At 46.3% G+C, this 144,179-nt stretch overlaps 1 protein-coding gene and 1 long non-coding RNA gene across 5 annotated transcripts; one reads left to right on the forward strand and one right to left on the reverse strand.

Moving 5' to 3' along the window:
* Positions 1-4,177: 4,177 nt before the first annotated feature.
* LOC140219834 (uncharacterized) lies at positions 4,178-88,007 on the forward strand. The gene is made up of 3 exons (XR_011896071.1): positions 4,178-4,344; positions 86,933-87,009; positions 87,672-88,007. It is a non-coding gene; the product is annotated as an uncharacterized lncRNA (long non-coding RNA).
* LOC129386733 (uncharacterized) lies at positions 29,088-120,136 on the reverse strand. 4 transcript variants are annotated; one of them, XM_072289793.1, is made up of 13 exons: positions 119,682-120,136; positions 110,249-110,266; positions 104,313-104,336; positions 102,456-102,562; positions 95,491-95,642; positions 90,969-91,212; positions 89,979-90,207; positions 89,107-89,272; positions 84,069-84,184; positions 81,055-81,223; positions 41,420-41,599; positions 30,373-30,510; positions 29,088-29,323 (listed from the first exon to the last, which is right to left on the reverse strand). In XM_072289793.1, the coding sequence occupies exons 6-13, from the start codon at positions 91,174-91,176 to the stop codon at positions 29,108-29,110; spliced, it is 1,422 nt and encodes a 473-aa protein (XP_072145894.1). In that variant the 5' UTR covers positions 91,177-91,212; positions 95,491-95,642; positions 102,456-102,562; positions 104,313-104,336; positions 110,249-110,266; positions 119,682-120,136; the 3' UTR covers positions 29,088-29,107. The 4 variants fall into 4 exon arrangements, with proteins under 4 accessions (XP_072145894.1, XP_054930871.1, XP_054930870.1 ...); XM_055074896.2 differs by lacking the exon at positions 119,682-120,136 and adding an exon at positions 115,394-116,196 and having other exon boundaries at positions 89,979-90,171; XM_055074895.2 differs by lacking the exon at positions 119,682-120,136 and adding an exon at positions 115,394-116,196.
* Positions 120,137-144,179: the final 24,043 nt, after the last annotated feature.

Consider the following 144,179-nt stretch of genomic DNA (forward strand, 5'->3'; position numbering starts at 1 on the left):
AATCGTTGGCGACAGTTGGTTGGTAAAAACTTAAGAACAAAAAACAGACGTAAACATTTCTCACAAATAATATTTTCTCGAAGAATTCATCGCTGCAGCCCACCTTAGGAGAGCTATCAGGTAGTGACGGGAAGGAAGCAGCCATAAGTGAGTGTACTCCTTTCGCCAGTAATGCCAGCCACCCAACGTGGAGCCCTACATGGAAAAGCTGCACGACCTGTGAAACAGGACCTGCAAACGCCCGCTGTACGTTACGACTGCAACCGAATATGACATAGCCTAGGTTGGCTACTCACGCAAGGTTAACCCTTCCTGCCTCGAAAAGTTTGAAGTGGAAGCCCAGAGAAGACAACAAAGATGGAGAGTGAGAGAAAGACGAAGGCCAGAGGGAGAGAAAGAGACGGTAAAAGGCAATACCGAATTCCCCCGTGTGGGTCAGCCAAGCCGAGGCCAAAGAGGTGTGTTGCCTCCACCAAGGGGCCATAAAGGTCCAAACACTCGGAATTGGCTCAACCCTCAGGATTCGGACATGGTTAAGCCGCACACCCGCATATTTGTACCTGATTAAATCAAGCTGGTTAGGCGACTATATCACTGCCGCGATTCAAATTGGGATGCCAAAAAAATATCATCATTATTATCAGTAGCATCCTATCGTGCAACTTGTTTTGCAATGTGAGATCCGAACCGCGTAGCGCCTATACGTGGTCCCCTCTGCATTGTAGTTCCATATTACTACGCCAGGTTGCCGGACATGTAGAAACTGCATAGGTCGTGTTACGAGATCGACAGAGAAGCCTTAAGGAAGAAAGAAGGTTATAGAGTTCTATAAATATTCCTGTAATGAAAACACGTATGGCATATCCGATCATATCATTCAGGCTAGTTGACTGCCACCGCTTTGTTAAAATACGATGCCAATATATCCTCCCCATAAGCACTATCAAAATCATCTTCATTAGTACATTTTCGCGCCACTTGTCACGCTATGTGTGATGTGTGCAATGTAGCGTCGTTACGTGCACTCTTTGTATTGCAGTTCTATATTATTACATCATGTGGCACGTCATGTAGCAGTTGCATAGTTAGTTGTAGATACAGAAGATTTCAGAAAAAAAGGTTAAGGAGATGTTTACAAATATGTAGAATGAAAAACATGTATAGCATACCTCATTGAAACAAGTAGGTTAGGTGACTGTCGCTCCCCTGTTTCAAAGGGAATGCCATTGAGCATCATCATCATCATCACGAGTATAGTATTGTGGAATTAGTCACGTAATGTGGCATGCACGCCGGGTAGTCTCGATACGTGCAAATTTTGCTTTGAAGTTACGGTATATTCTGCCAGGTGTCCTAACATGTAGCCGTTCTATATAGCAGTTCCAAGCTGCATGTAGGTGGACCTGGGGAGCTCTAATGATAACAAGTTCAAATATTTCTATTCCAATTCTGCAATCAGCCCTCTGCGATTGGCCAAAATCTTTTTTGGACCGCCCCCACATCACCTGTCTGACACGCGACGTCATGAAAACCGCGATTCCTCCCCGTCTGATATGACGTGTACACATTTATTAAGCATGATTTGACCGAAGAAAAGGAAAAGTGTTATTTCCGATTCGATGCCTTTTGGCCACGAGCCCTCGGCTATTGGTCAAAAGTTTCCGGACTGCACCTACTTGAACTGCCCATCACTCGACGTCACAAAACCGCAAAAACTCAACGCGTCACAGTGATGTGCACGCGTTAAAGATGCATTAATATGCCGAACAAATCTGAGTTTCCTTATGAATAGCCGCCGGCTGCCCCCTTCCGAAAGTAATAAAAGTTGATATCCGCCGGTCCCTCAGGCACTGGCTACTCGCTCCTGCTGGAGAGCATGGGTTTATCTGCGTACCATAATACTTTTTGCGTGACCGTGTAACGTTTTCTAGCACTTTCGGCACGCTTACGACCTCGTTCTGCCAACTCTTCTTTGGTGAGGATCCGTTTTAGCGGCATTCTTAAGCTTCTGTTCCATGCCGCCGCAATTTTCGATCAACCACCGCAAGCTAAGTAAGGGAAAGCGGACGAATCGCAGACGCCGGCGCCACCCACTTCATCCGGTTATCGATTTTCAGTGCAGGCGCTCGGCCCCATCGAATCCCTCTTCACTTGAGCGTGTTCCTCGCCTCTTGTCAGCCAATTAGATAAGACAAGCCGCCAAGTGTAGGCAATGCTATTCGTTTATCAAGCAAAAAAAAAGTGACATCCTACGAACGAGGAGACTGGTTGATTGGTCTATTCAGGCAACCTTGCGGGTTACCGCCCGATGCTTGCGTCGGTGGTTGCGCAAATTTGACGTCAGGAGATAGGAACAAAATCATATTGGAATGAAGTTCACGCACGAACTGCCGCGAGATGGTCGCATCCAGTACCTCGACTTGTGTCTTATTTTTCATGGAGCGCTTGGTCTCTGGATAGTGTTATCGACTTTGACTTTAGGTCACTGACGGCAGCGATGATTCATAAAGTCCATGCCGAGAATTTCGCCATGTGAGGGCTTTTGAAGGGGAAAGAAGGTCGCAGTGTAGGTGCGGTCATGCACTGTAACTCTTGCGATGCAGATTTCAGTCCACGTTATAAGGATTCCTGCAACTAATCGAATGTGAGGACCATTCTGAGTCGTCTTGGCTTTTTACGAGCTTGTAGTGGGCCGATTGATAATTAAGAATTTGCCTTTGGAATGAAGTTCGCGCACAAACTGCCGCAAGATGGTAGTATCCAGTACCGCGACTTGTGTCTTATTTTTCATGGAGCGCGCGTGTGCTGGCAGTACAAGCCACGGTCGAAAAAACAAATTCATAATTTTCAATCGTCAGAAAAAGAGCTGTAGCAAAAAACTGAATCCGCTCTGCTCTAGAGAAGTCAGGCGAACATCAAGTTCGTGACAGCGTCGACGCCCAGCTAAGGCGTGCGGAGAAGGCTGGGTTCCACGGAGAAATCGTGGCCTCGGTGGTAGAGACCCAGATTCGCGAGGTAAAGGTTGGCGGGAGGCGCAGGCTGAAAAAAGACGCACGCCCGCTTATGCGCCCTGTCGTAGTGCCCTATTGGCACCAGGTTTCTCACCGCCTCAAGAAGGTTGGCGTGTTGTGTTTTGAGCACCGCAAAAGCTGGGACGAATGTGTCGCCTAGTAAAAGAATCCCAGAAGAAGCCAGCCTGAAAAATAAAGCACACCAAAGCCCTCGTTGAATGTGACGTCGGTGTTGTGTACAGTATTCCCCTCGCCTGTGGGAAATGCTATATTGGCCAAACCGGGCGCTGTCTGAATGAACGCTTGCTAGAGCATCGCAGGAATGCTACTTCACTAAGTGGCGCTGGTCATTTAGCCGACCACATTCGCCGTTTCTCGCACAAGCCAGCATGCAAGGCGTTTTTTGAACGAACACGTGTGTTGCGCAAATATAGCAATCAGAAAAACCGGGAAATTTTTGAAGCGTTTTGTATCTCCAATGAAAATGATTACTGTGTCAGTGCTCCTTCTGTTGTACTCGGGAAAAAAGAACTTGATTATCTCTGGGCAAACGGGTGTGTCGAGTCAGCTAGGTAGGGCGGGAGATGAGCAAGATTGTACTGAGTGATGTAAAAAAGAGAGGGAAAGGTTCTTTTTCCCCTTCTCTCACTTTTTGCTTTCATTGCTTTCTTATTTTGGTTCGGCACTTCTGATGACTGATGCCTAGACCAAAGAAATATTTTTGAGAGGTCCTGCGCACTAGCAGCTCCCCACTCCCTCCCCCTGTGTACATAAAGTCCTGTTGTCCATGAACAAAATTCAGTTGAAGTCCGGCGTTCGTGTTGTCTTTCTCTTCTCGTCCGTGTTCAATTGTGCGCTGGAACGATGTTTCATAATGTTTATCTATGGATTGCTTTGATTTGGTTTTGGGAAAATTTTTACCTTGCACCTATCGTTCTGCTAAAATAAAGAAGTGGTTTCTAGTTAAAAACAAAACATATCCATTACGTACGCTGAAGAGTTTATTAGAACAATAAAGCTATTCAAGTCTATTGCAGCTGTATTTGGGCAGATGAAGGAATATTTGTCTGTAAGCTAAGGCCATTTGCACAGTTTCCTTTTAAAGAAAGCACTCGAGCCATCTTTCTAGCCCAAAAAAGTAGTTTTGTAGATGCGGCTTCCGTGAGATGCCTATATTTGCTGTTGCCTTTTACAGCCAAATTAGGACACAAGTGGTTTTTCGGTTCTTCATTCTGGTGCGGCTCTGTGAACCTGCCTGCAATGCTCATGGCAAATATGAGATCTGCATTTATAATTTTGGCCATGGTACTTCTCAATAAAAATGTTGCTGGCTGTGAGTATTTGCAACATCATTTTTTTGCTTGAAATAGTACGCCATAACTACGCTTTTTCTGAGGATAGCAACAAGGGAACTGACTATTTCTTCCCATCAAGACAAAAGCCTTGAGAGGCTCGTTGCAAATGTCTCGTACCCGAAAAAGGAAATCGGCGTCTGGTCCAGTGATACAACAAAAGTTGACTAGGGGTACAAAAACAATCACCATCAGCAATGGCTCGTACATTGAGGCATTAGCACCCAGCGTAGTTCTAAAAGTAAAGTACCATTTGCACTTGTAAATATATAAATACCGAACGCACAGAGCTCCTGGGTACGCCATTTTGCTAAGAATGTTTCTGCGAACACGCCCGTGTTGTAGGTTTTTGTCAGCTGCATGGTGTGTTTGATTTATTCATCGCCAAACTTGGAAAAGTGCTGGACATAGCAGGTGCTGCTGTACATGCAGCTTCTTTATTTTTTGTCAAGGATAGCATAAGGACGTGGCACAAAATAATTATCCGCGTGGCTTCCACACACAACTGTGCTTGAACAACTGACTAGGTGAGCACACGACGTGCGGCGGAGCGCTCGATATCTTGCCTCTGGGACGCGAACCATGGGGTTACACTGCACCGCGAGCGCTTATCGACTAAAATCCCTTAAAAATGTTTAAAGTAAGGTAAGGCTCTTATCCAGTCGACGACGCCAGCAATAGGCTGATCGGTGACATGTGACCTGGCTCCGCCCCTTTCCCGCCGTGAAAGTTCCTGCTCGCCGGGCGAAGAGCGCGCGTTTCGCCTGTTGTGCAATTCACTTTGCTGCCATAATTTCCCTCCGGTAGGGCCAAAATGCCTTGTTACGGTGCGCGTGGGTGCCGAAACTGGACGGAGGACAGCAAGAAGTTATTTTGTGCCCCGCAGGCAAACAGAACCTAAGCAGAAGAAAAGTATGGTTACACAGAATTGGACCGAAAGACTTTGAAGCGTCGATAACTGCACGGCAATGCGAGTAAAGTAAAGCTATACAAAGGTTTCAGAAAAAGTGCACACGTGTGCGTAGAGCTGTGATAGTATTTCATTGGCGCGCATGATTGTTGACGGCCGAGTTGTGTGGAGATTATTGATTGTAGTGCACTTTGAGCCCGTTGACTTAGCACATGCATTCGTTGAATTACCAAGCAAGCAAATAGTGTGGCATAAGCGCATTAACTGGCTGACAAATAACCGCATTGCGTTACGCGCGATAAACATTCGTCAATTTCAGCAGTGAATTCTACTTTTAGGCTTTCGTGTGTTTGTGCGCGCGTTATTAACTGCGCTTTACAATATGTCCAAAAAGTCATTTCACATTCTGCATATTCTAATCGTATTTTGTGCATTGAACATGTGAATGAATATATTCCTAAGTGCCTGCAATGTTCTGCTTTTAAAACCAAATACTGCATAGCCTCTCCCACTGGACATCAGATAATAAAAATAGAATTCAACAAATCAAACTACATGACATTCAGCTGTGAGCTCGTTAATTCCAAGCTTCGTCTACACTCGAAGAAGGTTCAGTAACCGACGATGCCATTTTACTGTTGAAAAACACACAACTGCAAATTAACATAGGAAAGATGTCAGAAGCGATGCACGGATTGCCAGCAAAACAAAGTGCAATATAGCCAGGCCAATCCACGTAAGTTTCGTAAAAGGTTCCTGCAATTCTTACGGGGCTTTAGCGGTGCACGGAGGTGAAGCGGCATAAAGACAACAAAGCGCGTCATGATTCAAGTTTACGTGACGACGTCGCACGGTTTACGAGAACGGGGAACCGCATTCACACATGCGCGCACACTACGCTCAATGTTGGTGTGCCGCGAGATTAGATCGCGCGCTGGCAGCCTGAACACGACCGAGGAGACTCGCTGTCACGATCCATACGGCCGCTTTAGAATGCCACGACAGTTGCACTGGCTCGCAGCACTGATCCACAAAACACAGCAGTCGTCCAGTAATCGCTACACGACAGACACAGTCAGCGACAAGAAGTCTGTTCGCGCACTCGTTTCGACACACACACAGGATGTTGTTTAGTTGCCGTGAGCATAGCACGTTTCAGCGGCGATATGTCGAAAGTTTTTCGGCCAGAACTACTGTCAGCTTTCTTTTTTACACGGATTCTTCGTTAAAAGTACCGGCTATCTGTACGCCGCCAACTTACAAGCAAAAGAAGTCACAGAGCAAAGAGAATCAAGCGCAAGCGATCACCAAGGCTCGCGCAGACAGACACGAAACACGGCTCTCGTTATCTTCGGCTCGGACTCCGTGCTGTTCATTGTCAAGTGCTTCGACTCTTTTATGAAATGCAAGTAAGTCAACACTTTCCGCTCTTCTTAACTAGATGAAGATAATTTACGCTGTGAGAATGTAATGTAATTTAATTCGAGCGCAAACGAACGAAATGTCAAGATGCGGAATCGAGGCGATCAAGCACTCGTTCCGCTCTCGAGCGTTTTTCTTTCAGCGCTCATTGCAAATTAAAAGGCTACTTTTAGCAGTCAGGACCCTTCTTTCGCTTTTCATCGCAGTCAAGCACCAGTAGGTTCTATATCCGCGTTTGTGCAGATATGATTTCACCTCGTGAATGTCGCTGCGCCGTGGTTTAACGTGGGCGCCGTCTGCTACAGGAACTTCCTAGGTGGGTGCGCGGCAGATGTCGCTACCTCAAAAATTATAGAGGGACCTTATGATCCACACAAAGCCCCTCAAACTTCGTAAAGCAGTGCCGCGCTTTGAATAATGTCGCCTCCTCCACGCGCGCTCTGGCCGAGGCCGCCACCGCGCCGGTATTGGCCTAATAGAATCACGTGGGCCCACGCGCCTTGCTTCAGCTCCATTTTTGCTCGAGAAGCGTTTACGGAGTGGCGAGGAGCGCATGTTGGGGCCGTCGCTACGCTCGAGCAGTGTAGGTGGTGCGATGGTCGAGGAGGGAGCGTGAAAGAGAGGAGAAACGAGGAGTGAAGGTGGAGGAGGAGAGTGTCGCTAATTTACGAAGTTTCAGGGGCTTTAGGTCGACATCACCAAGTGTGCCATCTATCGCAGGGTGCTCGAAACCGGTTTCCCCCTCGCCATGTGTGTGACGCACAATGGCCGCTCACGCACGCTGGCTCGTGAAGTTTGACTCGACTCCGCAGCTATCTTGATCCGTGGCCACGATGTATTGAACTTCCGAAGGGGGGCACCAGATCGCTACCCGGGCGGCAGTTAAAGAAAGAACATGGCTGCAAGCGCGTTTTGGAAATTTTGCTGTTCGCTTTCATATTCCACGTTTGTGGACACTTTTTATAAACCAATTACGCTTTTCAAAGGTAAGTACAAAGGAGGACACCATATGTTAGCTCAGCTGGCCACTAAAAAAATGCCTGCGTGCAGCTCACGAGGCATATAGGCAGCTTGTGTCCACACCCATGCGGGAAAGACATTACGGTTTCATAACGTTGTATAGATCGCTGATTTTTTTTTTTTTCGCTCAGGTCTTCCAATAGCGCTAAAAAAACCAAAAAGCTTTTCAAAACACTCATTTTCTTGCCTACACTGTTTTCGGTAGGGAATAACTGTCTGTTCAAAACAGAGTGTAGATTCTTCAGCGATTTAACCAGCTAATGGGCACATCTCCACAAGAAATTCTCTCACACTGCCCACAGGCCGCAGCTCGGTGTGGCTGTATTCAGAATTGTTGCACTGTCGCTCATCAACACAAGCTCGCTCAGCGCGTCATAAAAGTCGTGTTTCGCACGTTTTGAAGATTCTCTGCTTGAAGCGTTCCAGCGGTTTCTGACGATGTCTACAAGTTGTGATGTCTACTGCACTGCTGTCGGAACCTTCCTCTTCATCACCATGCATATTGACAACGTAAACTATTATGGTTGTCATCATCATTATTTATGTTACTTTATTCACTGTGCCCTTCTTTTCTTAATAGGACTTCCAGTGCTGAAAAAAGAAAGCACAGCGGCTGAAATCACATAATGTAGATGTACAGCTACGGTCAGATTTGGTATTAACACTGAAGACCCATTTCCAGTAGATAAACGTGGATAAAGACGGCGTTTAAAAAAAACCATTAGATGTCTTGGGAAGAATACGCCTCAAGCTGGACAACATAACGCCACCAATCCAGAGATTACGAGCACGTCCCCCAGTAAAATAAAAAAGGCTCTTGATGCGTCATCAGGCTCGTGATTGCGGCTGTGGAATTTATTTCCGCGAGGTAACGCGTTTATACGAACGGCGGAAAGATATTGTATAAAAAGTGAAAGATGTGACAGCACTCTTCATGCATGACAAAGAGAAACAATCGCGCAAGTCTAAATGGCCCCAAAAAATCACAATAATGCCGCGCGTTTGGCGCTGGAACTACGGAAACAGCCAATATATATATATATATATATATATATATATATATATATATTGTACTGTAAAATAGGGAGCAGTGGGGCTGTGGCTAGGAGAGAGACAACGACGACGAGAAAGAACAACCTTGTTTCGGTGCTCGGTCGGCTACAATACCTCTCGCTGCTCCAACGTTCTAGTCGCGAACGCTTACTGCTCATGGTGCTTCGCGACATTTGGTGGAAGGTGCTGGACTTTTTGCAAACCTGGAACTCCGAAGCCGGACGATCCCTGTCACATCTCCCATGCCTGAGGAGAGTAGTCCTACTGCGCCACCCATGGCACCGCCTCCAGTCGTCTGTCCTGGTGCGCCACGCCAACGGGATCCTCCCAAATTCAATGGCACTGATGATCATGACGTAGAGGACTGGCTGTCATCATACAACCGAGTGAGTGCCCACAACAAATGGTCTGAAGCCGACAAGCTTGGTTACGTACCATTCTACCTTTCCTGGGTCGCCCATCTTTGGTTCCGCAACCGTGAGGCTGACTTTTCCACCTGGACAGCATTCCGGACGGCACTTCAAGAAGTATTCGGTCGCCCTGCTGTGCGCAAACTTCGGGCTCAAGAACAGCTTCACTGTCGTGCCCAACAAAAGGGGGAAACTTTTACGAGCTACATTGAAGATGTAGTTGACATCTGCCGACATATCGACCCAGATATGACCGAAGATGACAAGGTCAAGAACACATTGAAAGGCATAGAAGATGACGCCTTCCAAATGCTCTTGGCAAGGAATCCTCAGACAGTCAACGACCTCATAACGCTTTGCCAGAGCTATCAGGAGCTGGGCAAACAACGCCTTTCTACGGGCCAAGCACTCGCTCCGGACGTCGTGCTTTCAGCTCTGAGTGATGGTGTCACTTCTGCTCCTTGCAGTTCAAAAATTTTCGAGAGAATCAAGCAATATGTACGAGAAGAAGTGGTGCGCCAACTCTCTCTTCTGTCAGTCGCTGCAGCCTCAGAGCCGTGCTCGTCTCCAGATCTCCGTCTCATGATACAAGAACAAGTCGCTAACGCAGTACCACTTGCTCATCAACCGCCTCCTACGCCTGTGCCACTTACGTACGCTGCCGTTGTCGCTAATCCAAGGCCTCCTTCTGCAGGTAATCAATCAAGACTTACCAGCGCCTTTCCCTCACCTCCGAAGTCAGCTTCAACATATTCTCCTGCCTCCCCAAGCAGCTACTGGCCGCCACAGCAGCCCGTGCGCCCACCTCGCCAATATTTCCAACAGTCTCCGCCCGCCGTTCTCAATCCATGGCGCGCTCATGACAATCGGCCTATCTGTTATTCGTGCGGCCTACCTGGGCATGTAGCACGGCTTTGCCGCCGGCGTGGATGGTATCCTTCGGATTCTCCGAGGGCACAAAGTAACGGTTTCAACTCTCCGTCCCGTTCTGCTACCGCCGCTCAGCCCTTCGAAGAAGCCTCGTCTCCTCTTTCCTGACCCTACAATACCCGTCGGTATCCGTCTCCCCGTCGGCGTTCTCTGTCGCCGCTTATCCGTCGTCCTGAAGCTATCCGAGAGAAAAACTAAGGACCGCAGTTCCGGAGGCAAGAACTGCGATCTCAGCGAACTCCTCAAGGCCTCATTTTTTCCTGCGAACGTCCTTGAAGTTTATGCAGAAGACATTGCCGTTCATGCGCTTGTAGACACGAAAGCAGCAACATCATTGATTTTGGACCAACTTCGTCTTACCCTTAGAAAAGTCGCGACGACTTATTCAGCCATTTCACTACGTACAGCAAGCGCTGCGCCGATTGAACCCTTAGGGAAGTGTACCGTGCGTGTTGTTATAAGCGGCGCTTTATACCTTATTCAGTTCCTTCTTCCGCCTCGCTGCTCCAATGCCATGATTTTAGGATGGGACTTTCTGTCCCCTCATCATGCCGTTATAGATTGTTCCCGTGCTGAACTTGCGCTGTCGCCATTCGGCACCAACGTTTTTGAAGATACTGATGACACTTCCGGGCGTGTGTTCGTCACCGCCGACACGGAGATTCCTCCATACTCTGCCGCACTTGTACCCGTTTCCTGCGTTGGGTTTTCCGGCTCCACAGTTCTTTTCACACCGTCTAAGCTTGTTGCTCGCCGCCACCCTTTCTTGCTTCCTTTTGCCCTTCTTGCCATTCGACAAGGTTCGAGTGCACTTTCTGTATCGAACCTGTTTCCTTGCCCTGCTAGGCTGCTCCACAATGAGTGTCTTGGTTATGCCGGCGAAATCGAGCCAAGCTTCCTTTACGATGTGCCTGACGACCCGGCTTCTCCGGTTGACGCTCTGGCCCTTCAAGTTTCTCCTCCCACGCCGCCGTGTGACCCAACATTTTACCAGTGTATTGATCCCAACCTCACTCCAGCGCAGCACGCCCCGATCGTCCATCTTCTAGACCGCTTTCGCACGTCATTCTACCTACAACAATCTCGCTTAGGCCGTACTTCCACTGTTGTACATCACATCGACACCGGCAACCATGCGCCTTTATGCCACAAGCCGTATCGTGTATCCGCCACGGAGCGTTGCATGATCGCTGAGCAAGTTGCAGACATGCTCCAACGCGGTGTCATACAACCTTCGCACAGTCCCTGGGCTTCTCCTGTAGTGCTGGTAAAAAAAGAGAGATGGCACAATTCGCTTTTGCATGGACTACGGGCGACCTAATAACATGACACGCAAGGACGTTTATCCGCTACCCCGTATTGACGACGCGCTAGACTGCCTCCAAAGCGCCGAATTCTACTCATCCTTAGACTTACGATCCGGGTACTGGCAAGTGCCAGTGGCTGAGTCAGACCGTCCGAAAACGGCCTTCATCACACCTGACGGTTTATTTGAATTCACCGTGAGGGCCATGTGGCCTGCTGTGTAATGCGCCTGCCACATTTGAATGAATGATGGACAACATCTTGCGCGGCCTCAAATGGCAGATATGCCTGTGTTATCTGGACGACATCGTTATCTTTTAACCGGACTTTCCTTCCCACTTAATTCGACTTGAACGCGTCCTAAAGTGCATCGCCGATGCTGGCCTCCAGCTTAACTTGAAGCAGTGTCACTTCGCTGCCCGGCAGCTGGTCATCCTCGGCCATGTCGTATCGAATGAAAGTGTACTCCCTGATCCGGCGAAACTACAAGCTGTTGCCCAGTTTCCCCGACCAACGACTTTGAATGAACTGCGCAGCTTCATTGGATTAGCGTCATACTTTCGCCGTTTAATCCACAATTTTGCCACTATAATAGAAGCTTTAACGCAGCTTCTTCGTGGTGGCCATAACCTTTCAACCTGGTCACCGGATTGCGATGCCGCCTTCACAAAGCTGCGTCGTCTCTTGACGTCACCACCAATCCTGCGCCATTTCGACCCAAGTGCTCCAACTGAAATACACACGGATGCCAGTGGCGTCGGCCTTGGGGCCGTTCTCGCTCAGAGAAAGGCTGGCTTCGATGAGTACGTCGTTGCCTTCACCAGTCGTGCACTCACTAAACCTGAATCGAACTATTCTGTCACACAAAAGGAATGCCTGGCTATAATTTGGGTCGTAACCAAATTCCGTGCGTAGCTTTATGGCCGCCCGTTTGACGTCGTAACTGATCACCATTCGCTGTGCTGGCTGTCGTCCTTAAAAGAACCGTCCGGTCGTCTTGCTGGATGGGCCCTTCGACTGCAGGAGTACGACATTCGCGTGCTGTATTGTTCTGGCCGAAAACATTCGGATGCGGATGCCTTGTCTCGTTCGCCACTAACAGACGAGGCTAGGTTCCCGGAGGCCTCATTGTCCGAGTCTTCCCTTGCTGCCACGGATATTCTTCTGGAGCAGAAGAAAGACCCATGGATTGTGTCCATGCTGTGTTTTTTGTCCGGCCCATCGACACCCACTACCAATCCCGCATTACGTCGCCAAGCACATCACTTCTCCATTCGCGACGGGCTCTTGTACCGTCGGAACTACCTCCCGGACGGTCGCAAATGGTTGCTTGTCATCCCGCCACACCTGCGTTCGGATATTTGCGCAGCGTTCCAGGACGATCCCCAGTGCGCGCATGCAGGGGTACTGAAGTCATACGCACGTCTACGCCTTCGTGACTACTGGCGGGGGATGTATCGATTCATCCATCATTATGTCCGCTCCTGTCTGGTTTGCCAACGCCGTAAAGATCCCCCTCGTCGTTCAACCGCCCCATTGCAGCCTTTGCCTTGCCCAGCACGTGCTTTTGATCGAGTAGGCATCGACATTTATGGACCTCTGCCAACCACATCAGGTGGCAATCGCTGGGTAATCGTGGCCATCGACCATCTTACGCGCTATGCGGAAACTTCCCCTTTGTCAAGCGGTTCTGGACGTGACGGCGCCTGGTTTCTCCTGCGCCACATCATCCTTCGCCACGGAGCTCCCAGGGAATTACTCAGTGAGAGGCCGCGTCTTCCTCTCCTACGTCATCGAGGCTCTCCTTAAAGAATGCCGCATCATTCATCGCACCACTACTGCGTATCATCCGCAGACTAATAGCATGACCGAGCGCTTTAATCGCACTCTTGGTGACATGCTGGCCATGTACGTTGCATCCGACCAAACCCAATGGGACCATGTTCTACCTTTCTGACCTAAGCTTACAACACCGCCACGCAGACTACCACGGGATTTTCACCCTTCTTTCTGCTGTACGGACGCGAACCTTTTTCCACAATAGATACTATCCTTCCGTATCGCCCTGACTCCACGGAAACAACTACCCTATCCGAAGCTGCTGCCCACGCAGAAGAGTGTCGCAAGCTTTCCCGTATATTTACGGCAGAAGACCAGCAACGCCAGATGCACCATCGACAAAGTTCCAATGCTCCTGTATCCTATGCTCCTGGCTCGCTAGTGCGGCTGCGGGTTCCAGCCTCTACTACTGGACTGTCACCGAATCTCCCGTCGAAGTACCAAGGCCCATACCGTGTGATCAACCAAACGTCTCCAGTCGACTATATTGTGTTAACCCCTCGAGCTACCTTTGGATCAGCGCCATCGTGGACGCGAAATTGTGCGCGCCCAGCGTCTCAAGCCCTACTATGATCCGCCTGTGCTGTCCTACCCGTAGGCCGCCAGGACGGCTTCCTTTTCCGCGGGGAAGAAAACTGTACTGTAATATAGGGAGCAGTGGGTCTCTGGCTAGGAGAGAGACAACGACGACGAGAAAGAACAACCTTGTTTCGGTGCTCGGTCCGCTACACTACCTCTCGTCGCTGCTCCAACGTTCTAGTCGCGAACGCTTACTGCTCAAAGTGCTTCGCGACAATATATATATATATATATATATATATATATATATATATATATATATATATATATATATATATATATATATATATATATATATATATATATATATATATACATATATATCCTAAATGAGTATTTTGGATCAGCCGCTGTGATGGGTAAGCGGGATCAAGTCTCCCGCGGCGGTGGCTTCATCCTGATGGGGGCGAAATGCAAAAACGTCCGTGTCCCACGCATTCGAGACAGGTCATGGATGACATAGTTGTCATAGTTAATCTATCGTGCCACGCTTCGGCGTGCATTATAATAAAATCCTGGTTTTGGCGCACAGAACGGCATATTTTATTACAACATTTATTGCGTGTTTCCTTAGCGGGAACAGAAACGCTTAAGGTGTTGCGCACACATTGTAAGCAACCTAAGGACACGTATTTGCGCTATACTCAGTGGGAAGAATGTGGCAGACGTGGACACTGTCGTGAGAATATGCGATGAGTGTCCGTGATCTTCGTAATTATTGCCTTTATGGCCAAAATATTTTTGTACATATTTCTAAAAAAATAACGTTTAGATTGTGATCAATCAAGTTGGGAACGCCAATGTCCCAGACTTTAGATTTCAAATGGACCTACTTGGCGCTGCACGAAACCCAGTGGACAAAGTATGGAAAAGCGTTTGGAAATCCAGAACCCTTCTTTTGTCGACCATGCGTGGTGCAGGATGGATATTATGTTATCTATGCATAAACTTACCACTTTCCCGCGTTTATTCCGTTGCGTCCCCTGTAAAGTGAAAAAATAGAAAAAAATTTGCTGAATTGTAAAATAATATAGATTCACGCTTTATGCACTTCTTGAAGCATTGGTTGAGAATTTGGCCGGCTTCACTGTGTAATCTAAGCCGGGAGCAGTACCAATACGTAATCTTTCTTCGGTAGCCTATTTTCTACGTTCAAGCTGTATGTCCTTTAATCTTACCAGGATGCGGCAGGACAGCCCCCAACACAGGAAACAGGACACGAAGCCAATGTATAGCGCATTCAGCAGCCAGGCGAATTTTTTTATTCTCTTGTTTTATTTTTCTACGCTTTAATCTGGTAGTTCTTCATATGGAAGTAATCTTCAAATTGCATTGGCCCTCAACTGTAAGGCGCTGCTTTTTCTTACTTAAAAAGCAAAATCACTCCTTTCATTTGAATGCAAAGCAACTCGTTAAGATCCTGTGAACAGGTTGAGGACGCTTTCTTAGAGCCCGTCAAAAATGCATGTACTATATTCAGTTGATGTTACGAGCTGTAATGCAGAGCTGTTTGCTGCTGGAAAACACTGCGTGATTGCTCCTTACACATTGGCTATTGGTGATTATGAGTAATGCAGTGCTCCCGGTCGACACGTCACCCAGCGTCTGGCGTCCTATTGAAGCGAAGCGAAGCCGCACTTAAAATCTTCACAGCACTGTTGCGCGCCCGAGCAAAAAGAGCCCATTCCCTTAAGCCCCTCATTGGCTCCTGTTGTTGTTAAAGGGCCCCTAACCCACTCGAATCCCGAAGGCGGGCGATTGATTTCAGTGTCGCATTCATCACGTCCCCCACGGACGCTATCTTCCGCTACAATTGCATTCATCTAGAAGACACGTGCTCATTACGTCAGTATTGAACGTCACCCTGTCAATCCTTCTTGATTGACCAAACGATTCACTTCCACTCATCAGGACTCGCGCGTTTTGGCTACACGCTTTAGATGCCATACGAGCGGTGGAAAACAGACAACACAAGTTGACAACAGTTGATTGGGCACAACAAGAAAGCGAGAGAGACGAACAGGGGCGGCGTATGAGTGCATGGTAATAGTGTGCTAGCAGGCGGATCGGAAATGTCCCTTGTAAGTGGTTTCTTTGCTATCTTCAAGGTTTGGTGACATCACACACTTGGCACTGTTAGGGTCACGGCGCGTGAAGAAAAAGCCAATATAGTCCGGAGAGCTGCGCGCAATTCCTCTTAAACAGCGGAGCTGTATACGACTGGCATCCGGGAATTTCTTCCCTTCCGCAGCCGAACTTCCAAGTTCCTTAGAAGGCAGTTGCAGAGAAGCGGCAAATGTAGCATAGAAAGCAGAGAGTGACGTCACTGCACTTTCATATGTAAAAAAAAATAGAAAACCTTGTGAGAGCGCTATGGAAGAGCCATGCATAGTTAGGACTCCCGAAGAGCAGCGCGAATACGATGAGCGAAGTAAGGAACAGCCACGTCAGTATGCACAACAGCGTCGGGCTCAGGCTCGATAGGACCCAGTTCAAGGTGACGTCACATTGTTCTATATGATCACGTGATACCACAGCTTCGCTAGCCAACCACCTTCACAGCGTGGGAGCCCCATTTTCTTTCATTATCAGTGGATGTTTAAGAGCCCTTTAAGAGCAGTCACACCATAGCTGAAAGCGTTTTTGGGTTAAAGATGGCTCTTCTTGTGACCAATATTTTTGACCCGACCGGTTCCCTTCCTCCCGCAAGCTTTACTTCAGTGTATCGCAATAAAGAATGTGTTTCTAGTTCATGAGCTGCAATGGCTCTTCACGCACAAACGGATTTTATAGCTCGGCGTAGAATCCGCGTTCAGAGCGCGTGCTGTGGCCTCACCGCATACTAGCTAAGCCGTGTTGTGAACAAACATATCACTGCTCTTTTTTTTTTTTTTGTCGTATTGATCTCACTGGGAAGTAAGAAAGTATTGTCGGTGGTGTATGCCCAGCACAGCGTGCCTCAGTGCCTTTAAAAGCACAACGCTAAGCACGACACCGGCATGGCTTAATGTCACACCTGTCGGGGCGTCGTTGGTTACAAGACGAAGCACACTGAGCTCTATAATTAAAGTTCACTTACCCGATCTCTGTGGCCGCAATCACGAAGATTCACTCGAGTGACTGGAAAGAGGCCTAATCCTGCAGTAACCTTGAGCAAACGCCGTGGCTGATGATGATGACGATGAATCCTCAATAAATGGCACAAACCCACTATGGGGGATAGGCCACGAATCGGGTGGTAATATGATTGAATGAATAAAAGGATTTGGTTAATAAATAACTAACACAAAAAGTAAAATAAATATATAATCCAAGATGAAAAATAAACTGTGAATACATGAGTAAAACTAGTGATCAATACTATAGTAAGCCTTGCGTTGATAGGAATACTAAAAAAAATAATATTAATTTTTAAAAAACATATACTTAATCTTGGGTAAGCTAAATTTTTCAACAAGAATACTAGAAGGATTTAAACTCTGTATTTGTGCTTTTATATATTTGAATTTCGTAGACTGAAGTAGAAGTAAATCAATTGTGGAAACTTAGAACTATTAACAAGGCATTCTCTTTGTGCCACATAGAGAGAGAGAGAGAGAGAAACAACTTTATTCGGTCCACTATAGATTTAGCCAAGCTCCACGTCACCTGGCTAGGCCTACTCGGGGACCATCAGGTGAAACCTGACGGCCCTCTCGCGAGCCCTCTGGACTGCCAGGATTTGAGAGGTCTGATCTTGGGCCTTTATTAGCTTCATCATTTCCTCTTGAGTGAAAGGGGGACCGGCAGAGGCGCTGCCCCACAGGACATGTTCGAAGTCCGCATAATCACCACACAGAGGGCAGTCCGGGCTAGGGAAACGTTCGGGGTGCCACATAGAAAATTATAAATGGCTAGGCATACGTTGCTGTGGCTGTATCCCAATACTGTTGCTCTAAGGGAGAGAATAGGAGTGCTGTTTAAAGGCAATCCTAAATTTTGAAGTGGGATTTCTAGACATAGTTTTCGATGAACAGAGAATCGCCGACAAGATAATAAAAAATGATCTATAGATTCCGGTTCATTGCAGAGGTAGCATAGAGAGGATACCGCCAGACCACACATGTGCAAGTAAAAATTAAGTGTTGGAATACGGCAACGCAGCCTAGTGAATGAAACTTCGAATTTCCGGTTAGGACACCATTTCCGGTTCCAAGAATAATTTAGGTAGAAAAGCACACTGACCGTTTACAAGAAATATTCTTCTTAACAGTCATTCAAATATGTTGTGGGCAGAAATTTTGCATTGTTAGGAAAAATGTCTGCAAATTCAATTTTGAGCGATCCTGTAGAGCTATGAAGCGGAATTATTTCTCTAAGGCTAACATTTAAAGGTGTTAATTGTGCTTGCACAAATACAACTTGTGGGGTGTGCAACTGTGACCACGTGCAACCGTGACCACGTGGCTGAGACCTCGCTGAGTCCTGGCTTCTTTTTCTTCTCCTTTGATCGCCGGTCGCTTGCTTGCTTGGTTGTTCCTCATTTGTGGCGCTTACCCATTACAGGCGATTGGTCAAGAAGCCGGGAGGTAAATGTTAAAGGATAGGGGGAGCGAGAAAAAACCGAAACGAGAAAGAAAATCGCGGTGAGGTACAACCCCTGTCGTAGATCACTGACGTGGGTTTGGTTTGGTTTTTCTTCAATGAACGCATACACCTACCGCGGGGGATTGGCCAAGATTTGGATGGTACTAGGCCACTTCTATTATTCTCAAATTAGTCAAATGGTCCAGATCAAATGAATAAAAATAACCTATGAACAACTTCAGAAAACCCTCCGGAACCATCTATAAATTCCTGCACGGCTGAGCAAACATCTCTGTGGCAGCTTTAATTCTTTCTGCTTTTTTTTTGTCGCCTAAACTCTTGGCTCATGCCCGTGAGACTTATTGGAGAAACAAAATACGATAAAATATATTATATTATATATTAATTTTAAATTTATTATATACAAAACATTTGGAGCTAGAAGGAAAGTGCTAATAGCTTTAGCATGTGACACCAATTACACCCCAATTGCAATAATGCACCCCAACGTGAACATCTGGCCTTGCAAGATTGCGGGAACTGTAAATTCTGAGAGCCACTATAATGAATTCTCCCTAATGACAATTCAACTGAAGTAGGTGAACGTGCCGTGGAAACTGTCCCCTAATAGTGGATAAAGCAACCATTGGTAATGGGCACAATATCGGGTGAGTTACGAAAATAATTGTATGCGTCTAAAAAGACGCACTATACAGAAATTTTTAGTAGCTAAAATGAATGGTCATGGAAAATCTTCAGAACGTATCAAAGAAATCGTCCTTATACAACTATATACCTAGCCACAGCTACACGAACATCCCTTTAATACTTTCCAAGAAAGGAGGCTACCGGATGGGAAATATTTGTGACAGTGGTGCAGGCTTGAATAGGGTGCCTGATTTCGACTGCATGCATATATGATGAGCCCATTTCTGCAGGGCCATCATTTTTAAGTTTTACCGAACCGATAAAAATAACCCGCCTGCAGATAACATAATTCTAGTCCTTGATTTTAATTATTCAGAGAAGCGGACATTACTAGCAAGAATATCAGAACTCGCAGTCAAGTAATTAACAAAACGTCACTAATTATATTCTGAACTAATATTTATTATATATCAATTTGCCAATTATAGCCGGTGAGTTTGTGGGGCGTGTCCACTTGGAATGAATTGCCAGACATAATGACGCCATATTGAAGATATGCGCCATCAAACTTGCCGTAAAAACGAGAGTGTCAAGAAGCGTGAAGGATGACAACGGACGTTGACGGAGTTACGACTGAGATTTTGCGATGACGTTATTGTTCCATAGTTACCGTTACCGCTTCTTGCTCACCCCAATTCAGCTCATGTCGTAAACCTTGCACATTGGTATTCGACGGCAGATGGATTAGGTAGTGGTAAAGGAGAACACTACAATAGCTACGCTATAGGGCGATTACAAAACACACTAAAATTTTTTACTTTGAGAGCGTAGATTCAACTGAAAAAAGGAATATAAAAGAATTGTGGCAGAGCCCATCTCGCGATGACTGTCGGCGGTAAAGGGTTAGCATTGGATCAATATAGCAACACAACCTGTCTCCACTGTCGAAAACAGTTAAATATATGTGAGGCGTTTACTACAACGGGACTCGCATTTCGCGCTTCGCTAAGAACACTGGGTGCAATCTAGCGCAGCCGTCGCGACGCCTGTGCGTGCGCTCCGAGGTGCATGGAAACGCCGCTGCGTGCGAATGCGTAAAAATGCGCCGAGCGTAAATTAGTCTTTTTTCTCGTTCCGTCTTGTGGCCACGCTACTCCATCCAGTGACGCTGCCGATAAATCCACGCGTGCCGTGCCAGACGAAACAATTAGGAGGCCGCTTGAGCATCGCCTTTGGGAGTGGAACGCGAAAGCATTCAAATATCTCTGACTGCTTCTCACGCTTTCGGGCAAAATGACAGCGTGGCTAACCGTGATGTTTACCGGAAACGGCCGCGGCAAATGATAGGCACGAAGGCGGGCTCTCTGGTAGAAACGTGGCCTCTTGCGTCATCCGCATTCCGGTGGAAGCGAGCGCCATCTAGAAGGGTTTCGAGGAAGCGGGCACGTCGTTCCGTGGACTCCTAGATATTAACGCGCCGTCGCTGGTCTACGAATGGTTAAAACGAAGGAAAAGGGGTGTGAGTTTTCGCGCAACAGAATTTGTTTTCTCTTACATTGAAATTACAATCCGAGGGCTCTCATGTCTGTAGTTTGTGCGTATGTCGTACTTTACGATTTTTCTACGTCTTCTAGCTTGAGAAATACAATTGGTTAAGTAACTTCATTGCGCTAGTTGGACGGCCTGGTAATGAGTTGTTCGAAAATTGTTTTGCCGGAACGACTTCCTATGCTGGAAGCCGACACCGGATTCTCTGTGACACGGGGCCCTTAAACCTTAAAACTGCAGTGCTCCGGGGCCTGGGAACGCCGATAATTATTCTCCTGCTTGCCGTGCACTTTGTGCCACGTACTCAGTAACCCAAGTTCTCGAGAGGCTCATTGAAAAGCGGAAGATAGCTAGTGTATTTATTCTTTGCACAGCTTTCGAAAACGTTGGCATGAAAGGTGTTCGATGAATAGCCGAACGTAACCAATCTCTTTGTTGCGCAGCCAAGCAGGCGGGAAAATGGTGTTAAGCACACGTACTAACATACGTAGCGGGATGATAATGGATAAATAGGCAGACAGCCCACAGAAAATGCGCGAGGACCCTAAGCCTGCTAACGCTTAAAAATCCATTAAATATCTCCGGTGGCACGCGTAATCGAATCCATGTCACAAGGCCTCCTCAATGACAGCAATCCGACGCTTTCGCAAGCTGCACTACAAATGCATTGGGTATGTGGCGCTTTTCAATGAACGCCTTTCACGGAAACAATTTAGCGACCAGCGAGATGAGTGAATTGGGTATGTGCCCACTCTGACTTGGAGCAACTTTCACTTAACCTGAAGTAGAACCGACGGGCAATCGCTCGAGTTCTACGGAATGGAACATTTTTGAAATGTCGTCGAAGTCGGCTTTCAGAAACTGGAGAACATTCTTCATGCGCATTGTCCATATAAAGTTGCTGACATCGGAGTGCTGGTAGCAAAGGAACGTCTACTTGTCCTAATTCACGTCATACGCTCATTCGTGTCATTCACCGACCAATACTTCATGTGGTAAATCCTAATAAGTGACCGCGCAGTTGTGAGTATGGTCGCTTTTGAAGATGGTCTAGGTATCACTCACAAACAAAATTATTTCCATGAGAGAGCTTTATGATCTTATATTCTTCAGCAATAACTATAATTAAACAAAGTGGCAGTCCACACATCCTCTTGCCTCTCAATTAGTGCCAGTGAAAACGCATTCCATTTGCATTACCGTTGTCAGGGTTGTGCAAGATGTATGAAAAAATTGCATTAGAAAAGTGCAGCAATTTTTTTGCCAAATTGTGCATAGGAGAAAATATAATACTTGGGCTGAAACAAGCGTAATAAAATATGAACAATACAGCACAGTAGCGATGAGTGCTCAATTTTTAATTCAAATGAGACAAATGCATGTTGTTGTGACAGCTTGCTATTCGTTTCCTTTAATTATATTTCCACCGGACTAGGGTGACGGGGCGCCTAATTACGAACTGGTATTCCTCGAAACCCTGTTTAGCATTGAGCTTGACGCCCTTCAGCGCCGTCTGCTGCGCGCCATTGTGAGCGCCTTTTCCAGCACCTGAGTGGTCACATGGGCGGTGATGGGGCGGCGTTTCTGGCGGAAAATTCTACAGCAGTGAAGGAAGGTGTTCGCAGAGGCCACGCGGGATATTGGCCCGGAATAGTCCCAGGCCCGTCAACAAAATTTCATGAAAGCTCGGCATCGACAAACTCACCAATAGTCTTCGAAAGTGTCGGCCCAATTCCACGAAGACCGGAAACGGCTCGTTCGCAAAGGAAGGCAGCGACCCGGGCAGTGAACGAGAATTGCATCTACGTGGGCGCGATGGTGTTTCATCAATCGCCCGAGTGCTTAAGATGCGAGCAATCGCACCACTTATCCGGCAAGGTGATCGTGGAGTATGGTCGCGAAGGGGAAAACGGGACTATGATTTGAAACAGAGGAGACGTTTTAGGCACGCTCAATATTTGAGCGCCTAGTTACCCTTGAGCGTAAATAAATGCACGTTCCTTTCCCGTTTCTTAACGCTGGCATCGCTATGTTGTGGTTTAAGGCTCGCCTCCGAGAAGAACAAAAATACGATCAACACTCGTGTCACGATCGCAACTCATGGGCTACATGAAATCAAGACAAGCGATCTTGTTTTCTCTACCTACGACAGTTATCAATGTGATGAAATTATTTTTTGTAACATCAAGAAGTTTACGTGGTAATTTCTTTTTGAAAGCTAAGCCTTTCATGTGCTTGTAAAACAGCGAGATTCTAATCCGATTGAAATGCAGTTTCCCAGGACAGAACTTGCGCAGTTTCTCTACTAAAACGTTTGTCAATTTACGCCTGCGCAGCTGTACCGGCTTTAGCTGTGAGCAACGTACCCGTACAAAAAAATATTGAGAAGGCATTGAAATATCGTTGGTCGAAGTTGAGTTTTTTATTGGGAACTATTGAGAGTTTGTTGGAGAATTGTTGGGTTGAGTGTTGAGGAATCTTGAATATTGGGCGCTTAAATTTAATTGGAACACCATTGGGTACCTCAATGTTGAATAATTGTTAAGTTACCATTGAAAGTCGATAGTGCTTAGACGGCCCGTTGTGTTCGTTTTGTTGAATGGTTGTTGAGTTACAATTGATTCTGCGTTGAACTGACGTTGTGGTAGATCTGTTGACCTGTTGATGAGTTACTGTTGCCGCAGCATTGAAAAGCACATTGTGGCACAGTTGAGATGGCATTGAGATTTCAGAAGTCACCATTGAAATATGATTGATGTTTCGTTGGGCTAGTGGATTTTTATTCATGTATTGAAATTGCTTTGCTGTTCACATTTGCATGCCCCGGTGCCTGCTCATAACTTTCCCAAACACAAACAAAATCAAAGGAGAGACTGATAAGCTTGAAGTACCGTTATTTATTTACACTAGAGATGAGTGCACGTGAAACATTATTACAGTACATAAGGCACCACTACATACAACCTGGAGACATAGGCTAGTACGTACAGCACTCTAGCAGTGTAAATACATCTGAAAAAACCTATACCTATGAATTCAATCAAAACGACCATTGTGGTCTTCACTTCTGACTTAAGTTTATGACTAGAAGGCAAAGCGACTCAAAAGGCAGGGCTTAAGCATACCCTTGTAACAACCAACTTTGAACACATGAACACTTCAAGCTGCTTGCGTTTGAATACACAGAAGACATCTGAATATCTTACATTAAAATGTTTCACACACAAACACATCACAGGAAGAGCTACGGCTGACTGTGAGAAGGCGAAATAACAGACTTATAACAAATGACTTCACGTAAATATATACAAGCTGTAGCACACGTCTTTCACTGCGATTAAAATTTAATGAAGTACCAAAGTAGACTTGCCTGAGCTTTGGCTTCGAGATGTATATATTTTCATTTTGTCCAATTATTTTATAAAATAACATCACTCAACATCTCTTATTTGACGAGACATCATTTTGAAAGTTGTCGGGCATGGTGAACACCTGAATCATATGATTCTCACGAGCCAGGTTTGCTTTCTTCGGAAATAAACTTGTAAAACTTTTGTGTAATGAATGCAGCTTATCTCCCTGGCACAAGTCAAGAACAAACAGTACACCATTTGATTATGTTAATTTGGGGTACAGAGAGTTTGTCGGTGGCATTTGCTCAATTTAGTGAGCTCATTTTCAGGTAATTTTTCTGGACTTGCACAAAGCTCATTAGAGCACTTTTTGGGGCCTTTTTCCTTATGCCCAGCAATTAGGTGGTACCTCAGTCAATAAAGAGATAAGGCAAGGCTAATACCTTGAACGATAAGAGAAAAAATAATTATTTAGCACAGAAAATTCGTAGTAACACACGGCTAACACAATTCGAAACAGCCAAATAAATGGTCACCTGCACTTTCAGTATCAAGTACCCCAAAAAGTCATAAAGGATGAGAAAAGGTTCCAATGACTCGACAGCCAGATTGGTGAGACAGTGAAAAACGCAAAAAATGAATATAAGAAACACCAATTACCTCAATTTCGGAGGATAGCACCAGAATTTTGCTGCATAAAATACATAAAGGTTGCATAAAAATTGGTACTAAGCAGTAACTGAAAGGTGGAGGGAGCTATAGCACTCGTGTTGAAAAAAAATTACAAGGAAAATGAAATATATGCATATTTAAGCTCACAATTTTCGCTCCAACATATAGAAAAAGATCGCATGCACTTAGACCATAAAAAAGGTTAATGTGCCGGGAGAATGCAGCACAGTACAAAGAAGCGTCATGAGAACCGAAAAGTAGATCTTACTACGAATGCTTGCAACCTACAATCAGGCATGTGCCATGGCATGCCTTGAATGAATGAAATTTATAAATCTTACACACAAAAGAAGTTTCCACCACTCTTATTGGCTTCCTCAGGGGACTCCTTTAAGTTGAACTAGAAAAATGTACTCTGTTTTAAAAACAAAGAGAAGATAAGACCCTATAGCGTTCTTCCTGACATAAACAGCGCAAATAACTTCATATATCAATTCTATGGACACTTCGCCAATTCGGTGTACATTTATATTTCACAACCACCCAAACAGAGACGACAAGGATGAATTATGGTAGGAACGCACATGAACGCTGACTCAACTAGAAGTTTATTCGTGAAGACAAAGATTTCAAACACACTGGCCGACTTCACAAAGAAAAAGCCATGGATGCGCAGCAGAAACAGCCCGGCACAACAAAAAAGGACCGAAATACGCCCTGTAGTATAAACAGGTGCGTAAAAAACTAACAAACACATGAAAACTGAGAGGTTTGTCCGGTAATTGATATTAACGAGAAATACTGCAGCAACTCTTTCCCACTAAGGGTCACAGCAATCTTCCTTATGAATATTTCTTCGTGATCAATAAATAATGCTTCCATAAGCCCTCTTGTGTTCTGGTCTTTGTGATGAAACAATCGTTCTTTCTGCTCTATACCGCCACACCACAGGAGTTCTAGAATCAATATTTATTGATCACAAACGAAACAAATGCACAACCAAGTTATCTGTTGCCCTTTTGGGGAAAAAGTTGCAGTTCTCAAAAAAGTATTTCTCGTTGGGTAATATCACTTATAGGACAAATCTTTCGCTTTTTGGAAAGATTTGTCCGATAGTTCTCGTTCTTCACGCACGTTTATTCTACATGACATGGCTTTTTAATATTTTTTTCTTGTCGCACGTGGCTGTTTCTGCCACGCATGCACGGATTTTTACCTTTGTCAAGTTTACCAGTACCTTTATTACCTCTGTCATCAAAAGTAAACATTTAGTAGAGCTTGCGATCGTGTGTGCTCCTACCTATTTCGTCGTCCGTCGTCCGCGTCTGTTCGTGCTGCTGTTTACAGTACGCACGTATCACTTGGTTAGGCTGGTAAACATTCTCACAAACAAAAGTAAATGCCTCCCCTCAAAAGGTAGCCCATCCTTTACTACTAAACGCCAGAGCAAATCGAAAGTAAGCCTTCACAGCGTCCATGTGGCAGCTAGTAAACCGCAGATCAGCACACAAAATAGTTGAAAATCCCGCTTGATGGAGAGTGGCAACAGAGATGCGAGCTTGCTAGTGAATCTGTCGCATATCAACGGGTGTCTCTTTCACGACGCCAAGGTGCTTTTGGCGTAGAACACTTTAGCACCTGGGAATTTGCTGCATGCGCAACCTGTGAGAAGGGAAGGTGGACAGAAAATGAGATTACGCGGATTAAGTATCTGCTACACACTTCACATCACTACGCACGAAATAGAAGTACACACTATACTGGCAAGTAAGAATTTGCCACTCTTTACGAGTGCCGTCGAGAATAGGAAGAAATGGGGAAAATATTCCCGGCTGGGGAAAGCGGGGAAAAATAATCCCGGCTGTCTCGCAGAACCAAAGACCACGCGACAGTGCATAGCCGATACCAAGCAGATATCGAATCTTTGGGTAGAAGACCAGCAGAAGGAATGACCTAAAGATACGCCGAGAGCGATGCGAGCGTGAGCGTGCCTGTACGGGTGACAACAAGTACCGCTCCTTTGAAGCTAGCCGCTCCGGCGTGGCTCCGATCATTCCGCGCGATTTGTGTGCAGAACGTCGCGCACACGCCCCTGCGCGTTTTGCGCGGTAGCGTCCGCGCAGTGAGCTAGCTTCATGCACGCGTCATTCTTCACCACGCAAATGGTGCTCGAGTGCGACGCTTAGCTCGAGGCGACAACGCCCCGATTGGCGCTCCTTTCGCTTCTCCAAAGCAACGCACATTCGGATCGATCCAACTCAAAGAGGCAGCAGAGAACAGTGGCATGTTTCGGTTATCGCCTATTAAAATTGTACAGTACGCCTACAACGGCAACCCGCCGGGCTAGATAAACATGCTTACTGCGGTAGTTTTGGCGGTGATAAAAAAAAATTATGGGGTTTTACGTGCCAAAACCACTTTCTGATTATGAGGCACGCCGTAGTGGAGGACTCCGGAAATTTTGACCACCTGGGGTTCTTTAACGTGCACCTAAATCTAAGTACACGGGTGTTTTCGCATTTCGCCCCCATCGAAATGCGGCCGCCGTGGCCGGGATTCGATCCCGCGACCTCGTGCTCAGCAGCCCAACACCATAGCCACTGAGTTGGCGGTGATAGGCGATAAGGTGAGCCCGTCGGCGGCTGTGCTCTTTGCCGACGTCGTCACCACACCTCTTTTCATTTGCGCTGAGTATACGTGTACAGTCACCGCGCGGAAGCTGTGACTAATTGGTTGGCCGTTCTCCGCAAATCCCAACGAGGCGAAATATATTTCGCGGTGCGCCCCATCATTAGCTGAAACCTAAATCGAGGCGCGCTTAGCCGCTGCGGCACAAAAGGTGATCACACTAACCGTATGGTATACGATGAGCCACAACGAATTAAAAAAATAATTATGTCCTACGTGCGAAACCAACGATCTGATTATGAGGCAGGTTGTAGTTGGGGATTCCGTATTAATTTTGACTTCCTGGAAATTTTTACGTGCATACAATGCACAATGCACGAGCGTTTTTGCATTCCGCTCTTTTGGCATGCGGCCGCCGCAGGGATCGTATCCACGACCTCGAGCCCAAAATTGCCACGGCGGCCACCATAGTTACGAAATGCGTATCGCGCGCTTTCGCTCCGGGGCATACGGTTTACTTGAAGAAAGTGAACGGTGTGCTTAACATCTCACGCTTGTCAATGTCAGAATAGAAAAAAGGCTACGTGCCCAAGAAAACGACATTACTTACCTATCTTCAGAACTGTGGCTGCGACTGTTTCGGTGTGCCTTCTCTCCAACAGGCATCATGACCTCTGCCGCGCAACTCATCAAAACAAACAGGCTCGCACATCAGTCGAAGACTAGTAGCTGGGTGAGCCAAGCACATTAACGGATAAACGTCCCACTTATCGTCGTTAAAGCATTCCACTAAAATGTGCGTCATGATGTCCGAAAAGAAAAAAAAAACTTTTTTTCAAAAAGCACGAGGCGTGAACAACTGCACAACTGCTACTAAGTAACTGAGTCCGAAAGCCGTTCACAGCTTCACTATTGTATTCAGTATTAGCAAGATTTTTTCATCAACTAACCTTCATAAAGTTTTAAGAACAACCTAATTTGTAGCGTAAACAATAAATACTACGACCAAAAATGTGACTACGAAACTAGCGGCAACCGTGTCTATTTGCTAGTTTTGCTATTTTTAAAAAATAAAGCTTCTAAAATAGTTTGTAGCGCCCTTGCAGATGACGAGTTGACAAATGAGGTATGATAAGAGTCCGTTGCCTGTATTTCTTTCATTTCCCTTTGGTGTTCTTAACTGAACATACGAGACCTGCAGGCTTCGGAGATGAGAGGACGACAGTTTGGCGAGGCTCAAATAAATCGCATTCTTCTTGCAAGGCGAGAGACGGGAGCAGCCGCAGGTACAGCGATTAGCTGTGATACTGTTACGGCCGTAACAACAACTACAAAAATCAACACAAGTTACCCAATTGTTCATTGAGAACACTCAACGGTAATATTGTTGTGCAAGGGTTGAGTGAACTCAATCACTTATGAAAATTTGTTGAAATCCGTTGTTTCAACAATTGCCCAACAATATATTAATGGTTAATCAACAGTCATTTTTGTACGGGTATTTCCGTATAACCCCAGGAGCGGCGATACATAAAAGAGGGAGAGTGTAAGGGAGAAAAGAAAAGGTTAGGAGAAGTTGAAGAAATGACAAAAAACAAGGATGGCTACCTTGTCACGCTGACGTATCTCAGTTTAATTGAATAAAGGTACTGTGTGTCATGTTACCACGCCCGGTCTTTGGCGTGAGTACGATTATCGCGGAGTTGTACCGTGCCGGTGTGATAATGCATAGTCAAAGACGACAGCGACATTTTGGTAACAATCATGAACACACACTTCACTTACACTTAGAATTTGCAATGCTGTACCCAGCAACAGCAACAAGAGACGATGACACGACACCAAAGTAAGGTCGAATTTATCAGCCAAAAATAGGTTTTCCAAGAGCATTGCAACCAATTTTTTTTGCGCCGTCAGTGAAACGGTTCTTAATATAGTCTAAAACAGTCGTCGCGATGTGTACAGTCCTTGAAAAGTTGCTGACGTTGTTGCAATAGAATGAATCAAAGTCGTAATTCACGTCGTAAGGAGCTAGGCTTACGGTGAGATCCAGTGCTTGGTATTTCAATTGACAGATCTGAAGAGAAACAATGCCGTAGTGAGTGCGAAATGTTATTATATGAAATAAAAGCGAAAATATAAATAGACTGTTTTTCTATCAGAACATTACCATACTAATTTGGTAAAATTAAGAAGTCTAGGACGCGCGCATCTTTGGCAAAAACTCAATAAAAAGGAAATCGCCATGTTTTATAGCAACAGTGCGCGCATATGCACCGAACTGAAAGAATTGAGAGACGCGTAAACGGCTTTTAGTTCATGTTTTGAAGCGTTGAAGAAGTACTTCTTGCTTTGTGTAATATACGAGCAACGCTAATTATACAGTAACTAGTTTTTTATCACTGACGAGTACGAAGCAATGGCTGATCTCATTGGGCGCACAAATTTTAATCCATGTGAAGTGACGTGACGAATATTACAGATGTAACTGCAACAACGCTTTACAGTCCTCCATATTTGAAAATTATCTTCGTTGGACCGGCCGTTTGTTGTGTTTAGGTTGTCGTGCGCCGCTATTATTCCTCCAAAGGGACCTCTAGTGTAGGGTAAAGGGGCTGAAATGTTTTTGCACTTGGAAAGAAGATTGTCCTGTCAAGCAAGAGTTTGCGCCTTTATTCAACGGTATGTCGTTATGGTTAACTTTGCATATCTTATCACGGAACGTAGTGTGCTGAATATAGTAACGATTTTTTCATTTTATCGAGAAATCTCTGGTGATACTACGTTGAAGCGCGTCTTTTATGATCTGCAGTACTTAGAAATCTGAAAGTTGCTAATAGCAGCATATAAGGGATCATAATTATGCTTGAATAGGTCAAAGATGCGTAACTGCGCCTCCAATGTTCGAAGCATGCTCGGGAAAGTTGCCAAGGAAGTTGAGCTTCTTAAATGTCAAAACAGATTCATTTTGAATACAGTGTCAAATAGAAATTTTTCAGAGAGTATATGTATGACCTCTATGTACTACACCTATACTCCACGTATAGAGAGCCTCCCGTATAGAGAGCCTCCACGGCCAGAGAGCCTTTGGATCATACTATATTCACTATTGGCAGCACGACTCACCTTTATACGAAGCGTGTCTGTACTGTCGAAGTAGACGACTGTGGTCCTTTCCGGTGTTGTTACGAAAGCAATGATCGTTTTGTCAGCATTCACGAAGGACGGCCCACTGACGTAGCCTTTATTGACGAGATCGCAGAACTAGGAGAAAAAAAATGAGGCAGTGCTGAAGGCACGCATACCTTTAGACTCTTTGATGAAAGCTGCATGGTCCGATGTTCAGGGCGTACTACGGCTAATCAAGCTGACCACATTCTTAAAGCAGCTATTTGAAACTTCTCAGAAATAAAATACTAAATAATAATAATAATTTAGGTGCTCTTATAAGCATGTACACGAAGGTCTTTTTCACTGCTCTTCGCGCGTTCTTCGCAACAACAACAGGTGCAACGACGACAGGAGATCCCATTAAGCTGCTGCGCCTCTGGTATAGACGCTGCGTGTAGGCGGCTGCCGCGAATCGTGGATAAAAAATTCTTTACTCTAGCATGTCTAAAGATTATTCGAGCTACAGTCGACACCAAATCGTATCACAAACTAGGGCCCGGCGCCAGCTTGTTCGTATAAACCGCTTGCTGAGGAAGATTCGTATGTCGAAGGAACAATTCAAAGCGCAGCACTTATTTGCTCATTTTCGAACCGAGGTAGCTCCTGGGTATTGCTTACTATCGAACAATTTCCGAAACAGCCGTCAGCGCATCACAACCACCTGACAACCACTTGCAGCGACAATTATCCGCAGGTGGAGCACGCAACATCACTGAAGCTGTTGCGGCAAAAACTAGGCAACGAAACCGCGATGGCCAATTGCCCAGAAACACCCCCTCCCCCCCCCCCCCCCCCCCCCCCCCCAGAATCAGACATACGAAGCAGGAACACGACAGATTCATTTTCACGCGCTGGGTAGCCTTGCGGCTTGACAAACCGCAGCTAAAAAATAGTTGTCTCTCTCTCTGGTATCAAGCTATCTTGTACAGTGAAGACCTCGCCCTATCGCTTTCCACATTTTTTCCACCATTGCGCCGTATATTTTTTTCATCCTGAAAGCCCGCTCCCAACCGCCCACGCCCTGTTAACGCTCCTATTAACTTTGAATACTCGCGCTTCTGCATTGGGCCGTTTCCTAAGATGTTAGATTGATTATTATCTTGGCATTGTTTTACAAGACTCGAATAGCAAGACATGGTCAATGTGTTCTGTCACGGTGTTTGTTTAGATCTTTGTTTTGCATGTAAACATATATGAAAATTCTTGTGCTCAAACTTTGTACCTTACTTGCTGTCGCTTCTTCTTTTGCCTTCTAATGATGAAACCGGGTCATCTAATTTAACTCCCAATTACATTGGGTGTGGTCGTCGACTTTCTTTCTGGTTTTTAAGGTGCAGCTATTTGTAAATTTTAGACTCTCGTTTCTTTTCAACCACGGAACTCACACTTTTTTTGAAAACCAGTTTTGCTCAGCGCTTCGCCTCCAAAGACGACAAGCCTATGGCTACCTGCACTTCTTTTGTGATTTTAGCATGGCCCGTTGTGCCGTTGATTGCACCGACCCTCGCTAAAACGTAAGGTCTTGGGATCTACCGTGACAATGAGCAGACTTTATTTGCGAGTGTAATAGAGAAGATTGTCATCCAGGCAGTTGTAGCACGAGGCTAGAAAGGAAACTATGAAGCTTTTGAGAAACCCACTGCTTTATTCCCTAGCTTCGTCTACAGTGGGATGGACGACAATTGCCTTTTTCTTGATTCTCGCTCCAACGTACTGGCCTCTGCAGAACTCGTTTGCCTTTGCAAACTGCGAAGAGCCAGCACGTCCCCATGGTCGGCGTCTCTGCTGAAGTTAACGCGATCTGGCTCGTGGTCTCGGCCATACTTGAAGTATTCCTAAACTGCGGATATGCCTGTGGTGCTAATATACATCCTAGATCGTGACGCCAAGTGAGTCTGACAGGAAGAAATACTTTTCCTCAGCTGACTAAACAATATTGGGTCTGCTCAGCTCTTCACAGGCATCTGCGATGAACTGTCAACGTCGTGTAGTTTATCGCCTATAACAGCGTCGCAGTACTGATCAAGTTTCTACACCGATCAGGTAATGAATAGATTCTCTAAGCTATCCGGCGGTGCTGTACTGCCGGCAAAATGCGCCAGTTATATTACGCTTCAAGTTATGGACGTTGAGTATATAATAAAATCCATAAAACAAATGTCACCTGCCAGATACACACCCGTCTTTTTTTTTTACATCTCCGACACAGATACATACCTGCATTTGTGTGGCCACAAAATCTTGCGGCCAGACCAGTCCCTATCCCTAAGATCAATAACAAACAATGATAAATAGAGATTTTTGTTTTTTGTTTTTTCGTTTGTTTTTTATTTATTTCTGTTTTTATGCCATCACCCTGACGCTTGGTGACATAGCCACATGTCGGGTTTACATAATCTGTGACCTTCCGAATAAACTTTCAGTTGCAAGTAACGTCGTGTCCTGTCTTTTCTTGTGCCTTAGGTTGCGTCGCAGTAGTTCGCGCTCTGAATTTAGCCATGCTTCCATACCAACTCGCCCATTTTTTTCACTTTTGACTTATCCCTACCCCGTAGACTATTTCTACTAAAATCCGTACTAATACCTTAATACCTGTAATCAGTGCAAGCAAAAAACGGATCAGTTCAATATTATGTGGCCGTCCGCATTACGAGACCACACGAATCACCATATAAGAAATAGTTAGCAGTGGAAGGCCGTGTTGCAGTGCCCCCACCCTGACCAGCAAGTGAAGCTAATCAAGAGAGCTGAAGAAGTTGTCAGGGTGCAGGGTCTCGCGGCCGCGCCAACTCAAGGTGAACATTGGTTTCGAATGAAGTATTTACTCACTCACACACTGTGACGGCGAAGTTCTGTGACTCCGAAATACCATCGCTGGACAGAAATGTCTAGGCTGGCGCAACCCTTTTAGGAACGGTTTCGAGTGTTATACTATTTCGAACAATGTTGCCACGAGACCTTCCTTGGGAAATATGGGACAACAACGCAGTGAAGCTTAATGGTTCTGGTACCTGACTCTAGGGATGAATGAGGGCAGACTCTGCCCATACCATGCGGTTTGCATCACGCCTGTCACGTAATTTGACGTCCCTGCGGCGATAATTATACGCAGCTACTATTTTCTACTGAAGTACATATGAGTGATGCCTCTATGGGACATATTGCATCATGACAGTGTATGTAAATCTCCTAAATCTTACTTTTAGGAGCTTCATGATATTTTACCTCACATTGAAAAGGTCTGCAAGAGTTCTCGCGCTAAGCTAAAATATGCAACAACTCTATTGCAATACAGGAGCACTTGAGCTTAATATAGCAATCGCGGTAGAGTAAAATGCAATTATTTCTTTACCGATAAGTCCGAGAAAATATTTGATTGGATGTTCGTGCTAATAAGATAGCGGGGTATTGCAGAAAAGAAAGTACTCTGCATGAAAATTTGTCATCACAATAAAAACTGGCCGTCTCGCATGAAGAGCTATGGATTGACTGCGGTAACAAATTATGATATTTCCATTATTGTCACCGAAAATGAGTTGGAACTATGTCCGGTTGTGACAGGATCGCTCACTGACTAACTCACCATTGCGACTTATTGAACTCCTTGCTTTATCCTCTCAGAGAAAAGATACCAGACTGAACTTCTCCGCCTGAATGAACTGAACCAATTTTTATTGCGATATCAACTGTGTGAGCATACGACACGCAATACGCGCCATATTGGCGCCGCCACCATCGTGCTTTCTCGTTATTGACAGCGCGTGCGCAACCAGCTCGTGAATGGTTAGAAAGCGCCGAGGGATGCAAAGCGCACTTGGCTGCAAAGAAAAAAAATATAAGATTGCAGGAAGTACCACCTAGCGAGGTTTTCTCGCCTCCGTAGCAACAGCTCAATGTTCTTGTTTCCGCAACATGCAAGAACTTTGCGCACACACCCAACGTCTGTGCTTACGAGCGGCGTGAATACCACTGCCGGCTACGATTACAGTGGTGGTATAACGGGAAGTATTCAGAGCTCTTTCTATTTCAAGTCTTTATTTGGCCCTCCACGATTAGTGAAAACATTGTTGGCCCACCTCCATGTAGCCTATCAGTCATGCGAGGCCTGAGAACCACGATGATTCCCCATTTGAAATGACGTTTAGATTGTAATTATGCATCAGTGGACAAAACTAAAGTAAAGTAGTTATTTCCGATTCGGCGCCTTCTTTGCCGTTAGCCCTCTGCACTGACGATATCCTTGCCGATGGCGCTTACTTCACCAGTCTGTCACGCGACCTCACAAAACCGCGAGAACTCACTACCTGAAAGTGAGGTGTACGCGTTAAAGATGCATTAATACGCCGAACAAAACAGATCTTTTTTTAATAGCGTAAGAATGACCACCTGTATTTTAATCCCCCTAGGATAATGCCGTACAGGCGATGTAGGTATACCGAATAAATAAGTAAATAAAAAAAAGAATGCCTGGTTTCTAAAAGAATAGAAGGCGGTTGGGCACCGATTGCTTTGGCACGGACTGCTAGGAGCTGCCGGAGGGCATATTTGCGTGTAGTAAACTTTGTCGCGTTGCATATAACGTAGCAGAGCTCTTTGGGAAAGTATACAACAACGCACTGACCAACTGTCGTCCGATTAACATTCGTTTTAGTTCCATTTTTAAGCTTCCATCACGGAGGCGCGATTCTTGACCAGGAACCACAAACTTAGTACGGGAGAGCGGACCAATCGCAGACGAGGGCGCCGCCTTCCTCATCCGGGAATCTACTTTCACTTCGCTGCTTCGGCCCTACCGAAAACGAGTGCACTTGAGCGTGCTCCTCGCCTCTACGACGGCCACTTAGGTAATTAACATCGCTGAAAGTAGGCAATCCTAAGCTCTGTGAAAGGCAACTGGATGTGAGCTCCCATGAACGTCGATATCATTTGACTGAACTCATAAAACAATGCTGCTGATTACTGCCCGTTGCTTCCTTCGGTGGCGACCTAAACTTTAAGCCAGGAGATAGGAATAAGAACATATTGGAACAGTTTTACGTTACACGGCACCAGGCTTAAACTAAACGAGCGTAACTGTCAAGTTAAATCTACCTGATCATTTGATCAACGGTGGCAAACCCTGAAGGTTTCTCCGTAATCCTCATCTTGTCGTCCGTAGAGGCGCAACGGCCAGTAACGCCATTGGCTGCGTTCTTCACTGCGCCAATGTTTTGACACGCCTGGTGACAGCAGGGTGCCAGTGCTACTGTGCACTTCGGGTTGTCTTGCCATCGTCGTGCCATGTTGACTACGCGTACACCTACGACACCGTATAAAAAGCTCATGTGTAATACTGAGCACTGCAATTGCTATCAGTGCAGCTTTGATACATTTATACCATTCTGGTGAATTCATGCATACGTAGCGTCGTATTGCATTCGCGCTAGCTGAATACACAAACACACACACACACACACACACACACACACATATATATATATTTATATATATATATATATATATATGTTCTCAGGCCGAGTAATGGAGTATTTCGTTTCGGAGTATTTCGCTGGCCGAGAAAAGCAGCTGTGTGTATATATATATTATAATACCGAGACCGATCGAGTTGTCCAGCGCTGTTTATTCCACAAAAGGCAACGCCCCCAGCTCACGCGCGAAGAAGTCGAAGAACAGGGAAGATGATGATGGCTATGTACAAATGAAAACGACGAAGTACGTTAATAGTGCCTACACTAACTTCCCCCCGTCATGGAAGCGGCCTGCCTGGCCGCAGATTAGAGATTATCTAAACGGGGAGTGAAGGGCTTCATCCGCGAGACGTGAACAATTTCGGCATTCCGGCGGCGCCGGTCAGTGACGGAGTGTACTGGGCGGACGAGATAGTTCACTGCAGATGTTTGCAGCACAACGGTGTATGGGCCAATGTAACGTGGAAGGAACTTCTCACAGAGGCCTGGAGTGCGGACTGGAGTCCAAAGCAGGACTTGGTCTCCAGGGTGAAAACGTAGGTCACGGCGTTTGTTGTCGCAGTAACGCTTGCGCTCAGCTTGGGTAGCTTCTGTGCTTTGCCGGGCGATTTGACGGCAATGTGCAACTCGGGCAGCAAAATCTTCTGGAAGCGACGCGTTAGGCGAAGAAGGTGCGAAAAATAGTTCTCTGTCGAATATGGTGGAAGGAGATCGTCCATACACAAGGAAGAAAGGGCTGTAGCCGGTAGTCCGTTGAATAGCAGTATTATATGCGAATGTCACAAAAGGAAGAATTTTATCCCAGTCAGTGTGGTCAGGACGGATGTACATGGAAATCATGTCAGACAGCGTACGGTGGAAGCGCTCAGTAAGGCCATTGGTTTGCGGATGATAAGTAGAAGTAGATTTGTGGACGGTATTAGTGGCTCGAAGAACTTCGTCGAGAACTTGTGAAATGAACGCCTTGCCACGGTCACTGAGAAGAACGCGAGGAGCCCCGTGGCGCAAGACGATGGCGCGCAAGAAAAAGTCGGCGACCTCAGAAGCGGTGCCGGATCGCAGAGGGGCAGTCTCGGCATATCTTGTTAAATGGTCGACCGAAGTGACAATCCAACGGTGACCGGAGGGTGTCAATGGCAAGGAACCATATAAATCAATGCCAACAAATTCAAAAGGTGCGTCCGGGCAAGGGAGAGGTTGTAGTAAACCGGCAGGAGGGGATGTCGAGCGTTTGCGGTGCTGACATGACGCACAAGAGGCAATGTATTTGGCCACCGTTGAGGATAGGCCAGGCCAGAAGCAGCGGGTCTTTATGCGGTCGTAAGTCTTGTGGAAGCCTAAGTGGCCAGCCGATACATCGTCGTGAAGAGCCTCTAATACCCGCAAACGAAGGCAGCGAGGTAGAACTGGGACCCACCGGTGACCTGTTGGGTGGTAAACGTAGCGGTGTAGCACGCCACCTTGAAGGCGGAATTGTCGAAGTTGGCGTCGCAAGCGGCTGTTGGGTGGTTCGGCGAACCCACTAAGGCGATCCATGAGAGCTCGACAGTAGGAGTCGGCCCGCTGAAGTGAGACGAAATCAGAACGTGATGAAAGCGTAACTTGGTCCAGGGGCGTTATCGAGAGTTGGTGAGAGGCAGGCGTAGCATCGGAACGACGTGGTTGGGAAGACGACGGCGCGTTACCTGGAGAGAGTGAGAGCGGGCAGCGAGACAATGCGTCTGCATCATGATGGCGTTTTCCAGACTGGTACGTTATAGTGAAGTCATATTCCTGCAAGCGGAGTATCCAGCGTCCTAAGCGTCCTGACATGTTTTTCATTGATGACAGCCAACACAGAGCATGGTGGTCGGTGACGATGGTAAAGTGGCGGCCGTAAAGGTATGGGCGAAATTTCTGAATCGACCAAACGATAGCCAGGCACTCTTGCTCTGTAATGGTGTAGTTCCGCTCAGCTGGAGAAAGTGTTCGGCTGGCATATGCTATGACTTGCTCTTTAGATGCTGTATTACGTTGCAGAAGTACTGCGCCAATACCTTGTGCGCTTGCGTCAGTATGGAGTATGGTGGGGGCACGATTATCGAAGTGGCGAAGCACTGGTCCGGAAGTAAGATGCCGCTTAAGAGCTTGAAAAGCCGACTCGCAGTCGCTAGTCCACGTGAAAGAGGCACCGGTAACCAGTAGCTTGTGTAGAGGAGCTGCTATTGCTGCGAAGTTGCGTATAAACCTACGAAAATATGACGCCAAGCCGAGGAAACTACGTAGATCTTTCTGTTGCTGGGGGCGAGGAAACTGAAGAACGGCACTAATCTTTTCGGGGTCAGGCTGGATGCCATCTTTTGAAACGACGTGACCCAATACTTTTATTGTTTTGCTTGCAAATTTGCATTTTTTTGTATTGATCTGGAGACCAGCATTCGCAAGGCACTTGAGAACTTCGTCTAATCGATGAAGATGTTGGCTGAAGTCAGACGAAAAGATGACAATATCGTCCAGATAACAGAGGCATGTCTTCCATTTTAGACCACGAAGTACGTTGTCTATCATGCGCTCAAATGTGGCAGGAGCATTACAAAGGCCAAAAGGCATCACGTTAAATTCATAAAGGCCATCCGGTGTAGCGAATGCGGTTTTTTCTTTGTCAGTCTCGTTAATCGGAATTCGCCAATATCCTGATCGAAGATCAAGGCTGGAGAAATACTCCGCCCCTTGTAGTGTGTCCAAAGCGTCGTCAATTCGAGGTATTGGATATACGTCTGTGCGTGTGATCTTATTGAGCGCTCGATAATCCACGCAAAAGCGAACTGAGCCATCTTTTTTCTTTACCAGGACCACGGGAGACGCCCATGGGCTAGATGAAGGTCGTATTATCTTCCGCGCAAGCATGTCAGCGACCTGTTGTTCAATGACCTTTCGTTCGGACGGCGATACACGATAGGGGCGTCGTCGTATTATAGCGGAACCATCGGTTTCGATGCGGTGTGTAGCCGCAGGAGTTTGGCTCAACACAGGGGAACAGCTATCGAAACAGGCTTTGTGTTTTGCCAAGACCACCATTAAGGCTTCGGACTGCGCGGCTGTTAGGTCAGAACCAAGAACGGCCGGAGGAGGGAAAGAATCATCCAAACCTGAGGTTGGTGCTGGCGATGAAGAAGGGCAAAGCGTGACTAGAGAGATAGGTTGAGTGTCGGCGAGGGTCGCCACAGTCATCCCTTTGGGCAGCATCACAGGATCTGGGGTCGTGTTGCAAGCAAACAGAAGGGCGCGGCCGCGTGAAAACCGGACGAGACAGGTGGCAATGAGAATGCCGCGAGAAGTACAGCGGGAAGGGGCGACTAGGGCGTCTCCGTCGGCGATCTGACTGGATCTTACGGCTACAACGTCTTCGTGACCAGGACGCAGGACGTAGTCTGCAGCGATGGCCAAGTTCACGCATGAAAGTGAAGAGTGCGCAACAGGTTCAAGCTCTGTATCCGTGATGTGGACAACTTCCTCTCTACATGAAATGACGGCTGAAGCAGAATGTAGGAAGTCCCAACCAAGTATAAGTTCATGGATACACGTTGGAAGGATGATAAACTCGATGTGGTGGCGTATGCCGTCGATGAGAACACGAGCAGTACACTGTCCGTCAGGGTGAATGAATGCATTATTAGCACCACGCAAAATAGGTCCAAGATAAGGCGTTTTTACTTTACGGAGCCGGGAACACAGATCACTCCGAAGAACAGAAACGGCAGCACCGGTATCGATGAGAGCTGACGCGGGAACACCTTCGACAGTCACAGAAAGCATGTTGGCCGGGCGAACAGGAGGAATTTTCGAAGACCGATAAGAAGCAGTTTCCCCTCCAAAAACTGCAACAGTTAGTTTTCCGAGTGCTGGTCGACAAAATGGGAAGTGGGACGAAGCGGTGATGTAGAGCGCCGGTAAGGGGATGGAGAACGACGTCTGGCCGAACGGGAACTATGAGGCAGATTGGGAGCAGCTGGTGGAGACGGAGAACGCTGTTGAGGGAACGAGTGCGGTCCGGTATAGTAGTCGTCTGATCGGCGAGTGCGGTCTCTTTCGTGCTCAGCATAGCCTCGCCTTTCATCCTGCTGGCGCCGGCGGCAGAAGCGAGATATATGGCCGCGTATGCCACAGTAAAAACAAACCGGACCAGGTGGACGCCACTGAGGGTACGATGGCGCAGCAAGTGCTCTGGTTCCCATCGAAGCCAAATGGTCATAGGAAACGCCAGCAGGCACGGAAGTCACGGTAGGGGTGGGTAGCGAAACAACATCCGCGTAGGTAGGTGTGGAGCACGCTACCGGAGCAAGATGCGTCGTGGGTGTAGTCATCGCTGTCAACTCCTGCTTTACGACCTCGCGCAAGTCGAAGGTGGGGGTTGGTGCGCAGGCAGCAGGGGGACGCTTTAGGTCTTGTAGTTGAAGCTCTTCGCGGATGATGGTGCGGATAAGAGCACGTAGATCTGGAGAATGAGGAACCTGAGGATCGCTGCTGTCATGTGGAAGACGAATAGACTGCAGCTCGTCGAGGCGTTGACATGTTGAAGAGATGTCTTGGACAGAAGCCGGATTTTGCACGATTAAGGCGTTGAACGCGACAGGCCCAATGCCTTTTAAGATGTGGCGAACGCGTTCGGCTTCCGTCATGCTAGGATTCGCACGGCGGCACAGAGCCAAGACATCCTCTATGTATGAGGTGTAAGACTCTTGGGGAAGTTGGCGGCGCGTTCCCAGCTTCTGTTTGGCGACTTCTGCACGGCCAGACGAGGAAGCGAAGATTTGCCGCAGCTTCGAGGTAAACGTGGACCAATCCGCGATGTCGGATTCGTGGTTGAAATACCACGTCTTCGCAACACCGGTCAAGTAGAAGGCGACATGCCTCAATTTCTGGATGTCGTTCCACTTGTTGCAAGAACTCACGCGGTCGTAGTGGTCGAGCCAATCGTCTACGTCATCACCGCGGAGGCCCGAAAAGACAGGGGGATCGCGCTGAGGGCTCGTCACAGTCCAAGAGGGCGCCGCAGGTGGGGCCGTCTGTGCGGTAGGGTTTGAGGCGCCGGAAGGGCCGGGGTTGGAAGTGTCCATTGTTGTAGGGGTAGCTGGGTGCAGGCGGCGACCGGAACGGAGCTCCAGGGAGGACGGGAACGCGAGAGGACGTCGGGATCTTGACGTACCTCCACCACTTTATAATACCGAGACCGATCGAGTTGTCCAGCGCTGTTTATTCCACAAAAGGCAACGCCCCCAGCTCACGCGCGAAGAAGTCGAAGAACAGGGAAGATGATAATGGCTATGTACAAATGAAAACGACGAAGTACGTTAATAGTGCTTACAATATATATATATATATATATATATATATATATATATATATATATATATATATATATATATATATATATATATATATATATATATATATATACACACTTTTTGTGAAGCTTCACGAAACGAATAAAAAACACCTAAATAACCGCTTTGCTGAGGAAGAGTAGCGATGATCGGTGTGGGCGTGCAACATACCTGAAGGGGATCCACGTCTTGCGAAAAATTTCCGGGAACGCATTTCGAGAACAGCGTGTCGCCAATGCGCTGTTTTACTTCAGGCTGATACATCCGGGCTTTTAGTGTAAAAGAAATTGCAAGGGGACTTTGGATGTCTTGATCCTGACGAAGACACCTTGCAAGGAGCGCCGCATCTCCCTGACGAAAAGATCAACAGATGGTATACACACACACACACACACACACATATATATATATATATATATATATATATATATATATATATATATTCGCAGGCAGAGTAATGGAGTATTTCTTTAACATATTGGACAGACGAAAGCTAGGCGCAGCGGGCTGATAGAAACAGCTGAGTCAGCGAAAACCAGTTCCTAGGTTTCTTCTGAACCTCTCTATGTGTAAAGTTTGATCGATGTACGGTTCTTTGCTGCCAAAGATAGAGCGATCAAAATTGCGGAATTTAGCGCTAGATTTTTTTTTTGTACCAGGCTCATCGCAGAGCAAAACTGAACATTTGGTTCCTTAATGTTTTCGACACCATGGTTTTAGGTATCAATTACTGGTCGCGATGATTGAGTGACTGTTTGAATATGAATATATTTGTAGCGAGCGCATTAGCTTTCTTGTAAGCCATGTGTTTTTGTAATGTTCAATGTATGTTACTTTGGATATGAGCGACAACAAAACCTTGACAAAATAGGTTTGCAGTGTGTTCTACTTACAGTGCAAAAAAAGCGAAGGCTGAGTCTTTCGCTGTACCCAACTCCAACTTAAATGTCTTTGCCCCGTTGGAGAAGCTGCAGATCTCAGAGCAAGTAGTAAATGCGAAAGACCCTCGATATGTGCTCAGTTATGTGCTACGCTCCGTATGCTCGCCCGCAGTGTCATTCGCGGTATCGAATGCGCATGTACAAAGGTCATGTAACGTATCACGAACTCTAAATTTTTCAACCACCAATATCCAGAGAGGTGTGTCTGGAATTGTATTCCGGCGCGCACGAATATTATCTGCGTACGCCTCACATCTTCAGTAGTGCTGCAAAGGACTTTTGAAATTGAGTACAATATCATTGTTTCGCTACATTTTCTTTCTAGAGAACAGATAAGGGTTTAGTGATACAACAAAGCGTAATTCTCTGACTCGTCTTGAAGCCAGGCAGGCCTATAAGAATTTGCCAATTGGTCAATTTGCTGGCTCGCCAAATGCTATTTGCTGCAAAATGAAGAACTGCGGCATAAATAGCTGTTAGTGCGCTTTAAAAAGCTGAAAACTACTTTTGCGATCTATCACCCATCAACGCAAAATATTGTTTAATTTTTTTTTTAAATACATTGCACACAGGCACAAATAAAGTATTTTTACACTGCTTGGTAATTTTTTGTTACCTCTTACAGATACAACCATGCATTTTTTATAGGTGATATGGACTGCCTTAAATACCAATATTCAATACATTGGACATTGCACTGCTCACTAGAAACAATTCGAAACACAATAAAGAGTGCTTTTCAGATGCATAATTGGCAGCCAAAAAAAAAAAAAAACATATTCTGTAAGCAACAAAGAAGAAATGAAATATGAGCGAGACACAATACTCACTGCGGGCCTCAGAAGCATATATGTGATGTAAGGGCGGAGGTACCTATGCGTGGCGGAAGCTTATTAACTAAATAGTGTGCTGCACTTCTTAAAAAAACTGTTTATTACGAGATTTCGGCCACAGACCGACCTTTCTAAAGACGGAAAACCAAGTCTGTCTTTATGCCACATTTACAGCTTAAGAGGTAAAAAGAAAAAGAAAAAAAGGAAAGAAAGAAACAAACAAAGAAGAAAAGTGTGAAAGCGAATTGTAAAAAGTATTTATGCCAATGAAGACTGAACAGATTGCGTAACAAGGGCTCACTTCAACGAGTGCCCGATTTACGAAGGCCACCAAACAGGCCAATAACCCTGTCACACGGACAAACTTGAGTGCACTTTGAGCAAGTGCAATTCAGCGCACTGAGCGTCATTTTGGCGGTGCACTGCTACACGAGAAGGAAAAGTTATTTTCTTGAATTGGTGGCGATAAATATGTTAACTTATAAATGGGTGCACAAAAACTGCTTGTCATTGTTAGAAACAGCATTTAGAATCAACTTCATAACAAGCGAAGTAATTTATTGCAACCTCGATAACAACATTATTCATCACGAGCCAAGACAAGACAGCAAGACTTAACCTGTACCGTCCAAGCAAAGTGTCCCGCGATACAACTGCGCGGCCATTACAAGGTGCGGCTGTAAGTAGCCCGAGAGCGGTATTAACGTGTTACGGGTTTTTTTGTTTTGTTTTTTCAGTGTGCCAATTTTATTACCTTGTAACGTTAGCAACCTAAACATCAGTTAGTAAAGGTTACTCCTCATTCGGCTTTCAATATTAGTTTAGTTATCTTTTACACATTACTAACGAGACTATAAATTTGGCCGCCGCGAAATGTGTTCGCCGAGCACACTCACTCTGCAGTGAGTGTCGCTAAGGCTCCCCGTGAGGCAGCCTGCGAATGACACTAGCGGCGAAGTGCGCTAGTTCAAAGTGCACTTAGGCTCACCCGCGGCGGCTACGGGGGAGGGGGTAAGCTCGAGCCCCCTCCGGAGTTTTCCGGGGAGGATGCTGCCCCCTTCGGCGATGCCGAAGCCTACTCCGCCCCACCGCACCCTAAAGTTCGTTACCAGAGTTTTGTCGCCCTAATAATTTGAGCTTTCTCACCTAAACTTCTATTGGAGCTAATAGCTCACTGCACCATTACTGGCGCGGTGATGCATGGCTCCTATATTGAGAATTTCGCTTTCTTTCTGAAAATCCTGACAATAGGATGACAAGCGCACTAAAAGCACAAGCGGCGGCTGGCTCATCCAAACTTTATCACTTCAATATGGTTTTAAATTTCTGTGTGAACACCACGCAGCTAATTTGAGGGCGCTGATTGATGATGCGGGTGGAGCAAAGTTGGGTTTTACTTTTTATCGTCGGCTTTCTTTACCAGTCAGAAAATTTGGTACGCAACCAGTACTTCGCCGAAAATACCCAGTTAGATGTCCCTTGGCTGTGCCTGAAAATGCCTCATGGACACTTTCTTGATTGGGAGAGTACTGGCGGCTACTCCACTGTTCTGGAAACCATGTGCAGTAGGCTTTCTTCGTTTAACGTAGTTCCAATTTTTTAAATACATGGTGCATGACAGTTGGGGCACCCTGTGCAATTCACTCAATAACGGAAATGAGGCCAAGCCGAATGCCCTCGAAATCGGAATCAACAGCGGTCATGCACAGCAGCACTTATACTCGCACTCACGTTAAAAAATATATATAGAGAGAAACACTGCAGTTTCTGCGGAAAGGAGAAGCAGTAGTAGCGATACCGATTTGTACGACAATTTCACGAAGAAAGCTTACTCCATCGAAAGACGCCAACTGGTAGCTGGTGCTTGAAGGCTTATGCTGTGAAACTGATCTGCCTCCTATGATCAGGTCTTGTAAATACTGATGCAAGGCCTTTATAATATATATAGATACATATATATATATATATATATATATATATATATATATATTACGGCAGTTGTTCCTGTTTCATATTTTAATCTTAGTAGTATTGTTGATGAGGCCTGTTTTGAGGTGTATCTTTCGTGTACCACATTAGAAGGCTGCTTACTCTGTAACCCCCCTTACACAATGCCCCCATGGGGCCTGTAAGGTATTTTAAATAAATGAATAAATATATATATATATATATATATATATATATATATATATATATATATATGTATATATGTATGTGTGTGTGTGTCATCCCTGCAAACTTCTTAATCTCATCCGCCCAGCTAAGTTTCTGCCCCATACGTGAGTACTGGTAACACACAACTATTATACACTTTTCTCTTGAAGGATAATTGCAACCTGCTGTTCATGATTTGAGAATGCCTGCCAAACGCACACCAGCCCATCCTTATTCTCATTATTTCAGTGCCATGATCTTGATCAATGATCTGGTCAGTTAGCATGCATTGCAATTGGTCCCCTGAGTTGCTAAGCAAGGCAATATCGTCAGCGAATCGCAAGTTACTTAGGTATTCTCCATTACCTCTTATCCCCAATTCTTCCCAATCCAGGTCTCTGAATACCTCCTGTAAACACGCTGTGAATAGCATTGGAGGGATCGTATTTCCCGGCCTGACGCCTTTCTTTATCGGGATTTTGTTGCTTTCTTTATGGAGGACTACGGTGGCTGTAGAGCCGCTATAGATATCTCTTAATATTTTTACATACGGCTCGTCTACACCATGATTCTGTAATGCCTCCATGGCTGATGAGGTTTCGACTGAATCAAACGCTTTCCGTAATCAATGAAAGCTATATAGAAGGGTTGGTTATACTCCGAACATTTCTCTATCACCTGACTGATAGTGTGAACATGGTCTATTGTTGAGTAGCCTTTACGGAATCCTGCCTGGTCCTTTGGTTGTCAGAAGTCTAAGGTGTTCCTGATTCTATTTGCGATTACCTTAGTAAATACTTTGTAGGCAACGGACAGTAAGCTGATCGGTCCATAATTTTTCAAGTCTTTGGAGTCCCTTATCTTATGGATTAGGATTATGTTAGCGTTCTTCCAAGGTTCCGGTAGGCTCGAGGTCATGAGGAATTGCGTATACAGGGTGGCCAGTTTCTCTAGAACAATCTGCCCACCATCCTTCAACAATACTGCTGTTACCTGAACTCCTCAGCCACTTGAACTATCTCATCCATATTAGTAATAATATTGCCGGCTTTGTCTCTTAGCGCATACATCTGATTTTTGCCAATTCCTAGTTTCTTCACTGCTTTTAGGCTTCCTCCGTTCCTGAGAGCACGTTCAACTCTATCCGTATTGTTGCAGGAAGAAAGCAGGCCCACGAGTGTAAAATAATGTATATTTACAACTGAGGTATATGGCGGTCAGGCAACTGCCAGACTTCGCCTTCCTCTAGTCTAATTCAACTTCCTTCTCTTCACCATAACATCACCCTCCCGGCAGAGTAGCTCCGTCCCGGTGCAAGTTACAGAGCCTCACCTAATGGGGGGACATAGGGCTTGAGCCTGACGACGTGAGCAACATCGCTGGTGACGTTAGGACGCACTGAAGGCTGACCTACTGGGGTGATCTGGTATGTCACGTCGGAAAGTTGGCGTAAGATCTGGTACGGACCAGAATGACGGGAAAGTTGTTTTTCCGAAAAGCCGACGCGACGTGAAGGCATCTATAGAAGGACAAGGGAACCAGGTGGGAAATGGGAGTCTCGGTGCCGAAGGTCGTAGTGTCGCTTTTGAGAAGCTTGCGATACTGTGAGGCGATGACGGCTGACTTCTCGGGCCTGGGCCGCTAAGTCAATAGAATCGCGAGCGTAACCAGTGCTGGTTGATTGTACTGTGGAAGATAGCAACGTGTCAAAGTGCAAGGTGGGGTCGCGGCCATACAACAGGTAAAATGGTGAATATCTGGCAGTGTCGTGACGGGAGGAGTTGTGCGCGAAAGTGATGTGTGCTATTGCGACGTCCCAGTCGCGGTGATCGTCGGAAACGTACATGGCCAGCATTTCAGTTAGCGTGCGGTGCAGTCGCTCGGTGAAGCCGTTCGTTTGAGGGTGGTACGCGGTAGCAATCTGGTGTTCTGTAGAACAGGAGCGGAGCAGATCATCGGCGATCTTCGATAGAAAGTAGTGGCCGCGATCCGTCAACAACTGGTGAGGGGTGCCGTGGTGCAGCATGACGTCGTATAGTAAGAAGTCGGCGACATCTGTAGCGCAGCTGGTAGGTAGCGCTCGTGCGATGGTATATCTCGTGGCATAATCGGTTGCTACAGCAATCCATTTGTTTCCTTTGAAGGAAATTGGAAAGGGGCCAAGGAGGTCTAGGCCCACACGGAAGAAGGTCTCTGTAGGGATATCAACTGGTTGCAGTAAACCAGCGGAAGGCATAGCAGGCGTCTTCCGGCGCTGGCACAGGTCATAAGAAGCGACATAACGGCGCACAGAGCGATAAATGCCGGGCAAGAAGAAGCGGAGCCGCAGGCGGTCATATCTACGAGTGATGCCCTGATGGCCGGCAGTAGGAGCGTCGTGAAGTTGCTGGTGCACAGCGAGTCGAAGGTGCTAGGGAACGACTAGGAGGAGCTCCGGGCGGTCAGGACGAACGCTACGACGGTATAAAGTTCCATCGCGCAAGGTGAACATCCGGAGGCACGGGTCATTGGGCGAGGAGCTTAGGCGTTCCATAAGTGTTCGAAGAACCGGATCTTTGCGCTGTTCGTTGCTAATATGGCGGAAGCCGTAGAGGGATAGAACACTGATGTCCGAGTCTGTATCGGTATCGTCTGGTTGACCCACGGGATTGTGGCACAGGTAGTCAGCGTCCTTATGCAGGCGCCCTGACATAATAGAATATGTATATTCTTGTAGACGCAATGTCCAACATGCAAGTCGTCCAGTTGGGTCCTTCAAAGAGGAGAGCCAGCAGAGGGCGTGATGATCGGTTACGACGCAGAAACTCCGACCGAAAAGGTACGGCCGAAATTTCGCGAACGCTTATACGAGCGCGAGACATTCTCTCTCAGTAATGGAGTAATTTCGCTCGGGCGCGGAAAGAAGGCGGCTAGCGTAAGCGATGGCACAGGCTTCGCCCTGCTGAAGCTGAGCGAGGACAGCGCCGATGACATGACCACTCGCGTCAGTTCGTACTTCAGTGGGCGCAAATGGGTCAACGTGTGACGGTATTGGTGAAGTTGTAAGCCGCTCAATCAGGGTAGAGAAGTCCTTCTCCTACAGTGGTCCCCAAGAGAAAGAGACGTCTTTCTTAAGAAGGTCAGTGAGAGGGCGAGCGATGTCGGCAAAATGTTTCACAAATCGCCGGAAATAGGAGCATAAACCCAGAAAACTACGGACATCGTTTGTTGAACAAGGTACAGGAAAATTTCGCACAGTGTGAAATTTCTGTGGATCAGGTTGAATTCCGGCGGCATTTACGAGATGGCCGAGCATGTGAATTTCACGGTGACCGAAATGGCACTTGGAGGAGTTTAACTGAAGGCCAGCCCTGCGAAACACGGAGAGTATGGTTCTGAGGCGCTGCAGGTGGCTCTCAAATTTTGGCGAAAACACAATCACATCGTCGAGGTAACAGAGGCATGTAGGCCACTTCATGCCGCGCAAGAGAGAGTCCATCATGCGCTCAAATGTAGCTGGCGCATTGCATAACCCAAAGGGCATGACTTTAAGTTGGTACAGACCGTCCGGTGTGACGAAGGCGCTTTTCTCGCGGTCCATCTCATCGACGCTAATCCGCCAATAGCCGGAGCGGAGGTCAATTGATGAAAGGTATTGGGATTCGTGAAGGCAGTCAAGAGCGTCAGCAATGCGAGGCAGGGGATAAACATCCTTCTTTGGTATCCTGTTGAGGTGACGGTAGTCAACGCAGAAGCGCAACGAGTTGCCTTTTTTTCTTTACTAAGACAACCGGCGATGCCCACGGGCTACTGGAAGGTTCAATGACGTCCTTGTCCATCATCCTGTCTATCTCTTTCTGTATGATGGCTCTTTCTGTCCGGAGACACGATATGTCCGCCCATGAATGGGGCTGGCGTCACCGGTGTTGATGCGATGCGTGACAACAGATGTCTGGCCAAGTGGACAGTCGTCCAAATCGAAGATGTCCCGATAAGATGACAGGAGGTGACGAAGAGCTGCTGTTTGCTCTGAAGGAAGGTCAGGGGCGATCATAGAAACATCGTCCGCAGAGGTCGAGTACGGAGGACTGGGTGACAAAGGTCCATTGGTACTGAGGAAGGATTCAGAGGACAAAGAAGAAACATCACACTCTTCCAAAAGAGTGATATGCGCCATGGCGATACCGTGTGACAGCACATGCGATGAAAATGCAAAATTGAGGATGGACACGCGAGTGCAGTTTTCGCAGATCCAGATTAAGGTGCTCGGCAGGGCAATATTGCGCGACAAAACTACGTCAATAAGCGGCGACACGACGTACTCGCCATTAGGTACGGCAGGAGAGGGCGTCAGGAGGACATTTGTAGCTGCTTGTGGAGACAGCCTTGCAAACTCAGCAGAACATAAGCGGTGTGAAGCACAAGTTGTTGTGTCGGCAGGAAGCGGCAGATCCAACTGTACAACACCTGCGGAGCAGTCAATTTGGGCAGAGTTTTTCAAAAGGAAGTCGATGCCGAGATTTAGGTCGTGCGGACAGTGTTCAAGGACAATAAAGAGAACAATGGTATAATGGCCCCCAATGGTCACACGTGCTGTGCACATTCCAAGGGCAGTTTAGGTACTCCCATCGGCGACTTGCACTGTGCCCGGTCCGGCAGGTGTCAGAACCTTTTAGAGCCTTCGGCGGAGAGCAGCGCTCATAACTGAAAGCTGCGCTCCTGTATGAACGAGAAATGTAACAGGAACGCCATCAACTTGAATGTCCAGTTGGTTTCCACTAGTAGGCAGGGTCAACAGAGGATTTGTGGGCCGCGTCGGAGTTGCAGCTTCACCTCCGTGAGCTGCACCGCCTAGTTTCCCGAAGCGAACGACCGGCTGCAGAAGGGGACGAAGAGCGGTGAACGAGAGGCGAACGGGACCTACGACCTTGCGGAGACGGGGAGCGGCTGGATCTTGGTGGAGCACTGTCGGCATTGATGTTCCTAGTCGTCGTATACGGCGAGAAAGTGCGATTCTCTGGTACTTGGCGGTGGTGACTTGGAGACAACCACCGAGCAGGCGACGACCAGTGGTTGCGGCAATGACGGGCGATCTGTCCTACCTGAGCAATTAAAACAGATTGATTTATCACCCGCTGTGCACCAGTCAGCTGGGTTGCGACGGAGTGGCGGAAAGCTTTGCGTCTGAGAGCGAGCGGCAGGAGAAATCTGGTAGGTACTTGTATGGCGGACCGCGCAGAGTGACGGAATGCCCCAGCTTGCTATTTCCTCCCGAACGACTGCTTGTATAAGGGAGATAGCGGGCACGCTTTCCCGACAGTCGGAACGAACTGGAGCTGGAGCCATGGCCTCAAGCTCACGGCGAACGATGCGCGTGATATCTTCCGGGCCTGTGAGCTGAACGAACCGCGGCGGGTCTTCGCAAGAAGATGTCGCGGCGGTATTGGTCAATCGGTCGAAAGTTTGAGCGGCGCGGCGGCCCTTCGCTTGTTCCAAGCGCCGGCACTCCTTTATAATTGCATCCACAGTGGCACAGTACTTACACATCAGTAGATTGAAGGCATCGTCTGCAATACCTTTCAGTATGCGACCAATCTTGTCTGCCTCGGTCATGTTGTTATCAGCCTTGTGATAGAGGGCCAACGCATCCAGTATGTACATGGCATAGGATTCTGTGGACGTCGGAGGGCGGCACGCAAGTTCATTTTTTGCTGCCAGCTGACGACCGACAGTTCTGCCAAACAGGTCTCGCATTTTTTTTCTTTGCAGACATCCCAGCTCGTTAGGTCAGCTTATTGTGTGTCGTACCATTGCTTCGCAGTTCCTCTAAGATAAAATATCGCGTTTGCTAGCATCATTGTTGGATCGCGCCTGTTGTTGTCACACACTCGCTCGTACATCATAAGCCAGTCCTTGACGTAGGCGTTGTCCATGCCACAAAATGTCCCTGGGTCCCACCAATAAGCTAGGATGACCGTCGGCACGCGCTGCTCAGGTGTTGTCGCGTGTGTCGGTTGATTTGCCATTGTGGTGGCAGGTAGATGACGTCCGCTGCAAAGTTCCGCGATTGTATCCCGCACCTTCCACCAAGATGTTGCAGGAAGAAAGCAGGCCCACGAGTGTAAAATAATGTACATCTACAACTTAGGTATATGGCGGTCAGGCAACTGGCAGACTTCGTCTTCCTCTAGTCTAATTGAACTTCCTTCTCTTCACCGTAAGAATAATATACTTCCCTATGTCAGCTGTCTTACGCTTGTTGATTAACTTCGAAAGTTCGGCCACTTCTATTCTAGATCAGGGTTAGAGGCTTTCATACATTGGCGTTTCTTGATCAGATCTTTGGTCTCGTGCGATAGCTTACTGGTATCCTGTCTAACGGAGTTACCGCCGACTTCTCTTGCACAATCCTTAATGATGCCCATAGGATTGTTGTTCATTGTTTCAACACTAAGGTCATCTTCCTCAGTTAAATCCGATTACCTGTTCTGTAGCTTGATCCAGAATTCCTCCATTTTCCTTCTTACCGCTAACTCATTGAGCGACTTCTTATGTACCAGTTTCTTCCGTTCCCACATCAAGTCTAGGCTAATTCGAGTTCTTACCATCCTATGGTCACTGCAGTGCACCTTGCCGAGCGCGTCCACATATTGTATGATGCCAGGGTTAGCGCCGAGTGTAAGATATATTTCATCTCTAGTCTCGTCATTCGGGCTCCTCCACATCCGCTTTCGCCTATCCCGCTTGCGGAAGCAGGTATTCATTATCCGCATGTTATTCTGTTCTGCAATGTCTACTAATAACTCTCCCCTGCTATTCCTGGAGCCTATGCCATATTCCCCTACTGACTTGTCTCCAGCCTGCTTCTTGCCTACCGTGGTATTGAAGTCGCCCATCAGTATAGTGTATTTTGTTTTGACTTTAGCCATTGCCGATTCCACGTCTTCATAGAAGCTTTCTACTTCCTGGTCATCATGACGGAATGTAGGGGAGTAAACCTGTACGACCTATAATTCGTACCTCTTATAAAGTTTCACTACAAGACCTGCCACCCTCTCGTTAATGCTATAGAATTCCTGTATGTTCCCAGCTATATTCTTATCAATCAGGAATCCGACTCCTAGTCCTCGTCTCTCCGCTAAGCCCAGGTAGCAAAGGACGTGCCCGCTTTTTAGCGCTGTATATGCTCCATTTGTCCTCCTAACTTCACTGAGCCCTATTATATCCCATTTACCGCCCGCTAATTCCTCCAATAGCACTGCTAGACTCGCTTCACTAGATAAAGTTCTGGCGTTAGGCGTTGCCAGGTTCAGGTTCCAATGGCGGCCTGTCCGGACCTCATATATATATATATAGACATACATTTACAACCCGGCATTGGTAGGGTGGGAATGCACGTACGAAACACACGATGCTTTGTTTCCGACGTTTCGACCGGGGTCCAGCCTTCATCAGAGAGTACACAACGTCAAGGCCTGTTTGAATACGTACATGGCATAGGGTGCCACCCTATGCGCTTAACCACTGCCAAGACACATAGCTGCTGTAAGGATCTTGCACACGTGAGTAATCGACAATATATTTAAAAAAAATTCGCGATCGGGAGGGTTGCTCCAGGTTCGCATGAATATATATATATATATATATATTAGGGGCTGGACAAGCTTCCTAAGTCCCCCTCTCCCCCCATATATATATATATATATACATATATATATATGTATATATTGTCACGAAAAGACAATGGACGATGTACCCGGCGTCGGCGAGGGAGGCAGTTGTACATGATGGCGTGCAATAATTCAAGCCAGCGTCCTCAGCTTCTACCTCTTCAACTTCAGCGCCCATGTCTTGCTGAGCGCGTGTTTCAGTCCCAACTTCTTTTTTCCAGCGCTGGCTCATGACATCTAGCAGCATTACTCCCCCGCCAAAAGAACGGCATCGACCCGATGCTTACTAAACTAGAAGGAAGAAGTGTGGAATTCGTATGATATCGGATTGGCGTCGCCTTAACGCGCGAAATACGGCTTGAGGCGAATAACATGCACTGTCTCTGAGCGGTGCTGTCGACGCCGAGGCGACGCGGCACCGTCGGGAATGACTTCATAGTTCACTTCACTAACGCGGCGTATCACTTTGTAGGGTCCAAAGTATCTACTAACGAGCTTCTCAGACAACCCCTGGCGACGAACTGGAGTCCACACCCAGACTTGGTCACCTGGCTGGTACTCGACTTGCCGATGTCGAAGGTTGTAGCGTCGTGCGTCTGTACTCTGCTGCTTCGCGATGTGCATGCGCGCGAGTTGACGAGCTTCCTCTGCGTGTTGAGTAAGTTGCTCGGCGTCGGCAGTAAGTGATGCTTCGGTGTCGTGCGGGAGCATAGCGTCTAGCGTGGTCTGGACATCGCGCCCGTAGACAAGACGGAACGATGTTAAGCGTGTGGTTTCCTGAATGGCGGTGTTGTACGCGAACGTAACGTACGGCAGGACTTGATCCCATGTTTTATGCTGGACGTCCACATACATAGACAGCATGTCAGCAATGGTTTTGTTTAGCCGTTCCGTCAGTCCGTTGGTCTGCGGATGATAGGCAGTCGCCTTGCGATGCTGCGTGCAGCTCAGCTCGAATATGTCCTCTATAAGTTGGGCTGTAAAGGCAGTGCCTCTGTCGGTGATGACATGTGAGGGGGCACCATGTCTGAGGACTATGTGCTCGATAAAGAACTGGGCAACTTCGTAGGCCGTGGCACGTTGTACAGCTTTCGTCTCGGCGTAGCGTGTTAGATAGTCCGTGGCGAGCATAATCAACTTGTTTCCGCTGGCTTACAAGGGAAAGGGTCCCAGAAGATCCAAGCCGATTTGATCAAACGGCGCACTAGTTGGCGCGATGGGTTGGAGTAACCCCCCGGGCTTCAAAGACGGCGACTTCCTGCGTTGACACTCATGGCAGCTTTGCACGTAACGCTTCACTGTGGTAGAAAGTCTGGGCCAGTAGTACATCTGGCGTACTCGTGCAAGAGTGCGTGAAAATCCCAAGTGTCCAGACGTGGGCTCATCATGGCAGGCTAGGAGAATGTCATCACGAAGGGCGGCAGGTACTACCAACAGATACTCTTTGTCGCTGGCACTCGAGTTTTTCTTGTAGAGGACACCCTTTCGCAGGCAGAAGGTCGAGAGACTGCGAGAAATGTGTCGTGGGATTGTAGCATTCTTGCCTTCTAGGTGATCGATGAGAGGGCGTATTTCGGCGTCCTCGCGCTGCCGTATGATCAAGTCAGATGCGGTGAGGGCCCCAAGGAATGCGCCGTCTTCGTCCATGTCCTCATCGCAAGTTTTGACGGGAGCGCGCGACAACGTGTCGGCATCTTCGTGTTTTCGGCCTGATTTGTAGACGATGGTAACATCGAACTCCTGCAGACGGAGACTCCATCGAGCAAGTCGTCCGGACGGGTCTCGTAAGCTGGCTAACCAACACAGGGAATGGTGGTCTGTTACCACCTTGAAAGGGCGACCGTAGAGATAAGGCCGAAATTTCATGATGGCCCACACAACCGCTAGACACTCTTTCTCGGAAGTGGAGTAGTTGATTTCGGCGCGTGAAAGGGTGCGACTGGCGTAAGCGATGACTCGCTCGACGCCTTCCTGGTGTTGAACGAGTACAGCGCCAAGACCGATGTTGCTTGCATCGGTATGCACCTCGGTGTCAGCGTCCTCGTCAAAGTGAGCGAGGACAGGTGATTCCTGCAGGCGTTGCCGTAACTCGGTGAAAGCTGCGTCCTGCTCATCCGCCCAAACAAAGGGTGTGTCTTCTCGCGTGAGGCGTACGAGTGGTTCAGCGATGCGCGAGAAATTGGCGATGAAGCGACGATAGTACGCACACAGAGCAGGAAAGCGGCGTTCTGCTTTCTTGTCACGAGGAGTCGGAAAAGCAGCAACAGCAGATGTTTTTTCTGGGTCAGGCTGGACGCCGTCGGTGTTCACGACATGCCCGAGGAACTTCAGCTCTTCGTAACCGAAGTGACACTTTTCTGGCTTTAGTGTGAGATTAGCGGAGCGGAGCGCCTCAAGTACCGCCTCTAAACGCTTCAGATGTTCTTCGAAGATCGCTGCAAACACGACGACGTCATCTAAGTATACTAAACAGCAGTGCCACTTCAGACCCGTCAGAACAGTGTCCATCATTCGCTGGAATGTGGCCGGTGCAGAACACAGGCCAAATGAAGTACTTTAAATTCGTACAGTCCATCCGGGGTAACAAAGGCAGTTTTTTCGCGATCTCTTTCGTCAACTTCGATTTGCCAATATCCTCCCTTCAGATCTATGGATGAAAAATACCTGGTTCGCCAGAGTCGATCTAACGAATCATCGATCCGCGGAAGCGGATAAACGTCTTTTTTTGTGACGTTCTTCAACTTTCTATAGTCAACGCAGAACCTAAGCGTTCCGTCTTTCTTTTTGACGAGGACCACCGGCGATGACCAAGAGCTTTGGGATGGTTGTATGACGTCATCGTCAAGCATTTCTTTAACTTGCGCATTAATGACGTTGCGCTCTTTCGCCGATACGCGATAAGGCAGCTGTCGTATGGGACGAGCATCGTCATACGTGATTATTCGGTGTCTCGTGATGGACGTCTGGCGTACCTTAGAAGAAGATGCGAAGCACTCCTTGAACCGAAGGAGCAACTCGCGCAGCGCTTTCTGCTTTTCCTCCGAAAGGTCTGAATTGATGTCGATATTGCTGAGTGTCTGAGCTGGGTTCTCCTTCGTCACAGACGCAAAGCATTCAGCAACGTCTGCTATGGGCTCAGCGAAGGCGATAGTAGTACGATGAAATAGGTGCCGATGTGCCTGGCTGAAATTCGTCACGAGGAGCGCCGAAAGTCCACCTCGAAGCATAATAAGACTGCGGGCTGCACATACACCATGAGTCAGCATAAGGGAGGAATTGCCCTCTGCAACAGCTTCGCCGTCACGCAGATCGTCGCATACGACCATTACCAGGACACTTGCGCGTGGTGGTACAGTTACACTGTCGGCGTAAACTCGAAGCGCGTTACGTCGGCAATTGTCGCGGTTGTTCGCTGCTCTCTCTGCCGAAAAAGTCACTGTGCGCTCCCGGAGGTCTATAATGGTACCATACTCTCGCAGAAAGTCGACGCCCAAGATAAGGTCCTGAGAACAATCGCGGAGTATAAGACAGCTGGCTGGAAACGTGGACCCACGAATTTGTACTCTGACCGTGCACATGCCCAACAGTGTTACGACATGCCCGCCAGCAGTACGAATTTGCGTTCCAGACCAAGGCGTGATAACTTTTCTAAGTTCCGTTACTAGTTTTCCGCACAAGATTGAGTAGTCGGCCCCCGTGTCCAATAAAGCACTAACGTGGCGGCCGTCGAGCACAACAGGTATGTCAAGCGAGAATCTGTCGCTGAGTTCGGCTGCTGTCGTCGTTGAATCGTGCTGAATAGACCGTGCTGGCGTCGATGGGAGGTCTTCGGAAGGGCGATTATCTGCAGCCTCGCCCCCGAAGGTCGCTGTTCTTAGTTTTCCCGGCGAGGGCTTGGCGATCGCCGCTGCGCTGCCATTGGAGGGCTTCTAGGAGCGGGGGAAGAATGCCTGGGGGACGGCGAGCGCGACCGCCGCCGCGGGAACAGTGGCATGCTCTGCTGGGTCAAGTATTCTTCAATCGCCCCTAGGCCTTTCGCCATATCTGGGCCTTTATGAATCCACGGCAAAACCTTGCAGTCCGAGGCGGCGGTATGGGCACTCGCGGTATACGTGACCGGCTTCTCCACAATGATAACACAGAGGCCTTCTGTCCGCGGTACGCCAGACGTCAGATTTCCGTTCGAGCGGGCGACGATCCTCCATACGTTGGAATGGTTGCACAGATGGGAGCGGCGGGACGTATGACGCGGCGTAAGACGTGACGGGGTCGAAATAGGTTGGAGCGGGGACAGGGACTCGTCTCAAAACTCGCATACGACGGCCGCTGCAACTGTGCTGTCACAGGCGGCGCATTGTTGCTTGGAACGGGACATTGGATCGCTTGCTGCACTTCGTTCCTCACAAGGGCAGAAATGGAACCTAGCGTGGGCTGAGGAGGGCAGGTGAGCCGTTGAAGCTCATCACGCACCAAAGAGCGGATAAGATCTCGGAGAACGTCCGCGTTTCCAAAGGCAATCACGTCCGTCAGTGAAGCAGCGTTCGCGTGCCTGTCATACGGAGCTGAGCGCTGGTCCGAAGGTGAAGCTGGGTTCAATTGCCTTTCATATAAAGTTGAGCGCTGGTGTAACATTTTTCCACCGTGGTGGCTTCAGTTAAGAATTCAGCCACGGTCTTCGGCGGGCTTCGAACAAGGCCAGCAAATAGCTGTTCCTTAACTCCCCGCATTAGATGGCGCAGCTTCTTTTCCTCGGACATGCTTGGGTCCACCCGACGGAAGAGGTGCGTCATATCCTCGACGTACGACGTCACGCTCTCGCTCGGCAGATGAATACGGGATTGGAGCACCCGTTCTGCTCGTTCGCGGCGATCAGTATTGGTGTAGGTCTCCAGCAAGGCAAGACGGAACTCGAGCCACGATTTGATGAGCCCTTCTCGGTTCTCGTACCAATTGCGGGCACAGTCATCCAAGCAGAAGTAGACGTTCCTTAACTTCGCCGCGTCGCTACTTTCATTAATCTCGGCAACGCGCTCAAACTGGACTAACCAGTCTTGTACACCCTCGAAGATATCTCCGTCGAACACTTTCGGCACTCGGAGATTCTGCAGCAGATACTACGTTGCCGTTGTGGCCGTACCTTGCATAATGGTCGGTAGGGACGTCGACGTTCCTTCCATACCGGTGTGTGGGGGCGTCGATGTTGCTGCGGAGAGATGATCCAGCTCCGGAGGCAATCCTCGGATTCTCCTGCTTGCCCGGTGAACAGGGGTGTCCACTAGGATAGGGCTGGTACTCCTGCTACCAGGAGGGGTTTGTGGCATCGGATAAACCGTACCCAGCACCTCCACCAGTTTTGTCACGAAAAGACAATGGACGATGTACGCGGCGTCGGCGAGGGAGGCAGTTGTACAAGATGGCGTGCAATAATTCAAGCCAGCGTCCTCAGCTTCTACCTCTTCTACTTCAGCGCCCGTCTCTTGCTGAGCGCGTCTTCCAGTCCCACCTCCTCTTTTCCAGCGCTGGCTCATGACATATAGCGGCAATATATATATATATATATATATATATATATATATATATATATATATATATATATACACATGGGGGAGAGGGAGACTAAGGAAGCTGGTCCAGGCCCTTCACCCCCCCCCCCCAGGACATATGAACAGTCGCCGCCTATGCTTAAGCTTGCCCGTCGGACAGGGGCATCATAAGCGAGCAGACGCAACACAAGAAGCGGTTCCAGGTAAAAGTGTGAACAGAGTCAGTACACGCTGTACTGTATCTTGTCTGCTGGGGTGGCTGGCATTGTTGCCACCATGCGCGACTTCTTTGTTCGTTTACACATTGTGGGCTTCGTTCCTGCAGTCAGAAGAAATGGTTGAAACACATCGAGGAGGAAGGGGGGGGGGAATCCCGATTTCATCAAAATAGTCCTAAATGTTTTGATAGGCTGGCGCACACTCTAAAACGGTCGCATTCTTTGGGGTGCATGTTTGCCACATAACGATATTCGTCATCTGTCTTGCGTGCCCTTCCTTTCTTGAAAACGCTGCGCTCGTCACTTTCCCGTGGAGAATGCTCCTCATGTTCATACCGCGAATACCATTTGTGAATTGGAAGTACCGGGCTGGAAGAGTTAAAGAAAGGAAATGCGGGCAAGACAGCTGACAATTATTGTTGTGTGGCAAATATACTCTTCAAAGGGTGCAACTGTTTTTAGAGTTTAGTGCGTTCAAATGACGGAGGAAGGGGAGCTGCGGTACAGATTTTACATGTGATGTCTCATTAATATAGCGTAGCGTGAAAGGTGTTTCTATTTGTCCCATGGTGAGATGCCGATTGGTCATTCTAGGATATCTTGAACGTTACAAGTGTTTCAGCTCTAATGCTCTTCCATTTCATTTCATTTATTTACCCTCAAAGCCTTTAGCCAAGGCCTGAACTTTAGCGGTACTTATATTGGGCGCAACTTGCATCGAAGTATTCCGCATGACGCGCAACCTTCGAAGTTAGCTGAGTTAATTATGGAGGACGTGACATTATCTATGATGGTGGTGTCCCGTCTCTGTACCACTCGCCGAGGTTGAAAAACAATCTGGCGCATTTTGTCGCTGTGTAAGGGTGTGGTATGATGACTCCGTAGGATACGATTGATGTTCGGTGTTGAGCTGAATACCTGAGGACAAGGCTACCCTGTGAACCTAGAGGAGCTGGTTTGCTTTTCATAAGTGCATAACCATCAAAGTTGTCTACTTTTCGAATGGTGTCACTGATAAAAGGAGGAGGATAACACTGCATGGTCTAGTAAGTAGTTTGCATGTTCTTCAGAATTCGATGCAAAGCCACCTTTTTAGCGTATATCGACTTGAAACAATGAGCTTGATTTTACGACATTGCGGTTCTACAAAATTTTACATAGTTTCTGTGAAAATGTGAGTTTCTGAAAGTTTTTTTTGTAAACTGACATGACAAGCTTGTTGTTGTGCAGACTTATATTAACATCCAAAGAGGTGACTGTGGTAGCCAAACACGTAGTGGAAATCACATGATAGGATGGACTGCATTGAACTAGAACTGAATTTCAATAACTCTTCCTCGCTATGGTACCAGATTACAAATACGTCGTCTATGAGTCATTAGTAACACATTGGTTTAGGACAGTATTGGTATAACACAGTCAAACACAGCTCTCGATAAACTCTGACTCCAGTATGTTCAAGGACATGTTGGCGCAATAGCGACTTATTTAACGCCCACTGATCTGCGGTTGACATGCCCAAAGTGCTTCCGAATAAATTCAAAATTGTTTAGCGTGAATACCAATTTTATATGTCAGTTTTATTGCCAATATAGTAATATGAAGTGAGTGACAATAAATGGATTCCTTAAACAACGACGTTGAAAAGGCATGCACTACTGCGCTAATACAATCCGGATGCTGTTGATTTGTACATATGGATAGAACGTCCAGGGTCACTAAGAGGCTGGCTGTGGGTATACAGAGAACAATTGTCTGGGATAGGAAGGAAGTTGTGTCTTTTATGGAAGAATATATTCAAGACGGAATTCATCTAATGAGGCCAGCTACGTAACTCGAAATTTTATATGCGCAAGCGTTTCTATGCCTACCCAACGAGCAAACGCGGCCATCCATCCCTCACGTAGCAGGAATCGCTATAACAAAATGACTGTATCAAACAAAATGATTTCGAAAAGGAAAACGTTGGTTGTGGTGAGTTTCGAACGTATCGACGCCCCGCTCAGAAGCCGAGTTGTTCGTTGGGCCATACACCCACACTTGCGCAAGGCAAATATATCCGAAGCACACGAACGTTGCGTGATTGACCGACATGCCCCCATCTATAATGGTTCGTCTACTTCACGTCGCGCAACACGCACAGATACGCAGTCTATGAGTTCATGAGGGTAATAAGGAGTTATGACGGGTTATATGGGTCTAATCGCTATTGACAATGGTTCGACGCACATGGATAAGGTGCTAAAGATAGATAATGGCTTACGCAGGTCAAACCAATTATGGTAAGGGTCGGATGATTTCGTTAGCACCGAAAACTGTCATTGAGGTTCGGCAAAAGTCGGACCACGTCAAATTATGCTGATAATGTTGGTTAAAATTGCTAAGAATCGGCTCTAGTACGATAAGGCTGCTACCGTGCCATTAGAGTTTATAAGACTCTGATCAACTCCGGCAAGGTCGAAAACAACCGATTACGATTTATGATGGTCATAATTATTCTTACGAGGTTGATAACGAGCGATAAGGGTTTATACTGGTCGGAGCAAGTGTGACAAAATTGATAATGACACCGGGCTGCATGCAGATGAGCTAGTGGCAAAATGCTTAAGTATCCTTGAACAACTACGAGAGGTGTCTTTCGTGATTTTTTTCTCGAATAGTTCCTGTAGAAAAAGACGAATAAACGGAGGAGGCGGGCGCAGCGAAGAGAAGAAGTTGGAACAATGAGCACCTCTGTCTGGTTTCTTCGCGTCTCGTATTTTGGTGCCGAAAACCTCCGTGCGGACTCGGTACCTTCATCACTCGTCTCCAAGGGCCTTCTACTCCACCGCTTCGCGCTGCAAGCGGCGAGGAATGACTGGATAACGCATAGTTCATGATCGGCGTGGAGACCAGAGATCTATCAAGAGCTAATCGGATGGATCGCATCAATTCCAAGCGGTCGGCTGGACGAGCACAGAATACGAAGATTCTGCAGGAAGCACAATTGCGACTTACAGATCCCACCATGGACAAGCGCAAGCTTTCAGGTATTTTTGACCGTCTATCTGTAGCAACAACGAGCTCTCGAAACCTAACGATACACTCGAAGAGGACATTGCCGACGAAGAGCTCGAAGCAGGATAAGTAACTGCTGCACAATATAACGATCCAGCTATCAGCATGCTTGCCTAGATTGAGTGCAAGATCGATGCTTTGGGACGCGTGGACAGTACAGCGGAGTCTGATCCTGAGAATGCAACGCCGACAGTTCCTGACGCTATGCCCAGAATTGGTCCAAGGCTACCGAATCTTGATATGCCGACATTTAAATGGGACATTCACAAATGGGCACCTCTCTGGAAGCAGTTCGAGCAGACTGTTCATGTCAACAACGCTATATCTACTACGATGAAGTTTTTCTATTTACGGCATTAACTTGCCGGGTAAGCGGCAGTGGCCATTGCCGGTTTACCGACTTCTGAAGCTTGCTACTCAGACGCTGTAGAACTTCTCAAAGAACGTTTTGATGATCGTCAAAGAATAGTGCAGCTCCACCTGACAGTCCTTCGCCATCCACTTCATGTCTGGAAGTGACGTACGCGGCCTCATGCAGCTGCATGATGCCGCGCAACTAAATATCCGCTGTCTGACTGCACTACAAGTACCCACTCTCAGTTTCTCTGCAATGCTCATAGATGTTCTACAGAAGGCACTGCCATGCGAGATCGTTCTTGCATATACGCCAGGAAAGCGGACTCATACTTCACGTCAACATGGGCCTGATAAGAAACTGTCGGAGCCAGCACTGGCAGCTGCAACATTGGAAGCGGAGTTAAAAGAGTTGCTCATGTTCACACGTTTAGAGTTAGAAAGCAGAGAGCAGTGCAACACATTGTCAAAGCGATCTGTCGATGACCGTGCTGAAAGAACTCGAGGAAGCAGCACCGCTTCCATACTGCACAGTGCATCATACAGCTGGGGCGAGTGTTTCTTCTGTCGATCTAAGAAGGATAGTACACGCGCCTGCGAGGTCAACCTATCTCTTTTTTCCAAAAAAGAGAAGCTAGCTAAGGATAACTGCTGTTATAGATGTACATAACGAGGTCACCAGGCACGGTCTTGCAATGTCAAACTCACGTGATCAGCTTGTCACGGAAGACACGCCTCGAGTATGTGTGACGCGAACTACAGAAAGAAAGATACTACAGCGGAAACTTTGAGACCAGCGGTGGCTTCAGGTAGCAGAGCAAGGATAGTCTCGACGCAATCAGTAATGCTTTGCGACAGAGATTCGACAAACGCTTGCGCAAAGACGGACAGAAAAGTGTACCTGCATACTTTTCGCACTTTTGTGTTTAAAAATAACAGGTCGAGATACATCAGAGGGATTATGGATGGAGGCAGTCAGAGATCATTTAAAACAGAAGATCTGGCTGTAAAACTACAACTGCAGCTACTGGGAGAAACCAAAATTTCATTCAACACGTTTGGCAGCGCTTTCCCAAGTTCTGCTCAAATACGAAAGTTTGTTGAAGCATCACAGGGCAGTGAGCATGGTTCCGACATTCATAATGTTCAATCAAGTATAGTTCCAGTTATCTGTCACGGCATTGTAGTGCTGACAGCTGATAACTTCATTCGCAAGCTGCGATGTGAGGGCAAATTTGTTGCTGATGACAAGAATTTTCTTGAAGCTTATACTCAGAACGGCCTCAACTTGTTGATTGAAATTGACCATCTTTTAGAATCATGACGAGAAAAGTAGCAAGGAGCATAGTCATTCTAGGACTGGTCGCGATCAACACGGTATTCGGATGGACACTGCAAGGACCGAGTCGCCAAAAAGCCTTTCTTGACTGCGAGGCTAAAGTTCTGGTCTGCGTTCTGCGAGTGGAAACGATTACTGACGATGACACAACCTCGCAGGTTCCACAGTCGTTCTGGCAGCTCGAAGAAATGGGCATCACATCATCATCATCATCATCATCATCATCAGCCTGATTACGCCCACTGCAGGGCAAAGGCCTCTCCCATAATTCTCCATCTACCCCGGTCATGTACTAATTGTGGCCATGTTGACCCTCCAAACTTCCTAATCTCATCTGCCCACCTAACTTTCTGTCGCCCCCTGCTACGCTTCCCTTCCCTCGGAATCCAGTCCGTAACCCTTAATGACCATCGGTTATCTTCCCTCCTCATTACATGTCCTGCCCATGCCCATTTCTTTTTCTTGATTTCAACTAAGATGTCATTAACGCGCGTTTGTTCCCTCACCCAATCTGCTCTTTTCTTATCCCTTAACGTTACACCTATCATTTTTCTTTCCATAGCTCGTTGCGTCGTCCTCAATTTAAGTAGAACCCTTTTCGTAAGCCTCCAGGTTTCTGCCCCGTACGTGAGTACTGGTAAGACACAGCTGTTATACACTTTTCTCTTGAGGGATAATGGCAACCTGCTGTTCATGATCTGCGAATGCCTGCCAAACGCACCCCAGCCCATTCTTATTCTTCTGATTATTTCACTCTCATGATCTGGATCAGCAGTCACTACCTGTCCTAAGTAGATGTATTCTCTTACCACTTCCAGTGCCTCGCTACCTATCGTAAACTGCTGTTCCCTTCCGAGACTGTTAAACAGTACTTTAGTTTTCTGCAGATTCATTTTTAGTCCCACCCTTCTGCTCTGCCTCTCCAGATCAGTGAGCATGCATTGCAGTTGGTCCCCTGAGTTACTAAGCAAGGCAATATCATCAGCGAAGCGCAAGTTACTAAGGTATTCTCCATTTACTCTTATCCCCAATTCTTCCCAATCCAGGTCTCTGAATACCTCCTGTAAACACGCTGTGAATAGCATTGGAGAGATCGTATCTCCCTGCCTGACGCCTTTCTTTATTGGGATTTTGTTGCTTTCTTTATGGAGGAGTACAGTGGCTGTGGAGCCGCTATAGATATCTTTCAGTATTTTTACATACGGCTCGTCTACACCCTGATTCCGCAATGCCTCCATGACTGCTGAGGTTTCGACTGAATCAAACGCTTTCTCGTAATCAATGAAAGCTATATATAATGGTTGGTTATATTCCGCACATTTCTCTATCACCTGATTGATAGTGTGAATATGATCTATTGTTGAGTAGCCTTTACGGAATCCTGCCTGGTCCTTTGGTTGACGGAAGTCTAAGGTGTTCCGGATTCTATTTGCAATTACCTTAGTAAATACTTTGTAGGCAACGGACAGTAAGCTGATCGGTCTATAATTTTTCAAGTCTTTGGCGTCGCCTTTCTTATGGATTAGGATTATGCATCACAAATTCTGGCCAACCTCCCTCTCCTGAGTTCATTGCACGGTTCTGAGGAACAATTCGCAAGAAGGATGGCAGATACACCATGGCGCTGCCTTGGAAAGAAGATCAGAAACAGCGACTTGGAAGCAACCATGCTACCGCGCTCGCACGTCTACAAAAAATGGCAAAGAGTCTATCAATCAATGAAGGATTACTGGAGCGATACAACGCAGTCATCCGACAATACCTGGATCTACGGCACGCTGAAGTGGTACCTAAGAGTGTTCCTATTAAAGGGGCCACCTATTTTATGCCACATCAGGATGTTATACGAGAGGAATCGCTGAGCACAAAGCTCCGGGTCATGTTCGACGCATCGTCGCACGCTCAAGGCGTTCCATCTCTCAACGACTGCCTTTATAAAGGGGTGAACCTCAACCCACAGTTACTACAACTACTGCTTCGTTTTCGGTGTTTTGCGGTTGCCATCAGCTACGATATCGAGAAGGCATTCTTGCAAATTGAGATACACGCGACAAACCGAGATGCATTCCACTTTCTCTGGTTTGATGCCATTCCCGTCAATCAAAACAGTAACATTCTCGAATGGTGCATGACCCAAGGTACCATTTGGATCATCGTCAAGCCCTTTCTTGCTCGTGGCGACTATTCATCACAACTTGGACAACGCTTGTGAGGACAAAGCGCTTGCTTCTATTCTGAAGAAGTCCTTTTATGTAGACCCTTTACTGGTGGGCGCAGAGATATTCGAAGATGGTCGGAGCATCTATGAGCGATCGAAGGTAATTATTAGAGATGCAGGCATGAGTCTCAGAAAATGGAAGACCAATAACCAGGAACTACAAAACATTTTCGACAACCAGGAGGAGCAAGTGGAAGGTGCATCAAGGGAATCAACTGCAGTTTTGGGAGTGCAATGGGATACGGAAACTGATTACTTCAAATTTTCTTCCAAATCCATAGGCCAATACTTAGCCTCAGCTCAGCCGGACACAAAACGTAGACTTCCCAAGGCTGATTCCCCAATTTTCGACCCTCTTGGTATTCTCTCACATTTCACCGTCACTGTAAAGCTTTTGGCCAGTCTTGGGATGACCAGTTACCAAAGGAGATCAAGACGACATGGACTGTATGGTGCGCATATGTAACCCAGCTTGGCTTCATCAAGATTCCACGCTGGCTAAGAGATGAGCTATACGGAGCGGTCGAGAAGGCAGAGCTGCACTTATTCGTCGACGGCAGCCTTAAGGCTTTTGGAGCATGTGTCTATTTGAGAACAGTTGATGACGGCGGAAATACAGCTACATCACTAATAGTAGCGAAGTCTCGAGTAGCACCTACCAAGATTTTAACACTGCCGAAGCTCGAGCTTATGCCTGTGGTAGTAGGAGCCAGATTATTAAAATATATCCGCTCATTGTGGTATTCAATGCATTTTCCCTGCATCATGTGGACGACTAAACGATGACTCTGAGCTGGATCCGGGGTGACCTTAACAATTTGGGTCAGTTTGTAAAGCACAGAGTGACTGAAATCGCAGCACTTGCTGACCCACTGCTATGGCCTTCCTGCCCAAGAGAAGACAACCTGTGAGATTTATTGACTAGCGGCGCATGTTTAAAGATTCTATGTACATGCCGCAGCTGGTGGAGGGGACCTGAATGGTTATCCCAGCAAAGATCAACCTGGCCTACATACTCGGACATGAGCACACCGATCTACGAAGAGTGAAAGTTTGACGTGCAACGTACTTCTTCAAGCGCCGATAGTAGTGGACACCGTGACTAACTTAATTAAGTTTGGCAACCGAGAGAATCTTCTGCACGTCACCGCCTGGGTTTTTTGATTGGCGGATCGATGTTGTCGTCGTATTCAAACGTCGCTCGGTGGAACTATTTCGACAGAGGAGCTGAACAAGGGTGAAATTTTCTGGATCTGTAGTGTCCAGCTCGGAGTATTCACGAACGACATTGAACACCTTCTCCTTAGAGACACTGTCCAGAAACAATCCGTACTGTGCGATCTACACCCTTACCTTGAACACAGCGGCCAGCTTCTACTTGGTGGCCGACTGGAAAGAATGAACGCTGCGTATGACGAAAAGCACCCGGTTATGCTCCCGCAAAGGCATCTCTTCCTGGTGTTAGTTGTTACTGAGGCTCCTTGCAGAGTTTTACATGGCGGTGTGGCCAGCACAGTGATGCAGATTCGACTGCGTCACTGGGTTATACGTGCTCGGCAAGAAGGTAAACTGATGGAGACTGATGGAGTTACATACAAAGCTTATATATGTTGTTCACATGTGTGACCACGAGAGATGTACACCTTGAATTGACGAATGGAATCTCTACATGCTCCTTCTTACTAGCGTTGCGTAGGTTTTTGGCTCGCAGAGGAGTGCCCGCAACACTGTACTCTGATAATGCTCTCGCATTTAAGAGAGCATCGCGAGACGTATGGGACATTTGGAACACCATGAAGAGCTCTCCTTTTGCATCTTTGATCTTGACGCATCGCGAAGAATGGAAATGTATTAAGCCAGGTGCACCTTGGTGGGTCGGCTGGTGGGCGAGACTTATCCGATCAGTCAAGTCATCTTTACGCAAAGTGCTGGGACAGGGCAAGATCAACAGTGAACAAACCGAGCCTCTACTGCTGCAGGTGGAGGCGGTTATCAATTCAACACCCCTAACCTATAGGTATACGGGAGCTAGAGAGCCCTCTCCACTATGTCCTGCTCACTTTCTGGTCGGGAGCTCATTGCTTGCCTCTCCAGAGCAAACCAAGTGTGACGACGAAGCTCGAAGTGCACAGGCTACGCGACGTGACAGCAAGAAGCTCCGATACCGCCAGGAGCTCGTGTACTACCTGTGGATCCGATGGAACAAACAATACCTCCTCGAGCTGCGCGCACTTCACCTCTATCCATCGCATTCTAGTAGCAGTCTACAAGTAGATGATGTAGTACTCATCGAGGAATCTAACATCTCCAGATGTATTTGGCGACTGGGACGAGTCGTGGACGTCTTCCCTGGTCAAGTGGCATAATCCGAGCCTGCCAGGTGAAAGCTCAACAGGGCATGCTTATAGGAAGACCAGCGCAGAAATTGCACAAACTTGAATTGGACAACGCTACTGGGGGGCGGGAGTATGTAGAAAAAGACAGATAAACGGAGGAGGCAGCGCACTGCGAAGAGAAGAAGTTGGAACAATGAGTAGCTCTTTGTCCGGCTTCTTCGCGTCTCGCAAGTTTTGTACAGTTCCTATACCACACTTGGTCGACCCAGATTACTTTTCTTGGTTTTACGTTTGGTAAAAGATAAAACCTGTCTGTGGTATGGCTTAGAGAAAGTAGGGATTTGGCAATGGCATCACGGATCCTGTTTTCTTTTAGAAGCTTACTGAGGGTCCTCCGAGCTTCTTCTTTAAATGCGGAAGTGTCAGCTATGTCTACCCGTTTCGAAAACAGGGTGTTCTCTAGCTGGCGATCGGCTTCGTTTAGGTGTGCCTTGGTATTTATAAATACAATGGCGCCTCCTTCATCCACCAGCTTGTAACTTCATATGTGTCTGCTAACTTTGAGGTTTCTTAATTCTTTATAATGCGAAATTATTAAAGGGTCATGAGGCGGAAAATCCTACCTTCTCGGCGTGACAAATGATAGTCCAAAAAGGCAACGAACCCTCAACCTTGGGGGGAGTTGAAGCCACGAACCTTGGTGATAATTAAGGCTACGAATGTCGACCTTTAGAGGAAATCAAAGCCAGAACCGTTGGGGCTAACAAGAGCGATGTTAATGAAGCCACAGTTATAGAATACAGAGGTAATCCACTCGCACCCACGACCATAGGTGGTAGCCGAACTCACGACGTAAGGTGTTGGATATAGCTAGGTTAAGTACGGCACAGCAGATTACAATAGATTTAATACACCGAAACCAATCACCTTTGGTGGGAGACGAACCCATGACATTTGGTGTTAAGACGAAGTTCATTAAGGTACAGTTAATTAGGATATAATTAATGAAGGTACTATAACCCACGACCTTTAGTTGTCATCGACCCTAGGACAATTGGTGTCCAGGCGCAGTGAATTAAGGTAGAGTTCATTAAGGCACTGAACCCACAACCTCTGCGGGGAGTTAAAGGCTCGCTCTTTGGTTGGAGTCCAACCCCCAACCTTATGTCTTGCCATAATGTCTAACCATCGCGCGGTGGTCGCAGTGCTATCACATTCATCGCGTACGGATAAGAAAGTTAGCGAGCGAGATAACTTCATTTGGAATTCGGCGACTGGGATGCCCGGGCCTGGAGCGGCCTAGATGGCCACTGGGAGCTCATAGGTTGGTGGGGATTACAGTATGGGTGTGAAATAACAAAGTGGGGGTGTATTGCTTCTCTTTGTGGGCCCGCAAAATTTGTAGTATATTCCAACAAACAACAACAGAAACCCTCTTCTCACAGCAGCTACCATTCGCGTGTTCTAAAGTGACCCTTGAACTCTCGCGCCTACATGCCACTGGCTGCATTGTTCCAGCGTTTTTTTTTCTCACACTCATCGTTGTAGTCACCACTGAATGAATGCGTATTAGTATTCATAGGCTACGTACGCTCATATTGTTTTCTTCACATTTACAGAGAGGTTGTATAAATAGAGCTCACGGTACTTGAAACGGTACTTTTGATGAACGGCGGACGATGAAGGCTTGATGGGGCTTGATGATCACGATGCTTCGAAATTAAATCTTAACTTTTGCCTTTTTTAGATGCGCCTGCAGTTGTATTAGTTCATTAAACACATGATCCAAATAATTACCTCCTTGAAACAAGCACAAACATACACACACTCACTGACACAATATGCTGCTATATATATATATATATATATATATATATATATATATATATATATATATATATATATATATATATATATATATATTATGGCAAAGAACTACGACACGGCTGTGGACGACATGATGGACGCGGACAAGCAGACGCAACAGCGTAGGCTTAGCCAGTCACACCAGCAACGGCGTCTAGCCCGAGCCCCACTTCAGTAGCATTGGCGATCCGGCTGCGGCGCTCTGCACGGCGCACTTCTTCCTTACAACTTCCCCCCTCGCTGAAGACGGAGCCGCACAGGAGGCCTAAGGCGTCGTGAGGACGAAGGGCTCGTGATACGGCTTGAGCCGATCTACGTGCACAGTTTCGCGGCCTCGGCGACGCAGGTCTGTAGGGGGCTTCAGAGGTTCGATGACGTAGTTCACCGGAAAAGTTTGCTGTAGAACCCGGTAGGGCCCATGGTATCGGGATACAAACTTGGAGGAGACACCTGGTGTAGAAGTAGGAGGCACCCACAATCAAACGAGAGCGTCAGGCAAAAACTGGTGGTGGGGGCGCCCGTCGTCATGACAAAATTTCTGTAGGGTTTGTTCTTGCGTTGTAAGGGAGCGAGCTAGTTGCCGACAATCTTCTGCATACCGGGCGGCTTCGGAAACAGGTGTACCCTCTGATAAGTCGGGACGCTAAGGAATGGGAAATGATGGTTCGCGGCCATATAGAAGAAACAAGGGAGAAAAGCCCGTCGTTGACTGGGGTGCCGTGTTGTAGGCGTACGTGACATATGGAAGGATGAGTTCCCAGTTGGTGTGGTTGGAGGCGACATACATCGAAAGCATGTCGCCGAGTGTTCGGTTAAAGCGTTCTGTAAATCCGTTTGTTTGCGGGTGATATGCAGTGGTACAGCGATGAATAATGCGGCATTCAGCGAGAAGTTCTTGAATGACATCGGCGAGAAAGACGCGGCCACGGTCGCTCAGGAGTTCGCGGGGAGCGCCGTGACGTAGGACGAAGCGTTGAAGGAGGAAGGAAACAACGTCGCGAGCCGTCTCGGCTGGCAGAGCGGCCGTTTCTGCATACCTCGTGAGGTGGTCAACAGCTACAATGACCCAGCGATTGCCAGCAGCTGTGTATGACAGAGGCCCGTAGAGGTCTATCCAAACCCGGTCAAAGGGTCGCGAAGAGCACGGGAAAGGTTGCATTGGTCCAGAAGGGCGGCAAGGATCAGCCTTCCGGCGTTGACAATCTGTGCCAGAGCGAATGTACTTTTGCACAAATGTGTGCATACCACGTCAATAAAACCTATGACGTAGTCTGGTGTAGATCTTGAAGAGACCAGCGTGTGCGCACTGAGGGCCGGTGTGGAAAGCGGCGCATACATCAGTGCGGAGCTGCCGGGGTATTACAAGCAGCCATTTGCGGCCGTCGGAACTGTAGTTACGGCGATAGACAATTCCGTCGCGGATGGCGAAGTGTGAAGCTTGTCGGCGTAACGCTCGGGATGGTGGGCGTGTAGGTGAATTGGAGATGTAATCTATCAAAGATGAAATCCAGGAGTCCTTGCGCGGCTCCAAAGCCATGTCGACAGAAGTGAATGGAAGTGGGTCGTCAAGGACGGACATACTGACAACGTTGGCGTGGACAGGCGAGCGCGAAAGAGCATCGGCATCGGCGTGCTTCTTGCCTAAGCGGTAGACAACCCGGATATCGTACTCTTGGAGCCTCAGTGCCCACCGGGCTAGGCGGCCGCAGGGATCCTTGAGAGACGACAACCATGGGCGAAATTTTGTGATGGCCCAGATGATCGCGAGACATTCTTTTTCCGTGACGGAATAGTTCGCTTCAGCTTTCGTCAGAGTGCGGCTCGCGCACGCAACAACATATTCTTGGCAGCCGGGCTTTTTCTGGGCGAGCACAGTGCCAAGACCAACACCGCTAGCATCCGTATGGATTTCCGTGGGAACAGCTGGATCGAAATGGCGCAGTATCGGTGGTGTTGTGAGCAGGCGACGTAGCGTTACGAAGGCATCATCACAAGTCGGAGACCACGCGGAAAGATTGGGGTCTCCCCGAAGACGCGTTGTCAGAGGTGCCATAATCGAAGCGAAATTTCGAATAAAGCGGCGGAAGTACGAGCAGAGGCCAATGAAAGTGCGCAAGTCTTTGGAGACGTTGGCCTCGGGAATTCTTTAACAGCACGCAGCTTAGCGGCATCAGGGAGAACGCCGTCCTTCGACACGACATGTCCGAGAGTTGTCAGCTTGCGTGCCCCAAAGTGACATTTTTTTCGGATTTAGTTGGAGGCCAGCGTCACTGAGACAGCGTAAAACCTGCTCCAAGCGATGAAGGTGAGTAGGAAAATCTGGTGCGAACACTACTACATCATCCAAGTAACACTAGCACGTGTTCCATTTGAGGCCTCGAAGAATAGTGTCCATCATCCGCTCAAAAGTCTCGGGCGCATTGCAAAGTCAGAATGGCATTACACGAAATTCGTATAAACCATCTGGTGTGATGAAAGCAGTTTCAGGCTTATCTTCTGCAGCCATAGGCACCTGCCAATACCCAGAGCGTAGATCGAGGGAGGAAAAGAACTCTGCACCTTGTAAGCTGTCCAGGGCGTCGTCGATCCGCGGCAATGGATAAACATCCTTTCGGGTTATTTTATTTAGGCGGCGGTAATCCACGCAAAAGCGGATCGAGCCATCCTTCTTTTTAACTAAAACAACTGGCGATGCCCATGGGCTGTCGGACGGTTCAATGACACCACGCTTTAGCATGTCACCTACTTGCTCATCAATGACGCGTCGTTCTGTCGACGAGACGCAGTAGGGTTGCTGCCGTAGCGGTGAGTGAGAACCGGTGTCAATACGGTGACATACAGTCGTCGTTCGGCCCAGAGAAGTGCTATGACTGTCAAAAGCAGGGCGAAATTTCTCGAGGAGACGGAGAAGGTCAAGGCGTTGCGTGGGGCTTAAGCCGTTGTCGATGACGTGGCTGAAAACATCTTGAGGCGATGCGGCAGGTGCGGGACTACAGTAGAGGGTGTTGGCCTCTGACGATCCAACAGGAAGTTCCGACGTGGTAATGGTGTTGTAAGGCTCCACAGTGCCGAGAGATTCACCGCGAAGCAACGCAATCGAGAATGGGAAGTGGTTGTGTATAGGAAGGTGAGTAGCACCAGCTTGAAGGCTAAGCAGCGCAGTTGGGAGTGATGAGAGGTGGCGGTGAACGAAAGCAGTCGAAGGCGTGAAGAGTACTGTAGAGTCGGAGGCAACGGAACAGGAGACAGCTGCCAGAACGGATGCGTGCGGAGGTATATCGATGTCGTCAGTGAGGGACAACTTGGTTCAGGAAAGCGAAACTTCATCAGATATGGCATTGCCAAGCGAAGAGAAGGCGACTTCTGCACGGGAGCAATCAATAACAGCTTGGTGACGGGAGAGAAAGTCCCAACCTAAAATAATATCGTGGGAACAGTGGAGAAGAACGACGAACTCGACTGTGTAGACCACTCCTTGAATTTCAAGTCTGGCGGTGCACGCAGCCACCGGCTGGACGTGCTGTGCTGTGGCGGTGCGGAGTAAAGGACCGAATAAAGACGTCGTGACTTTTCGTATTGAGCGGCATAGTTTTTCGGCAATTACAGATATGGCGGCTGCTATGTCAATGAGGGCAAGCACAGAGACACCTTCAACAGCGACATCAATAACGTTGGGCGGCGAAAGAAGAGGGCTTGAGCGTTGTGACGATGACGCAGTTCTTGGCTCGGGAACTGCGCCACTGGCGCCACTGAACTGCGCCGTTTTCCGTGTCAGCGGTAGAGGGACGTCGACGCATCGGGGAGAGCGAGCGACGACGAGAAGAAGGAGAACGGCGGTCGAAAACTGGGCGAAGGCTTGGGCGGGGAAGGAGTAAATCGCGGTCTGGAGCGTAAGACAAAGGATGGTCGTACGCGACTGTGCATGGGTCGTCACGTGGATGAAGTGGACGGCGGCGGCACAGGCGTGCAACGTGCCCGGGAATACCGCACGAATAGCAGATGGGCCGATTGTCCGGTGTGCGCCAGGGATTAATTACTCGATGGGCTGGAGGTCGTGGCGGCGTGGGAGTAAAAACAGGGCTAGGCATCAGGGGCGGAGCCCGGTAGGTCGGCGGTCGTGGTCGTGCGACGGCGTCGGCGTAAGTCAATGAGGCGGTGAGTTGAGGCGCCCGTTCCAGAGGAAGGACTTCGGACACTTGCTCTTCTATAACATGTCGTAGGGTCGGACTAAGGGACGAGCTTGAGTCCGGCGGGTTGGAGGTGAGGGAGAGCTGGCGAGCTGCTTCTTCCCGGATGAAAGCCTTGATCTGCGAGAGGAGGGTGGAATCTTGAATAGGGGAGGTCAAGCCGGACGACGATTCGTGATGGAGAACAGGACGGCGAGTGAGGATGCGTTGACGGCGGAGCTCGTCATAGCTTTGGCACAGTTCAATAACTTGTGCAACAGTAGAGGGGCTCTCTGAAATGAGCATCTGAAATGCGTCCTCGTCGATACACTTCATTATATGCTTGATTTTATTGCCCTGAGTCATGGATGCATCGACGCGCTTACAGAGATCGATGACATCTTCGATGTAGCTGGTAAAGGTCTCACCGGGCTGCTGAGAGCGCGACTGCAAGCGCTGTTCGGCACGAAGCTTTTGAACAGCAGGGCGGCCGAAGACCTCGCTGAACTTTGTTTTGAACACCGTCCAGCTTGGGACTTCGCTTTCGTGGTTCCGAAACCACAAGTGGGCAATTCCGGTGAGGTAAAAATGGACGGTGGTCAGTTTCGTGATGTCATCCCATTTGTTGTTCAGACTGACGCGTTCGTATGATGAGAGCCAGTCATCAACGTCGTGGTCGTCAGTGACGCTGAAGATGGGAGGGTCCCGCTGACCGAGTGTGCCGGGGCATACGGAGGACTGGGGAGCAGGTGGTGGTAAGCTCGTGGCGCTTGCGGTGGTCTCATGACGGCAGGGAGAGTCCGGCTGCGCAATTCCAGGATGACAGGAGACCCAGCAAACCTCCACCATTTATAGCAAAGAACTACGACACGGCTGTGGCGCTCTGCACGGCGCACTTCTATATATATATATATATATATATATATATATATATATATATATATATATATATATATATATATATATACATGTGCAATACAGGACGAAGACCTCTGCCAGCTATCTCTCCAATCTGCCTTTTGTATTGTGCTGTGGCGCCACCGTGGTGGGCACCGGGAGAAACAAAATGCGCGGCGTCGGTGCCACCATATTGTCCCACGGCCGCCCGGGCTTCATCTTCACAGCGACCTGCTTTGGTGGCACAGTCTATACGGGCCGACGGCTAGAAGCTTTGCGTGCGCCGCGTTCTCGCCGCTCAGTTTGTGTTGAAACAACAGACAGCACGAAGGTCACTTTGCTCTCTACTTCTGCCGCGATTACTCAGGCCAGCGTTTTGACAGGGAGTGTCCGCAGTCATCGAGTGTGAAGTGTTCATGTTTGCCTGCGCGCGCTGACACCATGCCAGGTAACTTACATATTAGGCAAATGTTTACAAATGTGCCACCCGTTCCGGTGGCTGCTGCATACGGTGCGGCTGCGGGAGCCCTGCCTTGAATACTATTAGCGATGCGGACACTGTAAGCGTGCTGGCGCACCGAGGCCCGATAGCGCCGTGTGTGCTACAGCACTCATGCGCTTGCACGTCATACGTTGCATTCCAAGGTGTTTTTCGACATGTCTACAGGTAAAAAAAATTTAGAAACACATTTCTGAATGTCTAGTGCGTGATACTATTTCTTTGTAACATTCGTTTTGAAAACATTCAATGCAACTGAGCGGTAGCTGCACTGAACTGTAAAACAGATTCGACGTGAACGTTGAAAAATAATTCTTGCTTTGTGGAAATAATTTTGCATCCGAGTACTGCCTGTATTTCTACGAATCCGTACTTCTTTCATTCAACTTGGTGATAACGAGTGGAGAAATTGAGCAAATTTGGTTTCTACAGCATCATACCCAGCAGGTGCGTTGAAGGAGCTGGAGTCGAAGGCAGACGGATAAGCGGCCTCGATCCGAAGCAGGACGATCCTGGTAACATCGCCAGTGTTGTTGGGATTAGGAGCGTCGGCATAGGAAGGTGCCGCGGGGTTGTTGGGCAGACGGGCACACTGCTGGTCGATACGTCGGCTTTTAGCGAGTTCCAGGCGGCGGCACTTTTTTATAACTGCATCCGCCGTCGCCACGTTGTTGAAAACGTGGAAGTTGAAGGCGTCATCGACAATGCCTTTGAGGAAGTGGGAAATCTTGTCTGACTCGGTCATGTGTGCGTCAGCTTTGCGGCACAGAGCCAAGACGTCCTGAATGTACGTGACGTAGGGCTCTGTTGACGTCTGCACACGGCCGGATAACGCTTTCTGCTCGACAAGTTGGTGACCGTAGGTGTTGCAGAACAAGTCTCGAAGCTTTAGCTTAAGCGAATTCCAACCGGTGAGCTCATCTTCGGGCGTCCGAAACCAAACTCGAGATGTGCCACCGAGGCAAAAGACTACGTTGACGAGCATGATAGTAGGGTCCCACCGGTTATTGCGGCTGACGTGTTCGTACAGGCTGATACAATCCTCGACGTCTTCCCAATCTTTGCCCGAGAATATGCCAGGATCACGGGGAGCGGGGAGAGCGATGTAGGTCGTCGAAGTGGCAGCAGGTGTCGGAGCCGGCTGAGTCGAGTGGTCGTCGCCGGGAGCCACGAAGGAAGGCTCGACGTACCGTCCACTGCGAAGCTCTGGGACGAGGTACAGCGAACATCCCCCTCCATCAGATATGTTACGTAGGAAGACGCAGAAAAAAAAGTGATATGCAAGTATATTTACAAAGAAATACGCCGCACTTCGCCAAGAGGCAACATCCCGCGCTAGCCTCTACTCGTCACCGTCGTCTTGACACTGCTCGCCTCTTCGTCATCTCAAATACTGTTCCGTAGAAATATAGAGAACAAGTGCTTTCACTTAGTGTCCTGTCGGCAGTGGGTGTTATCCCATCAGCTGAGTGGTTAACAGCTTAAAGAATGAACCCAGCAAAAGCTGCTCACAGAAGAGGTCTTTATTTTGTTTACGTAAAGCCTATTGTATAAATGCAGTCTCAATGTCAACAAGCGGAAGCAAGGTTAATATATCTAGAGAGTGTCACTTGCGCTGGTGCTGAATTATCTATTCTGTACGGATTCGCTGACTCTTAGCTCAATGAAAAAATGTCTTATATCAACTCAGGCACAGCAAAATACAAACAGTTGTGACTACGACCCAAAAAACAAGCAAGGTTCCGCATATCTATGGAGGAAGAAATACACAAACACACCCAACATGAACACGTTTGAATCTGTGGCCAATTTTTTTTAAATATATTGGCTAAAACAATTCTAAACGTTTTGTATTTCTCCAACTTTCAACACATCTCTATTGGGTCCTCTCTACCTTCAGTATGAAACGCCCAGAATTTAAAGCAGTTTAGCTTAAAATAATTTCGCGAATTTTGAAAATTTTTGGTGCCCGTTTCCATGCCGGCGGCGCCACCGCCGCCAAATCAAAAATGGTGTGCCGTGCGTCGCCGCTGAAGACCAGAAACGACTACCACGCCACCGCCGGTCGAAACCGACACGGTGCGCTCCTCTACTTACGGTGGAGTTCGCGGCCTCTCTTCCGGTTGCTAAGCTACAGTGTACTATATAGCGACACGCGTCTTTCTTGTGGCGACGGAGAAGTAGGAGATACACTTTCGCACTTAACTCCACGGCAAGCGCGCAATTTCCGACACTCGAACGAAATGTCATCGTTACGTTCTCTCGCAACGAGCTACGATTCTGACCTTGCCTAGAAGGTGTACAGTTCCGGAAGCAGACGACCTGTTCCAGTCAGATGATGGCGCTAGGGCAGGCTCGCCGCACGCCTGGAGCCACGTCAGCCGCAGAGACCAATCAGACAGCGCCGTTTTCCTCAGCAAGCAGAACTGTGCAGTGCCATCAGGCTAGTCGCGATACGCCGTGGCGACCGAGTTATCTACGCTACGCAGCAGAGGCAGCCACGTGCAAACTTAGCAAGTTCGTTATGGGCACGACAGGGATCGTGTGCGCCCTCGCGCTGCTGCTGCACAAGCCTAACCGCTCTGAAGCGCTATCAATCACTCAATACAAAGCGACGTCTGTCACGGCGTCTCACCCGGGGCTACAAGGCGTGAGCGCGCCCCGGCAAGCGTACGTGTGGTCTACCTTTAGGTTCGCTGTGGTTCGAGGCTAGTTGAGTATTCAAAACCGATATACACGAAAGAGACCGGCGTCTACGGCACCGATAAGCAGTCTGGTAGAAGTTTAGCCACTCAGCGGGCGGTCCTGGCCGAACGTGAGCAGACGATAATCCATGTCTTCCGCAACTACATATTTCTAACTGAAAGTCGAAACGCAGGTTATCGCTTATTTTTAATTTCTTATTAGGGGCGTCAAAATGGTTGTGGACGCTTAAGCTTCGCCATTAAGAGGAAGCTTTAGCTCGGGTGCTCCTATCCAAATACATGTAAAACGAGAATTCGTTTTTCTCGGCATCCACTGCACCAAAGTTGACGAAGTTTCTTGCATTTAAAAGAAAAACTTAAAATCTAGCGACTGTTGGTTTCGAATTTTTGAGTTAAGACTTCAATTTTTTATTAAAAATTGGCAGAACTCGAAAGTTCTCCAAAAACGAAACTATCAAGTTTACAACACTGTAACTCAACAACGAAAAATGATAATACAATTCTGTGAATTGCATCTAATAGTACATCTAAAGCGGACAAAATTGATATGTTACACATGAATATAAAAAAATTTAGTAATAGGGAAATAATACTTTTGCAAAACCCTTGTAACCAACGTAAAAAATTCACGTAAGATGTAAAATGACATATTGAATTCATCCGCTTTGAATGATCTAATGGATGCCTTTTAAAGAACCGCGATATCATTTCTTGATGCAGAGCTATGAATTTGTAAACTTCGTGCTTCTATTCTTTTCAAACGGTCAAATATTTGAAAATCGTTTTAAGAAAATTCAAGCCCTAAATAGAAATTCCGCTTCCAACAGTCACTAGAATTTAACTTTGTCTTTCAAATGCAACACGTTTCATTAAAATTGGTCCAGGGGTTATCTCATAAAAATGTTTTTGCGTTTTACATGTATTTGAATAGGCCGCGTCGGAGTTGGGCCCGAGCTAAAGCTTCCTCTTAAAGGGAGAACGCGATAGCATTCAAAGATCCCTGACTGCTTCGCACGCTTCCCAGACTCTGGAGCGGATGCAACAGTAACGTTTACCCGGAAACGCTGGCCGCGAGCGCTGTGCACGAAGGTGGGCTTTCTGGTAGAAACACAGCATCTGACGTTTGCCGCAATGCGGCGGAGGCGAGCGCCATCTGGGTGTGTTGCTAGGAACCAGGCGCGCCGCTCTGTGGCCCCCGAAATACTCACGCACTGGCGCGCGGAAATGGCGGACGCTGTGGCCTGTCCAGCAATCGGGTTTCTACGAGTTTTGGCATAACATAATTACAGTTTCTCGCATAGTAAAATGTGTACCTCGTACTTTACAATTTTTATACGTATTTTTGCTTGAGCAATTCAGTCATTTCAGCAGCTTCCTTGCTCCGAATGGAGAGCATGGGTATGGCTGGTTCGAAAATCTTTCAGGGGGAACGACGTGCGACGCTAGACGCGGGACGAGGGACGCCGGTGCCGCATTTTTCGCGACATGGGGTCCTTAAAGCTGTCGAGTTCCGTCGAGTTATTAAATGACATAGGAACAATACGAAGAAGCGCACTGATCCAAAAAAGGTTCTTGAATGGCAGCCGCTTTTGGTCAACAGCAGCCGAGTATCGGAATCTGTTATGTGACAATATATAAGAGCCCAAAAAGTGTGAGGAGAGGCTTCTGCTTAAGAGAAGCCGTTTTAGAAAAAAAAAGTGATTTCGTGCTCCCGTTGTGAGCGCCAGGTGCCACGGCAGAGTGCACAATTTGGCTGGTATACTCAGCGCAGGGTGTTCTATCAGCAAAATCTATTTTTGCACCAAGCCCCAGAGATGGTCCAGAGCACCTTTATGTTTCCAAAGAACGACGGTTTTCCTTCCGCCTCATATCCAGCACTATCTATGTGCGCTGGCTGCATTACCACTTACGGCGGTTCTCGTCGAGCGAGTGTTCCAAGACTCCTATAGCGACCAAAGTTTTGTTCCAGCTCGGAAACGGCAGTTGCGTTGCCTGAGTCTTTGCGCCAACATTCCCGCCATATCCTCAGCGTACTTATTTAAGGGAAACTTTTGTTGCCTCGGTTTGAATGCATACTATTTCTTTGGCTCTTCGAGCCATTTTTGTGTTTGATTGAAGGTTGGTGGTCGGAACTCCGCAAGGCGAACGTTTGTTCGTCTCCTTTTTCTCGTTCGTTCGTTTTTTTTCACCCACCCACTCGTTCATTCGCTCATTAGTTGTATCAAAGATCCTTCCGACAGGGATGCTGTGAGCGAGAGATTTCGATTATCTGAATGGCTTTGATGTAATTCTTTTGCGGAAACCCTCAAGGTGGAAAGAATAACTAATAAAGGGAAAATCAGGGATCCACTCATACGTAGCAATTGCTACAAAGGAAACCCGTACGGGATGCTCGAAATAAGATCGTCGTAGCTTAAGAAAAATTCGTCCTGGTCCGGGACTCGAGCGCGGGACCATCGCGGTTCCGGGGTAGGCGCTCTACCATGATGATCTCTACCTTTGATGATCCCATGGAGCATTCAGGAAGGACAGCACTGCAGTTCTGCCACCGTCCTCTGGGGCGGTGACAAGAAAGGAGAATAGCCGTCGGCTTCCACGCTGCCACTCGCGCAGTTTTTGTCAAAACACTACCTTGCCTAAATGTAGAATCCGTTATAGTATCACTAACGGCGTGCCCGTCCACGGCTCAGGGACCTCACTTACAAAGCTTGGCATGCGTAGCGGCTCTATGCCTTCGGCTGGCCACCTTTCCTGACCACATATTGATTGGTGGCAATTCGCTCTGGCGAAAGAATATAGCGCAACCGCTGTTTGGGAACACCGCCACTATTCACTAGCATGTATTAAATTAATAAGAAACGCCAGCTTGATATGCTCATTGCAACAAAAATGAAGAGCGTTTTTTCTATAGCCAAGTATATTTCTTTAGGGTATTGCCTAACATTGCTAATTATGGTCGGTGGTTTCCGCGCACTTTTATTTTGCGCCAACATTCTCTGCAATTGGTAGGTGTTTCATGCTATGTACTTACGAGTGTATGATAGTAGTGGGCAGGCCTGTTGCTGACAGACAACAGAGTCACGTTTATATTAAGCAGATTGGGCACAAATACATAGCATGTGTAGGCGAATCCTTTGAACTTGTTCTCTTGGTACGAAAAATGTCCAAGCAGGACAATCATGTCCGGTGAGAAGACAGACCTATAAACGAGCAGGAGAGTATGGTATTAGTTGCCATTGGAAATTGTTGATCATTCTTGTAGCAGCTACTTAATCAACAATTTACAGAAGTGAAAGTCACACGCTCAATTCCAAATTCAATGCAACGCCGGATTTAAAAAGAAATGAAACACAATTTGATAATTGCGATGCCCTCAAAAAAAAAAAATATAAGACCAACCTCCCAGCGGCGATGACGTTTAGTAATATTTTTAATGTAATTCGAAACGCGTCAAAACGTAAGCACATATACCTAGTACGTTAATTAATCTGCTTATTGGTCCGCAAATAAACAGTTGAAGTGCAGTGGCGATTTACGAACAAATCGCTAACCATCACTTGGTTCTTTGTTTCCTTTTTCTTTCTGGGGAACCTATGGTAACCCTCTTACTAACATCCGACAAGCGCGTCTTACATGAGAGTATTATATCGTGGGATGCTTAGTGTACAGGCCATGGGACAGGATGCAAAAGACTACGTGGTATCGTAAGTGTTCTGCCAAAATAGTATTCAAGCAACGATAGTGGTACTCTGTTTGGAATGCCGCATTCTAACCTTTATACTAGCAAGCATCAGCTGCACTCGCCGCAGTTTGCAGTACCGATGTTGCAAAAGCCGAGTCGCGCTTGTCCAGATTACACTTTGCGCATTGTTTCCCTGGGACAAGCCGCGCGCTTGAGCTCTGCTGTCGCCTTGCATTCGTGTTCTTGTTCTTTTTTGGTGATTGAACATATTCTTTGATGCTTTCTATTGCTTCGGCCATCGTCACCACTAGTTTTTGTCGAATCTGGAAAATTGTGTTAAAAAATTTGCTGCAATAAAAATGGGCAAATTTAGGACATTCTGCAAATGGAGAGGTAAAGGGCTAATTCAAAGCATTGCTCTCTGAGTAAAACGAGGCTTGGTCATCCATCTAGCGTTCTTAGCGCAATTTTTTTGCCCAGCAAAATGGCGCGAACTAAAAAAAGAAAGGAACCGTGGTTTGGATAGTTATCGTGCATCACCTCCCCTTGAAATAAAATAAAAGCTTTCTGCCGCGGGAGAAAGTGCGTGTAACCGCGAAATAATTCTAGAGATCAATATGGCTTTTGAGAAGCTGCCGTGCATCATAGGCCGCACACTCGTGTTCTTACTGACGTGACGCTTGATGTCTCGCTGGCAGATCATGCGCAGTGAGTGTAAGTTGATCGCACGCATGCGAAGCATTCTGCAAGGATCTCCTTTTTCAACGAGCTCTTTGTGTCAATAGCGCATCAGATGGAGAAACAGACGAGGACGAGCATCGTCCTGGCTTAGCTAGTTCTGTAAAAGGAGCCTTCAAGTATGCTAAACGCAATTAGTGCTGTCACTTCTTGGCGCCTTGAAACACTATGCGTTGAGCTAACGGCAAAACGCATCTTCGGTCGCACGAGCCAGACCCGCATAGGCCTTCGCCCACTGCAACAATTCCCACAAAGATTCGCATTACGTAGACGTCAATTGTAGTTGAGTCTTCCATTGATTTTGTTTCTGCAGGTGGATACCATAACAACGCGTTTTCTTTTTCAAGAAGCACTCTATTTTTATTCAGCTTTCTGTAATAAAAATGAATGAATAATATTGAGAGCCTGGAATGATTTAGTTGACTGCATTCGTGTCAACTTTGTTTGAAAATAAAAGCTTGAAGCAATTACAAAGAAAGAAAACTTGCGGTACAGAATATTACAAAATCCTTTCTGCGGGGCAGGCATAATCAACGCTAAGGAATGCAGCTAAGAAAAAAGTTACTCATGAGGTTAACAAAAACATTTCATGTTCTCCATTTTACAGCATCTGCCATGCAGAGATCAGACGCATTCATGGTATAGTATTATCAACAATAACCCTAAACTCGTGGCTCACCTAAAGGAACGAAAACACCGCTTCTGTTTTACATAACCCACGTAGTACTTTTACCAAGGATTCTCGCCAGACAGATCTTTGCAAAAGTATCTCCAATTATTTTTCTCCCACACTGGTGCATTATTAGTATTGTGAACTGTCCAACGGCCTCCAAAGCTTTTAACCGTTTGTTATTCTGTAACTTCTGCAAGGAATCACAATGAAGTGCAAGAAATAGGTCTACAGTGAATGACCGAAGGGCAATCTCATATTTCAGTGCGTGGTAAGCGTACGCCTGCACTCAACTGCTTGATTTTGTAGATAAGCTTCTACCTCATATCTTTACATCATCGATGTGTAGCTTGACGCCAAGATTAGGCACCCCCATTTTATTGATGCAGTATGCTGCAAACGTTCTAGCTCATCCCAAGAGATGCACTAAACTTGTCTTAAATTAAATTACGGGCATCCCTCACACGGCTTTTAAAAATCAAAGATTCGAAAAAATAAATTCATTCAGTTGAAGATAAATTTTAAAAAATTATTTTGGCATGTTCGCAGAAATTTCGCTTTAAACATTTTATTTTTGATGATCCTGTGCATTATGATTAAGATGCTCAAAATGCATATATTCGCAAAAGTAGCGATAAGCGGTAGATATGATTTAAGCCTAATTGATATCAGTGTTTGCATGACAGTACCTCAGCCAGCCAATGAATTTCCCGAGTGTCTGTGTCACAGATTTTACGTGAGTTTACTCATTCACTTTGAACATATTAGCACAGCGGTGTAGTACATGCCGTACCCTGGGCGGTGCATAACAACATAATATTTTATTCCATATGTGTCGGCTAATGCCCGTTAGCGTCAGAATTCCAGTTAAGAGGTCCTAACATAATGTGCACTTTGCAGGATGTAAGAACGGCACCTGTAATTTTAATTCATGACGTAAGACTGCGGCACTTACTTCGTGTGGAGGCCGATATTTTCACAGGGTTTCAGATGCCATAGGGCATGTACTCCGAGAAATGTATACGACGCCACCCTTTTTACTGAGGAAGGCTGGGAGAACTGGGCCGCTGCCTGCAAGATATATATATATATATATAAAAGAATGTTCTACTCCAGCAAGATCCTTAAATTGGGTAGTGTCTTATTCAGCTGCATGTCAAACCCCTTCCATAACAGTATGCATTGTTTTCTACTTTTCTCAAAAGTAACTATAAATAGATTAAATAAAATTTTCTTCGTGGATATTACGTTTAATGTATATCAAACGGTATAATTGTAGTTAATTCGGGGTCTTGCCATAAGCATTACAGGAAAGTGACCCTGATGTGAAATGGGACACTGTGTCATCAATGGCGATCAGAAGCAAAGAATGAGGGCGTTTCGATTCCACGAAACTAAATCAGAATTCACAAGAATGTCAACTATAGCAACACTATGCTGCATTTTTGTCTTTGGGTTCAAGGCAACAAAAGCTTTTTCAGCCATGCCATAAAATGGTTAGAGATGGTTACTTCGCCCTAGTTGACGGAGATGCTGCTCCTGTAGTGTAACAACATCCGGTAAAGAAAAAGAAAATCGGGTCCTTCACACTGCTAACATACCAGTCAGCGATAAAAACAGACTTCGAAAGTCACTGTGTAACCAAGTTTCATTCTAGTCTCAGGAGGACGTTGTAGTGAATTGACGCACTAACGTTGTTCACAAGCTGTGGCAATGATCTAAACTCGGAATTGCATGAAAGAAATAAATCAACATTTTTAAAAACGTCCTCAAAACCAGTGCAGACACGAAATTCTCGGACAGCGATTTCGTCACTCCTGCATAATGAGCGATATTTAGGGGTCGATAAAACGACCGCCTATTGCGCAATCCTGTCCCGCGCAATTCATTACGGCTTGCATCGCACAATTCCAGATTACTAAATTCCCGCTAGTAAAGGAGAATAATGTTGGATGATGTAAATCATGAGTGCCCACGTGACTGGCCAAGGTCACGGAGCTCACGTGAACCACCACAGCGTTTGGGCGCAGTGAACTTGTCCGTCTACTGAATTTCACACGTGCGCCCACGTTCGTCGACGCCGGTTGCGCTCCCGCGACTGCCTGCTGTGTTTCGGCAAAGGCACGTGCTGCCGGTCCGAATATATGTCGTCATCAGTGTCTTGAATGTTAAACTATATCGGCCTCAACAGTGACGTTTTCGTGACGGCCATTGCAACGAGTCCGAAGAAGGTATAGCCATGATTCGTTCTTATACGTTAAAATTGAGCTATATTACTTTTTGGTATCCATTATCAGTCGTACTTCGTGAGAGGGTTAGCGAAAAACTAAATTTTTTTTCTACACTCTCTTTAAAGCCAAGCAACAGTTGGTTAGTTGCAAGGTCATTTACTACAACGATGACTTTAGAGCTCGAAAGTTTGAAGCGGTCAATCTATTGTTTGGTGTAGTGTCATTGAGCGCAGATACGGGTGGGAAGAAACGGTTCGGACAGGACAGACGCTCGTGGTATGCACGCTCATTTGAGCGTCTGTTTGACCACTCTGCTTCTTCCCATCCGAATTTCTGCTCAACCACACTACAAGATGCACCAACCGGCCCAACAGTCTACGCTTCTAAACCCATAATTTGTGGAGGAGGTAGCCGCTCTATGTAAAAATGGGCTGGTACAATTTTCAAGAAAGTTCCTATGGTCATAATGCACTGACAAGGCAAACGATGCGATATGTCATAACTTGTCGAGCTGCTGATCTATGTCCGTCAACGTGCGAACGCGGTATATGTGATCTAACAATTGTAAGACCATCCGCCATCCATTTAACAGGGTAAACTCCCAAAATAATCGTCCTTCCACCAGGCCATATCTTATGGAACAAATTACCGAGCACTGTAGTGAGTTGCACGACACTTGACTGATTAGTAGAAAACAGGGAGAATGACATTTTCCGAGATTTAATTGTTTACATGCACGATAACCTGAGTTCTTTCTCTCTCTCGTTTCTTCGTTGTAAAAAATACTATTTCTATGACGTTTGCCTTTCTACAATGACTGAGTTTGCCTTTTTTAATATTTATAGTTTGTACCACTCTCATGTTTATTGAAGTACCCACTCCTGCTTGGGCACGGCGAGGGCCTAAAATATCTGTAAATAAATTTACAGGTTACACAATGCGGGAAGTAGAAGCATCAGCAAAATTATACGGCTAAATACATTTCTGACTGCCTGACAACTAACTAATTAAAACTGAATAAAAAGCTGGACTTGTATTTTTTAAGGTTAATAAGGAGCATACCCGCTAGAATGTAAAATCATGCGAACTTATGATGGGGACAACCGGCTTGAACTTTGCAAGTGTACACGCAGAAGTTCTTGAAGGTGTGGTTCAATGAACTCATTTCGTGAACGCCGCATGTGAATCACCTCGTAATTGATTTAGCTTCTTCTGTAGGATGTTTGAGTAATACAGCTTTTTGCTTCCTGTGTGGTTACCTAAATTAATGCATTATACATTGTTTTAAGCTAAACTTTTATGTTTTATATCTTTCATATGTTTTAAACTTTTATATGCTTTGTATTTTATTTCTGTCAAAATAAACATTCATTCATTCATTCATGTTGGCACGGGAAACCACAATTGAAGCCAATTAGGCCAGGATGATAATTTTGCAAAATAGCGTACTTTTTATCCTAGAAAATAATGATGATGCTGTAAGGGTAGCTGCTGAACCCGTTCCTTTCTTATTAAATGTGAAATTTTATCCCATGGAAAAGTGTACAATTCCAATCTGACTGAGCATATCATTGACCTTAAGTTATAGACTGCCTACCGATACACCGTCTGCACGAGACATGGCTCCAGAAGCTCCATTCGGAAAGCAAAGAAAATCCGGACTAGGTATGGAAAGTAAGCTATTCAGTACAAGGTTGTCGAATTATTAAGCTCTCTTGAATTGAGTGTTGATTGTACACTAAAAAGTAAACCACTGAAACGGGATTAACAATCGTTCCCTTTTTCTACTAACTTTATAGCACATCCGTAAACACTTGCATTAACTCAACTAAAATTCAGTCTTTTTTCAATAGTTTTTCTCATTGTTCGACTGTTTATTCATTACATACCATAATTATTTCTCAAAACACTTTATGCTCATGTACACCCGGCCACAAAAGTTTACAGACCACGGGATCACAGAAAACGTTCAATCCCCGAGCAGAATGTAGCAGTGGCCAGTAAAACTGTAAGCGACAATGTTGTTAGCAAATTCTAGCCGAGGCCCGAAATACAAATAACAGCCTTCATTGTGAGGTTGCGGAGATATTCAGCTCTTTCTGTGATTTCATGGTCCGTAATATTTTGTGGACGGGTGTACAAACTACGGCGTGTGCTCTTTTATTTTTGTTTTAAAACAGATTTGTTCGACGATATTTGTACGTCCGTAGTGGGTGTAGATTTCTGAATGTGATAGCACTTTAAGACAAGCACGCGCTATGTGCATTTATCCAATGGAAATTTCTAATTGTTACTTTCCATTCATACTTTTTTTCTTTCTCTTTTAGGCAATGCTACGGGCGGTATCTTTTGTGAGCGGGCAAGACCTCGGCAGGCTTTTCGCCGTTAATTTTTGCCTACGGATGGAATATTATAATCTCCCTACAAATAAAGGTCTTCCACTTTGAGAACAACACTGAAATGTTCTGTACAAGCTGGTAATATAACCATTTGTACACGGCTGAGTTTTTGCAATACAAGCAGGTAATATACCGGCGTTCAACAACGGCTAAACCTGGCCGAACAGTTGTTGCACTCAGCAACTAACTCATCATCAGTTGGTAATGGGAGGAGATGTGGATATGAGGCCCGGTTTGACAGCAGAGGAAACACCGGGCTGTACACGAAGGACTGTTCAGAAGGCATAAAAACCGCACACACACTTCAATGGAGCGAAAGAAAACATAATACAGGCGGCGGAAAGGCCGAAAGCTCTGACGGGCGGTAGTTGCATGGCTGCTGCCTAAAAAATCAAAGTGACACTAGAGGCAGTGGTCTATACACCTGGTCCGCAGCAGCGGTAAATATACCGAAAAGGCCGCGAAAACAAATTATGGGTGAACGCTGTGAACAAGAAGCACAGCCAAAAAGCTGGTGGGTGCAGCAGCTCGTATTGCACAAATGCAATGGGAACACGAAGCGATGTCGCCTATTCCAGCTTGCCCTGGCCGGCACATCCCGCGTGACAGCATGAAAAGGTTTGCGCGCTGACAGTGTGTGAAGGGTTCCGTGCCGACAAAGGCGGCTCAATCTCCAGCGCAAAAGGGGTCTTCTACTCCAGCGGCTGAAGCGTATCGCACGGCTGCTCCGGCATTCATGTTGAACGCGATCTGTGATGGAAGAGTGGCGCCGAGTGCTGATAGTTTTGTCCGCGTTGTTTTCGCCGCTTAGTTCGTCTTCAAGCTATAGGCAGCGCGAAGGTCAATTCGCTCGCTGCCGCTGCCGCGCTTCCCCACTCGAACATTTCGGCAGCTCGTTTCTGCTGTCATCGAGTGAGATGTGTTCATGTTCGCTTGTGCGCGCGCGACAACATGCTTGTTATATTGGTAATTGAGCGAATGGTTGTAATTTTGTACAGTTGAGAGTACTACTCTCCCTACTTGGTACACCTGTCAACTAATTTGTTATCGCGATCGAAGGCTCCACATTTCTGGTAAAACTGCGCCTATTTATTGAACAGTTCCTTCGGTTTGGTGAATATGTTTTCATTATTCCCAATCGAGCGCGCAATCTTTATATTAACTATGAAGTTTGCAGAAGTTGAAGGCCGCCACCGCACTGTCAAAAAGGCGTTTGCATTGTAGAGTTTTGTATTGGTGTATGAATGTAGCGCCCTTACCTCAAGTCACCGCCTAGTAACCTGCCATTTGGAGTCGAAGCATCTCGTTAAACATACAAGCTGAAGTGAAGTTTTAGACAGCACATCAAATGTCATGAATTTACCTTCAAGGCCTCGAGCGCTTTCTTCACGATATCCGGGTCTTGAAAAAATAGAACGTGATAGATATTCATGACGCCCCAGTGGTACACGTTGTTTGCCCACAGTTTCTTCTGAGCCCATTTCAGGGAATCTGATTTCCCGATGTCAGTGACAAATTCGCCAAGCTGTCTGCGAACAAGGAAACAATATAGCAGAGCCATTATTTCGAGGACTGGGCAGCGCCCAAGATACAGAACAAAATAATACATCTGCAGTCTTCATGACTTATTTTAAAGCCATGAAAATGAGTGGCCCATGTTGTTTGAGATGCAGCGACTTTGGTTATTATCGCTTGATATACATCATTCTCGCAAGTCGTACCACGAAAACGAAAAAAACGAGAAATTGTTTTTTTATGTGCAAGGTCAATAAGAAGATGACATTTTGCTAATTTGTGCAAATTAGGAAGCCTACAAGGTTATCATTGAGATCGATTCAGCGATAACGAATTCGCCTTTACCCTCATGCAAGCCTATTGCCATACAGTACCTTGATTTAGTTTCCACACAACCAATTTTGTAGCTTAAAATACCGCTCTTTCGAGGAGTACTCGTGGCTGCCTCTTAGGGTGCCTACCACTCCTTACGGTTTAAGATTGTCACCAGCTTAAAGGAGGCCGGGAGGCTAATTCCCTTCAATTCAAAGTCACGTAACTGGAAACAAGAACAAAGTTAACTAGCTACCAGTTATCAGTTCGGGCCAACTCTCTCATAATTTTACTAGAATAAATTTGCATGAGCCAGTGACATATTTTTGGATTATTATGACATACGTGCGCTATATTTTGTCGCTCGCCCAAACTTATGAAGTCGGCACAGTGCATCTCACAACTTACAATGCGTCGATGGAGCATCCAAACTGCGTGTCGTTGCCTTGAGCGGCCAGGTCGAAGAAACGCTGTAACTTGGGCGTCGTTTGCGCGTCGCCGACTCCGCCACCGCAAGTCACATATAGAGAGTCGAAAAATATAAAGTCGCAAACACCGTCCGGCGGGACCACCATCCTGATGTTGCAGTCCACGGTGCACACTACAGAGTACAAGGTCGGGGGTCTGTAAACGATGGCTTGAAAGAGAAGGCGAAGGACCATTTGCAATGACATTGTGAAGCATTCGTGAAAATGAAGCACCAGTCCTCTAAACACATTAGTTCCTAGCCAGTAAATATATAATCATAGTAAGTCTATAGTCCATAGCGAGTACGTCTATAGTCTTTGTCGTCCTCGATTGCGTTTTCCTTCTCTTGATACCCATTCTGTAACCCTAATGGACGAACAGTTATCTAACCGGCGCATTATATCACCTGCCCAGCTTCATTATTTCATCTTGATGTCAATTAGAATACCGTCTATATCAGTTTGCTCTCTTATCCCAACCGCTCTCTTTCTGTCTCTTAACGTTATGCCTAGCAATCTTCGTTCCATAGCTATTTGCGCTGTCCTTAACTTGCTCTCAAGCTTCTTTGTCACTCTCCAAACCTCTGCCCCATATGTCAGCACTGGCAAAATGCACTAATTGTACGCCTTCCTTTTCAATGATAATGGTAAGCTTGCAGTCAAGAGCTGGCAATGTCTGCCGTATGCGATCCAACGCATTTTTATTCTCTCAATCATTCTCTCTTATTCCATACATGTCTACATAATATAACATTATAGATATAATGCTACGCACGCGGCTTCGATTGTCGCCTATGTAGCACCTATTCTAATGGACAATAAGTGATAACTGCCCCGGGCCCCGCACTGCGCGCTCTCCAGTTCCAACATATGACTTGAGAAAAAAACGGCCTCATCATGAATATCAGCTGCTAATCCTGGAGGCACTCACGTGGTAACGTTGATGTGGTCGTGGCCGGTGTTGTCGTCACAGTCAGGGTCGTTGCTATTGCTGTAGTCGGGGTCGTAGCTATTGCTTTAGTCGGGGTCGTAACTATTGCTTTAGTCGGGGTCGTAGCTATTGCTTTAGTCGGGGTCTCAGTGCTTGAAGCTGGCTCAGGTGAACTGGAAGTAGCTATAATAGTTGCTGCTGTGTTCATTTCTGATGATTCCGTTGTTACACTCTGGGTTGAATCCTGTAGAAGTACATATATTTAGCATAAATGTAAAACAAATCGCCCAGACATTTCTTGAATCAAAACCTTCTTTGTTATTAACCCTCCGACCCATGTAGCAGAGGTGTTTAAGTAGACCACTGCGAGGGATCAGACCATCGCCTTGACGAGACTCATTACTCAGGTGGTTAGTTAACATGTTTCGCAATCTTACCACGGTATCGACTTTGAAAGGGCACTAACACAGTTAATCGGAGTCGTGAAATGCATTTGAATGTAAAGTGTACTTTTCTAGAAGTATTTGAAATATACATTAGAATCGGAGTTATCGGCAATGAAAGCTCCCTCTTCATGCGCTTCGTGGTGCTCCCGCTCCTTCTTCAAAAGCTTCCATTGTGGAGGCAATGTTTGGAGCGGAGAGGTGGGCACAAAGCTCCGCCCACAGAACATCACCGCGATGAGCATTTTAACGAGACATCGTTAAGGAGCCCGTGTCGCAGAAAATCCAGCGTCAGCTTTCAGGCGTCAAAGGGTTTCAGACCACACATACTCAGGCGTTCATTCAACTAATTGAATTTCTCAAGATAAAATACGTGGCAAAATCGTAAATTACGACTTACACACAACCTACAGAATGACTGGTCTCAGATTGTAATTTCAATATACGAGAAAGCACAATTCTGTTGAACAAAAAATCAAACACCTCTTGCCGCGTTTGTACAATGCATAGACCGAATTGGCTCAAGTGGTGGACGCCACGTGCGGACGCCGGCGCGTAAGTATGTCGGAGTCCACGGAACAGCGCGCCCGCTTCGTTGAAACACTTCCAGATAGCGCTTCCCGCAGATGGCAGTTCTAGCCGAGAGAGCGGGTCGCCCTGCGTGAACTGTCTGCTGACGCACCTGCACTACGGGTCTACGTTATCTCAACGGAGGACACACGTTAAAGCGACAGGTACCCCGAAGCAATCTCTCCCCGATGCTGGCTCTCTTAATCGCGGAAGTGTTGTGACAGAAAGTATATGTGGTGATCGAACGATAGCTGTTTATATTTCCGAGGCGGGCGTGATACCATGATTCCCAGTTTTGAATAGTAAATGTGTACTGCAATTTATATGGCCTATAAAACAACGAAGCTTACTTTGTGCAGTTGCGAATTACATTGCATTCACTTTTTTACCGACATTTTTTACGTTGTCACTGACTTTGCATTGCAGAAGTGCACAGTAGTCTCGCAGTTTCGCGCTCTGCAATCATAGAAAATGCCGAGTTGCTACGTTGATATGAATGTCAATGTGCGTAGAAATTCTGCACAAGAACAAAGATACACTTTCACACGCAGGGGCAGATAGCGGTAGCGGTAGCGTTTAACAAACTTCAACGACGCCACAATCTTACGCCGTGCAAGAGCTGGCCAATGCGGAAAAGACAATGCAGGCGAAATACCGAAGGTAAAAAACTAACTTTTTATCAACAGTTCGAACACACTAGTATTTTGCGTTTTCCTAATGCATAAAACATTGCGAGTATTTCAAGTGTTGGATATGATATTGTGGATGTTCACAAACTTATTATTAGTTGACGGAATTCCACCAACAGTTATGCGCAGTAGCCTTTACGTGATAATGTGCCAAGGACAGGGTTTTGAAGGAGCCGAAGGAAAGCGTGACCTATCTTTAGAGTACAAGATATGGAGGGCGCTCAAGCTAGCCTTTTAGACTGGAACTCGAGAGCATTCAAAGATCTGCGTTTGTTACGCTTCCCGGCAACTGGCGCTTATGTTACCTAATGTTTTCCGGGAAGTGCTGGAGACGAACGCTATGCACGAAGGCGAGCTTTCCCGTAGAAACACGGCTTCATGCATGCGCTGCGAATGCGCGGAGCTGATCGCCATCTGCATGGTGCTGTTGAAAGGAACAGAGCTCGGCGCGCCGCTCAGTGATTGGTAGAGACGCTGGAAAATGGGTTTATGATTGAGTTTCCGCATGGAAATACCGCGTTTTCTGGTACATTGAAATTACAATCCGGTGTGATCATGTCTGTCGGTTGTGTGCAAGTCGTTTTTTAAGATTTCCTTGATGCATTTTACTCTCCTGAATCCAATTAGTTCAGCCACGTCTTCGCCCCACACAGAGGGCCTGCGTGCACGGGTATGCGTGGTTCTGAATGAATTACCTTCCAGAGGCGGTCCGCGCTGGCCGCCAGCGCCGCATTTTCTGCGACATGGGTCCCGTGCCGAGATGCTGTCGCGGTAATTTGCGTGTCATGCACTGCTTTGATGGGACTTATATTCGGCTCAGGTGTTCACGCAAGCATTTGCTCGAGTGCAGTCCAATTTATTTGCCATAATAAGAAGTGTTGCATGGCCCGTACTGAGTCACATGCTGTGTTGCAGGTTTGCGACAGGTAAGATTTCAGTGTTATTGACACATCAGAAATATTGAGATGGGCTGGTTTGAGATAGTGGACCTCCAGATCATGAATACAATCATTTTTGATGGAATAACCGAGGAAGGATCTTGTGAAGAAATCAGTTAATTCGCAAATGAAAAACAAGGCTGCTTCCTAGGCTACGCGCACTCGGGATCTCGCCTGATGAGAAGTTTTCCCTTGAGGTAGTTAAAATTCCGGCACGCGATGATGAAATTAGCAGTTACATAATGCAAATTATCCTGAATAAAAAAAGTCACAGGCCATTACGGCACTCGTTAATGCGAAAATTTCAACACAAGTCTATGAGCGTTTTCATTTCGCGATATATTCGCTGGAGCGGACAATTTGTCTCCTGCTGCAGGTTGCAAATGCAGCGAAGTGCGGCGCGACTGCCTCGGTAATCTGGAGATCGCGACCGCCAACGCGTGGGTGACGCGTGGGTGCCATTCACAGGAGCCAGTGTCGAGAGACCTCACGCACGACGCGCGCTATTCTGGCGCCATCTGTCACCTCACAACGCTTTTCTGCTCACGCCTTCGCCGTACCCTCCGCCGCTTTCCGCCTCATGCTTCCGCTGCACCCTTCTCTCCGCTTTCCTCCCCCCGTCTTTCCCGCTTTCCTCCTCTCGTCTTACCCCGCTGCGCTCTGCGTTGGCCTTCATCTTTGGCTGTGCTTGTTCACTCGGTTACGCCGAAGTACGACGCCGAGGCACGTCAGCGCTCACCGCAGAAATGTGCGCCTGTGAGCTGCGCTCTCAAATTTACCAATACTAGAACTTTACTTTGTTATCTGAGCTGTATATTTGATTGTCGAAGCACTGCGCACCAGATCAAGTATTACACGTGAAGAAAGAGCTTTATGCAACATCTTGGTTTCAATTTATACAAAAAATACTTGTTAGCGTATGTGTATAGCATTATGAATTATTCACACGCTACACTGTGAGTGTTTATGGAGTAGCAACGTAGTTTCGGATGCACAACCCGCCATACCATACTGTAGACCAAGGCTCTCGTTCAATGTGGTTTGTGAGGCCACAGAACTCATCTGCAGAAGTATGTCCACCAACAAAACAATTAAAAGAAAGCAGTCGGGGAAAATTTATACTTCTTCGGGCTTAGTCTAGATTGCAGATCTTGATTGACTGGACAAACCAATCGAATAACATGAGTAAATTCATCCTAACCACAAATGAGCCTTCATATAGTGTCACTCAAATAATTAAGCTCACCTTTAATTTTGCCGAGCAGCTATGGACCGGTTAAAGCAAAGTTACCTACAAAGTGTGCTATCACACTTCGATTTCTTTAGTGCCGCAATGGCAGGGCACTCTATGTGAGGACACATAAGCTTATGTTGAATGTGCTCATTGATTTAGGGAAGGGGGGAGGGGGGGTCGCTGCCAGCACTCTTTAAAAAAACCTATGGTAGCGGAGGTAGGTACTTGAAATTTAGTCCGTCCCCTGCACTGCATGCACGAAGCCACTTCAATATTAGATTTTTGCACGTTATTCCAGTGCCTTTCAATTCGGTTCTAGAACATCAGCGTACGGTATGAGCAAAAAAGACATACATATAAACACAAAATTAAACAAGCACCAGCATTGCCACTTTTATGGAAACATGTGTTTATAAAATTTTACTAGTTTTGAAATATGTGCATTGAAGCATCATGGACGTCCCATAGAAGCGTAAAACACAGAAGCGGTACTTGAGAAAAGTCGCACAGTTACGTATAATGGACTTTCGCGAGTAGAACCTGAACGGCGGACATACAGATGATACGTACGCTGATTGCGTTTTAGAAACAGCACAAATCAAAAGTATATTTAAACATATCTAACAATGTTTATGTTATGTAGCATACCTCTTCAGATCTGTGGGGCTGAACTGTAACGTATATTTTAGTCCTTAACGCGGCAGTTGTTCCGAGGTCCTGAGCTGTAGTTGCTGCGCCGCTGCCTTCTGGACCATTGTGCTTCGGTGGTTTGTAGGTGGCGGTACCATCGATGTCCTCCTCTGCAAATTCATGGTCATTGAGTGCCGATTGATATATCGCTGTAGTAGCGAAATTGCTGACATACACGGTTGTCATAAATACCAATTAGTTGTATGCTACTACGTGAGCAGCTTAATAGGTACAGCTCATCAATTCTCCTTAGGCACAGAAAACATTCCCCGTTCAAAGCCATGTCATTTAGAAGTACAGTGAAGTCACCCACGGAAAATAGCAGCCACTTACACATATATAGAGAGATAATATAATCTTATCTCGCACAGATGAACGTGTCCGAGAAATAAAAGATATGCACGTGCGACGTAGCTCGACAGAAATAAGGTAATTGTGTTTTCAGTCACTTTTAGCATGGCGGTTACATTATGTATTTCGGCCTATTGCATAATTATTTATTATTCTGTCTATAACTGGTCCAATGCATATTTAGAGCAAAATGAGCAATGAGAACATTGCAGACCATCATGAAAAAATGCACAGCCGTTTTTCTATTACTACAATACGTTTTACACAAGAAGTTTTTCCAATGCTGATAGAAACCTAGCGAACCACAAACAAATTACTGCAAAAACTTCCTCGTCGGGCTTATTAAAGAGTGCGTAAGCATACCTTCCAGTGGCTCATCTCGCACGCATATTCTGTGAAGCATCCGAATGAGCCTGGTTGTATGATGCAAACGTTTGCACGGTTTTTTTGATTGTTTCTTAAAAATGACTAATTATTTACTCATTCAGGTGAACAGTAATAAGTATATGTCAATAATCATAACTAGAGTGAAGTCATCTTCATTAGGCTTAAATATTCTTGATCGGCTTTAACCTATTTGATGTTGCTTCTATCAATAGAAATTTCGCCGAATGAATAAAAACTGCACGTGGGGATAAATGGAACGTAAAATGTTAGTCTCAAAGTTAATAGAGAAAAGGACATCGCTGTTGATTAGAGCAAGCAAGGGCAGCCAATGTTTTCATCAACAATAAAAGAAAACAATGCAGTGAGGCAAGCCATGTAATCGTAAGGTATGATGGCTCGTGTGTTATAGTCACAGAAAAGGTGCCAAGTTATCGTAAACGCAGTCGAGGCTGCCAGAGAATAAGGTTGTGTGACGATACAGTTTTCACTCTTAACCATGAATGAGCTGGCGTAGAAAGGCGTAAAAGAATATTGCTTAGAGATGCGGTGCAGGGATTTGAACCAAGTACCTCCCGAATACGAGGCAGATGCTCTACCTTTCGCCACCGCTGTTCTAGTGAATAATGACTCCAGTGAGATAAGAGTGCTCCAAAAATTTACAGGAAGGCGATAAGATGGTGGATCCACTGCGGTGCTGCAATATCAGAATACCTAGCAGCAAAGGCGATATAACATAATAAAAAACACGCACTCACTATGGAATGGTAGGTGTGCATAAACAAGAAAATGTAAATTATCTGCGATTGAAATAAGATACATGGACAGCATGGCTGCGGAATTTTTTACGCCACCGGTGTGTGCCTGGACACCGAGCTAATGCGTCATGACATAAAATTAATACGGCGGTCATTGTTGCGCATTGTGACTGCATTTGGCACCTAGCGTATCGCGTTTGAACAGCTTAGTGCTGCAATAAGACTAGAAGTCGTTGATCCACCCGATTAAATTGCGAATAGATAATTAAAGTGTACAACTGTAAAACGCAAGGTTTTAGAGATTCAATACTTCCCTCGAACCAATCGATAATTGAATGTACCAGCTGCAGAGGCGGTTGCCTGTCAATCTGTAGATATATTTATAGATGAGCACCAAAAATAACGTAGATGTTCGGGATACACCGACTGTGCTCTATCCTTCGCATATAAATCTGTCCTTTTACGTCACCCCACGCATGAGCTTTTTCGTGCTTCTGCCAGTGTTTAGTCGTCTTATAGACGCCAATTTCGCTGTGTGAATCTACAGAAGGTGAAATCGCACGGCGGCCGCTGTCACATATCATACAACATATATCTTCTAGCTTTCTGAGTGTTTTTTCTCAAACAGAGTGCCAAGGGTCGTTTACTTACCCCCTATATGTTGGCTTTTTCTTATTGCATTAAGAAATACGTGGACACTACGGGCGCGTTTCCGCTGCGACCGTCGGCGCAGCCGTGATGTTCTGTGTAAAATCCAAGTGCGGCAACACCGCACGGCATGTGCTGTAGGTGCCTGTGAGAGTGGGCGAGGGTTAGCCGAGGACGGCGCCGTCATCTCGCGCGCGCAAGGGCGAAAGGTGTGTAGGAAGCGCGCCGTATTCCACACGCGCGCAAGGCCTGAGGCCTGGAGGGGGTCTTCTCCGGCGGCGGCTGCGTATAGCACGATTGAGCGCGGCCGCGCCGCAGCTACCTCGAAAGCGAGCTGCAATGATTACAGAGTGTGGAAGTGCCAAGGGCTGATCTGATAGCTTCGTGCGCGCGGCCTTCCCGCCACTTAGTGCGGGTATAAGCGAGAAGTCAATTCCGCTCACTGCGGCCCCTCTTCCTCACGCCAGCGTTGTGACAGGAAGGGTCCGCGCTCATCGAGTGAGATGTGTTGATGCTTGCCTATGCACATGCGACGCTATGCTTAATTTATTTTCCAAAGGATTGCTTACGAGCTTAACGGATGATAAAACTGCATTCGTTTTATTGTGTAGCTGCCTAATAATCTGTTTTCCTTATCAATGCTTCAGCTTTGGGCGATACTGCGACTTTTTTAGTGAACGCGGCGCCTTTCACGCCTTGTTTTATTACTTACTGCAATGTTATTAATGTCAGCCAACCCGCCTTGCATTCAATGTATTGTTAGTGCCGCATTTTTCGAATACGGCCAGGCTTTTTTCTTGGACATATTGCCAACAATGAGCTAACGGCATACATTCGTGACAACAGAATATCCACCTATCTTCGTGAACAAATACAGCCAAGTCACGGAGCCAAAAGTATTTCTCCGTTACGCCTGCAGTAAAATCAGTTTCGAGAATATTTACGCTGGCTTTAAAAAATGCTGGATTTCCGACGCAACTTCAGCACTGAGGACGACGTCATTTCGAAGCTGAGGACACCTGCGAAACCTCCCAGCAGGGACACCCTTCTGGGATTTCTGGCGAGGACGTAGCTTGTAGCGTTCGCTTGTGATTTTAACTAGCAGAGGTTAATGGTAATAAAAGTGTGCCATGCTTAACGTTTTTCTTATGTTTTCTAAAGATATATCGGTTTACCTATATTATATTTACATGTTCTTACCTCTTGACAATTTCAGTATGTGGCGGCCGACCTATATTCCTGGTAAAACTAAGTTTAATAATTACTGCTTTGTAACCCTGTGGTGACGGTGACAAGCACAGTACCAAAACTGTATATCATAACATTCTGTTTTGGTGTGGTTCTGAAATGAAAAGCGAGTAAGACTCAAAGCAACACAATAGTGGCGGGCCCTGTTGGCGATCCTCGAAAATCTAGATCCGCGCGTCGACATTTATGCATGACTCGTCAAACTGTCCAGAGTAATCGCTAGTCTCGAATACCTTACAGAAAGTATAACAGTGTTCGCGGCGGCTTTGCAATCTTACCACACAATATTCGTTGAGAGCCTACACAAATGATAGAATCAACGCTAGTATTCGAGTAAGTTCGAATTCAGGCAGGCGTCTTTCACTCCGAGCGATAACATAAAGTACGAAGTGGGTCAGATGGAGCCCCCATAACAAGGAGAAGTTTGTACGCATGATAATGCCACCCTTATCAACAGAATCGTCGTGATACTACAAATACGAGAACAAAAAACTAGATCAACCGTATAAGACAAACACAATAGACAAAAATAGACACGAAGTTTTACATATCGTTCGTTAGCCGTGTCAGAAGGGCTTAAGGTCCAATTATCGACTATTTCCGGCCGCGAGCTGTGCAGCTGTATTGCATGATGTCACGTGGCAACCCCTCATAGGCCAGTGCGCCAGTACGCCGGATGATCCTGTAGGACCAGAAATAGCGTCGATCACTGGGTATTAACCGGCATTTGGGTCCTAATGCAAACGAAGTTACTGGGCTGGTATTCCATGTAGCGTTGCCGAAAATTGTGGTGTCGACTGCTCGTGTTTTGCTGGCTTTAAGGCGCAGATGCGCGAGTTGTGCTTCTCCGGTGCGTTGTAGAATGGGGCTACGTCGAGATTCTCTTCGTCGGTGACGCGCAGTCGGATGGCATCCAGCGTCGTCGTCGTGTTCCTTCCGTAAACCAGCTTGAAACGCGTGATGTGCGCTGTTTCTTGCACTGCAATTTCGCATGCGAAGGTTCTGTATGGAAGGTCGGCATCCCCCCTCTTGTGCTAGGCGTCGACACACATTGCTCACGTGTCGGTGAGTATCTTGTTTAGCATTCCTGCAGGACAATTCGTCTTCGGGTTGCAGGCAGTTGTCCTGCTGTGGCTTGTCTGGCTGTATTGCAGAATGGCTTGGGTGGGCTCTGCTGCAAAGGCTGTTATTCTGTCGGTGATGACTTCCGGGGCACCATGTTAATCGGTATGCCCTCGATGAAGACTTTCACCACTTCGATTGCACTGCCTGTCAGCAGATCTTTCGTTTCAGCGAAGTGGGTAAGGTCGTCCATCCGCACGACAACCCGCTGATTTCCGTATGATGACGTGACAAAGTGCGCCAATAAATTTATCTCGGCAAGGACCCACTTTGACTGCCTGAAGCAATCTCGCTATTCTTGTTAGTGGCGTCTTGCGTCGTTGACAGTCTCTGCATGTCCTGAAGTAGCAAATAACGTAATTGGCGGTGCGTGTCCGATAATGCAACTTTTGTATACTCGCGAGCATAGGGGAACAGATAGGTGCTCGGCTGTGTGATCATCAAGCAGGGCGTGCGATTTTTGTGGCCGCAGTGTTGAGATCACCAAGAGAAGGTAGTTTGCATGTACTACAGAGAAGATCTTAAATACTAGGGCGTATTTCTGTAGTGCAAATGATAAGAATGATCATTTGTACTGTTTAATAGCGCAAGGGCCAAGTGTGGCAAAATAACGCCAAGGCAGTGGTAATGAGTACGGAATGGTTTAATGGCTGATGTGACGTGGCTGTAGAGAGGCCTAAAACTAAGATCTAACAATCGCTTAAAATACAAAAGAAATAAAAAATATGAGAATGAGTCAAGTAGGGTATGCTGCAAACATATAATGTAGAACAATGGGTGTAATAGCGTTACATGAATAAAAAAGAACAAGTGATTGTTGATGGCAAGTAGCACAACAGCCTCATGCGGGTCCCTTGAGTACAAGGGCCCGGAGGCATGTGCTGTAACAATGGTTGACATCGCAAACGTGGCCTCTCGCAAGAGGCCGTGTTACGAATTTCTTGGAAACGATGAGAATTCACAATTACACACCGCTCGGCGTAGTCGGTCACGTCTTCCAAGTACTCGACAAGGCTTCTTATTTCCGCTTCAGGGTGTTGATGCTCGGCGAGTTCTTTTGCGTGTATTGTTCATAGGAAATTGTTTGTCTTGTTCGTCTTGCAATGGCAGCTCGGTGGGGCGCGAAAGAGGCAGCCAGCATGAAACTTTTAACGTTCGAACTGCTAAATCACTGTGGTATCCCATTCTTGCAGTTTCAGGCTCCTCTGTGAAATGTGTTCTGTAGGATCCTTGCAGTTTGCCAGCGGCCACATGGGTGAGGTTGGCTTACGATATTGAGGGACCTGCCCTTTAGATATTGGCAAAATTTTACACTAGCTCAATAAATGGGAAGGCATTCTATTTACATCGGTGAACAGTGAGAACATTTGTTTAAACGGTGAAATGCGGTCACCCGAACAAGATAAACAAGTACACGTGTCAATATGTACATATAATTGCATATCATATACGCCATTTTATTTTAATATCGGTGGGGATTAGAGATACACTTAAACAGACACTGTGCTTCATATTTCATGCTTCACGTAGGGGTTAATTGAGTACAAAGAAGAAAGGAGGTCTCACTGGCATTTAAAATGTTTCAAGCTTTCGCCTTATGTAGGCCGGAGAACTCGGTGGCACATAATCATTTCCACAAAAAAGGCGTAGTCGAGAAAAGCAAATTTAATGCGATGCATAAAGAAACATAACGCCGTCTAATATAACCACGTTTTCATTACGAGACCTGGGCTCTTCAATATTTGTATGAGCCGACGTTATTTTTATGCAATCCTGTAATGGTTTCACATTTTTTTTCTTTACACGCATGGAAGGTTAGATCAATCCCAATGTTCTGTGGATCGATTCTCCGCACTACTAGCCGGTCTTTTGTGCCCTAACAGGTGAGATAACCACCGTCTGACTGAACGGGCGACACGGAATGTGGCAGTTAAAAAAACTGTACCGTCTTAAAGGTTAGCCCGCGCGAATATGAGTGATGCCTTGGTACCCTGTCCTGCTCTAAGAGGAGCAATAATTCTGTGCTAAGCAACATTTCGAGTAAAACATGACGACTACTCACATCCTAAGCGGCAACAGCACTTATGATGCCGTCGTCAATTACCGCGGCGTTTATGCCCTTGTAAAAGTTTATTTATGAAATATTCAGCCGTAACAAAATCAGTGCAAAGAAATTTATTCTGACGAGCCTAAATATTCATCCTATCGTACTTGCAGAATATAGTCCGATGGGACCATCAAACCGCAATGTTACCTTTATTGAAACCGCGCAGGGCCGGGCATTTGTCGTCTAGAGCTTGGTTTTCCATTCGCTGCTTCCTGTGACCTAACGGTAACACTTATCCACATTTCATCGCATTTTATTGCCCTTAGAGAAGAAACCCTCATACAGATCAAAACAGCATCACTCACCCTGACTCAAATTGGATGTCCATAAAAACAGACCTATGAGCAGCGCGATGAGGCAAACGGCGCAGCAGAACAGAAGTACTTTCTTGCCTGTGTCGTCTGCTTCATCACTGCGAACGACAAATGCCCCATCAAAATATTCCTTCGGATAAATAGGCTCTGCATGCTTGCCTTTCTCTATTCAACTAATATATTTCGCTCTCTGCGCTATTGCAACAGATTTTCTAAAATTCGCGCCAACAATGCGCGGTAATATGCGATAACCTAAAAAAAAACGCGAATAAGCGATTTCATAAAACATTTCCATTGGATTGCATTTGTTTCCTTTACGAGGAAGTTTTATATTGGGAGCTTCCATCTCAATTATTTAAAAGGATGATTTTCTCCCCGCGCAACTCGTGCACCAAATTTGATGAGACTTGTTGAATTAGGAAGAAGGAACTTAGTCCAGTTGTACTGGACTACTACGTGCCAGAATGGTCCGGTCACTAAAGACGACGACGACACGTCCGGCAAGATGACTGTGTGCGAGCAGTGGAATCGGCGGAATCAGGCTCCAGCCTGATAAAGGGGGTTTGTTTAAAAATATATTTCGTAGACGCAGAGACCAGCTTCTGCCTGGTTTTCCTTCACAGTCATTAAAGAACGGTGTTACGAATATATTTCACTATCTTTATAAATAGATCGTTGCAAAATAAAACAAACCTTAAATATAATTTTGCAAACTCTCCAAAGCACCAATAAAAGCTATATTCTAATTTCGTCAACAGCAATTGATACATATAAAGCATACCGAAATTAGGCTAAGATGCACGACCCTGAATTCTACCTGTAATTTTCAAATACGGGACTTGAAATGCCCTTGTAATCCATGCAACAGATTTACGCAAGTATTTTATAGCCCATTTATCATGTCCAGCAACTAAGGACCGTCGTCTTTCTTTCGTCTCCTTTGCTCGGGGCTTGTACACGTCTGCGCGCACTATTGATCTTTCGTTTCAAGCACGCGTGAATACACACATGGCCTTGAGTGCAAGCACCCAAAAGTAAATGGAATTTCGTTCGTCTCTTTCCCCGAATCCTTTAGTGCACCCCAAAAATAAAACGCCAAGATCAAACTGTATTTAGAGCGACCGTTAGAATATTTCTCAGGGAGCCATAACAATTTATCAGTGGGCGTTCCGTTGGAAACCCAAATTATTAAAGTCAGTTTATATATATATATATATATATATATATATATATATATATATATATATATATATATATATATAAATATATATTTTAGAAGGATTTACTTCGAAATTTTCAGTGCCACATTAAAGCTTAAGAGTTGGGTGCATAGGTATACCACACGCTTACTATTTTGTTGTAGGGCTTGCATACGTTAATTGAAACAGCGCTTCACTTCAATGGAATCGCCGGTGTTAGGTTGAGATGAGAGGGACAGATGCAATTATTGCTGTTTAGAATCAAGAGACGTGCATATTAAAGTAACGCACATTTGTAGCTACACGAATAAATGCATGCGCGTTGTTCTTACCTTAGTTTTATTTCTGTAATAATAACAAGAAAAACTTCGATAAAGCATTTGAAAAATAGCGTCAAAATAACGGATTACGAGATATATCCCAAATCGAAGTTGCATGGTATCTACCCTGTTTTTTGTTTTCATAAGTTGGAGAAATATTACACGAATTCTTACGTTTACAGTATGAAGTAAGCGGACATTGCTTTAGTCTTGCTGCAGTCAGCAATTCTCTTGAGAATTTTTGAACGTAAGTATAACATTTCTTAACCTATTGTTAGGTGTAAAGTTGTGGGGTGTCTGAAATTGCGAAAATTACTAGTGAGACTCACCTATACCCACAGTTGAGGCGACTTCTGAAACGGCAAACAGCAAAAAGTGAAAAAATGTGAAATACCAAACTCGAGCAACGCCTTCACTCTTCCACTAAAATCCGGCTTCTCATTCATGGAATTGAAGCAAAGGTATTGCACGAGGGTCTGTGCGAAGCTTCCATGAAAACGAAGTGTCTCAGGTGTGCATCTGACGCAATAAGCTGGTGTCAGAAACCCAGATTCCGCACATTTCATCGCATTCTGTTGGGATTGTAGTTGTTCCGGATTGCAAATGCGGCGCGTATTTTTAATACTTGGGTTGTTGTGCGCACAAACCAGATCCTTCGTATTTCTTTTTTCTTTTGTGGGGGGGGGGGGGGTGAAAGAGGCGGGAAGGAACGTGAATCTAGGCCGCATGTTAAAATATAACATAAAGTAGTAGGTAAATAAAATATATAGAAGCCAGCACTTTTAACAACGGTAAAAGCTTAGGCAGCCAGTGATGGCAACTCAGGCTAAAAACTTTCGCTGTTCGGGCTAACCACGTAAGCAAAACGACCCGTGCGAGAAGATAAACTTGCAATATTTGGTGAAAATTTTCCTACAGAGAATTTCAGTGCACAGAGGTCAACAATATATAAATTTCAGTTCTATTTTATTAGGCCTACCTTTTCACGAGTACAACTGGTAAATGCAATTATGTAATACACTGGTATAAAGATCTAAGATCTCATGTAAAGGTTGTTTGCGAAAGTATTAACATCCTTCGAAACGCAGGCTTCTGGAATAATGAGAATTCACGGGACGTCTAGTTGCGTCCCTGATCAAAATCATGGTACCATGTTCATACACTGAAGTGGTTTTACGGAGTTGCTGATGAAAAGGAACAGCATGATGCCTCTCTACAAGCAACGGCCCGTACGTAAATGTGCATACATTGCTTGAAGTTTTTAATACCTCAAGCGCTAATACTTTTTGCTTATACCGGGTTTCTGGCCTAAGCTGCGATATCGAAATGAATTACAAGACGCTATTCTGCAGAGTCTACAAAAAATCGGCGGTATGTTACACTCCTGTAACACGTAAAGGTGAAGCCCTGCTGGCACAAGTGGTAACGCATCAAGTTATCCGATAGGAGAGGTCAGATTGTTGAACGACATAATCAGCTGCAGTGTGAAGTAAACGCATTGTGCTGTCGGTTGATTTCCCCAACAACACATGTGTGCACATAACACACTATTTAAAGGTACTTTTATTCCTTTTCTCGTTCCTTCTTTCGTTCTCTCTTTCATTGTTTTCTCGTTCTTTGCTCTTTCATCCCTCTTTAATTCTTTACTTAGTTCCTTTTCTCGTTCCTTCTTTCGTTCTTTCTTGTTTTCGTTTGTCCTTTCATATTTAGCCATTGCATCTCTGCTTGCTTAGGGGGAATGAGCCATTTCAGGTTATGATTTCCTTTTCGGATATGAGCCATTGCTCATGGCTTATGATACTTCAGAATCACTCGGCTAAACGCCGCTTTTTTCGAGTATGAGCCATTGTAACGAGCCACGTATGGCTTTTGCCCTAACATGCAGCCATTTATGTAGGTAATACAATGCAAGGGTGTTGTCGTACATCATTTGATTAGTACGTCTTTGCAGAAGTGTGGTTCCGAAGCTCGAGTTGAAACCATATTGGAATGGAACGTGCACATGGTAATAGTTGTCTATAGAATCTTTTTATGGGTGGGTTGTCTGTAAAAACAAAAATCCCAACTTTGTACTTTCCTGTCCCCTCATTACCAGCTAATTTGGAAGGTGAGCATTCATTAAAAGAAATAAAATTCCTTAGCAAGAGGACACCACTTTCATAGTTTCTTGTGCATATATTTATGTGACAACTTCGTATAACGCGTCAAAACGCTCCGGGTTTATGTGGGTGGGAACAGTTACTTCTTGTGTAATGAAGCCATCCTGGTTCTGGTTATGAAACAGATTGAACAGACACTGCTCCCTTTTCGTGGGTGACCTAATTCCATGATTTCAAATGTAATTAGTACACTGTAACAGTAGAACTTTGAACGTCTATTGAGTACTTTATACTTTCTTTATTTTAGATTAGTAAAGCCAGCTTACCTGTTACAAGTTTGCACAACATTTGGCAGCGTAGTAATTTTGCATGTACAACATACGAGTAAAGTTGGCCTCTGCTATGGCAGGCAACATAAAGACGTGGCTCCCGTCATCAAGTCATTTGCAAGTGAGAAGTACGAGCATGAGCGTCTAGCACCTCGATATCATTTCGACAATGAAAAATGCCGCCACTTGTTTCGCAAATATGTGGTACCGATACGTTCACATGCGAACTATGAAAAGGTTCTATTGTTAATATTATGTAGCCACTCACATGAAACTGATAACTCTTTGTGAGAAACCTGTTTGTCTCAGATTCAACGATGCATAATGCAATTTACCGCCGTTAACGCAAGGGAAAACCTTCGCACTACCCGATAGAGCGTCTATAAAAAAAAATTCCTCGTTATTTTGCAGTGTTTTTAACCACTTTGCTGCCAGTGGCCACATTTGTTGATACTTATTGTAATGCCAGGTACTCTTGAGAGAAAACTAGCGGTTCAATAAAATCATGCGCCTTATTTAGCCCGGAATATGGTCAAGGAGCGAGATAACGGAGGAGGCAGACTCGTAGCGAGCACTTTTTTCTTTTCTTTCCGGGGGGGGGGGGGGGGGTTGAGGGAGGGCATAGGGTTCGATTAATCTCTGTTGTGTTTCTCATTCATGGGGCATCATAATACAACTACAGTTGAAATTAGAATTAACGAAGGGATGACCTTGCAAGAATTATTTCATTAAATCAGGAAGTTTGCAAAATTGAGAAAGAACTTTTTGGTCCCTCAAAATCTAAAACTGTAACGAAGCGCACCTGAAAAGGCTATCGCGGCATCGCATTTGCCGCTAATCTAGCCATCTTTCACACAAACCATGAAATAACGAAAGCAACCACCAGTGCCCCTACCAAGGCGGTGTTGAGTCGGTGGTTCCGTGAATGGGCACATCGCGCAGCCTCGTCAAATTAAAGCTAGGGATGTGACCATGGCACCCTAGATGTTTTAACGCGATAACTTTAGAACGCGTGCTCGAAGAAGAACCCGTCTGTGTCGAAATTAGAAAGGAATCACCGCTTTTTTAGACATTTGTTTCATGGCAAACGTCTTCAAATCGAGTTCGGCCAAGTTTGTTTCATTAATTCGGGTTGATGGAAACACTCAACCCAATGAGTACCTGCCGGGAAATGGAAATTTCTTCGTAAGATCGGGAACTTCGTAAGATCGCGTTTCGTTAGATCGAGATTTAATTGCATTACGTTGAGCGAGCCGTTGGTATGCCTGAAGGCGTGTACCGTCATGTAGTTGTCTGGGGCGGGCGTTCTAAGGATATTCGCCTTTGTTCAGAAGCGACTTGCCAGGAATAAAAGTGAGCAGGGCGCACGCCGGAACATAGGTCTGGCTGGGGGGGGGGGGGGGGGGGGGTAGGCTCAAGTGCCGTCGGCCCACCCTGGCTACGCCACTGTCCGGAGGAGAAACTCTCTCGTTCGTCAAGGTCAGATGACCTCACGATTAATACACGCCCCGCGCTCCGCGAGCTGTCTTGCAGGATGCGGTATTTGTCGCAGGCATTTAAAAACGTTGTGCATTCAACTCCAGTCAGGCTCCCGAGAATACCTTGTGCGACAGCGCAGTCTCAGAGACCGGGGCTTCGCGCTCGCGGGTGGGCTTCGTAGGCCACGTGCCGAAGTTCGTCGAAATCACGTGCAAAGCGCTGAGGTGACGAACGTGGCACAAAATAACTATCCGTGTGGCGTTGACAAACTAATGTGTGTGAGCAACTGATTAGGGGAGCACACGGCGTGTGGTGGAGCGCTCGATATCTTGCCTCGGGGACAACATTTGCACTGCACCGCGAGCGGTGATCGACTAAGGTGCCTCAATATGACCGATATCACCATCGTGCTGTTTATCGCAGGGTGCTCGAAACCTGCTTCCTCCTCGCCATATGTGTGACGCTCAATTGCCGCTCACGCGCGCTGGCGCGTGGAGTTTGACTGCCCCCGCAGCTATCTTGATCCGTGGCCACAGTGTATTCAACTTCCAAAGGGGAACACCATGACATGGCCCGGGCGGCCGCTAAAGAAAAGAACACTGCTGCAAGCGTTTTCGCAAATCCCTGTGTTCACTTCCATTGTCAACGGTTGTGGACACTTTTTCTGAAGCCAAGTACAAAGGTGAACGCCACATGTTGGCTGAGGTGCCCATTAAAAAAAAAAATGCCTGCGAGTAGCTCACGAGGCATTTTGACATCTTGTGTCTGCATTTGCGGAAATTTTTTCTGGTTGCAGAAAGTAATATAGATCACTGAATTCTTTTCATGGGTTGTTGCAACTGTGAAAAATAAACAAATAAGTTTTAAAAAGACACACATTTTCTTGCCTAGACTGTTTTCCGCAGGCCCGAGGTTAGAAGTGGCGCTCTTTGCTCAAAACGGAGTATACATTCGTCGGCGATTTAACGAACTAATGGGTGCATCTCCACAAGAAATTCTGTCACACTGAATACAGCCTACAGCTCGGTGTGGCTGTGCTCAGACTTGGTGCACTATAGCGCATCAACACAAGCTCTCTCATTGTATCCTAAAAGCGGTCTTTCACACGCTTTGAAGATTTTCTGCTTCAAGCGGTCGAGCTGTTTCTGACGAAATCTAGAATTTATGATGGCTGCTGCACTGCTGTCGGACCCTTCCCCTTGATCACCCTTCATCTTGATCACCCTTCATCTTGATAACGTAAACTATTATGCTTGTGATCATCATCATTTTTTCTTTCCTTTATACGTATACTACACAATTCTTTTCAGGGTAGGATTTATAGTGTCGCAAGAAAAAAAAAAAACGCTGCTGGCTGAAATTACATAACGTAGATATGCAGCCGCCGTCAGACTTGGCATGAAAACTGAAGTTCCGTTTCTAGCAGGTAGCGTAGACAAACACTGCTTTGCAACAATCGTTCGATGTTTCGGGAAAAATACGCCTGCAGCTGGAGAATTTAAGGCAACCAATTCAGGAATCACTAGCACATCCCACAATAAAATCAAGAGGGTGCTTGATGCGTCTTCAGGCTCAGTATGATGGCGGTTGTAGAATTTACTTCCGTGAGAAAACTAGGTTTTTTTTTTTTCTCAGACGGTTTTTAACAAAAACCCCGGCTCTCGTGCTTCGGAGAAGCTTCGTTTGGCGCTGGAGCTACTGCATCAGCCAGTATATATGCACTGGCTTAACGGAACTTTTCAATCACCCGTCGCCGTGGCTTGGCGGCTGCGGTGTTGCGCTGCTAAGTGTGAGGTAGCGGGATGGAATCCCCGCCGCGGTGGCTGCAACTCGAGCGGAGCGAAATCCAAGAACGCCCGTGGCCTGTGCATTGGGGACATTTGATAGATCACATAGTTGTCAAAATTATTCCGCAACCCTCCGCTACGGCGTGTCCAATAATCAAATCGTTGTTCATTCTAAGTTTATAATTTATTACAACCTTTAATGCGTGTTTCCTTAGCGAGAACAGTGAAACGCCTAAGGTGTTGCGCACACATTTGTGAGCTAACTAAAGTGACTTATTTGCGCTATTACCCGGTGGAAGGAATGCGGCTGACGTGGACAGTAGTATATGCAAACGATTTGCGTGATCCTTGTAAATAATGCTTGTAAGGCCGAAAGATTTTTGTGCATTTTTCTAAAAAATTTGCAGTTAAATTGTGATCATTGAAGTTGGAAGATTTCAAATGCACATACTTGATGCTGCACAAAACCCAGTGGAAAAAGTTTAGGAAGGCGTTTGGAAATCCAGAACCCTATTTCTGTTGACAATGCGTGGTGAGGGTTTATATTGCGTTGTATACGCACAAAACTTACCATGTTCAGCTTCGTTCCCTGTAAAGGGAAAAAATAGCGGAAAATTTAGTGAATGTAAAACATTATAGATTCACGCTTTATACACATCTTGAAGCATTGGTTGAGAATTTGGCCAGCTGCACTGTTTAACCTAAAGGCCGGGAGCAGTTTCAACACTTAATCTTTCTTAGGCGTTCTATTTTCTACGTTCAAGCTGTAAGGCTTCTATTTTATCAGAATGCGGCAGGACCCTCGGAACACACAAAACAGGAAACCATGCCAACGTATTCCGCGTCCAGCACCCAGCCGCAAATTCTTTATTCAGTTGTTCTTTACATTGTATCGAGTACTTCTTCATACGGAAGTAACTAACTTTAACTGGCCCTCATATGTAAATATAGCTTTTCCTAATGAAGAAGCAAAATTACTGCTTGTATTTGCAGGGAGAGCAACTCCTTAAGCCCCTCTGAAGTGGTTGAGGACAATTTCGTAGAACTCATCAAAAATTCATCGGCAGGGTTCAGTTGATGTTAACAGCTATCATGCCCAGCATTTTCTAAACCACATAAAACTCGTTGCCTTAGCTTTTTGTAAAACGTTTCCTAGGTTCACCTTAGCATTATGAGAACTATATATATGTATATATATATATATATTTACAGGCGAGTGATGACGGTCGTAGCGTGATCGTAGCGCAGCCCGGCCTCTCCAGCTCTTAGTTCTCTTCGTCTTTCCTTCTCTCTTCATGTCCGCGCATTTCGTACAGGTTGCGATATATATATATATATATATATATATATATATATATATACATATATATATATATATATATACACATATATATATAGGTATGTATGTATAAGGTATGTAAAAGACTTACTTTTCACATTATAGCTAGAAACGAAACTATGACATGGACAAAGCAATTGATGAACATTACGCAAACCTGCAATTTTTTGATGATCGTAAATCGAGCGCTTTAAAATATTCCATAATAATCTCCATTTATCGTTAGGTGTCGGCTTGGCGATCATTTCAATATTGACCGCCTTGTATTCACGACAGGATCACGAAAGCAGGAAATTGGCCTGAATACTGGCACGTAAAGGTAATGTTCCAAATGTGGGCTGCGAATAGTCTGAGCATCACCTCCGAGATTTGGCAGCACGTGTGGTCTCGAAGGCCATGACTCGATTCAGTATACTTGCTTCGTGTATTAAGGGCAATTCATGGTGGCATGGAAATCCTTGAGTCGCAGCATACGGCCGTGCTGATATCCACAGCACCAGATGTTTGGTCGCACGATAAAAATACAATGTGTGACATGGTGAATTGAAACCACAGAGCCCTTAAGTTTGTTTTTAGCTAGACGTTTGTTGTTAGCTAGAGGAATAGTTAAAGCGTGCCTTTTATTTCCCAGGTGGACAGCTTTATTACCTACCATCTGCAGTTGTGCTAGTTCAATGGCTTATCTGAGGCGGAAAAAACGACGCAGATCCCACACACTGTAGGTATTATCGACATTATTTGGCGGTGATATATTGACGGCATACGACAGTCGTGACGGGATGTGAAATGTTACCATGCCTGCTACGTTTCTGTTTGTTGTTCTTGATCCGCTCGACGCTTTATGCAAGCCTTCATCTCGTCGGCACTGAGTGCAAGCTTCGGCACCATTGTGGGTTTTCGCTTACAAAACTGCCTCCTCCCTCTCTCTCTCTATTCCCTGGCTAACATTCTTCCCATTACTCTACTCCTCTAATGTCGTTGCTGTTGCAGGTGAGCACGTAGACAAGCACGGCAGCTTCTGCACATCATTTGAGAGGGGTCACGCCTATGTAGGCGTCCAGAAGGCATTGTGCAAATGCGACGCGGTGTAAATCTTGATATGAGCTTCTCTGGTCGTGTTTCCTTTGTGCCACACTACTGGCATGTACTAAAGGCCGCGCCACATTCAGCGTTTTTACCAGCGTTTTCTGGCGTTGCGTCTCTCGGCGTCGACGCATGTACGCCACCACAGAAGGCGCCCAGCCACACGAGCGGCAGGCGGACCAGCTCTGATTGGCTTACGCTCGAAAGCCAGTGAACGCCGGGAAAACGCTGCATGTGGGGCGATCTTAACGCGATAGCGGGAAAGGCCCTGTGTCGCAGGATATTCCGTGTCGACGCCGCGGGCATTGCTTGGCGAATAATCATTCTGAACCACAACCACGCAGGCCCTCCATGTGGAGCGTACCCTGTCTTACATTCTTTATGAAGTTATTCCTCGGAATTTTGAGAATGACAGCTCATAAACAAATGTCATGAAACAAAACACCAACAGCGCATGCCTTTTGTGTTGTTGTTTTTTTTTGTGTGACACAGCCATGTCTCGACCACGTCCTGACACGGCCGGCGTTAGTGACGTGCGTCTCAACTACATCCTGACGTGACCGGCGTTAGCGGCGTGGCGAACAGCAGCAGCAGCAGCAGAACCAGTAATGGGAAAGTCGAAGGAAAAGGCAAAGAAAGCTTCGTATTTAAAAAAGAAAACAAGGGTAACGCGACCATGAGGAGGACCGCAACGAGGTAATCAGGGCACCAAGCTACACAGAAGAGAAGCACCAGGATTGTTTGGCGTTGAAGCCGATGTTGAGAGGCAAATTCACTGGCCTGGGCCCGGACACGTGACAAAGTATTTTCGCCAGCCAAAGCAATTTTCACCGCTGGAAACGCTTCATGATGATTCCCACAGCGTGTTCACGGGCACCATATGAGCCCTGTAGACAGGGCTCATATGGTGCCTGGCATCTGTGCATGACGACAGGGCGTGATTCCATCAAGCTTTATATTACTGAGATCGCCTGATGGGCCTTATTAAGGCGACAGCCCTATACGCCCCACGAAGCGAAAAATCCAGCGACCGGCGTCAACCCCGCATGGCAAGACAACCGACGGGACTGTGTTGACATCACGTTCCCGGCGAAGGACCTGCTGCCTCTCGCACTGTGAGATCACCCAAAAAGCCGATCTGGCCCACTTCCAAGATTGCTCTCAGGGGTATTAATTCAGATTAAAGTAAATCAAAGTAAATTAAAAGAGAATAATGTGGATCAAGGTAGACTAAGGTTGGTACAAATTAAAGCAAGGTGGAGAGTGCACTGTTAAAACAGTTTACACGCTTTCAGGCGTATCTTGTACGACAATAATAATCTCCATCAGTATTGTATGCGTTTCGTTTCCTTAACGCTATGAGCCCAGTAATTCCAGGTCACGAACGGCATGAGCGTTGTCAGCATGACATAGCATTCTCGACATGAAAGTAGCGAGCGCAGATTTTTCTCGGAAGGAAACGCAAGCAAGGCCGATGACTGTAGTTGTGGGACAAGATAGGCTTCAAAAGGCGCCAGCATATTCAGTTAAGTAGTCTACCAGTAAAAGAGGCCGTTAGATTTCTATAACCTCTATTTAGAAATATACACAAATTTCAACACACCGGTATATTTCTTGCATTAACTAAACCGAATTCATGCGGTAGCCCGTGTACATGAAACTCACGGCACATATTCACGGAACTGCAGGGAAACCCTGCGTGATTGCTCTTTATACCTTCGCGCCTGGTGGTTCTGAGTAATATTCTGTCGGTAGGCACGTCACCAAGCGTCTGAGGTCCAATTAAAGCGAAGCAAAGCCGCACTTAAAATCCTGATAGCGGTGTTGCACGCCCCACCCAAAAGAGCACTTTCTCTTGAGTTCCTCATTGCCTCACATTGTTGTTAAAGGGCCCCTGAACCACTCAAAAGCTGAAGGCAGACGATTGATTTCTCTCTCGCATTTGTCACGTCCCCCACGGACCATCGCATTTTTCTACAAGACACGTGGACACTGCGTCCGTAGTGAAAGACACCCAGCCACTCTTTCTTGATTGACAGAATCATTCACTTCCGCTCTTCAGGACTCCGCGCGCTTTGGCTACACGACGATGGTGCCGCACGGTCGGCGGCAAACTGAGTGAACGAGGTGACATTAGTTGATTGCGCGTAACAGGAAAGCTAGACGACGAACAGAAGTGGGTGTGTGAAATGTATGCTAAATGTGTGCTAGCAGGCGGATTGGAAGTGATGTCCCTTGTATGTGATAACTTCGGCATCTTTAAGGTTTGATGACCTCACAAGCTTCACCTTGTTGAAGTCAAGGTGCGTGAAGAGAGAAACCAATAAATTTCGGAGAGGAGCGCCCCATTCTTTTTAGCCAGGGAAGCCGCATATCACTTGGATCCCGGGATTTCTTCCTCCACGCCACCAAGAACTTAACCAATTACAGCGGAACGCAAGCGCGGCGTTTCTTGTGAAAGAGCAAGCACCGCGCCTTCCAAGTAACTTGGAAGGAAGTGGCAAGTTTAGCGCAGGAAGGAGAGAGTGACGTTACTAGTTTCATATTTGAGAAAAGAACCCGCCTAGCATTTGATTTCATTTGTGTTGTGATAGCGCTATGGAAGCGCCATGCATGACTCCCGAAGAGCAGCGCGAATACCATGAGTGACGAAAAAACAGCAATGTCAGTATGCAGAACAGTGTCGTGCTCAGGCGGGGCAGAACCCAGTTCAAGGCTACGTCACACTGTTCTATTGGATCACGTTATACCACAGCTTCTGGCCAACCACCTTCATAGCGTGGACTGGAGCCCCATTTTCTTTCATTATTAGCGGATCTTCAAGAACCCTTTAAAAGCAGCAAGACCATAGCTGCCATCGTCTTTGGGTTAAAGGCAGCTCTTCTTGTGACAAATTTTTTTTTGGCGCGACCTGTTTCCTTCCTCCGGCAAGCTTTATTTCAGTGTATCGCAATAAGGAAGCCGTTTCTAGTTCATGAGCTGCAATCATTGCTCGCGGAAAAGCGGAATTGATTGTACGGCGCAAGACATGCGTTCAGTGCGCGTGCGTAGGCCTCAACGCAAACTAGCCAAGCCGTGTTGCAGAAAACATCTCACTGGTCTATTTTTTTTTGGTAGTGATTGCACTGCAAGGAAGAAAGTATTGTAGTCCGTGTTTGCCCAGCACAGCGCGCCTCAGTGCCTTTAAAAGCTCAACGCCAAGTACGACACCGGTATGGGTCGATTTTGTACATGCCGGGCAGTCGTGGGTTACAAGACGAAGCAAACTAAACTCTGAATTAAACATTCACTTACCCATGTTTGGCGCCGGAACCGCAAATATTCACCTGAGCGACTGGAAAGAGGCCGGAAGAAGGAGAAACCTTGAGCGAACGTCGTGGCTCAGACCTCGCGCAATACTGCCTTTTCTTCTTCTCCATTGATAGCCGGGCACTTGCTTGCTTGGTTGTTCTTCATTGGTGGCGCTTACCCACTAAGGGGAATTGGCGAAAATCCGGCGGTTCAAGAGAAAACTACAAGGGAGACGAGGAATGCCTAATAGAAAAAGTAAATCAAGGTGAAGTATAACGCCTATCGCACTTCACTCACGAAGATTTGGATTAACTTTCATTTTCCTTCAATGATGGCGCACATCCACGGTGCGGGATCGGCCAAGATTAGGATAGTATTCCGCAACTTCTATTATTACTAAAATTGGTAAAATTGTCTGAATAGAATGAATAAACATACCCTATGAAGAACTTAAGAAAATCTCCCTGAACCAACTATACATTCCCTCACGGCTGAACAAACATCTCTGTGGCAGCTTTTCTTTTTTTTTTTGTGTGTGCCCTAAAATCTAGGTTCATGCCCATGAGACGTATTGGAGAAACGAAAGACGATAAAATTACCGTACAGCGCGGAGGAATATTAGAATGAATACCTATGTATTTATTTATTTATTTACTTATTTGTACATGCTGCTGCCAACGTATGGCTATTGCAGGAGTAAGAAAAGAACAACGAATTTCACAGATACATTACGACTAATAAATAGCAGTAAGAAATTCATCTCAAGTGCATTCGCGTACATTCCCGGGCAACACATTCTGGCACTGAATGGTACGAAGAAAAATAGCACTCTACAAAAACAAGTCTGAACAAGGACTATAAGGAACAATATTTAGTGGATGATATTGACGATTATTTGAGGCTGCTGAAAATGAAATATAATCACAAGAAGAACAACGTGGTGAATTCACATTATTGTGCAAAAACTTCAAGCAGTCAAAGTGGACACTTTTCCGGAGTGTGAATAACTTCAGGTTAGAAAAGTTGAAAGAGAGAGGAAAATATCTATCATAACGACGACAGATAAATCTGACAGGTTTTTTTTTTTCTGTAGTGAGTCTAAGAATTTGACGTCTTCTTTTGTGATGGGCATCCCATATGATAGAGGCGTGCTCTAATATTGAACGTAATAGGGTATATAAGTTAACAATCTAGTGCGTTTTGGTTCGGATGGGTGGGTGCACTGCAAATAACCAAGGCGTCGAAGAGCTTTTTTGCAAGCTAGTTCAATGTGCGAAGACGAAGACGTATCGTGTGAAAAAGGAACTCCCAAACATTTATATTGGTTAACTCTGTTGAAGGTTTGGCTGTTAAAGGCGTATGTAAAATGTGATAAAGAACGACGCCATGAATATGATAAAAGGACAGTTTTGCTGAAGTTGATTATCATCTGCCACTGTTTGCACAAGCTGCAAATCAACTTGAAACATGTGTTAAGAGTGACGTGATCAGATATTCCTTTGATGACATGGTATATGACACAATCGTCCGCATTTAGGCGCATTTATCAGGAAATAATGGAAGGGAGATCATTTAGATAAAGTAAGAACAGCAGATGGCCGAGCACGGAGCCTCGCGGTACACCTGAGCACCAGGGATTTATTAGAGCTAAAAAGTACGCATTGTGACCGTTGAGAGAGAAAACTAGACAACTAGTATACAATATTACAGTTATTTAAAATACTTTGAAGTTTATGCATGAGTTTTGTGTGAACTACTACATCAAAATTTTTGAAAATCAATAAATGAAGCGTCAATTTACACCGACATCGAGAGACTGGCCTAAGGCGTGGGCGATTTCTACGAGCTGTGAGACTGTGCCCAGGCCTTTTCTAAAACCATGTCGAGAAGTAAACAGGATGTCACTAGACTCAACAAACCCGGCTATAAGCTTATATACGATATGCTCTACTAACTTGCCACATTGGGACGTAAATGAAATTGGCCCTTAATTTGTCAAAGTGTGCTTGTGCCAAGATTTGTATAATGGAATAACCATAGCAACTTTACATAAATTATGCGCTTCACAAGTGGGCAAGAATATTTAAAATATAATGGTAAGGAATTCGCAAGTCTATAAGGAGTAATGCAAAAGAAATGAGTTTGGAATGTCATCAGGGCTTGGATTCTTTTTTGAATCAAGATTTAAAGCACCTTACTCGCTCACTTCTATGTCATCTATGGAAGTATCTGCAACGCAATCAAGAGGGGCAGCCTCAATATTATCTCAAGTAAAAGTTCATTTGAATGGATGGATGGATACAACTTTCTTGTATGTCCGGCAAGGTTTAACGCGACCCGCGCTCAGGTCTCCCACGGAGGAACGTCAAGGCCCTGCCTCAACGCCGCTTCACGGGCTTGCTGGACTGCCAACATCTGAATTCCGAGGTCTGAGCTGCGCAGAGCGGCGGCCCACCTCGACGACAGGGTCTCCGGAGTAACTGCCATCCCTTCTATAACTACATTGCACTCCCACAGCATGTGTTTGAGTGTTGCTGGTCCTTCCTGGCACAATTTGCACGTGTCGTCCTGATGCTTATCTGGGAAGATACGTTTGAGACGGAATAGATTAGGGAACGTGTTCATTTGAAATGCTGTTAAACAATTTTGAAATTTCAAATAGATCACAAGTAGTTAGCCCGTTAAATGTAAATAAATTTTGTCACTTTCTGTAGGCTGGAAATGAGTAAGGCTGTCTCTGAAATATAGCAGGAAGATCACAGGAATAAAAAAATTTGTTGATGTAAAAATCTGCTTATTATGCAAAAATGAACGGAATTGGAATGACTCCGGAATAATTCCACATTTTCACGACCCCGTCATAGAATGGGAATGGAATGGAGCGCATTTTGCCCCGATTGGGATAGGAATGGAATTACGTCTTTTCCGGAAATAGAGCGCTTTCTATGTACGCCTTGTTTTTGTGAAAATATGCCGAAGAACCAACCAGTCCACGTTGAAACATTAATAAATCAGTACCAGGAATTTAACAATACAGCAGTATTGTTAAAATCGCTTAGCGGGTTACAAGCACGGTAGATTTATAAGAAACACGATTACTACAATCATGTCGATATAGACTGAGTTGCTTCGAAGTTTGTCTCGATTCTTCATGTAACCGCGGTTCTATGCCGCTGGTATCCGTCGTGCGGAACTGCGGCGGTGGCATACGCCTCACCCCCCCGCCCTCCCCTAACGCCTCGTGATCTTTTTTTATTGCGAAGCAATACTACTTTAGGTCGCACTTCAGCCCGTTCCGTGGCGAGGCGGTGGTAGGCAAGATTGACCTTTAGCGTGACCTCGCTGCGTGACGTCACACCACGTGACCTAGAGTGACGTCACACCAGCTGTGTAAAAACGGGGCCCCATCTCACGCCGTCGCGAGGCGAGGCGGTAACCACCAACGGCGGCCTAACTCCCGCTCCTCTCACCAGGGGCGCTACGGCGGGTGTGACGTCACACCAGCTGTGTAAAAACGGGGCCCCATCTCACGCCGTCGCGAGGCGAGGCGGTAGCCACCAATGGCGGCCACCTCCCGCTCCTCTCACCAGGGGCGCTACTATTGCTTCGCAATCACCAGGCTTAACCAAGCTAAGCCACGGCCGCATTTTTTTTTTTTACCTCGGCGGCTTCGCCCTGGCCGCCTGCCGTCTCCCCACCCTTCATTTCTTTCTTTTTGCTTCTGTCGCCGTCGGCGACTCAGACGCATACACGATGAACTGTGCGCCCTCTTGCTCAATACAGAGAGAGAGAGAGAATAAACTTTTGAAAGCATTGGTTCGCGAAGCCACCCGAAGCAGGAGAACCCACGTAACTGTGGCCACGGCGGCGCTTCCCCGAACCACTATGCGACGATTCGCGCCAAAAAAGAAAAGAAACCACGTTGGCTCTGTTCCAGGGAGCTCTGTTCTACTGCAAATGAAAAGCGCTTACCCAATGCACTGCCACACTGGCTCCTGCACCCAGCGGCTCACGAGCGCAGTAGGTCCGCCAACATGGCACATTGTAAACGATTCTTTGGAAACTACGCGACAAGAAAACAAACAAGCTTCACGCGGCAAGCCTTGCTCCGAAGCTATAGATTTGATTCGGCACCTGAAAAGTAAGAGACGGACGTGAGCACGCCCAACAAGAGGCAGGGCTGGCAAGCCAGCCGAAGATAACGTCGGCCTTCACCGCTGGTTGCAGCTCTGTGCCTGTTCATCGAAAGGCTGCTCTTGACGACGCCATAAGCAACGTGATTTTCACTTACATGGAGCCCCCTTTCATGTTGTCGAGTGGGAGGGATTCAAACGGTTCGTAATGGTAAGTTTGACCATATTATAAGCCACCTTTCATCAATGTAACTGCTTTGTATTCTTTCAAATTCAGGTTGGCGTCTCGGGCTACAAGTTGCCTTCGCAGGATGACCTCAGAGAGAAGTTCCTGCACGGGTAGGCATCAACGCTGCAGACCAAATTATGATCGTCTTTGACGGCAGTGGAGTACGTCTGTATCGCACTGGACCTGTGGACGTCGAGGTCTAGGATGGGCTTCCTGGCTGTCGAAGCAACATTCGTGGAGAGCGACTGCACGGCTCACACGTACCTCCTCAGTTTCACTCGCTTGAAGGGGAGCCATACAGCTGCTCGGATCCGCTCCGAAAACTACGCAGTATTGCTGCAGTGGAACATCGCTGACAAGGTGAAATATGTATTTGCGTACAGTTTTGCCTCCGTTAAGTGTTTTCATCTCATTTTCCAGGTTCTTAGCGTGGCCACAGACAACGCTTCATGAGTGAAAAAGGCATATGCATTTTTCATTTACAAGGTGGGAGACTGAAGAGGACGATGATCATTACAATTTTGATGACTGCCCGGAACGCTTAACCAAGCAGCTTTTATTAGAGTTCCATCAGTTACAGCAATTTCGATTTGGCTCCACCGCCCACTGCCTGCAGCTTGCCGTACAAGATGCCATTCGGCAAGTATGCCCTATTAAAAAACATATTAACGCTATAGCGTTAAGGAGCTCGTCTCGCAAAAAAGCCGGTGTCGTCGGTGTCGGCGTCCGCGGAATTGGCCGTGAGCGATAAATCTAGGCAGGCACTTCATGAATAAAAAAACAACTTGCAAGATGGGCTGGGTGGGAATCGAACCAGGGTCTCCGGAGTGTGAGACGGAGACGTTACCATTCAGCCACGAATTTTTTTTTTCTTTTTTCCACTCAGCCACGAGTTCGATGCTTCAAAGCGGTGCAAAAGCGCCTCTAGTGAATGCGGTGTTGCCTTACAAACGAGCCGTAGAAAGTTATACTGTGGTGTAATTCGGTAATTATGAACATGTAACTTACAGAAGTCGCAGTTACACGAGTAGTGAAGTGCGTTTCCGCTACATTTCTTCAGCGCTTTCCGCACACGGAAAGCCATCTTGCGGCAAACACAGCAGACACCCTCCTCTCAATGTACGTCGCTGCCCCGACAGGTGGCGCGCCACGCGCGCATTGGGGTTGTGCGGGGACAGGTGCGAGGCGCGGCGCGTCCCGGACTCCCTCTCCCCTAACGACGTTTCTCCTTGCTCCCTCACGGGTTGCAGAATCAAGCGTCCTTCCATTCTTTAGATCACTATCTGTCTATCTCTTTGCCCGTGCCGATCACGACGTTTGGCTGGCGTGCATCGTTTCCACGGGGCTCCGAGACACCGAGTTCTTTGGTTCGTTCCGCTTGCTCAGGTGCACGTTTCGTTGCCGCGCCGAACGCTCCGTTGTTCGACGCTCACCGCGTCCTTTGCGGGGCGCCTCGTAAGTGATCGCTGCGCCGTAGCCCATTGTCTTACACCCCTTGGCGGGTCGACGGCAACGCTCTCGCGTTCCACTCTTGAAGGCGAAGCTTAAGCGTCCTCGAATTTTTGATTTCATCTTATGTGCATTGATCCGTCGCTCATTTATTACTATGTTCATAAACGATTGTCTGGGCAAAGCTTTGCTAAATAAGTCGCCATGACAGCATGAACAAAGGATGCATGAACGTAATAGTTGCAGTTTGAAAAGCAAGAGAAGAGAACTGTGCTTATTACAGTTTCGGTGGTTTAAAGCTTTATAATGCAACTACTCCCTGCGCATGTATGGCTGAATTTTCGACCATGGTTAACTTTTTCATGTTGGAAGATTGGTGGGGTATTTGCTGTCATGGCCGAGATCACGAACTCTACTTCCTTTCGTTTTTCTGCCGCAGGCCAGGCACCAAGCTTACGTGACTTCCAGGTCTGCTCTCACCGCGTCAATAAACCGTTCTCAAATATCTCTATAGACAAAGAACAGTGCTACTAGATGGTGCAGTGTGTTCAGAAAGAAGCCCGAGAGAGGAGCGCGTGCGGCATGACGCATGATGGTCCGGCACGCCATGCTAACCACGTGGTTCGGGGTGGCCGCCCTAAATGGCGCTGAGTGTTTCTGAGTGAAGTGCGAAAGGATATTCCCGCTGCCGCACATGCCTCTTACATAATTCTTTCCACGAGAAGCAATACGCTGTATTCCTATGTAGATTTGATGCTAACGCATTACTGTCGAGAGTGATCGTGAGAAAGCCGCAATTTTCTACATTTGCAATTCATTGCTTTTTTTGTGTTGGACATGTTACTTCCATTTTCTAGCTCATGCGATATGCTGTGGTGCATGCAAGTTGACGTGTAAGAAAGCATTTTTATTCTCCAAGGTTGGAGCTGGTGAACCGTGTGTTTTAGCTTTGTGTTCTTGCCTCTACGCTAAATTATTAGGGCCAAAATATAAAGGGAGTTCTAGCGAACACTATCAACTTCTTTTTCTTATGCCCTGTGGCAATATCACAATTCCATTCCAAAAGTTGGTCTACTGAAAGATGGAGACATTTCTCGCCCAAGAAATAGAAAGTCATAATTTTCTAATTAACAAACATTCACGAATTTTGTTTTTTTTTAATACCCAATGGCATATATTGCAATTAAAAAATTCTGGCTCGTGAGACTAAAAGGCATAGCCACTTTAAATGTTCACTTGAATACAATTCTGTGGTAGACTCCACTTACGAGATATGCGCCGTCAAAATTTGCGATACAAATGCGCTCTCATACCTATTACTTTGTTAGCAATACGTCGTTTTATGCGAGAAGCACAAAAGCAACTGCAACTCCAATGAATTGATCTGAAAATTTCGCGAACTAATATCTCAAAAGTGGTGTCATCCTGAGTATTGGTTCGAAGTGGTTTACCCTTGAGAAAGCGCCTGCTAGAATATGTAAATTGCAACATTTGCTGTAAGGTAATTCATTGAGAAGTTAAGTAGTTAATGTTTGTTGATTAATCCATCATGCATTTCAATTTCTTGCGCAAGTAATGTCTGCCTCTTCGAGTGGACCAGCTGAAGGACTGGAATCGTGCTATCTGCCATAGACAAAATTAGCAAATTTTTGGGACTGCTCGCTGAGACATCCGGTGCTATACGTTTTATTATAAGTAGTAATAACGGTTATAGTATTATGAGCAACTATTATTCTCGTTCTCATGTATTATCGCTACTACTGTCGCGATTTATCAATTTGTCATGAACTGACAATCAGCTTCAAGACTGGCGGCTGTTATAATAATTTAGCCTAATCTTGTGGCTCCTTCAATCATTGCAATATACTGGCGTTTCCATAACCTAAGAGCGAAGACCAGTTTTATTAGAGCGAGGTATCTACCGAAATCTTCAGTTTAGTTCTCCTGCCGCACTACAGCGTAGCCTTAAAAATGGGTCTGAGTAGCACTTCGTATGCTTGTTCTTATTTCATGCAAGCATAATATTCATTTTTAAACGTGTAAATTCGACCAGGTTTATCCATTGTCCACCTACACCTTGTTTTCAATTCTGAAGAAGGTGACTCATTCGGTTTTTGAGAAAGTAGCACCCTTCTGAATACTGAATACTTCTGAATTAGAATACCGTCTATACCCATTCGCTCTCTGATCCAAACCGCTCTCTTCCTCTCTTAACGTTATGCCTAGCAATCTTCGTTCGATCGCTCTTTGCGCGGTCCTTAACTTGCTCTCAAGTCTGTGCCCCATATGTCAGCACTGGCAAAATGCACTGATTGCACACCTTACTTTTCAATAATAATGGTAAGCTTCCAGTCAGGAGCTGGCAATGTCTGCCGTATGCGATCCAACCTATTTTTATTCTTCTGTGAATTTCCTTCTCATGATCAGGGTTCCCTGTGATTAATTGACCTAGGTAAACGTACTCCTTCACAGTCTCTAGTGGCCGACTGGCGATCCTGATCTCTTGTTCCTTTGCCCGGCTATTTATCATTATCTTCATCTTCTGCATATTGATATTCAACCCCACTCTTACACTTTCTCTGTTAAGGTCTCCAATCATTTGTTGTAACTCGTCTGCATTGTTGTTGAATAGAACAATGTCATCGGCAAACCGAAGGTTGCCGAGATATTTGCCGTCAATCTTTACTCCTAAGCCTTCCCAGTTTAATAGCTTGAATTCTTCTAAGCACGCAGTGAATAGCTTTGTAGAAATTGTGTCTCCCTGTCTGACCCCTTTCTCTATAGGTATCTCCCTGCTTTTCTTGCGTACAATTAAGGTAGCTGTAGAACTTCTGTAGATATTCTTACGTGAAGGACGAGTCAGTAAGACGAGAAACTATTTACAGATTATATTTACAACAAGGCTTGCAGCGCTGACCGGTTAGATTCACAGCGCGAGCCCAGTTCGTTCTTCCTCCTCTTTTCTGGAGTGATGGCGCCTACGCGCCTCGTTCAAACAAACAAATACCACACACATGTAGCAATATTTTCCAAGCTTTTTACGTAGGCGTTCTGTACTCCTTGATTACGTAGTGCCTGTACGATTGCTGGTATCTCTACTGAATCAAATGCCTTTTCGTAATCTATATAAGCCACATAGAGAGGCTTATTATACTCTGCAGATTTCGCGATAACCTGATTGATGACATGGATGTGATCCATTGTAGAGTATCCCTTCCTGAAGCCAGCCTGTTCCCTCGGTTGACTAAAGTCCAGTGTTTGGAGATTATTTTGGTAAATATTTTATATAATACTGGGAGTAAGCTAAAGGTCCCATAATTTTTCAATTCTTTAATGTCTCCTTTTTTGCGGATTAGTATAATGTCTGCATTCTTCCAATTTTCTGGGATCCTTGCAGTCGATAGACACTTCGTATAAAGAGCCGCCAGTTTTCAAGCATTATGTCTCCTCCACCTTTGATTAAATCGACTGTTATTCCACCTTCTCCTCCCGCTCTTCTTCGTTTCATGTCTTGCAGGGCCCTTCTGACCTCATTGCTAGTTATAGAACAGTTTCTGTATCCTGTTCATTACTGTTTCTAAGTGAGGTATCGTGACTCCTCTGGGTACTGTATACAGGTCAGCTTAGAATATTTCCGCTGCTTTTACTATATCTTCGAGATTGCTGATGATATTATCCTTCCTATCTTTTATGCCAGGTTTTTTTTTTACTGATTTCAGGCAGCGTTCATTTTTTACGGCTTCTTCAGTCTTTCTCATGTTATAGTTTCGAATATCAGTTACTTTCGCCTTGTTGATCAGTTTTTACAGTTCCGCGAATTGCGTAACGCTGTGCGGCCGCCAGTCCCATACAACCACGTAGAGCGCAGGACTCTGCGATTCTAGACGTACTGCGCTCACCGCGAAAGGTTAGAAAAACACCCACATAAGCATAGCAGAGAAGTGGCTAGGTGAGGCGGTTCGACCGATAACTGTAGAAGCGTCATTCAAAACAAGTAATTGTTCTCCACTTCCGGCGGCGTTTTCTCTACTTCCTTTTTAAATAAAAAGATGTTGGTCCATAAATATTCTCATAAACAACGGTTAACTTCTTTATTATTCGCTTTTGCTTGCAGTTTGGTTGTTGCCTTGGCTCTCTCCCTTAGTAGATCGCTTAATTTCTCAACTCCTTGCGATTTTTGTTTCCAGTTGCCAATTTTGCACGAAAAGTGCTATACAATTAGGGAAAAACAGACCAGGTAACGGGCGACAGTCACCTTGCTTATAGATTTAAGGGTTATTGCAGGGTTTCATGATGGACGCTCTTTCACATTATTTTATTTCCCACCTTATCTAACCCATATCACGTGTATATTGTTCCGGGCATCTGCCAGCGTCGCGGCGAGCCGTAACTCAAAAAAATAATGAAGCAAATGGATAAGTTAAACGCAATTGACGTTTTCTCCCGCCGCAACTTGTTCCATGAGAGTGCAGACCAGCTGAGTAACAGCCGCATCCCTCTCCTGGTCCCAGGATCAGCCTAAACAAAGAAGGTTCAACTAACAAAAGCAACAGCTATGCGCGTGACGGTTGAATAGATGGTGACAACTGAACGCATCTCGACTTAATCGCACGGGTGAGAACCTGAGAAAACTGTCCTTCACATTACAAGAGATGCCGATAACTACCACCATCTAAAAGGAGTGAAAAAGGCAGCATAATGCTGACCGATGAGCAGCTGCCAAGCCTCAACATTGATCTGGCGGCGCTTTAGGAATGTGTGAGGAGTGGTGGCGTGGGTGGGGAGGCGGGGGGCATGCCACTTGATTTCGAGGGGGGGGGCCCGGGACCCCCCGGGCCCCCCCGGGCCCCCCCGGGCCCCCCCTTCGGTACGTGCCTGACAACATGCATAATTATTGGTTTCCTTTTCATAAAATGACATAAGTAACTTATTCACCTGTAAAAGGTGACCTTCGTACTTCAGCTTTATTTTTTTTTTTTTTTGCTCCAACTCCACCTGGTATAGAGAGTAGCTAATTTGCGAAATGGTAGTTTCAATGAAAAGTCCTCCTCCACTACGCGAGTTGCTATGTTTTATGACTATACTATGTTCTCTGAGATGAACACTTACTTTACTTTGGCGCCAACGTTATGTTTATTTCGGCGCAGTTGACGTTCTCAAATGTTGAAAATTTATTGGAAAACTATTTGCATATATGAAAAGTGACTACTCGATTGGAAGCCCAAATCGCACGGGACACTATTCGATTCGTTATTCGACAGTTTCGTGCATTCGCCCACCTCTGGTATTATTTGTCACTTGCTAAAAGCTGCTATTGTTCTTTTTCTCAAGAAATTATTTTCATAAAATCATTAATGCCGCTAATCTCATGAACATTCTGTGTGTACAGAATACGAAAACATTATAATTTTGTTGGTTATGCGGGTTTCTAAATTTAGAGGTGGACTGTACAGCAGACGGCCGCCTTTCCGTATACAGCATTATAAGTTTATGTGGCTACTCGCATGTCTCGAACATCATCACAAGAAGAGCTACTGGAATTTTTTTAACGTTTCACAAGCATTTAACCCACAAACCTATCTTATTAGATTTCTGACTGCGCAAATACATAGAGTCTGCCCTGGTTTGCTACGTTGCATTTACAGGTAGCACAGAGAGTGGCTTATGTACATTCGCTTTCTACTGTGTAACACTGAGGCGTGTCGTAGTCATTTCCTACCGGAGTGTCTGCACGAGTCTTCACCTGTTCTCTAGAACAAAAAAGTGCAGTAGAATAAAAAGGGTTTGCAAAACCAAATGCAATTTGGCGTAGTCACCGATTTATCCGCCAGCAAACTTTGCCATATCGCATTGAGCTGGCACTAACAAGTGACGAAGTCACTTGATGCCGACTCGGGAGGAACACACATGCCCATGTTTTTCAAATGAAGCAGACGCGGCAAAGAGCACACATGTTCGTGTTTTTCTCGTCGAATGGCAGCGCTGAGAAGACTTCTCATAAATGGTTTGTTGGTTTGTTGGCTACCTTCGACAGCAATTTGCAAGGCTTTCTGGGAGCAGGAATGAAGAGCTTATCGTTCTTTCGCAAACTTGCTCTATTCAATCTTCAGTGGTAGCGATAGGGCTGTAAACAAATGAAAATTTGGTTGTTCGAATACTTTTGGAGTATAATATGAGCTACAACTACGAACTTCGTGTTTTAAAATGCAAATTACTCGACCGCACGAGCACTCGTGAAAAGGAAGCACCCATGATACTCGTGAGCTTTCTGCAATTGCAAGCTTAGAAGCAAATTGTTTAAGCTGTCAATAGCGTCTCGTGAGTAATTTCGGCCACTTAAGATTACTCTCTTGCAATTATTCTCGTAAGGTTCACGCCCAGCTACCGTGCATATTTGCGGCAAAAGTCAGTGGAATGTATGAAGGGTATACGCTGCAAAGAAGCTATGAAATTGCCTCGTGGCTTTGGCTGTGTGAGTCAAAAGAGTGCTTGTCTAGGTGCGAACCGAACTCTGCCGCGTGAGGTTCGTCGGTGGCGCTGAGCATTCACATTGTGAAGAATGTGAGAAGCGCTACAAAACTGCTATGAAAGTGTCAGCACCCGAAGTCTGCAAATTGTGTACATGAGAGCCCACTTGCTCCTAAGTAGTCATCTAAGTCACCAGGGGAGTAGTCTATCTGAGAGATGACGGCGTCAGGCAAGTGCACGGTTTTATGACTGCCGGAGGTTGGAGATTTGGGCGCGAACTGGTTGGTGTTCCATTCCAACCTTGACTTACAGTGGGTGCATAGAGAAAAGCATCGAAAGAACGATGAAGACAAGGGCTGTCTTTCCTGCCATCCCCTGCCTTCCGGCTAGCTGAGTTCTAGCGCGGCCACTTGCGATAATTGTTGCCTCTGATAGACCACCAGGAGCCAGAAGCAAACTTATCAGGCTTACTTCATGATCAGACAAAAACGATGAAACTATAAAGCAAAGGCCGCTGAGAAGAAAAGGCTCTTATAGACAGCAACGCCCGCGGCCCACAGCGCGCTCGGTGACGAGGTTGATGGCTACGCAACGAGCACAGGCTTTGCCAACTGGAGCACAGTTCAGTGGAAGAAAAGTGATGGACGAGGATGAGTAACGCAACATTCCGGCGCTTGGAGTTTACGGTAAACATTCCAGGCCAGGTCTGTCCACGACGTTTAGAAAAAAGCTGGTCGACAGAAACGTTATTTTATAAGAAGCCCCACCGAATCGGCATCCAGCGTTGTTTCCCAATCGTTTGCGTTTATGCGCAACATGCTCAATACGGCTCCTTTCAACGTACTTTTTTCTTGGTGCTCCTTGGCGCGCACATACATAGCATAATAAACGCTGAATCGTAGCACCCGGCGGGCACCGAGCTCAACTGGGCTAACGGGAAGCACGGGGGTCAGGGAAGAAATGACTTCGATCGATCGACAAAGTTCTTGTTAAGATGACGGGATGCCTAAATGGTACGACTTTACAGAAGTGAAGAGGATTGTGAAATCACAGTTTGACGACGATAGCAAAATGACAACGGTATGAAGACCATGGTAGAGTTTGATGTTAAAGTGGCAAGGCCGATGATGGAATGACTGTGACGCCATCACGACGACGATACGGCAGCGAATGCACAATAACGGTGCAATGACGATGATGGCATGAAAACAGCATGAGGATAGTGGCATAATGATGAGTGCATGATAACAATACTCTAACAATGGCTTCTCTTCTTCAAGGCGACATATGCTTTCCTCGCCACAGTATATACAGGTGGGGTTCTTCTAAAGGAGAGGAGGCGTAAGGCGGAGGGTTGCGGCAACGCGCGAAGGTGTGTTAGCAGCGAGGGTGTAGAACTGAGAATAAAGGAGTGCTGTGGCACAACGCCAGTGACGCCGTCGTCTCTCAATCCCGTGTCAACAGCCTTGTGTCAGCGGACGCGTCAACGGCGTGCACGACAGCCCTCTATTACCTCTTTCCATGGTGGTCGTGGGCTATCGTGTCTCTGAAAGAGATAATAGAAGGAGCGGCAGAAACCTCGGCTCGCAAAAAAAAATTGAAGAAAATACGAAAATGGAAGCAGTAAATGAAGGAAAAAAAGTGGAAAAACAAAAAAAAGACCGCCAAGCAATCAAACTAAGCGTTGTTGCCTACAGCTTGAAATTTGGCATAGCGAATCGACTCTAAAGCTCCCTTCGAAGCATTTATGCCTATTGGTTGCAACGTCTTGAACTCATGAATAAGGTATGATTCTCTGTGTTAACACGATAGCGTTAAGGAGCTCGTGTCGCAGAAAAGCCAGTGTCTTCGGTGTCGGCGTCCGCGGCGTTGGCCGTGAGCGATAAATCCCGGCAGGCACTTCATGAATAAAAAACAACTTGCAAGATGGGCTGGGTGGCAAACGAACCAGGGTCGCCGGAGTGCGAGGCGGAGACGTTACCACTCAGCCACGAGTTTTTTTTTATTTATTACCGGCTTGGCAAAAGAAAATACAATGTGACTATTACATGGCCATAAAAAACAACTAGTCAATGCCGGATCAGTGTGGTGTGATAAGAACGATTAGGCTAGTCACTTTGTCCAAAGCACTTAGCCAATCATGAGGATCACTCTGTGCACAGAAAAATTCGCGTGGTATATATACTCAGCCACAAGTTCGATGCTTCAAAGCGGTGCAAAAGCGTCTCTAGTGAATGCGGTGTTGCCTTAGAAACGAGCCGTGGAAAGTAATACTACGGTGTATATCGGTAATTATGAACATGTAACTTACAGAAGTCGCTGTTACACGAGTAGCGAAGTGCGTTTCCGCTACATTTCTTCAGCGCTTTCCGCACACGCAGAGCCATCTTGCGGCAAACACAGAAGACCCCCTCCTCTCAATGTACGGCGCTGCCCCGACAGGTGGCGCGCCACGCGCGCATTGCGGTTGTGCGGGGACAGGTGCGAGGCGCGTCGCGTCCCGGGCTCCCTCTCCCCTGACGACGTTTCTCCTTGCTCCCTCACGGGTTGCAGAATCAAGCGTCCTTCCATTCTTTAGATCACTATCTGTCTATCTCTTTGCCCGTGCCGATCACGACGTTTGGCTGGCGTGCATCATTTCCCCGGGGCTCCGAGACACCGAGTTCTTTGGTTCGTTCCGCTTGCTCAGGCACACGTTTCGTTGCCGCGCCGAACGCTCCGTTGTTCGACGCTCACAGCGTCCTTTGCGGGGCGCCTCGTAAGTGATCGCTACGCCGTAGCCCATTGTCTTACGCCCCTTGGCGGGTCGACGGGAACGCTGTCGCGTTCCACTCTTGAAGGCGAAGCTTAAGCGTCCTCCAATTTTTTTCTATCTCGTTGAGAACGGAAATTTTATTGTAAGATGTGGAGTTCAAGTTCATGAAAGTTATGACCTGGTTGGCTGAAATGCTTGATGACGGCTTTGGGAAGCTTTTAACTGTGTCCGTGCGTTGTCTATTTAATCTGAAGTTCATTGTCCCGTTTCACCGTTATGTTGTTTTTTCACAAGGAACATTCAAGCATATAAATCACATCCGAAGTTGTACAAGTTAAGCAATATTTGACTTCGTGTGTATAATTATTTGCGGTGCTTTTCATTTTAATGTCACTCTGAAGGTGCCTGCAGGTTTTGCACCTGAGGCGACAACATGTCTTTATTACGGGGAAATCATGTTGGCTGATTTTTGCGCGCACTAACGCGCCTTTAATGTTCCTGTTGCGGCAATAGGTAACCCTTCGTACATCCGGAAACGCTTTTCTCAGATGCTCGTTACTTAATAATATTGTGTGGCACTTTCGTAGGATGTTGTTTATGTCTGGAAGTGCATTCGAATATTTTTTTTAAAGACTGGCGGTCTGTCAGATTCTGGTGTAAGCTGTTACTTCGCTAATTTCGACTGTCTCTTCAATCCTGACGCGACATCATAAGCTCTTTCGACAGCTACTTGTGCATAGTTTCTTCCCGCTAGTGTCGTTTTAAGGTCATTTAGGTGGTGGATATAATCGTGGTCTTAGCTGCAGATTTTTCTTCGCTTGTGCGAGAAAAATTCCTTGCTTGCAGTGTCGCGGGTGATGGCTGTTGAAGTATAATTATTGCTGGCTATCCGTAGGCTTCCGGTAAAGTGTCGTTCTCAGTTTTTCATTTTCTGTGTAGACCATCATGTCGAGGAAGTTGATATGACTAGGAGAGTGGTGAGCAGTAAATTTAATAATCGGGTAAAAGCAATTGAAATGGCTAATTAAGTCGGTTAACGCGCTTGTGTCGTGTTCCCATATTATAAATATGTCGTCAATGTAACGAAGATAGGCATTGCGTCACGACGACGGCACGATGAGAATGTTATGACAAAGCTGCGATGACGACGATGCAACGACCACGATGGCATCACGTCAAGCCTGCTCTTCAAACCATTCACTGCGTCTTCACAGTGGGCTCTGCATTTTTAAGCAACTCTATATATTACAGAGGATCTCTACCACGCAAATAAATATGGCCATAACGTCACCTTTCAGTGGATAACTGCGCACTTTGACATCAAAGAAAATGAACAGGTAGACGCCGAAACGAAAAGTGCTTTAAGGCGACAGGGTAAGCGAATATCATGACAAAAAGCGCTTTTTTTTTTCTAAACATGAAAGTACACGCTTTTCTGCATCGTTTTCAGTATGACACTTTATTTTGCGCAAGTTATATCAAGGCAAAAAAAGAAAAGCTTTCTTAAAGCAAACCAACCAGCGACACGCCCCTTTTTACGCACGCTGTGTTTTCGTAGTATTGTTTCAGCGTCATACTGCAAAAAAGCCTACAGTTTTCTTAATTTTAGCTGAAAGGACAAACTGTCTGGCAACAGTGTTCAAGTTGTTAGCCAAGAAAAGCCCGAGACGCTGTTTCCCGCTTTTCACGCGTTTTCCATGTGTTGAACTTTGGTTATAGCTTATAGCTTTGGATATAGCTTCTGAAATACTCAATGCGCACGCACGAAGAGAAACAAATGTCATTAACTAACGCGCCAAAGACAAAGGACGACAGCAAGAAGCACACAGGACAGAACGCTACTCTCCTGTGTGTCCTAGCGTTTTGCCCTGTGTGCTTCTTGCTGTCGTCCTTTGTCTTTATCGCGCTATGTGATGATGTGGGAAGTCTGTAATATACACCAACTAACCCAGCTGTCTTCTCTAATCACGCACAGTGTCTATGGCACGGATGGTTCACTTCTAGCCCGGCTAAGTTTTTCATTCGGTTTCACCTGATTACCGACGAAATGGAGCGATTTGTAGGTTGGAGAATAGCAGTACATTCTTCCAGAAATAATTGCTGTGCATAAGCGATGGAGTATTGATGTAATGACGGTGCATTAAAGGCATGGCAGAGTTCATGCCCTAGTGTTCAAGAGATGCCCTGTTCCCTGACCCCCGTGCTTCCCGTTAGCCCAGTTGAGCTCGGTGCCCGCCGGGTGGTACGATTCAGCGTTTATTATGCGATGTATGTGCGCGCCAAGGAGCACCAAGAAAAAAGTATGTTGAAAGGAGCCGTATTGAGCATGTTGCGCATAAACGCGAACGATTGGGAAACAACGGTGGATGCCGAATCGGTGGGGCGTCTTATAAAATAACGTTTCTGTCGACCAGCTTTTTTCTAAACGTCGTGGACAGACCTGGCCTGGAATTTTTACCGCAAACTCCAAGCGCCGGAATGTTGCGTTACTCATCCTCGCCCATCACTTTTCTTCCACTGAACTGTGCTGCAGTTGAGTGACAAAGCCTGTGCTCGTTGCGTAGCCATCAACCTCGTCATCGAGCGCGCTGTAGGCCGCGGGCGTTGCTGTCTATAAGAGCCTTTTCTTCTCAGCGGCCTTTGCTTTATAGTTTCATCGTTTTTGTCTGATCATGAAGTAAGCCTGATAAGTTTGCCTCTGGCTCCTGGTGGTCTATCAGAGGCAACAATTATCGCAAGTGGCCGCGCTACAACTCAGCTAGCCGGAAGGCAGGGGATGGCAGGAAAGACAGCCCTTGTCTTCATCATTCTTTCGATCCTTTTCTGTATGCACCCACTGTAAGTCAAGGTTGCAATGGAACACCAACCAGCTCGCGCCCAAATCTCTAACCTCCTGCAGTCATAAAACCGTGCACTTGCCTGACGCCGTCATCTCTCAGATAGACTACTCCCCTGGTGACTTACATGACTACTTAGGAGCAAGTGCGCTCTCATGTACACAATTTGCAGACTTCGGGTGCTGACAATTTCATAGCAGTTTTGTAGCGCTTCTCACATTCTTCACAATGTGAATGCTCAGCGCCACCGACGAACCTCACGCGGCAGAGTTCGGCTCGCACCTGGACAAGCACTCTTTTGACTCACACAGCCAAAGCCACGAGGCAATTTCATAGCTTCTTTGCAGCGTATACCCTTCATACATTCCAGTGACTTTTCCCGCAAACATGCACGGTAGCTGGGCGTGAACCCTACGAGAATAATTGCAAGAGAGTAATCTTAAGTGGCCGAAATTACTCACGAGACGCTATTGACGGCTTAAACAATTTGCTTCTAAGCTTGCAATTGCAGAAAGCTCACGAGTATCATGGGTGCTTCCTTTTCACGAGTGCTCGTGCGGTCGAGTAATTTGCATTTTTAAACACGAAGTTCGTAGTTATAGCTCATATTATACTCCAAAAGTATTCGAACAACCAAATTTTCATTTGTTTACAGCCCTATCGCTACCTCTGAAGATTGAATAGAGCAAGTTTGCGAAAGAACGATAAGCTCTTCATTCCTGCTCTCAGAAAGCCTTGCAAATTGCTGTCGAAGGTAGCCAACAAACCAACAAACCAATTTATGAGAAGTCTTCTCAGCGCTGCCATTCGACGAGAAAAACACGAACATGTGTGCTCTTTGCCGCGTCAGCTTCACTTGAAAAACATGGGCATGTGTGTTCCTCCCGAGTCGGCATCAAGTGACTTCGTCACTTGTTAGTGCCAGCTCAATGCGATATGGCAAAGTTTGCTGGCGGATAAATCGGTGACTACGCCAAATTGCATTTGGTTTTGCAAACCCTTTTTATTCTACTGCACTTTTTTGTTCTAGAGAACAGGTGAAGACTCGTGCAGACACTCCGGTAGGAAATGACTACGACACGCCTCAGTGTTACACAGTAGAAAGCGAATGTACATAAGCCACTCTCTGTGCTACCTGTAAATGCAACGTAGCAAACCAGGGCAGACCCTATGTATTTGCGCAGTCAGAAATCTAATAAGATAGGTTTGTGGGTTAAATGCTTGTGAAACGTTAAAAAAATTCCAGTAGCTCTTCTTGTGATGATGTTCGAGACATGCGAGTAGCCACACAAAACTTATAATGCTGTATACGGAAAGTACAGTCCACCTCTAAATTTAGAAACCCGCATAACCAAAAAAGTATAATGCTTTCTTATTCTGTACACACAGCATGTTCACGAAATTAGCGGCCTTAACGATTTTATGAAAATAATTTCTTGAGAAAAAGAACAATAGTAGCTTTTAGCAAGTGACAAATAATACCAGAAGTGGGCGAATGCACGAAACTGTCGAATAACAAATCGAATAGTGTCCCGTGCGATTTGGGCTTCCAATCGTGTAGTCACTTTTGATATATGCAAATAGTTTTCCAAAAAATTTTGAACATTTCAGAACGTCAACTGCGCCGAAATAAACATAACGCTGGCGCCAAAGTAAAGTAAGTGTTCATCCCAGAGAATATAGTATAGTCATAAAACATAGCAACTCGCGTAGTGGAGGAGGATTTTTCATTGAAACTCCCATTTCGCAAATTAGCTACTCTCTATACCAGGTGGAGTTGGAGCAAAAAAAAAAACTGAAGTACGAAGGTCACCTTTTACAGGTGAATAAGTTACTTATCTCATTTTATGAAAAGGCAACCAATAATTATGCATGTTGTCAGGCACGTACCCAAGGGGGGGCCCGGGGGGGCCCGGGGGGGCCCAGGCCCCCCCCCCCCCCGAAATCAAGTGGCATGCCCCCCGCCTCCCCACCCACGCCACCGCTCCTCACACATTCCTAAAGCGCCGCCAGATCAATGTTGAGGCTTGGCAGCTGCTCATCGGTCAGCATTATGCTGCCTTTTTCACTCCTTTTAGATGGTGGTAGTTATCGGCATCTCTTGTAATGTGAAGGACAGTTTTCTCAGATTCTGCACCCGCGCGATTAAGTCGAAATGCGTTCAGTTGTCACCATCTATTCAACCGTCACGCGCATCGCTGTTGCTTTTGTTAGTTCAACCTTCTTTGTTTAGGCTGATCCTGGGACAAGGAGAGGGATGCGGCTGTTACTCAGCTGGTCTGCACTCTCATGGAACAAGTTGCGGCGGGAGAAAACGCCAATTGCGTTTAACTTATTCCTTTGCTTCAATATTTCTTTGAGTTACGGCTCGCCGCGATGCTGGCAGATGCCCGGAACCATATACACGTGATATGGGTTAAATAAGGTGGGAAATAAAATAATGTGAAAGAGCGTCCATCATGAAACCCTGCAATAACCCTTACATCTATAAGCAAGGTGACTGTCGCCCGTTACCTCGTCTGTTTTTCCCTAATTGTATAGCACTTCTCGTGCAAAATTGGCAACTGGAAACAAAAATCGCAAAGAGTTGAGAAATTAAGCGATCTAATAAGGGAGAGAGCCAAGGCAACAACCAAACTGCAAGCAAAAGCGAATAATAAAGAAGTTAACCGTTGTTTATGAGAATATTTATGGATCAACATCTTTTTATTTAAAAAGGAAGTAGAGAAAACGCCGCCGGAAGTGGAGAACAATTACTTGTTTTGAATGACGCTTCTAGAGTTATCGGTCGAACCGCCTCACGTAGCCACTTCTCTGCTGTGCTTATGTGGGTGTTTTTCTAACCTTTCGCGGTGAGCGCAGTGCGTCTAGAATCGCAGAGTCCTGCGCTCTACGTGGTTGTATGGGACTGGCGGCCGCACAGCGTTACGCAATTCGCGGAACTGTAAAAACTGATCAACAAGGCAAAACTAACTGATATTCGAAACTATAACATGAGAAAGACTAAAGAAGCCGTAAAAGATGAACGCTGCCTGAAATCAGTAAAAAAGAAACCTGGCATAAAAGATAAGAAGGATAATATCATCAGCAATCTAGAAGATATAGTAAAAGCAGCGGAAAAATTCTAAGCTGACCTGTATACATGTACCCAGAGGAGTCACGATACCTCACTTAGAAACAGTAATGAACAGGATACAGAAACTGTCCTATAACTAGCGATGAGGTCAGAAGGGCCCTGCAAGACATGAAACGATGAAGAGCGGGAGGAGAAGGTGGAATAACAGTCGATTTAATCAAAGGTGGAGGAGACATAATGCTTGAAAACTGGCGGCTCTTTATACGAAGTGTCTATCGACTGCAAGGGTCCCAGAAAATTGGAAGAATGCAGACATTATACTAATCCGCTAAAAAGGAGACTTTAAAGAATTGAAAAATTATGGGACCTTTAGCTTACTCCCAGTATTATATAAAATATTTACCAAAATAATCTCCAAACACTGGACTTTAGTCAACCAAGGGAGCAGGCTGGCTTCAGGAAGGGATACTCTACAATGGATCACATCCATGTCATCAATCAGGTTATCGCGAAATCTGCAGAGTACAATAAGCCTCTCTATGTGGCTTATATAGATTACGAAAAGGCATTTGATTCAGTAGAGATACCAGCAATCGTAGAGGCACTACCTAATCAAGGAGTACAGAACGCCTACGTAAAAAGCTTGTAAAATATTGCTACATGTGTGTGGTATTTGTTTGTTTGAACGAGGCGCGTAGGCGCCATCACTCCAGAAAAGAGGAGGAAGAACGAACTGGGCTCGCGCTGTGAATCTAACCGGTCAGCGCTGCAAGCCTTGTTGTAAATATAATCTGTAAATAGTTTCTCGTCTTACTGACTCGTCCTTCACGTAAGAATATCTACAGAAGTTCTACAGCTACCTTAATTGTACACAAGAAAAGCAGGGAGATACCTATAGAGAAAGGGGTCAGACAGGGAGACACAATTTCTCCAAAGCTATTCTCTGCGTGCTTAGAAGAATTCAAGCTATTAAACTGGGAAGGCTTAGGAGTAAAGATTGACGGCAAATATCTCGGCAACCTTCGGTTTGCCGATGACATTGTTCTATTCAACAACAATGCAGACGAGTTACAACAAATGATTGGAGACCTTAACAGAGAGAGTGTAAGAGTGGGGTTGAATATTAATATGCAGAAGATGAAGATAATGATAAATAGCCCGGCAAAGGAACAAGAGATCAGAATCGCCAGTCGGCCACTAGAGACTGTGAAGGAGTACGTTTACCTAGGTCGATTAATCACAGGGAACCCTGATCATGAGAAGGAAATTCACAGAAGAATAAAAATAGGTTGGATCGCATGCGGCAGACATTGCCAGCTCCTGACTGGAAGCTTACCATTATTATTGAAAAGTAAGGTGTACAATCAGTGCATTTTGCCAGTGCTGACATATGGGGCAGAGACTTGAGAGCAAGTTAAGGACCGCGCAAAGAGCGATCGAACGAAGATTGCTAGGCATAACGTTAAGAGAGAAAGAGAGCGGTTTGGATCAGAGAGCGAATGGGTATAGACGGTATTCTAATTGACATAAAGAGGGGAAAAAAAATGTAGCTGGGCAGGTCATGTAATGCGCGGGTTAGATAACCGTTGGGCCATTAGGGTTACAGAATGGGTACGAAGAGAAAGGAAACGCAATCGAGGACGACAAAACACTAGGTGGAGCGATAAAATTAGGAAATTCGGAGGCGCTAGTTGGAATCGGTTGGCACAGGATAGGGGTAATTGGAGATCACAGGGAGAGGCCTTCGTCCTGCAGCGGACATAAAACAGGCTGATGATGATGATGATGATGATGATGATGACGATGGAGGTGGTGCCCCCCCCCCCCCCCCCCCCGAAAAAAAATCCTGGGTACGTGCCTGCATGTTGTTATGCTTAGCCATGTCCCGGGCTAAATTATTGTGTGCGGGATACCTTTAAACGTGTTTTCTGGCTCACGTACTTCGTGCCTTTTTCTAAGATGGACGCACTCTTCTTATGCAACAAGTTTGCAGCTATATAAATGTGTTAAAAATATATGTGGTCCATAATATTATCTTTGCAAATGCGCCTCTCTACATGAGAAGATAGTGAAGTTGTTATTACGATTAAACCCGCAAAAATACTGCAGGCAGGTGTTTACGTGTGAATAGCTCAGACACAATGCACAAAGGTGCTACTTTCTCAAAACCCGAATGAGTCACCTTCCTCAGAATTGAAAACAAGGTGTAGGTGGACAACGGATAAACCTGGTCAAATTTACACGTTTAAAAATGAATATTATGCTTGCATGAAATAAGAACAAGCACACGAAGTGCTACTCAGACCCATTTTTAAGGCTACGCTGTAGTGCGGCAGGAGAACTAAACTGAAGATTTCGGTAGATACCTCGCTCTAATAAAACTGGTCTTCGCTCTTAGGTTATGGAAACGCCAGTATATTGCAATGATTGAAGGAGCCACAAGATTAGGCTAAATAATTATAACAGCTGCCAGTCTTGAAGCTGATTGTCAGTTCGTGACAAATTGATAAATAGCGACAGTAGTAGCGATAATACATGAGAACGAGAATAATAGTTGCTCATAATACTATAACCGTTATGACTACTTATAATAAAACGTATAGCACCGGATGTCTCAGCGAGCAGTCCGAAAAATTTGCTAATTTTGTCTATGGCAGATAGCACGATTCCAGTCCTTCAGCTGGTCCACTCGAAGAGGCAGACATTACTTGCGCAAGAAATTGAAATGCATGATGGATTAATCAACAAACATTAACTACTTAACTTCTCAATGAATTACCTTAGAGCAAATGTTGCAATTTACATATTCTAGCAGGCGCCTTCTCAAGGGTAAACCACTTCGAACCAATACTCAGTATGACACCACTTTCGAGATATTAGTTCCCGAAATTTTCAAATCAATTCATTGGCGTTGCAGTTGCTTTTGTGTTTCTCGCATAAATTGACGTATTGCTAACAAAGTAATTGGTATGAGAGCGCATTTTTATCGCAAATTTTGACGGCGCATATCTCGTAAGTGGTTTCTACCACAGAATTGTATTCAAGTGAACATTTAAAGTGGATATGCCTTTTAGTCTCACGAGCCAGAATTTTTTAATTGCGATATATGCCATTGAGAATTAGAAAAAAAAACAAAATTCGTGAATGTTTGTTAATTAGAAAATTATGACTTTCAATTTCTTGGGCGAGAAATGTTTCGATCTTTCAGTAGACCAACTTTTGGAATGGAATTGTGATATTTGCCACAGGGCATAAGAAAAAGAAGTTGATAGTGTTCGCTAGAACTCCCTTTATATTTTGGCCCTAATAATTTAGCGTAGAGGCAAGAACACAAAGCTAAAACACACGGTTCACCAGCTCCAACCTTCGAGAATAAAAATGCTTTCTTACACGTCAACTTGCATGCGCCACGGCATATCGCATGAGCTAGAAAATGGAAGTAACATGTCCAACACAAAAAAAGCAATGAATTGCAAATGTAGAAAATTGCGGCTTTCTCACGATCACTCTCGACAGCAATGCGTTAGCATCAAATCTACAAGGAATACAGCGTATTGCTTCTCGTGGAAAGAATTATGTAAGAGGCATGTGCGGCAGCGGGAATATCCTTTCGCACTTCACTCAGAAACACTCAGCGCCATCTAGGGCGGCCACCCCGAACCACGTGGTTAGCATGGCGTGCCGGACCATCATGCGTCATGCCGCACGCGCTCCTCTCTCGGGCTTCTTTCTGAACACACTGCACCATCTAGTAGCACTGTTCTTTGTCTATAGAGATATTTGAGAACGGTTTATTGACGCGGTGAGAGCAGACCTGGAAGTCACGTAAGCTTGGTGCCTGGCCTGCGGCAGAAAAACGAAAGGAAGTAGAGTTCGTGATCTCGGCCATGACAGCAAATACCCCACCAATCTTCCAACATGAAAAAGTTAACCATGGTCGAAAATTCAGCCATACATGCGCAGGGAGTAGTTGCATTATAAAGCTTTAAACCACCGAAACTGTAATAAGCACAGTTCTCTTCTCTTGCTTTTCAAACTGCAACTATTACGTTCATGCATCCTTTGTTCATGCTGTCATGGCGACTTATTTAGCAAAGCTTTGCCCAGACAATCGTTTATGAACATAGTAATAATTGAGCGACGGATCAATGCACATAAGATGAAATCAAAAATTGGAGGACGCTTAAGCTTCGCCTTCAAGAGTGGAACGCGAGAGCGTTGCCGTCGACCCGCCAAGGGGTGTAAGACAATGGGCTACGGCGCAGCGATCACTTACGAGGCGCCCCGCAAAGGACGCGGTGAGCGTCGAACAACGGAGCGTTCGGCGCGGCAACGAAACGTGCACCTGAGCAAGCGGAACGAACCAAAGAACTCGGTGTCTCGGAGCCCCGGGGAAACGATGCACGCCAGCCAAACGTCGTGATCGGCACGGGCAAAGAGATAGACAGATAGTGATCTAAAGAATGGAAGGACGCTTGATTCTGCAAGCCGTGAGGGAGCAAGGAGAAACGTCGTTAGGGGAGAGGGAGTCCGGGACGCGCCGCGCCTCGCACCTGTCCCCGCACAACCCCAATGCGCGCGTGGCGCGCCACCTGTCGGGGCAGCGACGTACATTGAGAGGAGGGTGTCTGCTGTGTTTGCCGCAAGATGGCTTTCCGTGTGCGGAAAGCGCTGAAGAAATGTAGCGGAAACGCACTTCACTACTCGTGTAACTGCGACTTCTGTAAGTTACATGTTCATAATTACCGAATTACACCACAGTATAACTTTCTACGGCTCGTTTGTAAGGCAACACCGCATTCACTAGAGGCGCTTTTGCACCGCTTTGAAGCATCGAACTCGTGGCTGAGTGGAAAAAAGAAAAAAAAATTCGTGGCTGAATGGTAACGTCTCCGTCTCACACTCCGGAGACCCTGGTTCGATTCCCACCCAGCCCATCTTGCAAGTTGTTTTTTTATTCATGAAGTGCCTGCCTAGATTTATCGCTCACGGCCAATTCCGCGGACGCCGACACCGACGACACCGGCTTTTTTGCGAGACGAGCTCCTTAACGCTATAGCGTTAATATGTTTTTTAATAGGGCATACTTGCCGAATGGCATCTTGTACGGCAAGCTGCAGGCAGTGGGCGGTGGAGCCAAATCGAAATTGCTGTAACTGATGGAACTCTAATAAAAGCTGCTTGGTTAAGCGTTCCGGGCAGTCATCAAAATTGTAATGATCATCGTCCTCTTCAGTCTCCCACCTTGTAAATGAAAAATGCATATGCCTTTTTCACTCATGAAGCGTTGTCTGTGGCCACGCTAAGAACCTGGAAAATGAGATGAAAACACTTAACGGAGGCAAAATTGTACGCAAATACATATTTCACCTTGTCAGCGATGTTCCACTGCAGCAATACTGCGTAGTTTTCGGAGCGGATCCGAGCAGCTGTATGGCTCCCCTTCAAGCGAGTGAAACTGAGGAGGTACGTGTGAGCCGTGCAGTCGCTCTCCACGAATGTTGCTTCGACAGCCAGGAAGCCGATCCTAGACCTCGACGTCCACAGGTCCAGTGCGATACAGACGTACTCCACTCCCGTCAAAGACGATCATAATTTGGTCTGCAGCGTTGATGCCTACCCGTGCAGGAACTTCTCTCTGAGGTCATCCTGCGAAGGCAACTTGTAGCCCGAGACGGCAACCTGAATTTGAAAGAATACAAAGCAGTTACATTTATGACAGGTGGCTTATAATATGGTCAAACTTACCATTACGAATCGTTTGAATCCCTCCCACTCGACAACATGAAAGGGGGCTCCATGTAAGTGAAAATCACGTTGCTTATGGCGTCGTCAAGAGCAGCCTTTCGATGAACAGGCACAGAGCTGCAACCAGCGGTGAAGGCCGACGTTATCTTCGGCTGGCTTGCCAGCCCTGCCTCTTGTTGGGCGTGCTCACGTCCGTCTCTTACTTTTTAGGTGCCGAATCAAATCTATAGCTTCGGAGCAAGGCTTGCCGCGTGAAGCTTGTTTGTTTTCTTGTCGCGTAGTTTCCAAAGAATCGTTTACATTGTGCCATGTTGGCGGACCTACTGCGCTCGTGAGCCGCTGGGCGCAGGAGCCAGTGTGGCAGTGCATTCGGTAAGCGCTTTTCATTTGCAGTAGAACAGAGCTCCCTGGAACAGAGCCAACATGGGTTCTTTTTTTCTTGCGCGCGAATCGTCGCATAGTGGTTCGGGGAAGCGCCGCCGTGGCCACAGTTACGTGGGTTCTCCTGCTTCGGGTGGCTTCGCGAACCAATGCTTTCAAAAGTTTATTCTCTCTCTCTCTCTGTATGGAGCAAGAGGGCGCACAGTTCATCGTGTATGCGTCTGAGTCGCCGACGGCGACAGAAGCAAAAACAAAGAAATGAAGGGTGGGGAGACAGCAGGCGGCCAGGGCGAAGCCGCCGAGGTAAAAAAAAAAAGCGGCCGTGGCTTAGCTTGGTTAAGCCTGGTGATTGCGAAGCAATAGTAGCGCCCCTGGTGAGAGGAGCGGGAGTTATGCCGCCGTTGGTGGCTACCGCCTCGCCTCGCGACGGCGTGAGATGGGGCCCCGTTTTTACACAGCTGGTGTGACGTCACACCCGCCGTAGCGCCCCTGGTGAGAGGAGCGGGAGTTAGGCCGCCGTTGGTGGCTACCGCCTCGCCTCGCGACGGCGTGAGATGGGGCCCCGTTTTTATACAGCTGGTGTGAAGTCACTCTAGGTCACGTGGTGTGACGTCACGCAGCGAGGTCACGCTAAAGGTCAATGGTGCCTACCACCGCCTCGCCACGGAACGGGCTGAAGTGCGACCTAAAGTAGTATTGCTTCGCAATAAAAAAAGATAACGAGGCGTTAGGGGAGGGCGGGGGGGTGAGGCGTATGCCACCGCCGCAGTTCCGCACGACGGATACCAGCGGCATAGAACCGCGGTTACATGAAGAATCGAGACAAACTTCGAAGCAACTCAGTCTATGTCGACATGATTGTAGTAACCGTGTTTCTTATAAATCTACCGTGCTTGTAACCCGCTAAGCGATTTTAACAATACTGCTGTATTGTTAAATTCCAGGTTCTGACTTATTAATGTTTCAACGTGGACTGGTTGGTTCTTCGGCATATTTTCACAAAAACAAGGCGTACATAGAAAGCGCTCTATTCCTGGAAAAGACGTAATTCCATTCCTATCCCAATCGGGGCAAAATGCGCTCCATTCCATTCACATTGTACGACGGGGTCGTGAAAATGTGGAATTATTCCGGAGTCATTCAAATTCCGTTCATTTTTGCATAATAAACAGATTTTTACATAAACAGTTTTTTTTATTCCTGTGATCTTCCTGCTATATTTCAGAGACAGCCTTACTCATTTCCAGCCTACAGAAAGTGACGAAATTCATTTACATTTAACGGGCTAACTATTTGTGATCCATTTGAAATTTCAAAATTGTTTAACAGCATTTCAAATGAACTTTTACTTGAGATAATATTGAGGCTGCCCCTTTTGATTGCGTTGCAGATACTTCCATAGAACATAGAAGTGAGCGAGTAAGGTGCTTTAAATCTTGATTCAAAAAAGAATCCAAGCCCTGATGACATTCCAAACTCATTTCTTTTGCATTACTCCTTACAGACTTGCGAATTCCTTACCATTATATTTGAAATATTCTTGCCCACTTGTGAAGCGCCAAATTTATGTAAAGTTGCTATGGTTATTCCATTATACAAATCTTGGCACAAGCACACTTTGACAAATTAAGGGCCAATTTCATTTACGTCCCAATGTGGCAAGTTAGTAGAGCATATCGTATATAAGCTTATAGCCGGGTTTGTTGAGTCTAG

This window comes from Dermacentor andersoni, chromosome 8 (genome assembly GCF_023375885.2).
Source record: "Dermacentor andersoni chromosome 8, qqDerAnde1_hic_scaffold, whole genome shotgun sequence".
Taxonomy (NCBI): Eukaryota; Metazoa; Arthropoda; class Arachnida; order Ixodida; family Ixodidae; genus Dermacentor; species Dermacentor andersoni.

What these genes read in the sequence shown, in the direction of transcription:
- LOC129386733 (XM_072289793.1), bottom strand. Translation starts at nt 91,176, where the DNA reads ATGAACACAGCAGCAACTATTATAGCTACTTCCAGTTCACCTGAGCCA. An exon ending in AATATCGGCCTCCACACGAA is followed by an intron (nt 81,224 to 84,068) that starts GTAAGTGCCGCA and finishes GCTCGTTTATAG; the next exon opens with GTCTGTCTTCTCACCGGACA. An exon ending in AAGACGTGGATCCCCTTCAG is followed by an intron (nt 30,511 to 41,419) that starts GTATGTTGCACG and finishes TTTTTCTCCTAG; the next exon opens with TTCTGCGATCTCGTCAATAA.